This window comes from Perna viridis, chromosome 2 (assembly GCF_037379345.1).
Source record: "Perna viridis isolate PV_CMFRI_1.1 ecotype Kerala chromosome 2, ASM3737934v1, whole genome shotgun sequence".
NCBI classification, from domain to species: domain Eukaryota; kingdom Metazoa; phylum Mollusca; class Bivalvia; order Mytilida; family Mytilidae; genus Perna; species Perna viridis.
The window spans coordinates 52,670,031-52,814,209 of record NC_142446.1 but is presented as its reverse complement, the minus strand read 5'-3'; the positions used below and the strand labels follow the sequence as shown (position 1 = coordinate 52,814,209).

At 33.2% G+C, this 144,179-nt stretch overlaps 5 protein-coding genes across 18 annotated transcripts in view; 1 reads left to right on the top strand and 4 right to left on the bottom strand.

The window, feature by feature from the left end:
- LOC148625986 (uncharacterized) overlaps window positions 1-7,607 on the bottom strand; it is a 14,092-nt gene extending 6,485 nt beyond the window's left edge. Inside the window, exons 1-6 of one of the 2 annotated variants that reach the window (XM_088569488.1) lie at window positions 7,451-7,607; window positions 6,366-6,439; window positions 2,618-2,720; window positions 1,693-1,736; window positions 824-883; window positions 475-507 (exon numbers count right to left, since the gene is read on the bottom strand). In XM_088569488.1, the coding sequence (XP_088425614.1) occupies window positions 475-507; window positions 824-883; window positions 1,693-1,736; window positions 2,618-2,720; window positions 6,366-6,439; window positions 7,451-7,539 (403 nt within the window). In that variant the 5' untranslated portion in view covers window positions 7,540-7,607. The remainder of the gene's footprint in view (window positions 1-474; window positions 508-823; window positions 884-1,692; window positions 1,737-2,617; window positions 2,721-6,365; window positions 6,440-7,450) is intronic. The other variant, XM_088569489.1, reaches the window with a different exon arrangement.
- Window positions 7,608-42,083: 34,476 nt separating this feature from the next.
- LOC148625985 (uncharacterized) lies at window positions 42,084-47,329 on the bottom strand. The gene is made up of 3 exons (XM_088571074.1): window positions 47,091-47,329; window positions 44,512-44,617; window positions 42,084-43,456 (listed from the first exon to the last, which is right to left on the bottom strand). The coding sequence occupies exons 1-3, from the start codon at window positions 47,303-47,305 to the stop codon at window positions 42,779-42,781; spliced, it is 999 nt and encodes a 332-aa protein (XP_088427200.1). The 5' UTR covers window positions 47,306-47,329; the 3' UTR covers window positions 42,084-42,778.
- A 2,165-nt stretch (window positions 47,330-49,494) lies between these two features.
- LOC148625984 (uncharacterized) lies at window positions 49,495-56,646 on the bottom strand. Of its 2 annotated transcripts, none has more exons than XM_088569495.1 (4): window positions 52,088-56,646; window positions 50,786-51,095; window positions 50,345-50,416; window positions 49,495-49,891 (listed from the first exon to the last, which is right to left on the bottom strand). In XM_088569495.1, the coding sequence occupies exons 2-4, from the start codon at window positions 50,973-50,975 to the stop codon at window positions 49,620-49,622; spliced, it is 534 nt and encodes a 177-aa protein (XP_088425621.1). In that variant the 5' UTR covers window positions 50,976-51,095; window positions 52,088-56,646; the 3' UTR covers window positions 49,495-49,619. The 2 variants fall into 2 exon arrangements, with proteins under 2 accessions (XP_088425621.1, XP_088425622.1); XM_088569496.1 differs by having other exon boundaries at window positions 50,345-50,413.
- Window positions 52,282-110,921, top strand: LOC148625983 (uncharacterized). 10 transcript variants are annotated; one of them, XM_088569481.1, is made up of 19 exons: window positions 52,282-52,369; window positions 55,220-55,303; window positions 58,458-58,659; window positions 63,613-63,927; window positions 66,470-66,536; window positions 69,106-69,182; window positions 70,550-70,606; window positions 72,598-72,648; window positions 74,644-74,940; window positions 75,909-76,157; window positions 84,789-85,037; window positions 87,045-87,160; window positions 88,811-90,001; window positions 90,958-91,021; window positions 94,339-94,641; window positions 97,579-97,752; window positions 99,089-99,223; window positions 99,995-100,129; window positions 102,165-110,921. In XM_088569481.1, exons 2-19 carry the CDS (start codon window positions 55,286-55,288, stop codon window positions 102,629-102,631), a joined length of 4,167 nt encoding a protein of 1,388 aa, XP_088425607.1. In that variant the 5' UTR covers window positions 52,282-52,369; window positions 55,220-55,285; the 3' UTR covers window positions 102,632-110,921. The 10 variants fall into 10 exon arrangements, with proteins under 10 accessions (XP_088425607.1, XP_088425603.1, XP_088425608.1 ...); XM_088569477.1 differs by having other exon boundaries at window positions 55,220-55,327; XM_088569478.1 differs by having other exon boundaries at window positions 52,348-52,369; window positions 55,232-55,327.
- Window positions 110,916-129,522, bottom strand: LOC148625982 (uncharacterized). Of its 3 annotated transcripts, XM_088569490.1 has the most exons (12): window positions 129,273-129,522; window positions 128,076-128,142; window positions 126,430-127,386; window positions 125,720-125,758; window positions 124,112-124,163; window positions 122,910-122,980; window positions 122,426-122,528; window positions 122,057-122,203; window positions 116,986-117,017; window positions 115,590-115,689; window positions 112,213-112,265; window positions 110,916-111,552 (listed from the first exon to the last, which is right to left on the bottom strand). In XM_088569490.1, exons 3-12 carry the CDS (start codon window positions 126,473-126,475, stop codon window positions 111,362-111,364), a joined length of 834 nt encoding a protein of 277 aa, XP_088425616.1. In that variant the 5' UTR covers window positions 126,476-127,386; window positions 128,076-128,142; window positions 129,273-129,522; the 3' UTR covers window positions 110,916-111,361. The 3 variants fall into 3 exon arrangements, with proteins under 3 accessions (XP_088425616.1, XP_088425617.1, XP_088425618.1); XM_088569491.1 differs by lacking the exons at window positions 122,057-122,203; window positions 129,273-129,522 and adding an exon at window positions 128,562-128,773; XM_088569492.1 differs by lacking the exons at window positions 122,057-122,203; window positions 122,426-122,528; window positions 122,910-122,980; ... (3 more) ...; window positions 128,076-128,142; window positions 129,273-129,522 and adding an exon at window positions 118,445-119,000.
- Between the last annotated feature and the right edge of the window lie 14,657 nt (window positions 129,523-144,179).

Below are 144,179 nucleotides of genomic sequence, written 5' to 3'. Positions count from 1 at the left end.
GATGATAAACATTGGATGTTAAACGTTTTGCAGACAAAAACAATGTTGTTTTGGGCTGTGTCTGCTGGTACGACAACATATTTGTCATGTATAGTAGACAATATATTTGCTACATCGGGGTCTTTGAAAGTTAATGTAGCACTGGCACTCATTGATCTACTTAAAACCTCAGTTCGTTTAAAAATTAAAGACCTCACGGCCTTTAACCACTCTGACAGAGAATCAATGTCTTCTTTTTCTCGTTTTATCCATTTTCTAGCGTAGTCCTCCACGGTATCCATAAGAACTTTAAAGTTATAATTATAATTCCAATTTATGGAGAGTGGTTCACAATTGTTGAAATAAAGAGAAAATACTTTCAAAAGTATGGGTTCTTTGAACAATCATTCCATGAACTTAATTTGATTGTAACTTATTGCGACACAAACACGATTTAACAAGTACACTTTAATGAGAAAAAATAATTTTCTGTACCTTTTTCGACCTCTGATGTAGAATCTGTGCTGACTGAAAAAAATATATGGCATTGTCATTTTAATGTTTTATATGCACATCGAGTAAGCCATAGAATATTCTATGTATTAAAGTTTGCATTAAATAAACACAAGAAATAACGATAAAGAAAATACAAATGAAGCAAACAACAAACACAAAAGAAGAACAGGTATTACTCAAGTTTTAAATCTGTAATTTCATTAACTCCTACAAATAGACGGAATATATTTTAAGATTTTGAAATTCTCATTAGGTTATGGATCAAATTTGAGCATCTGAATAGATTCGTAATGAATTTAATGCAGATCAATGAATCGTACAAACTGACCCAAATGATAGCTCGAAGTACTGGCCGTTATCGTACTATATTCATTAGCTGTCGTTGTCTCTATATTAAAATAACAAAAGAATGTTTATTTTGACATAACATGATGACTATTGTAACAATTTCAAAAACTAACAATGAAAATTTGTATTACTTTATATAACTTTCTAAAACCACTTTTCTGTTTTGGCAAAGAATGCACAAAATTGACATAAAAGTGGGTGATAGCAAGCCCCGTTACCCATTTAAATATCCGTCAATAAGGTTATTTTTAATGGCAAACAGGAAACTTGTAAGCGTGATAAATGTCGAATAATCTGATGCTTTGTGTAGAAATAAATGTCAAAACCCTCATTATTTTCGTTTTGAAGTGGAGTTGTAAGTTGGATCCATTGTAAATTCACCTTGAAACCAGGAAGTTCTATAATTTGATTGTTGTTCATGTCAAGTTACCTTCCGCAATTTTATGAACAAATGGTTATGTGATATTTTGGTTTAAAGTTCAAACATACTAAACAAAATATATAAAACTATGAGAACATGTCCTCACTTCATAATAAAGTGTTATTCACACAAAATATCGATCTACGAAAAGTACCTAGTGCTTACATGCACGATAAATATACCTAGAGATATTTTGTCAGTACACAGACATGCCAAATAATATGATAATGCATGTCGACATGTCCAACGCGGACCCTGTTAAGACTTTAACATTTGTTCGGTCTAGACTTGTGTTCGGTATACCAAAGTCCAAAATATATTTGAATTGATATAACGGAACTAATAATATCTGGTTAAGCTATGCTTTTAGACTGGTAAGGATTCGGTTTAGATATGATTTTCTGAAAATAAATTATGCTCTTACAAACCTTCAGTCGTTGTTATTTTCACACATCCAGACATGTGATGGCATCTGCAGCAAAACAAGAGGTCAGTACATATAATAACAACCAAAACAAAAACGTATTACGTATTTTTGTAAAGAGAGAGAGAGAGAGAGAGAGAGAGAGAGAGAGAGAGAGAGAGAGAGAGAGAGAGAGAAAAAGCCAAAATTGAACTTTTAAAGTCTAAAACGAAGATTTTTGTTTGGAAAAATATTTTGTAATCGTATACGCATAAAATGTTAATGTACTTAAAAAACGAAATTATATCACGTATGTTTTTAATCTGCTGTCTACAATATCATATATATTACATGTTTGTAAACGAGAACATTTAAAAAATGAAAAAAAGTTAAGAAGAGAAGGTCGAGGCAATCCATCGAATAACAATACATTTACATTTAACAGATAAAACTGTGAACTATGGGATGGAATTGGTTGCAAAAAATAATATATTTCATTTGGATGTAATATCGTTCAAGAAGTTGGTATATTTTTATGTTTGAATGCAATATTTGACATTCAATAGGTATGCTTTTATATGAATGCAATATTTTTCGTTCAATTGGTATAATTTTGTCTTGAAATGCATTATTTTCCATAAGTTTTTTTTAATTCAATTGGTATTTTTTCCATGTGAATGCAGTATTTTTCATAAATCGCAATAAGCTTGTATTTGTATGCAATAGGTTTCACTCAATTGTAATAATTTTTTCTTTGAATCCAATATTTTCATTTAATTGGTATATTTTTTGTTCGTTTCAATGTTATCTTTCGACTGCTATATTTTATCTATGCAACAATGGCATACATTTTTCCTTTCCTCTTTCGTTTACCCCGGCATATTACATTTAAATGATTAAAAATATACTAATTGAATGAAAACATTGCATTAAAATACCAAATTAAATACCGTTCCGTATCTTTACAGTCACACTTTCCTCTGCATTCCATACCAAATTTACCATTTTGACATTTTTGTTTGCAGTCAGTTCCAATATATCCAGGTGGACATTCTTTAAAAAAATGAAATTTCAACAAGAGTGTAAAGTTTTGATACTTATAAGTTTAAAACAAAACAAGATTTATACACCGATCTCATTCATTAACACAGTCAACCAAATTAATAAAGTGCCAATTCATTTATGAATACAACAATAAATTTAAGGAAATCGGCAGTTGTCTTCGGGGGGGTATTTCTTATTATTATTTTGGAAGACATAATCAGTTTAATTGTTTGCTTCGAGTTTTCCTCATTAACATCTGAAGTTCTCCTTTTATTCTTGTACTATGTAGCCTGTTGTTTATACCTTCATTACGAGCATAGATAAATGAACCTCTAGAGAGCCACAATCACATACGTTGTTAAATCAGATGTCTTGATGTAGAAAGTAAAAATCAATGGTTTTTGAACGTCCCTATCAAATTGACCTATATGCTATTCTTATTTAAAAAAGAAAATAATAATAATAAAAAAACTAACAAACAAACAAACAAATACAATATGAAAACACGAAAAAGTTAAATCTTACTTACAACACACCCATAATGTTATCTAGTTCTGTTTTCGACGCCTTGTCATAAACATACAGTTACAGTTTTGAGAGAAAATCCCCTAATTCGATTTGACTTTTTAAAGGGATGTTTTCTTTAATAAGTAACTAAAGAATGAAGGAAAATAATCATACAACAATTTAGGCCAAAGTTAAATGAAACATATGTGTTTATATGTTTCATATATTTTCAACGTGTCATAGTTTTCCTTTCCTCTTTCGTCTACCATAGACTTGACTTTTTATGAGCAACTCGGCGGGTGTTTCTAGAAAAGCAGAGGACGCTTACCCTACCGGTGCACCTGGTCTATGCTCCCAGTTTTTAGTGGAGTCCGAGTTGCACATTTGCTTTTGTTACTTTGTGTGTATATTTTTTGTTACTCTATGTTCTTTGTTGTGTATGTCTGTTTTCCATGTCTGGTTTTACAACTGATAAGCATGATTAACACGGTTTAAAATCACAATCTACACAAAGGTTTGAATGGATATTGTTAAATATATGCAGAGTGAGGCAGAACCAGTGGGTGTGTCACCCTGTGCTTGGTTATTTCCACACCGGTCAAGCGGTATGAAAATTGAAACAAAATTAGAGAAATAAGAATCTGCAACGATAACCGATTGATGATAAATTTTATAGTTTTGATCGCGAGGCTTGCCGATCTATTCAAACTATAAAATTTATTTCACGAGATGTAAGAAATTTATAATCAACAAGCTTTGATTGTAGATTCTTTTCCCTAATGCCCTAAAAACGTCAAAAATACCCAAAAATGAAAAACGCGCGAAACGTTATGATTCCGATTCGCAGGAAACATGTTGACGTCACACAATCGCAAACATTCCAAACAAAAGAAACCAGGTGATTTCAAAGGTTTTTTCACTTCAAATCTTCCCGAGTCTCTTCATAATTCTTATTTAAGGTAACAAAACACCAAAATCAGGCGCGTAGCTGAGGCCAAATTGAAGTGTAGGCAAAATTACGGCATGGGGTCTGCGTCCACTTAAGGCCACCAGCAGGTCCAGGGAGCAAAGCCCCCGAAGCTTCGCGGAAATAGCATATTAGAGCATCATTTATGCCTCTCCTGGATGTATTTTATCTAAAAAAAATGGCAAAATTAAGTGCAGGCAAAAGCTTTTTTGCCTAACGGCAACTACGCGCCTGAAAATTATCTCATTTAACTGAAATATAACTACAATGGCAATCAAATCAAGATAGAGTCTAAGACAATCGATTTCTAACCCAATCGAACTCTGAGAACAAAAAAAAAGTTACTAGTAACATATTTTTTCCACACCGGTCAAGCGGTATGAAAATTGAAGCAAAATTAGAGAATTAGTTTTCTAATCTAATTTGATTCAATTGTTTTAATCATTTATTAGATTGGCCGGGTTAAATGACCAGTTATAAAGTTATTTTTAGAATATACTTGTGTTTAGATAAATGATTTGAATATTGTATTACTTCAGAAACGGTATAGATGTTCGCTTGTACGTTTAAATAGTTCACGCCCAGTTTGCCCCACATATTGGACCTCACAGTGTGATACTGATCATGTTAATAGGTATATGATAACGTCATAAAAGAATTCAAGAGAAAAGTTTCTACTGTAAACTGTAGATTTAATTGCATTGACTTTAGTCATACCATGACAGGTCTGTCATTTATTGCTATTGCACGGTGCAATTTGTGGGTAACAATGTGCATTTTCCTTGAATAAACGAGTTACCTGGTACAAGTGGAAAATTAAGGCCAAGAGTTTTCAAGAATCGGTATATAAGGTCTGGTGCAAAATTTGATTTGAAACAGGTGAGTACGGTTTTGGTGCATGTGGGTGACTGTAATAAAGTATTTTGGGTTATTGTCCGTTCCGCAATATCATAGTTACATATTAGTTGAAATATAAAGTAATAAAGAGTTCGAATATTGAAACCATGAACGATAATCACTCAGTAGAATAAAATTATGTATAAATGTATATTAGGAAGCGCAATACCCGAAGAACTTAAACAAATTCTGACATTAGATTCCGACGAAAATTTTTGACACAACCAACAAACAGAAAGGGCACATGAATGCTGGCCATGGGCTGACATTTTCATCCCGATGGGGTTGTTGTCTCTCCAACAAATAAACAATATCCCTTTTGTCAGGAGAGACATACCAGATGATATGTCTCAAGGAAATTTACATGTATTCACATAAATTGTGGTTGATTAACAGAAGAAACGGTGCCAGAAGTGAAAAATCTACGTTAGGCCTGGTTATATTGGGCCTGTTTGTTTTGTAATTGAAAATTTGGCCCGGGGTTGAAAGAATATGGAAAACTGGAAAAGGTCATAAAAGGTGGCCATGAAACACAGTCACTAATTACACAAATTGGAATTAAATGCAAATTAATAGGTGCTACTAGTTTTTAAATCTACAATTTATTTTAGTTTGAAGCTTGTCCACATGAAATTATAATATTGCATCTTTACATAAAAAAAAAAGAAATTGTAGTTAAGCACTCTTAGTAGAAAAACCTGGGCATCCTTCCTATCAGATCTCGAGTGAAGGTGAAAAGGAGTATCAAAATTCATTATATTTAACTTATGGAAGGGTCTGAAAAATTCCAAACGATGTTAGAACTGTCAAATTTGCGAAGCAAATTTTTGATCGTTCCCTCCACGGGACTCGAACTCGTACCGCTGTGACATCTATGGCAGCATCGCCTGCACTAAGTCCAGCGCCCTAGACCACTCGGCCAGCTAGGTTATATAAAATATAGCCTTCTCGTAGGATTAATCTAAGGCTGTAACTTAGTACATGATGTATGGTTGTACGGGACAGTTCATCTAGGTGTTATTATGTAGGATAGAAGATCAAATTAATGATGCATGTCACAACAAATCAATATTATACAACGGCTCAGAATGTGACGACACTATTTGCTACACTGCTCCATCGGATCAACACCTAGATGAACTGTCCCGTACTACCATACATCGTGTACTAAGTTACAGCCCTAGATTAATTAGTGATGTATCTGATGTATGTTTTTTTCCCTTTTCATTTAATGTCTGAGAAATAAATTTAAAGCACACGATAGAGTTCATAATAAATCCTACCTTGACACTCCTTAGCAGTATGATTAAAAAAATTATTAACACAGCATCGTTGAACTTTAATGCCGTTTTCACCACTGCAAAAATACATAGGACCAGAAACAGTACATAAATAAAACGTTCAAACATCTATAAAAAGTTACTTGGTACAAATTATGAGACAAATTAAATGGGCTACCTCTGTAAGGATCAGGTAATGGGTGAAAAATGATATAAAAACACCATTTTGAAAGTTTAATTTGACTATTTGCAAAAAGAAAACTTAAGGGGGAAAAGCAAAATTTCCATTTCATTTTGGTAATTGAATTATGATTTCATTGGAATGTAAAGAAAAGAAAAGAAAGATTTCAAGGGCAGATAACATTCTCTATTGAAAAAATTCTTAACAAATTCAGTGATGCAGAGATAAAATAGTGGCCTATCATCCTTAAGAAAAATAATATTGTTAGATAAGTAGGGTTTGACATTCATGTTTCTGATTTTTCCAATTTTACCTGATTCTTACAAGTACTTACACTTAATTTTAGTAAAAATACGTATTACCTACCTTTGAAACAGCGATCAAATAAAAAATAATTGTATCATTCGTGATAACCAAGTTGATAAACCTTATAAGGAGTCACAATTTTACTTTACATTATTAATTTTATACATTTACGAGTTTATCTGGTTAAATGAAAATGATGACCACATCTGATGTTTCGAGCGTTTTCATAATAAATCTAAATAATAACTCATCATTGCAGATGGACAAGCGCTTGAAACTCCTCACTCACTAAAATGATTTTATACCTCTTATTTACGAATCAAAGGGAAATGATCAGAATTTTTGCAAAAGGTTTTAATTCTAGTGGTTACGACTTTCAGATGAGTACAGCAGTACAAATTTGATTTTTTTTGTTTAACGCACTTCGCCCAATAAACAATATGCACATGGAAAATTTATGTTATTTTTCAACAGACAAAATTTTTATTGTTGCCAGTTCTTAAATATCTTCAATTTCTAGTTTTTTCTAAGCTGTATTTTTCTACTGAAACTAACGGTTCAATGTGTTTGTGTGTTTTTTTTTTAATTAAGATGGATTTACCTTGCGACATGACATTTGTTTTTATCCAAACCAAAAATTACTTCAGCACAGAAAAAAATCGTTAATATAACATACACATGCATATCCATTCTTAATATTACAATATTTATGTTCTATTAAATTTTAGATTCGTTAAAGTATTTCCGGATGTTCGAAAACTGACGAAAGGTCATAAAATCTACGTCATAATATAACGGAAATTTCCAAATTCACAACATAATGAGGTTTGATATCCGTCTATGTGTTATGTTGCAGAAAGATTTGTGTTCTACATTCTATAATTTGATAAACCGTATATCTAGTAAAATATATTTAATGCAAATACTTATATGTAGAATGAATGGAGGGTACGGTGATTGATGTTTAAACAGCATGGAGGGTTTGTTGAAAGAGTAATCAAGGAAACGAAGGTTATAGCGGTAATCAAAAGAATGTAATCCAGGGACAAAGACCAGACATGGAAAACAGACATTCACAACAAAGAACATAAAGTAACCAAAATCATACATACAGAATAACAAAAGTAAATGAGCAACTCGGACTCCACTAAAAACTGGGAGCATGGGTCAGGTGCACCGGTAGGGTAAGCGTCCTCTGCTTTTCTAGAAATACCCGCCGAGTTGCTCATAAAAAGTCAAGTCCGGGGTAGCCAAACGAGGAAAGGAAAACTATGACCCTTTGGATAAATCAGTTTTCATGGTGCAGATGGATACACCATAACCATCCACGAGTTTCTGATGACGACCATAAAACTTCTGTAGTGATGACTCCAATCTTGTAGCAACATAGCCCTGTTCCAGAAGCCTATTTGGTAGAGGTCTAGCACGATACAAAAAGTCTGCGTAGTTTTGGCAAGCTCTGGCATGACGTATGTGTTGAGATATGAATACTCCATACGCAGGTCCTGAAGGGATGTTGTCACGGATGAAAGGAAAGTTGACAATTTTGAATGAACAGTCGTTTGTCGTAAAGTTTGGTCAATAGTTTTCCTTATCATCGATTTCTAAGTGTAGGTCAAGAGAGGATACTAACTGTAGTATCCTTTATCTCAAATTCTTTGGGGTAGATGCCATGTATCAAATCCCCGAAATTAGGATTGTTTAAAGATAATACGTCAACTATATAGCGGAAACTGAGATTAAAGGATCTAGCCAAACGATATTCTTTCTTTCGGATCAGATCAGCTATAAAGTCAGCCTCATAAGAGTGAAGGAATAGGTCAGCAAGTATAGGAGCACAATTTGTTCCCATTGGAATGCCGACCGTTTGTTGAAAAACATGTCTACCACACTGGACAAATATGTTGTCGATTGAAAATCCAGCATTTTGCAAACATCTTCCTCTGTATATCCGGAAGACGACCTAGGTCTACTTCCCACAAAGTACGAGGAATCTCTACCAAGAACTATACATTTGTATCTAGGTGTATCATCTTTTTTTGGAAAAACAAGGATGCACGATACTTCGCTCTGGTTTCCACTTGTATTTGATATTCTGATGTTGTACGTTTTACGTTCTTGATACAGCTATACGATCTTTGTTTCGAAATCCTCTCTATACAGTTCCATTTATAGGCGTTACATCAGTTTTATTGTTTTTTTTTCTTTCCTCCAGCAGGTCTACCACGAGGTCTTTTTCGGACCTCACTTTCTTTTGTCAGTTCATTCTTTGATTTGCATTGTGCCCTTTCTGTCGTCCATTGCACGCGTATGTCATCACGATTGGTAATCTCTTCTAAATGAATCCGTCGACAGGGAACTATCTTGTAAATATCTTTATTGCACCGGATGTATCCATCTCCTTTGCGAGTCGGCCAAGAAGTGACCACATATCCTTTTTCATCTCTATTTATACTTTTCCTCATCCAAGAACGCATCCTGAACTTCCCATGGGAAAATGTTGCTTCTCAATCTCAAGCTGTCGGGAGTTCCCTGTTTCATGTCGATCAATAAATATCCGTGGGGTTTGGCGGTGGCATACTCGTACGATTTCATTAAGTGTTTGTCTATTTGGGAAACATTTGTTGGGCCATGGTCATGGCTTGCGATACGTCTCTGGAATTTTTAAAAAGAATCAGGTAATGAGCATTCAGTCTGATTTTCCTGTGATACTTGTTTTTGTTGACCAGATTCTTAAGCAGCAACATGACAGCAATATATGGTGAGAATATTACTTGAAGAGATGCGAGATAGATTCAGTAACCGAATTCATCATATCGTGTAGAACAAGCAAGTGTCTCTCTCTGGGATCCAATGTGTCAAGGTCGGGGAGTCCTTGTACAAAGTCGACATCCTCCATGGTTCCATAAATCGTCTGGTACATGTCGTAGCACCATGTTATTCGATCGGGTCTAGGCGTCATCATGTGTTTCACGTTTTGAACGAATCGACGTTCAAACATCGTTTTTCCACTTCCGGTGGGTCCTGATATGACGCTGGTAAAGGGGTGGGTCCGTGGCATGAAATGGTCGTCCATATATCCCTTGGGTACGTCGAAAGCAAGGGGATCGTCTGTCAGGTGTATTAAACAATTATCGTCAGCTGGGTCCTTGGGCAAGCTTTCTTGGGTTTCATCCTGGATCGATTGGCGTAGCCCTTTCATCGAAGTATAAGGATCTTGGCGTAGTCCATTCATCAAAGTATCTTGGCTTTTTCCTCTTCTCAAAGCATATTGGTGTAGTTCTGTCATCAAAGTATATTAGTCCTATAAACCAGTTTGCATCGATTCTGTCCTTCTAAGGTTGTGTTTTGCTGGACAAGATACGAGTGTGGATTCTATTGGTCTGTTTGCATGGTTCTCGTAGCGTGATGGACGTAGTGATCTTTGCGTTGGTCTATAATAAGGAGAACACCTGGTTTTACTCCGATGGGGTAGATCAATTGAAGCTTGGTATCCATGAGTTTTCCTATAATAACGTTTCATATAATACCTTCTTGTAAGGATCATCCTGCATTCTGGATAGGTCGCGGATCTCTTGTAAACAACGACCTTCTTCTTCGACAACTGAGAACAAAATGATAACAATTCTTTTTAATTTTACTTTTAAGACCTTTTTTTGCAAGTCTTCTCGCTCATATTCCGTCCGTACTCTAACCCCACCTTTTGAGGCTATGTTTGGATCTTTTCTCCCCCTTTTTTTCTTTTGACCCCTTAATATAGACTCTTGACTCTTACGTGACTCTTGACTCTGACTCCGACTCTTAACTCTAACGACTCTTGGCGCCGACTCTTGACTCCGACTCATGACTCCAACCCCGACTCTTGACTCCGGCTTTTGACTCGTATCCCTGACGCTAACCCTCTTGAGTGTTACTCTCGACTCTAATGTCTCCTGACTCTAACGACTCTTGTCTCTACTCTACTGATTCTAATCACCTAAAAGTTCCCTTTCACTCCTCTTAAACTTAACTATTTCTATCTGTAAATCTAAACTTTACCTGTCATGAGGTTTAACACTAGATGGTTACGTCTTTAACAAGAACATTCATAACACAAATGTCTAACACCAAGCCTTAACCAATACAAAACCTGCGATAGACACAAGTAACCCTGCGCAATTCTGAAGATTCAACTCTATCCATAACCATTTTCTTTCAACTAACTTTATTCGACCTCAAAGTGTATCTCCTTCTCAAACCGTAAAAATATTGATAAACTATTTTTCACATTTATTGGCAATAGCCCTAAACCTAACCCTAAAAAACTAACATAGCTTGATATGGACCCTAAACGAAAACCTAAGCCTAACCCTTTACTTAACCATACCGCTAATCCTAACCCGAACCTAGATCTAACGTTTAACTCTTAACAAATTTCTTGATACTGGACCTTACCAAAAACTCTAACCCTAGTTTCTTGACCCACACGGTCACTATCTAAATCTAACGCTGATCCAAGTCATAACCCCGAACCCGAGCAAGTAAAGATCGAGACCTGACCCCAATCTCCATAACAAACTCTATGTGTGACTTTCATAAAGTCAAAGACCTGACATAGACCTAACTCTAGACTTAACCATAACCCTAGACAAACAGCAACATCTGACCTTAACCTTAAACATAACCCTAGACCTAAATCTACACATAACCATAAACTTAACCCTTAACGTAGACCTGGTCCTTGATCTAAAGGTTGACTCTAGCAACTTTCTTGATACTAGAACTTATCTGAAATTCAGACCCTAATCCTAGCTCTAATTTTATTATGACAGTATCTTTCACCTTAATACAAACTCTTTAACTCTATTCCAAACACTAACCCTAAACGTAACCCAGAACCGAAACAAGTACATGTATCTCACACTTACCCCATAAGTAACTCTAGATATAATTTTAATCAAAGGCCTCAAGCTAGACTATCAAGACAAACACCAAACACAAGACCTGAGTCTAGATCTAACTTTAACAGACTTTTTAGACCTATCTCTAGATCTAATCCTAACCCTAACCCTAACCATAAACAAACATCAACAGCTGATCCCAAACTTAAATACAATCCTAAGCCTAACCCAACACTTAACCATAAACTTAACCCTTGCCCTAGACCTGGGCCTATAACTAACGGTTGACTCTAACAATTTTCTTGACACTAGACCTTATCTGAAACTCTATCCTTAACCTGACCTAAACACTATACATAACACTATGTGTAACCCTATACTTAATCAAACACTTAACCATACACTTAATCCTAACCTTTACCCTTACCACTTACCCTATGTACAGTGTTTAGGTAAGGTTAAGGATAGAGTTAGGGTTGAATCTTCAGAATTGCGCAGGGTTACTTGTGTCTATCGCAGGTTTTGTATTGGTTAAGGCTTAGTGTTAGACATTTGTGTTATGAATGTTATCGTTAAAGAAGTAACCATCTAGTGTTAAACCACATAACAGGGTAAAAGTTTAGATTTAAAGATAGAAATAGTTAAGGTTAGGAGGAGTGAAGGAGACATTTTAGATGATTAGTATCAGTAGAGTAGCGACAAGAGTAGTTAGAGTCAGGAGACGTTAGAGTCGGGGGTAAGAGTCAAGAATCGTTAGAGTCGAGAGTAACAGTCAAGAGAGTTAGCGTCAGGGGTACGAGTCAAAAGCCGGAGTAAAGAGTCGTTATAGTCAAGAGTCGGTGCCAAAACGGAGTCGTTAGAGTCGGGGGGTACGAGTCAAGAACCGGAGTAAAGATTCGTTAGAGTCAGGAGTCGGAGTCAAGTTGGAGTCGAGAGTCGTTAGAGTCGGGATAGGAGTAAAGAGTCGTTACAGTCAAGAGTCGGAGTCAAGAGTCGTTGCAGTCATGAGTCGGGTAGGAGTCATGAGTCGACGCCAAGAGTCGTTAGAGTCGAACGTAAGAGTCAAGAGTAGGAATAATAGTCGTTAGAGTTAAGAGTCGGAGTCAGAATCAAGAGTCATGTATGAGTCAAGAGTCTATATTAAGGGGTCAAAAGAAAGAAAGGAGGGAGAAAAGAACCAAACATTGCCTCAAAAGGTGGAGTAAGAGTATTGAAAGAATATCAGCGAGAAGACTTGCAAAAAAAGGTTTTAAAAGTAAAATTAAAAAGAATTGTTATCATTTTGTTCTCAGTTGTTAAAGAAGAAGGTCGTCGTTTACAAGAGGTCCGCCACCTATTCAGAATGCAAGATAATCTTTACAAGAAGGTATAATATGAAACGTTATTATAGGAAAACTCATGGATACCAAGCTTCAATTGATCTACCCCATCGGAGTAAAACCAGGTGTTCTCCATCGCAAGGATCACTGCGTCCATCACGCTATGAGAACCATGCAAACAGACCAATAGAATCAACACTCGTATCCTGCCCAGCAAAACACAACCTTAGAAAGACAGAATCGATGCAAACTGGTTTATAGGACTACGATACTTTGATGAACTACACCAATATGCTTTGAGAAAAGGAAAAAGCCAAGATACTTTGATGAATGGACTACGCCAAGATCCTTATACTTCGATGAAAGAGCTACGCCAATCGATCCAGCATGAAACTCAAGAAAGCTTGCCCAAGGAGCTGATGATAAATTTTTTATACACCTGACAGACGATTCCCTTGCTTTCGACGTACCCAAAAGATACTTGGGCGACAATTTCATGCCACGGGCCCACCCCTTTACCAGCGTCATAGCAGGATCCACCGGAAGTGGAAAAACGATGTTTGAACGTCGATTCGTTCAAAAAGTGAAACACATGATGTTGCCTAGACCCGATCGAATAACGTGGTGCTACGACGTGTACCAGACGATTTATGGAACCATGGAGGATGTCGACTTTGTACAAGGACTCCCCGACCTTGACACATTGGATCCTAGAGAGAGGCACTTGCTTGTTCTAGACGATATGATGAATTCGGTTACTGAATCTATCTCGCATCTCTTCACGAAATATTCTCACCATATATTGCTGTCATGTTGCTGGTTAAGAATTTGTTCAACAAAAATAAGTATAACAGGACCATAAAAATCCCACAGACGTATCACAAGCCATGACCATGGCCCAACAAATGTTTCCCAAAAAGACAAACTACTTTATGGAATCGTACGAGCATGTACCGCCAAAACTCACGGATATTTATTGATCGACATGAAACAGCACTCAGGACAACTTGAAATTGAGAAGCAACATTTTCCCATGGGAAATTCGGGATGTGTTCTTGGATGAAGAAAAGTATAAATAGAGATGAAAAAGGATATGTGGTCACTTCTTGGCCGACTCGCAAAGGAGATGGACGCACCCGGTGCAATAAAGATTTACAAGATAGTTCCTTGTCGAGGGATTCATTTAGAAGATATCACCAGTTGTGATGACATACGCGTGCAATGGACGAAAGAAAGGGCACAATGCAAATCAAAGAATGAACTAACAAAAGAAAGTGAGGCCCCAAAAAGACCTCGTGGTAGACCTGCTGGAGGAAAGAACAAAGCCAATAAAACAGATGTAACGCCTATAAATGGAACTGTATAGAGAGGATTTCGGAACAAAGATCGTATAGCTGTATTAAGAACGTAAAACGTACAACGTCAGAATATCAAATACAAGTGGAAACCAGAGCGGAGTATCGTGCATCCTTGTATAAGAAACAACGACCTTAATAAATCAGGAAAGTTACAAAATTTAAACTAGATGAATCATATTGATCTACGATGCCAGAACCTGAGAGGATGTTTCATAAAAAATGGCAGGAGCTATATGAGATGTACAATGAAAACCACCAGAAGTCATATAAACCGAGGAATAATAGAAAGTGAAGATTAAATAGAGTGAAAAAAACGGCCTTGACGCCAATGTTACTCGGAAGGCAAGAAGCCTCATACTAAAGCAGAATCATAGGAAGATCGTGAAGTATTATTTAAAGGAGAAGAACCCTTTATGGAACAGACAATTGAGCAGGACCAGGATTTGAAATACGGACGACACTCCGACGAATATCTGAATATTAATTATAAATAAAATATAAAAGAAAAAAATCTTGTGTGTAATAAAACTATACTAAAGAAAGACCTCCTTACGAAACACGGTAGCTCAAAACCGATAACACTTGTTAGCGATAGCATAACAAAATATTTACCATCAGAGCCTCAGAACACGGGTCAAAGTTTAAGTAACTTAAAACATACTATAGCAGTAAAAACTTCCTTATAAAAAAAACATCATACAATACTTAAACAAAAAAGGGGGCGAAGGAAACAAACCACGAATGAAAATAAAAAGAGAAAAATAAAATTCCGCAGTTCAATGATTAACCCCATAACGGGTCTAATTTTGTACACACGTCATGTAAACATTGAAAGTATGAAAAAGGAATTTACCCGATAGAGCCTCATAACAAGCTCAAAGGGTGTACGCGCAAATATACTATAGCAGTAATAAGTTTAATCTCCTTATAATTACAAAAGAAAAACATTAACCGAGCACACAAACTTAAAAAAGGGCGTAGAAAACTACGAATGAAAATATGGCGAGAAAAAAATCAACAAGTCAACGGTTTACCCAATAGATCCCCATAACGGGTCAAATCAAGTACACGCGGCATGTAAACATTGAAAGTATGAAAAAGCAAACGGTTTACCCGTTAGAGCCCCATAACAGGAATAAAATCGATGAAAAGGTAGAGTGTGTCTGTAATAGGTGATGGTCGACTTCAAAAATCTTAAATGAAAGGCAATACACAATTCAAAAGCTATTAACGTTCCAAATGTAAACATCAATTGTAAATCTTACAATTTTCAGGATAATCATTAGCGGTTAGTCAAAATTTCAAACTGAATACAAAAAATATTAAACATAATTGAACAAAAATAATTAAAACAATGATAAAAAATAATGTTGAAGAGATAAACATTGCACAACACGTTCTTACACCTGCAATGTATTCATAAAGGGCAATAAAAAGCGGTTAAAAATCAATACACGGGCTTTTGAAATCACCAGTAAATTGGGAAGTTTAAAACATCTGTTTAATCCGTGAGACATCTATTCAAATTACACAATCGATTGAACACAAAGAAAATCAAATCAAAATTTAAAATCTATTCAAAGTGCCCATTCAATTTGACATTACTACACAAAGACAATGAAATTAAAATTAATTTACAAAAATAATTAAAAACCAAGGAACTTTAATGAAAATGTAAAAATAAAAAAAAATATAAACAAAGAAAGATAATTCTAGTCATAATACTCCCTTTTTAATACTTACCTGTTTATAGTATACTATATAATGACACTAATGAGGACACTTAATGAGCCTATGGAAGTGGTTTCCCCCCTCCTTACCTTTAAGACCCCCTCCTACATCAAAAGATCTCCATGTTCCCTTTATTGGTCCCCCATCTAAGTCCACTTCCGGTCATATCCAAGGTCCACTTCCGGTCCCCAACCCTCTACCGGTCACTTCCGGTCCACGGTCACCGGATGTGACGTCATGCGCATTAGGGTGCTCCACCTGAAAAATAATAATCGTATTCCACATCTACACTACTTACAATACTGTCTTATTTCTATGCCATCATCTATATATTATCGGTGTTGGTTAATTAAAAGAAAAGGAACAGTAAACTGGGATAAATATATTGTAAAGCAAATATGGATGACAAATTTAGAAGACTAGTATTACATGCACATATATAATGCATGTGTATAATACATGTATCCTTGTTCGGTCATTTTAAAAAAAAATTAAAGATTCATTAGCTGTCATTTTCGTAAATATTTGTTTCTGTTTAAGTATACCTCAACTTTGAATTATTTCTATTAAATTGTACTTTTCCTGTATAACTTCATCTGATATCCTCGAATAAAATGCATTAAATACATGAAATATGTGTCTATATATTTATTGTCTTGCAAGACAAAAAATCGACCTAGATAAATCCGTATGCATGTGACATCTTGTGACCTTAATCCGCGCATGTGCTGTAAAGGTCGCCTCTTTAATAACAAATCTGATTGCAAAGCGAAAGTGGTTATTCAACGGTAAGGAAGACCGACGGACTCGAGCAGTTAAAGAAAAGAGTTCGAATATAACGCAATGATCCTTTTGAAATTTACCTATTGCGACATAATGTGGCTCAAGTATGGTTATTATTTATTTGAAATCTAATCGAGAAGTAGATAAAATGAAATGAAAACAAGACACGTGCTTACCTGTGTATCCCTTATTGTTATTTTTTTACAAAGATTAAAGTATTTTTGACCCAGGTGAATGTCCTGTCGGCGATCTTCGGAAGTAATGGCGAAAAATAATTAGATCAAAGCTATCGATCTTCTCTGATTTAAAAAAAAACGTTGTATTCACAAAATTCTGCAGGTATTATCGACATTTATTGCTCCAATTGCATTACTACTAACTTATTTCATTGAATCAGCAATATTCAGTAGAATCAAAACTGAACAAAGGATGAGGGTCCATAAGGCCTTGTTCTGCCTCCTGAAATAATTGGTAAAAAAATTATCATCAATTCGGAAGAAAACTAAATAATAATGTAATGCATATTGTAAATTTTCAATTTTATGCATTCAGTTTGTGATTTAAAGATTAACGATACAGAAACGAATGCACAAAAACCGCCTGGAAGGCTATTCTATCAACAAAATAGCACTTTTTTTCACTCTTCTGCCACATATTTTATAGTGAGATCCAGCGTTAACCAAAAACAAATTGATACTGAAAGTGTGCATTTATAAAATCTTTCTACAGGAAAAAGGATTTTTTGGTTAACGCTGGATCTCCATGTGCATTTAACAAAAAAAAACTTCTAAAATCATGCTTAAAATCCCTTCAAAAATGACTATAGTCGGCGTCACATAAATAACATACTGTTAAAATTTGAATAAAAATATTTTCTACGACTTTATTGACACCTACCGTCGTTTAAATTGTCTTAAATGACTTGCTCATTCGTTTAGCCAAACGGCTTCTCCCTAAACATTGAATCGTTAAATTCCGGTCAGATTTTAATTCTAGGTGGCAATATTTACATTGTAAAAAGTCGGCCATGTTTACAGTGATCGGGTTGCTAGGAGATGTTGTTTACGTTTAAATGGTTTGTCCAAAAACCGAAGAACCCAGAATGCAATTCGGCGTTATTTCGGATATCTCGGATTTATTTTACGCGAACAACGTATAATACCGAGAAGTTGATCAAGCAGACGATTGTCACCGGAGTTCGACGGGAACTTACGCACTTCGTTTGTAAACAAATCGTCCCGTAAAAACCAACATGGCGGATATTAGTATGGGATTTTCCCGTAAGGATTTGTTACGCATGATTTAAGCTAATCAGCGACTTGTTTTTGAGAAGCTGTTTGGCTAAACGAATGAGCAAGTCATTTAAGACAATTTAAACGACGGTTGGTGTCAATAAAGTCGTAGAAAATATTTTTATTCAAATTTTAACAGTATGTTATTTATGTGACGCCGAGTATAATTCTTACTTTACCTGTACATGTATCATGTGACCTAGCTAACTGTCACATGATTAAGTACCTGGCCACTCGTGTAATATACACTGAAATCCTAATTACACTGTACAAGTAGAGTAGACATATTAATTAAAGAGCTTTTATCTCACCTTTATGCCAAAGAATGAAATAAAGTCTGAAGTAATCTTTGATCAGACGTCGATTGTGATATAAGCCACTGCTATAAACATGCATGCATGTACATGAATGCACTTACATACTTTGAACAGCGTTACTGTCCTTTACGTGAGATTTTTTCTATGGATTTAATATTGGAATCCAATAGTTTTCAATATTTTTTTGCTCTAATATCCGTATAAATCTCCTCGATAAAAGATTGTTGTACATTATGATTTACTTTCGCATGGAACGTAGTACAAAAATGAGAGACTATAAATAAGCTCGTGTAATCATAAGTGTATAGAAACCTGCACCCAGCTGTCTAAAGATAATTTTTTTTGTGATAAATGCTGCAACTCATTTTATTTCCTTATGCGAGCGACCATAGTTGGAAAAACTGTTATAATATCAAGCGCGAATAAAGTTTTTTAGTCGCTTCTGTTTTTATTTTGAAAGTAGAAAAATTAAAAGCCGTTCGCTTTGTTTGCCTGTAAAAAAATCCAGGTCTGGGTATTTATCTATTGCAATGATTAAGTTCAGTTCTATATAGCAAAGTTCTTTCAACACTGCTTTCTTTATTCAAAAAAATCTTCAATACATATACACTTTACAATGTGTACATATTAAACATGCCCTTACAAGATTCAAGATTCTTTATTTCACTCAGACACAAGTTATGTGTAACATGAGGCAAATACAAATACATTTAATGAAAATGGCAAGGTAGACAGATATACAAAAATTACATAAAATATATGCATTAAATTACAATATAGCTGACAGTTTTTTTTATAAACATGGAAATTTTAGATAACAAAGTTGTATGACAATTTGAAAACATACCCTTGAACTTGTGTATTGATGGGTGGGATGAAAAATACTTTGGTACATATAGCTTCCTAAGATTTACAACAATAGAATTTTTACTTACAAATAAATAAATAAATAACTCATCTCCTAATAAACCTTCGTTGCATAAGCTACATATTCGTTCATGTCTAGGTATATTGTGCCATCGTCTAGTTTCTATAGGAAATTTTATATTCGACGATCTAAATTTGGTTATCCAGATTCGGGATTTCTCGGGTAAACGAAGTAAATAAGTTTCAAGACCAAAGTTTTGCTTAAATAACTCATAGAAAGATCCTCTAGTGGAGTTATCAATGTCACTATGCCATTTTTGAACGAATTGATCTTGCAATATCTGCTTAATTAGTTGTTTGTATAAAGAAAAATCTATAAATTGTTGATCGGTGAATATATAGCTTAATCCACATGAATCAAATATTGATTTCAGGAACGAGATCCACTTAAAATTACAAATATTATCAAAATGTAAATTAAACATAAGTTTAAATACAATACAACTTAGTTTATTTTCGTTTTTGAGGAGGCGAGAGTTAAATGACACCATCCTCAGTTTTATATCTATGTCTAAAGGGAATCGCCCAAGTTCTCCACACACCATGAAGTTCGGCGTACTTTTTCTAACATTCAGAATGCGCTTGCAAAATTTCAAGTTAACCCTTTCTATGGAATTTGTGTTTTCGAATCCCCAAATTTCAGATCCATATAATTAAATATGAGTAATCATAAAATCAAAAAGCTTTAATTGAATGTCGATAGGTAAATTCAAGTTTCGAATTTTAGTGTAAACGACAAATAATGCCTTTTCAGCTTGTTCAACCAATTTACTTTTGGCATCAGTGAATGAGCCGTTATACTTAAGCAGTAATCCTGAATAATTATAACTGTCGACAATTTCAAGTGATGCATCATTACGTTTAACCTATGGCAGTCGTCGTGGTTTGCGTTTGCAAAATATCATAACTTTAGTCTTGTTAGTATTAACCGATACTTTCCATGTATCACAATATGCCGAAAATATGTCTAACGATTTCTGCATGTCGCTCGTTTCTGCAAAAACAACAGTATCATCTGCATACAACAGTGCAAAAATCTCTCAATATATCTGCAGAGCATCATGAGATTTATCTTGAATAAAGTCTAATGGCCGACCATCAGCATTCCTAAAGAATTCTTCCAAGTCATTTAGGAAAATAGAGAAAAGGAAAGGCGACAATTTTTCTCCTTGACGGACTCCTATCAAACAAGGAAAGAATTCTGAACGATCGTTTCTGTATTGAACGCATGATCTAATATTGTTATACATATTAAAAATGACATCAAACCATTAACCACTAATATTACTACGCCTAAGTTTGATCCATAGTCCGGTGCGCCAAACTGTATCAAAAGCCTTTCTAGAATCTACAAATGTACAGAAGAGCTTTTTTCCGCTTGATAGATATAATGAAATCAAAGCATATATGACAAATATGTTATCAGCAGTTGAATGGCCTTTCCTAAATCCAGCTTGATTCTTTGAAATCAGACTTATCTCATTTGTAAGATCTGTTAGTCTTTCATTTATAAATGAAGTAAATAACTTACCCAGACAACTAATAAGTGCGATAGCTCTGTAATTATCAGGGTCGTTTACATCCCCCTTATTCTTATATATTGGTTTAATAATTCCAACAAGCCAGTTCTCCGGTACAATTCCGCTGTTTTAATATAACATTGAATAATTTACAAAATGTACCAATATGATCTACGGGTATATTTTTCAAGTATTCATTAATAATTTCATCTATACCGGGCGCTTTGTTATTTTTAAGATTTGAGATTGCTCTCAAGACTTCGTTTTCACAGATCGGAGCATTAAGAATATCATTAGCTACCTCTTGATCAGGGGCCGAAAGATTAATATCCTCATCATCTAAATCGAACGATGCATCATTTGATTCATCGGCATTTAAATTCTTGAAATAATCATAAAGAACGTCAAGTGGAATAGCTAGTGAATCTTTTCTATAATTATTAAATAGATTCAGCAATTTCCAAAAATTTTTCGGATCTGTAGAATTAAATTTTCGCAATTCATTTGCACATTTATCCTGGTATTGAGCAAATCTCACATTTAACTGAAGTTTATAATTTCGCGCTGCTGTTTGCAAGCGAGTTTGAACATTTTTACTCTTATTTGTATTGTATTCCTTCTTCGCGCTATGAAAAACATTGCGTTTTTCTTTACATTTCTCTCCTTGTTTAGCTTTATAATTATGATTTGCAGATTTTACAGATTTAACACCACCCATAACATTCTTACCATTATAAGTAAGAATATTTACCAATTCATTTACTAGTTTATTTACCTTTTCATCAGTAATTTCGTTAGATTGTAAAAGTTCATCTAACTTAACATCAATATCACAAAGTGGATCCGTAATAGCATGCCGGAATTGTTCCGACTTTTCAGGGGCCCATCTCACACGTGTAGATGAATGAAGTGTATCATTTATGTTGGGATTTAATTTTTCTTTGGTGAATGACAAGGTAAATTTTATTCTATTGTGTACATCTGATATTATAGGGTCAAAATCTAATACACAGAATTGTTCAAACAATGAGAACAAATTCGGGCTTACAAGTACCTAATCAATCAAACTACTATTTTTACATGTAGTTTTTCCAATATCTCTATCTTCGGGAACTCTACCATTTGCTATATACAAAGGTAATCGTTTACACATTTCTATCAATTTATGACCATAACTGTTACACCGACCAACATCTTGAGTTGATCTATTAAGAGATATATTATTCTCTTGTAGTATTTTATATGAATACATATTATCAATGATATCATTATCAAATTCATTAAGTAAATTAAGGTTTTGAAAAAGCGCATCATCATGAATTACAAAATCATCTGCTTTTCCTGATCTTGCATTAAAATCACCAAAAAGGAAAATATAGTTCAAATTATGTGAAACTGAAATTAATTCTGATTCTAATTCCTCAAATGCAGAATCGCATGCATATTTTGAGTTTTCAGGCGGTATATACACACAACCGTATAACAATTTTTGTGGAAGACCTGTATAATCTGGCAAAATTTCAAACCACTGTTAGTACTAGTTCAGATTCTGTTTTTATAAAATTAATATATTTCGAAAATTCTTTTTTATACTTTACAATAATACCACCAGACTTTCGTTTGACATTTTTCCTATTTTTAGTAACGTATTCGTAACCTTGTGGTACATCAAGAACATCAAGTTTATCTAGTTTTGTTTCTAAAAAAAACATATAATATCATACTCTTGAATTAGTTCAATAAAGTCAACATTTAGAAGCTTTGATTTTAATCCGCAAACATTAACGAATGTCACTCTCAATTTGTTTACCTGTCGTTGTGTATTGGGTCGTGATCGTTCATGTGTGTCTGATGTGATGTCCTAGTTCATACCTGGAATGTGAGGTGTTTCACGGGGGTTCGGAACGTACGACTGACCGTCTACAATAAGGGTATCATACACTATTTTTGCATTTCGCTTGAGCCTTTGAAATTCTTTTAGTTTAGGTATCAGTGCTTTCCGGCGCTCGCTAATTTCAACTGGGTACTGTTGGAAAACAGAATATCTTGGGCTATTTTGAAGTTTTTCATTTGCTTCTCCAAGAACTTTCCGGTGATCATCATATTTTGTAAATCTTGCGATTATACTACGATGCTTTCCGTCACGCCGTGGCTTTAATCTATGAACGTTTTGGAATTCGATTGTGTTTGCACCTTCAATTTTCAGTTCTTGATTAATAAATTCTTTTACTAAATTTTCTGCTTCTTCTCTAGTTTCATCTGTATTTTCTGGAAGCCAGTAAAAATTAGATTGTACTTCATAGAATGGGTTTGAAGTTTCAGATATTGTTCATGTAATTCTCTATTTAGATTTTCCAGTACCCTATTTTGTTCCTCAAGATATTCATTCTATCCTCTATAACATAATGATGCCTTTCCTCATTTGCCAAGGTTCTTGAATGCTGGTCTTGAAGTGTTTTTATATCATTGATTTCTTTTTTCATTGAGTTTATGTTAGCTTCAAAAGTTTGTAGTTTAGTATTTATTTCTTCCAGCATATCAAGTTTTTGAAGTTTATTTTGAATCATATTGTTGGTTGTCTTTACATTTTCAAGTCTATTATTCATAATATTCATGTTTTGTATGATGACCTGTAGTGCCATATCTGTGTTTGATGTAACTATAGGTTCTGTGTTTGACATACATGGATTGCCTTGGATGTTGGATACTATGGGTTGTTGTACTGGTGTACTAGACTGTGGCTGGGTAGGGTACATGGGTGGTGGTGGGAGTGGAGACCTGAATCCAATTTGTGAAGTATTTTGTGGAATTTGCATTATAGATGGCTCTATGTATGAACGTTGAGGGTTATTTGTACCATATATACTCTGATTTGCTTGTGTTATGATAAGTCCATATTGGATAAACTTGGTATCGTTGTGGTCGCCGCCATGTTTTCGTTTTTGTTTACAATTTTCTCGGGTGGGGTAAGTCCTGATTTAGACGAGTTACTCCCATTTCTTTTCTTTTTACCCATTTAATGTTTTAGCGAATTGTCTATGAAACACAGAGTCACTTAAACTTTGTGCCACCAGGTATAATTACACTTTTTCGTAGAGCTAGCGTGAGTACGTCATGTCTACCCCGCCATTTTTCCGGATCCATGTATTCGATATTGCAAATTTAATATATGCAAAATGCTGGTCAATTTTACGCAACTTTCTATGTACGAAATCCTGTTGCTTAAGTTTCTTGTATATAAAGTAAATATTCCATCATCTCATTCGTATTTACTGTACACTGACACATACGCCAAAAACATGTAGACATTTAAAATACCCGTTTTTATATCAAATCTGTTGCCTGAGGAAGAACTTTGATGCTCCGCTCAGCAGAAACATGGATGTACATGTAAATTCTTCACGTCCATACGTAAATATCTGTGCTTGATAGCCTACATGTAGTTTTAGTATTTGTTATAACAGGTCTTCTATAATTTTTGTGCCAAGCAGTCCTGTCGTACTAACTGTTGAATGCAGTTCCGCTTTTTGTCGGTTTTCCGAATATTAAATGCAAATTTTAGCGTCTATATTTTATGTGAACGAAGTTGTCTTTTATTTTAGTCAGCTGTATCCTGTGTTACGTTTGTATTTAATGTCTCCAAAATGTTGTTATCCGCCTCTTGAAAATATTAGAAAAAAAAACAACAAAAACAAGAACAGGTGCGTCGCGGGTGGTGGATTTAATGGGTGCGACAATGCCTTATACGTCTAGGTTGACAGATTAAATAAGCATGGTCTGACCCTGAACCATCTGAGGTTTAATGGTATGAATATCCACGTGACATTTATTTAAATTAGTTTTTGAACCCTAATTTAAGATATACCAAGATTTTATGCATTTTAGCGGAGATACGGTTTGTATTGATGTTAATCTTCGGAAACCCTACAAAAGGAGACCCTCTGTCATTCTTATCCAAATTTGAAGTGTGCCACTCATTGGCTTCTTAACTTCCTAGTTTCATCCCCATTACTTTGACTGATGAATAGCTAAAATGTCGAAAGCGGCAAGATTTAAGCTCCCACCGGGAGACTGACAAGACCGTTGAAGATTACGGAATGTATGATGAAATGTTGGGAGGCTTCAGCCGAAAACGGCCGATAGCGGGAGGTTTAAATATATATGCATTTATTTCAAACTTTCCCACATTGATTTACTATTATTCGTAGTTATTAATTCTAATAAAAAATATTTCACTTTTATTTTTCTCGTTTATGTATTTTAAAAGTTCGCAAATATTATATAAATTGGTGATTTAATTAACAGTATTGGTAAGTTTATCAACAATGATTTGTGCATGTACATGCTTATTATTTTTCAGCTATTGTACTTGGAAAACTTTTAACACATTGCTCAGGGATCTGTCTGTTTGTCTGTCTGTCTGTCTGTCTGTAATTAACCACGATAATCATTAGTGACTTTTAACTGGTTATAAAGATATATATAGCCACTCATGCAGTGTTATTATGTAGTTGAGGAAGAAACGATAACACATGATTTGTCCCCTCTCTGTTCATTCTGTTTTTAGCGGAACATACTCTGTGACTCGATGATTTTATTTTTTTAAAATTTATGCAAGTTTGATTCAAGTAAAACGATATTTTATGGAAGGGGAGACAAAAATGATTAATTGCCTAAAGCTTTATAAAGCGTAGAACTTACAGGGCTAAGTGCTCGACTGCACCATTTTGGAAATACCCAAAGAATTGTTACATCGGGCACTGAAGATAAAGTAATATATATGCCTTCTTAATTTGAAGCTTCAAAGATTAGTTCATGCGCAGACAAAAAAACGCTACATAAAACATTGTTCTGGCCGATTCCAGAACCCCTAATTATAAAATATTATTATTACATGTACGATATGGTAACATATTGTGTTTAATTGATAATAAAACACACACAACAGATTAACATTAGTAGTGAAATACTTGTGTGCCTCTATGACCAGGTTCTTCTCCACGTTTTCTTACGATTAATGTCTAACAGATTGCGTGAAACACAGCACTAAGGTGTAATTGTATTTTACTTTATTCAAAATATGCTAATTAAACATGCATATAACTTTGTTTATTTCTTTTATAAACAAAATAAATTTTCTCTTTCGATTTTGTAAAAAAACGAAGATGAAATAGTTTTAATTAAAAAAATGAGACAATTTTGAGTTTATTAAAGGGAGATGATCTCATTTTTTCTAGTAGCCGCTACAGTGCCTTATGTGGTCTCAGTATCGTATTAATTTTCCCATAGACTTCCATAGTGAAGTGCATATTTTTAGGATTTTTAAAAAAAATATATAAGTTGATTCAATAAAACTTTTACTTATGTAGCATTTCTAAGGACATGTGAAAAAATAATTTCCCGCAAAGAAAATAGGGTGAGTCCACGAAAAACATGCATTTACAGATTTTCAATATGAGTCCATGAGATTATGAGTTTCTACATGAATAGTAATTGTTAACAAACAGGACAACAGACTATTTGTGTTAAAAGTATTTCAACATGGATTTGAACTGAAAGTTAATAGCTCCTAAACTATAGAGTTTTGTTTGTCTCTATGCATTAGTAGCAACAATTTTTAATGTCAGTTTCTTTCACATATAGAATGTATAAAATTTATTTTTTATTTGTCAATTTATAAAAAATTCTATGCTTAATGCTTTATTTTGACATGATTTTACTTCTAAATATGTTTCAGTGTATATGTGTCTTGAAATATGTTTTAGTCATTTTCATAATTGTGATTGCTTGGTGTGTTAAATTGATTTAATCCCTGTGTTCATTGATCAAACTTTACCCTTTTAAAGAGATGTTATCATATTTAGTATCTTTCTTCTGTAAGAATCAAATTTATGTTCATTGAATTGTATTATTTGATTCCTTAAGGTCATCGGTTATCGTACCATTTGTTAGAATTAGTCTTTTCTACAATTTAACAATGTTAGGAAATTTTAGATTGTACAATATTCAAAGATATGCAGGAAAATGCATTCAAAAGATAATAACACAAAGTTTCATTCAGGCCAATTGTTATCTTATTGTAAGTAATGATTTTTTTTATGCATAAAGACATAATATATATATATATATACTACCACACATCGTGTACTAAGTTACAGCCCTAGATTAATCCTACGAGGAGGAATGACCCGGCCAGCGAAAGCTATATTTTTATTTAGCCTAGCTGGCCGAGTGGTCTAGGGCGCTGGACTCTGTGCAGGCGGTGTTGCCATAGATGTTACAGCGGTACGAGTTCGAGTCCCGCGGAGGGAACGACCAAAAATTTGCATCGCAAATTTGACAGTTCTAACATCGTTGGAAATTTTTCAGACCTTTATATATATATATAAAGTCTAAAGGAATCTGCCAACCAACAAACTTAATTGGTATCGGATCGTCCAGTCATGACGATGCAGCACAAACAAAAATAATTATACAAGTCTAAAGGATTGTACAACGATACCGATAAAGATGTTAACACACTATAATAAAATATATAATGGGCAGAATTTTCAGTCAACAAATGACCTTCTTCAGTGCCTTAAATAAACTGAGTTATCTCACACACAGTTTATTTAAGGCACTGAAGAAGGTCATTTGTTGACATTATATATATATACATATTCTTGTTCGTTACTCATTTGTACCAAAATAAAAACCAATGAAGAGTGAATAAAATTAGTATTAGTACACAGCATTTCTGTTCTTTTATATTGGCATAGCATGAAAATTTGGGATAGACATGAGTACAACATTATGCTCCTTTGCTTAGCACCATAGACATAAAAACAAAGGTCAATCAAAAGTTCTTCATAGAAAATTAATACTAGAAGGCAATACCAATCAAAACCAAGCGAAACAAGGACTCATAAAATCAAGACATTTACAGCAGTTGAAACTAACACAAAAAGATACAGCACAAATGCCACTAAATACAAGGAGTGAAATCAGAAAGGTAATGGCAATGTCTTTGCTCAGTCCAGTAAGGATGAAAAGTTACTAAAGGCTGAGCTAGGAAGAATGTCAGATACAATTTCTGAAATGCTTTAGTCATAATTGCAACATGATATTTCTCGAATGCTGACTTTATTTTGACTGATTTATAGCACTGTCTAAGCAACTTTTCAGAAAGCATCATTTCTCTCTCAACAATATCAATGTTCTTAGAACTTAAACTCTTAAGTAATGCATCAGTTGAGACACATATACTCCATAGGCTGGTTTTGCTGGTATGTTGCTACTCAAAAGTCAAAAGTTAACTATAAAAAATTAAAGACAACATGTGTTTGCCAATATTCTCAGGTGTCTGTTAAAAGTTGATATTAGTTTCATAAACAAAATTAAATTATTAATAAATATAAATTCTAAACGATAAAACATGTTTGGCAAAAAGTACAGTTTTCGTACATTTTGTACATTTAAAAAAATATATATGCCAGTGTGAATTATGACATGACCTTTTTCTCCATATCATATTGCATTTTTGTACGTTATTTTCCTAACGAACAAATATTTATTCGAATTTTCTTACGTTGTTTTCCTCTGAAATTATTTTGTGGTATTCAGTTCCTTTCTAATTATTTTGTGGTTGTTACGGCCGATATCGGAATATGGCCCATTCCGGAATGGGACGCGTCCTGAATCGAAATAACGCGAGATTCAACGTTATTCCGATTCAGGTCGTCAGATTCCGGAATGGGACGATCTCGTTTATAGATATTTCAGTGCATATGTTACGGCCGAAATCGGAATTTTCCCATTCCAGAATGGGACGCGTCCTGAATTGGAATAACGCGAGATTCCACGTTATTCCGATTCCGGCCGTCCGATTCCGGAATGGGACGATCTCGTTTATTGGATAAATAACGGTATTTCAAGTTTCTTGGCGGTATTTATTTGAATATGACGCAGCAAAAAAGACGCCGAAGTAGAGTTCAAAGAAATTTTGCAGTGAAAAATATGAAAACAACAATGATACTCATTGCTTCACAAAAAAAAAAACATATAACAAAGCTGTTAAATACTTGCAAGATCATAATTCATTAAGCTTTGAACCTAAATTCAAGTGGTGGATCAAGCAAAAAGATTTTGCACTTATTGACCAGCCACATGTTGGCACAGAAAAAGCTTTGGTATTAAAAAGCAAGGTTCGTGTGTGCACTCTATCATATCAATTAACGGTGAGAAATTCCGATTTGGCCCGTAACATCCAATAAATATCGTTTTTACCCTTACTGTTAACATTTGAGATGTTTTCTTCTTTCTTACTTGTTTTAATCTTCTCCCTATTATCTAATTCTTTTCCTCTTTAAAAAAAACGAATCACGATTATCTGCTTTTACAACTGAAAACAACTTGCTTGATTCTGAAATATATTGCTTATTAGAAATTTCGCGAAATCGATTAATAGGCTACCGTGCCGATTCTCAAATTTTGTACTTTTCTCCTATTTGGCCAACTAAAAAGAAATAAAAAAATAGGTCACGCTCTCTTTCGTTTTCACTGTTACAATTTGTGTGTTGTTTTTTGTTTGTTTTTTGTTTTGTTTTATTTGGATTTGTTTTGTTTTTTGTTTTTGTTACTTTTTTGGAGGGGGCGCTACTGTTACTAAAATAGCCAAAAATATATAGGTTTGCCCTCCCCCAACATAAAAATATTATCCATCAGAAATTAACATCTAAATCTTTTAGTACACTGAACATCAATTCTTATAATTTCTATCCACAAATAACATTAAAATTCTACAAATTTCAAATTAAGATTTTTATATAATTCCTTAATTGATTTTGCTTCCTTTTTTCGAGGATTTAAATGTTTAAACACTTGTAAGCAACTAATATTTTGATAATTTTCTTAAATTTCTGAACCATAAGCTCACATATGCTCTCTTCTTCTCAAGTTGTAAAACAATCGGAAACCATTAAAATTGTAAAAAGTCACGCATTGATTTTATATCTTCAATACGATTACACCATTTACATATTCACGGCGCAACATAACTGTTTTAACCTTTGTCTTAAAATCGAGTCAGTACCCTTGAGGCTGTTTCATAGTTTTTTGCTTTTTTACAATATTTTACTATTTATTTTCTTGCAACTCACAAATAGTTTGATACGTGATTAATCTATAGGGAATTTCATTTACCGGTTATCTGTAAAAATCGCTCGTCACACTTTACTTTTTGCCACTGTTATTTTTCTCATTCATAAAACTCAAAACTTGCTGAACATATATATTCACAGGGGCGGATCCATATACTCTTAAAAGTATGTGTGCCAGTCGGGGTTTCTCAGAAAAAGTTGGGGGTGTTAGGAAACTGTTCACCAATTTACGATTGTTTGTCAGTTTTACACATGAAAATATTCAATTTTCTAATAAAAAGAGGGTGCCAACTCAATGCAGCCCCCTCCCCCCAATGGATTATAGTTGATGTGGAAAATGCCGTGAACAGAATTTACCGTACGTATATACTAAACATAAATGCCACCAAAAAATATACAACCAAAATTTCCTCATAAAATGCACGACATAATAGTTTTCCTTCTATACATACCAAGTTTCTGGAAATTCTGTTGGGTACAAGCTGATACAGTACTAATTTCAGTACGTATCCATTTTCAAAGGGCATAATTCCTATAAAAATTATACAATCAAAATTCCCTCCCAACTAAATATTATGTTCCTGCTAAATACTAAGTTCCATCAAATTCTGTTGGATATTTTTAAGATGACAAGCACAAATCATACACAAATATGCTGCGGATAATCGGATATTTCTTTGTCTTTCAGTAATAAAAAATCAACAAGAATTTTATAAATAAACCACAAGGTCTAATACATGAATTACAATTTCTCGTTCAAACAATTCAAAATCATGTTTTGATACAATGAAGACCCATGTTTTGAATTTTTGCTTTTTGGGTTATTTTTCTTACACGTGCAACAAAACTAAGTTAACCCATATTTTTGGGTACTTTAGTTGTTTAAACCGTTGCCTATTGAAAACTTGTTCGAACATTACATATTATCTTTTGTAACTTTTTCTCTGTTGATGCGTCATGTAACTTCCAAATATGATTTAATTTACGTGTTATTTGTGTTCGTACTGCTTCACCTCTTGCTTTTAACAATTCACACATTTCTCCTTGTACTAAGTTTCGTTCTCTCTCTTTATCACGTCTGCACTGTATTTTTGCACTTCTCTCTAAAACATGCTCACATGCATATCCTTCTCAATCACATTACTTAACTCACTGAAGAGGTTTACTTGTCACTGTTGTTTTTTTGAAATTTTGAAATTTTTGTACCGATCTCTCTTGACAAGCTTAATTTTCAAACCAAACTTCTCTTACATTGTACGATTTTTTCCTAGAACTAAATGAGAAAGAAAACATAGATGACAATGAAACTTTTGATTTCGAAAATTTTAACAACTTACCAAGTGAATTGAACTAATTACTTAATGGTCCAATCACTGAAGACGAAATAGTTAAAAATTAAAATATTAGAAATCTAAAAAATGGCAAAGCCTGTGGATTTGATGATATTCTTAATGAACATCTTAAAAACACTGTATACTTCAAGATTTTTAATTTAGTACTCGATACAGATATTGTACCACAACTTTGGTCACAAGAAATTATTGTACCTATTTATAAGAAGAAAGGTTTGGTATCGGATCCAAATAATAATAGAGGAATTACACTAAATTCATGCTTAGGGAAAACCTTCCCATCCATTTTGAATGAAGGACTTACTGTTTTCTGATGAGATTGAGCTCTTATCTGAATCACAGACTGAATTTCGAAAGGGTTATTCTACTGTTGACAATATTTTTGTGTAACACTCCCTTTTATCTATATATTTTTCAAAAGGTAAAAAACTATTTTGCACATTTGTTGACTTTAATCAAAGTGCTGGGGCACTGAGTCAAAGAAGACCTCAGATTAATCAAAAAATATTCATGTAACCAAATTGTAAGCTAAATAAACAGATCAAAACTTAGTCCTTTTACAGAATAACCATTTGTTTTAACGCTGTGCATATTTATACAGTTCGTTTATCAATATATATTTTTGGATCTTCTTTTGTATTATTGCTTTTGGTATTCCTGGCTGTACACGTACGTTGATGTCCTCAAATTTATTAACACTTAAAGCAGCATTTCTTACAAAATATGAGAATCACGGAGTATCAATATTCGATGAATTTTCGAAGTTAGAATGGATCCACACTTTGAAATTTCGGTTTGGAGATGCATGAAGTAGAAATGAATCCTGCACACTGGAGGAAGTTGAACAAAGGTCTAATCTCAAGGGAGAAATGCTCACTTTGATACAGAATCTTTTTGTAATAAATTAAAATTAAAATTTGTCTTTGTCATTGTTGTCTAGATTAGGCTATGGGTTTAACTCGTATTACCTTTCTCTAGGAATTTTCCAGTTTAAACAAGGATAAAGATCATTAAACTAAAAACAACTTTAAGCTCATAGATTTGAGCAATTTAAGATTCCAATTAAGTTGGAAAGTCAGTGGTATGGAGATGTTGTTAATACAGGGAATATGATGTCTTTATCACAAATGCATTTTGAGTATAAATCCATCTTTTTTTCTCTCCAAAACAAACAAAAAGCAGGTAGTGAACCCATATCCCATGAGTACCACCTTTTTATGATGAATGACTATTGCTGAGTGTTTCATACCTGTCTGCCTTCAATAATGTATGTCCATTTCTTTAACTTTTTTCTGCATGATTGTTTCACAAATATGTAAAAGATTACAATATAAGTAACTCCTATGTTTTGCAAATATATACGTGTTAAGAAATCAGGCTTCATGTTTTTTATAGTCTTTTATTCAGAGATTTTGACATACATATTTACAGCTGCTTCATGCTACACATACATGCATGTACCAGCACTTGAGAATCATGAACTTTGTTTCATGCTTAAATAGTGTCCCAGCATAGAAATGGTCTGTTTTACTTTTGCTTTCTTCTCACTTGACCTAGTGAAACTTCTAGTGATAACCACTGAAAAGAAATCAAGGAAAAAAATCATAACTGTGTCTGATATATGCAAAATGTTACAATGAAAATTCATGAAAATATACATGTGTTTTAAGCACATGATAAACCTCCTCTTATTGGGAAATATTGTTACATGTATATATAATTTTTGCAAATTAGGCACAAATAAGGGTTGGGTAGTTATAACAGTACCAGGTTTTTACTGGTTTTTAAACCACTTGGTCAATATTCCCAAATTGATCAATACTGGTCGATTGAAATTTTGCAAACAATATTTCTGTCATTATTCATAGTTTTTGTCCTACATTAAAAAATGTTAATATAGTATATATATATATATATCTACTACATTTCAGTGTTTTATTCTTTTAATTCCTCTATCAGCTATATTAATTAACATTTCTTTCTCTAAAATAATTCAAATTTATCTGAAATAACATAACAAACTTAAATACTTTACATAAATGAACAGTGTATTTCATGAGCACATCTTTGTTTCAATAACTATTTATAACAGGTGACACAAGTAAGAGTAGAACAGGTTACTTTTCACATGTCCTTGTTAAAATAACATCCCCTCATAACCAGGACGACAATAAAAAGTGGTTTGAAATGATGAGTTTAAAACAATAAATTAAAGTCATTTCATTTACCAGACAAAAACTTTCTAAATACAGAAAATGGAAAAATTGCTACGGTTATTGATTTAGGGCTTCTTCCATGTATGATTTTAGCTACCTGCTGATTTATAATGATGTTTGGACCCCCATTTCAAAATATCTGGATCAGTCCCTGAATATTGATTTATCTATGAGCAATTAATGTCACAATGTAAAGTAGACAACAAATTAATACATGTATTACTTTATTACAAATATCATCATTTCATGTATATTTGAAGTTTTTAGTGTAAATTTCTTGTTCAGACATACAAATGTAAACTGCAAATTTTGCTAAGAAATAAGACTACACTGTTCTACACTAGTTTTTAACATTTTAAATAACTCTGTACATACAAAGTATATGAATAAATAATGTATACCTTCAACACTTACCTAGTACATTGTACATGTAAGAATGTCAATGAAAATCAGCTCTTAGAAAAGGTCTACTTTTGGTAGCCTTGATATCCAACACATTTTCAATGCACTTTCATTGACACAGAATTTCTAACATATTGTGTCTTTCTTGTGTCATGAAAATCCTGTTTCTTACTTCATGATCTGCATTCTAAATAAATGTATCTGGTTTATCTTGACAGTTTACTAAAAAAGAACCATATTGATTATCAGTTATGACTTACATGGATATAATACACAGTCATGTACATTGTATTACTATTTCTTTAAAATTCCTCAATGTATAGTACATGTCAAAATCTGTATCACATGCAGTATCAACAGGAGACTTCTATATCAACTCAAGGGCGGCTGGGCCATTGGCCCGTGGAGTGATATGGGTCGAGGGTTGATACTGCATATCAAACAGATTTTTGCATATCAAAAATATTAAAAGAGGGTTTTCTTTATATTAGAAATCCAATTTGTAATATTAGAAAATGAATTTTTAATATTACAAAATGCAATTTCTAATATTAAAAAAATATTTCTAATATTAAAAAATATTTCTAATATTAAAAAAATATTTTTAATATTAAAAAACATTTCTGATATTTAAAAAAATATTTTGTAATATAAAAAAATACTTTCTAATATTACAAAATGTTGATTTTTTGTCCACATTGGCTTGCCATACATTACTTTATTTCACTTCACTTTCAAGGAAGTTATGCAAAAAGCATTGGATGTGTTTGCTAATTACTGTAAAGAATGGAAGTTACAAGTTAATACTGAAAAGACAAAAGTTGTTGATATAACAAAAATATAGAAATAGTAAAGTCGTATACATATCTAGGCACGGTTTTCAATTACAACGGTAGTTTCACTATTGCAAGAAAGCGTCTAATAGATCAAGCCCAAAAAGCTCTTTTTGCTCTCTATGGGAAACTAAGAAGCATGTCACTCAACCCCTATACCTGCTTCCTCAATTTTCAACATTGATCATAAACCATTACAGTTTTCTTAATATCTAGTCCCACTCACCACCGTAGGATTTATATAATAGTTGTTGATAAATTAGTCAATATCGTGATATTCAAGACTGCCCAAAGGACAGTGGTATTGACTAAGACAGCAATAATGACCGAGTAGTAGGCGATACATTTTAATCTCTTTTTGTCAATGAAGCCAAATTGATCAATTGATATAGGCATCACATGAAATCTTCGTTGTTAAGCAAATAACATATTTTATTGTAGCACTCACAAGCCTCCGCGATCAGGTTTTTACTTTTAGGTACAGATTATAGTCTGTTGGAAGGAGTAAAATGTGAAATGGAAACTATTAAAAATAAACGTAAAATTCATAGTTTATCAAAACCATAATGCAAGATAAATTTCGCAAATTTCATTTCATTTCAAAGTCCATATAATAAGTTCGCACTATCATTGACGAAAAAGGTGTCATGGAGACACGGACAAGGGTAAAAGTGTATACCTATCCTTCCGAAAGGGGGTTTAAAAATTACTTTCGCTATTTCAATATTATACAATCATTTCATAATTTCATCAATTTCATCTATTTTCAGCACAGTGATGTTGTAAGTGCTTAGGTAAAAGGATCTGGTCCACCAGTTATCACTGACTGTACCTTTGCATACCACAGACTCCTTAAGGCAAGATGAACAGTCTCCACCATAACACTGGACTGTAGTTGAAAGGATGGTAGGTAGTTTTTTACATACTTTTTCTGTATCCTTGTTATATTCATTCATTAACTGGTTCAATATCATGGAACTGCGACACTTCAAGTCCAGGCTAAACATTTTCTTCAAGTCTTTGTTCTCTTCTTTAGTTTGTCCATGAAACATGGTCTCACTAAACTCAGCTCGCATTCCCGCTCGGAATTGATGTTGGCTTAGATGTACTGGGTCAGCCAGTCTCTGCACTTCCCACATAGGATACAGTACATGTATGGCATCTTCTACTCCTTTAGCGGAACGTGCATCTCCATCTGTTGTGGCATAACGGACGAGCATACCTTGCAGTGCAAGCTGATTTCCAATTTCTTTTCCCATGGCATATTCTGATATTGGTATAGTTCTATGAAGGGTAGCAGTACAGCCTTCATGGCCTGGGCACTCTGCATCAAATCCCTTTCTTCTGAGCCAAGCTACCTTCCAACATAGCTGGTTTAGTGAAGATGCTGCGACTACAAACTTCCATGGAGTATTTTGTTCAATCGCAAGCATCTGTGCCTGTGATGCATTTAACCCTGGTTTCTACCTGCTGGACCTTGTTGCAGTTGGGTACCTGCCATCTAAGGTCACATCTATCACATTTTCTGGTTGTCCCTTCTTTTTGTTGTATGCCTTCACTTGTTCAACCTTATCTTTCATGTCGTCCTTGTTCTGCTTTACCATAACTTTAGAAATTCGGTCGGTGTTTCTCTGCATACCACTCTTGCATGGAGGTGGAACACTTACACACGCTAAAATCTCCTGGGTCTTGGTGCTTCCTATTGGACTATCTAGTCCTGCTGAAACTAGCGCAATGTTAGTACCGGCTGGATTTGGCCCTGGCTTGTTGTTTTCAACTTCTGAGTACAACTTTGCTAGTGTTGGAGTCGCAAACCAACAGTTTGCACACCGAACTCTGTACATGATACAGGCACCCCATTTTCTGTCACTATGTGGCTCCATCCATGGCCTCTTGCAAGTTTTTGGTGTTTCCCTGTGCTGTTGGTACGCCAAGTTGAACATGTCAAACATCTTTTCACTCTCAATAATATGAGAATTATTTGATGTCACCTTTTCTTTGTCTGCTTTCAGGAACCGTGGCCACAGGATCATACTGGATTTAATCACACCACTTCCATCTTCTTTTACCACCTGTGAGCTGTCAGTCCTGGATACGGAATCAGCTTTGATGTCCTCTTGTTGGTGATCTTGCAGATTCATTTGGATGTAAGCTTTTGACTCTTCTTCATCTGATGAAACTGCATTCTCAAAAATGAGACCTTTCAACCATGGAGTATGACCTTTCTTGAACCGTCCAGCATTACTAACCTTGTGGCTTCCTGCTAGACCAGTTTTGCCTTTGTTGTGTGGAGTATTACACATATTTGAATCTTCTTCTTGTATGGTTCCGCAACAAAATTTGGTATGATTTTAGTCTCAAAAGGGCTACTATTTATACTTTTTGGTTCTTTTGATAGTTTAGGTGAGAATTTCTAGATGCTGACAATGTTTACTTAGTTCTTATAAGGCTCAGGGTGCAGTCTTTTACTCATTAGATCAGATAATTTGATCCTAATAGGATACTAGATCGCCCCCTGAGTGATGGGGGGTTTTCAAAGAATCATCAAAAGAAAGCCAATATGGTGGTTTAATTCCGTATTATTGATAACAAATATTTGATTTGGGATTGTTTTTGTACTTTTTAAGTAGATACTAGTGAAAAAAAATAAAATGCCTTAAGAAAAAAAAAAAAAAATGAAATTGACCATTTCTGCACCACTATATTATAATTTTCCTTCTTTGAGACCCAAATGTGATAAATCAATTTTGTTTTCTTTAAAATGTGAAGAAAAAAACTTACTGTGATGAAAATTTCCTAAAATACCTGTGTAATTATTCAAAAATTTTCTTATCTGATGAACTTTATGTATGAGTATGCAACCCTGAGCCTTTAGATTATTGGTCATATCGGCACCTGTAGAAAATAATTATTTACACAAATACTTTTCAACTTATCAAGAATCTGTAAATTGGGGCTGTTTTCTGAATCATTAAATTAATTTATAATATTTTTTTCTATTTTTTTTTTTGAAGTAGAAGTATTTTTAATTTTAGCATCATTTGATTCAATTCTATTTTTTTTACATATTTAGAATTTGAAAAAAAAAATTAAACCACTTTAAAACTATTTTGATATAAGAAAATTTGTAATTCAAATACTATAATTATCCAAGAGAAAAAAAACACTTTATTTTGTGAAAATATCTCAAAAAGTAAAAAAGTTATTGCAATATTGATAAAAGTGGTCATATCTAACTTTTTGAATTTTTCAGATAAGAAAGAAGAGCTGAAAACAGTTTTGGGTAGCTGTCTTTGAAGCTGGTTTGTGGACATGATAATGGACCGATTTGATTGAAACTTGCAGAATGATTGGAAATATGATGAAATAACAGAAGATGGTTTTTTATTACAATATTTTAACTTTAGCGCATCTAATAGGTACGAGACCACAATTATCTGCCCTTAGCTTTTCGTTGTATACGAATATAGTTCCTATAATAATAGGGGATTTTTCAAAAATTTTTTAGACACACTTCCTTTCAGAATTTCTCATACTTTTTGTGCTCAAATGGAAGAGGAATAATGAAATTATTTTAGTAGATGTGTTGAAATGAGAAATTTGACATTTAGGTTGTGATTTGGTGAGGTCAAAAAAGGTCAAGTTTGTGACATCCAGAAGCCATTTTGGGTCATTTTTTAGGGTATCTCTGTGTTTATGCATAAAATTTGAAAAAAAAATGGTAATTTTTTTTATATTTTTTATATAAGTTGTTGGAAGGTTCAAATTAACATCCCTGAAAATCTGAATTGAATTGCGCCAGTGGAATTTTTTTAAATTACAGAAAGGCTATAAAGAAGACAGTGGGAAAATTAATTGTGGTTTCATGCCTAATAGAGAGGTATGTTTGCATACAAAAACAGCTGATATGGCTACATTTTCATATTGGTGAGTATTTTTATGTTTCATATGTGTAGTAGAGGTACAGTACTATTGAAATATATCAAATTTACTATATTTTGAGGAAATTTTGCATAATTTAGCCATTTTTCAAAAGATAGGGGTTGGATATCTCAAATTTGGACTTTTTTGTGGTTTTTAGGAGTACCAAATCCTCTTTTTGAGAAATATTCCTACTCAATCTTGCTTGAAAAAGTAACTTTACAAAATGGATGCCTTTTTTCAGAAGTACCATCAAAAGCTAGAGGAAAAATGTGCCCTTGGGCTAAATGGAGAGTGTTTTATTTGGACAGGGTCATGTACACCAAATGGAAAATATGGGGTCATAAATTGTAGATTTCCTGGTGCCATTGGGTGGAAATTATTATATGTGCACAGGCTTGCATACATGATACAGCATAGGGCTGCACAGTTAGCAGCTGTTGATGTATCACACCTGTGCCACAATACCAAATGCATAAATGTAGCCCATCTGGTGTTGGAACCACATGGTTTCAACAACAGTAGGCAAACATGTGTGTCAAAAGGGGAATGTATAGGTCACATTGCCCCTTTTCCGCCCTGTTTAGTGCACCTTAAGATGCCAGATAATAATTTAGGTATTTTAATGGATTTAAAAGAAAATGGGCAGGGGAAAGTGTTCATTTATTCATTAAATTTCATTTTATTCGTATCAATATAAGAAATCTTTTTGAAAGATTTGGGTGGTCCTTAAAAGGACCTTTGATTTTTTTAAGCTGTCTGTCTTTTACTTAGGCATCTTCTTCTTGCAGTATGCATCATGCATCAGCTCATCTGGTACAGGATCTAGTTGCCCTTTTACATAGTCTGGTCTCTTTTTGTGGAGCTCTTTACGAATCTTGTGTTCCTCCAGTCTGACAGCTGCCTGTTGTAACCTTCTTGTCTTTACTTCAGGTTTCTGCTCATAAGTCCTTTTGTAAGTATACTCTCTGTCCATTTTATCAAAGAAGGTCTCGCAGTCTTCGGACACTTTAATGTTCAACTCTTTGCTTTTCATCTTGGCTGATGTACCAGGTCTGTTGTTGGTCCTGTGTATTGCAGAATGAAGTCCATGTTTTTTCCATGAGTTACATTTTTTGGTAAACTCACACTCAATGCACGATGAACTCCTTCATTTTTATTTGTTGTGTGAAACATTCTCATGCTATTGACTGCTTCCTCACTAAGTATCATTTTCAGTAGTTCTAGCAGTATAATTTCATCAATTTCATCAATTTTCAGCACAGTGATGTTGTAAGTGCTTAGGTAAAAGGATCTGGTCCACCAGTTATCACTGACTGTACCTTTGCATACCACAGACTCCTTAAGGCAAAATGAACAGTCTCCACCATAACACTGGACTGTAGTTGAAAGGATGGTAGGTAATTTTTTGCATACTTTTTCTGTGTCCTTGTTATATTCATTCATTAACTGGTTCAATATCATGGAACTGCGACACTTCAAGTCCAGGCTAAACATTTTCTTCAAGTCTTTGTTCTCTTCTTTAGTTTGTCCATGAAACATGGTCTCACTAAACTCAGCTCGCATTCCCGCTCGGAATTGATGTTGGCTTAGATGTACTGGGTCAGCCAGTCTCTGCACTTCCCACATAGGATACAGTACATGTATGGCATCTTCTACTCCTTTAGCGGAACGTGCATCTCCATCTGTTGTGGCATAACGGACGAGCATACCTTGCAGTGCAAGCTGATTTCCAATTTCTTTTCCCATGGCATATTCTGATATTGGTATAGTTCTATGAAGGGTAGCAGTACAGCCTTCATGGCCTGGGCACTCTGCATCAAATCCCTTTCTTCTGAGCCAAGCTCCCTTCCAACATAGCTGGTTTAGTGAAGATGCTGCGACTACAAACTTCCATGGAGTATTTTGTTCAATCGCAAGCATCTGTGTCTGTGATGCATTTAACCCTGGTTTCTTCCTGCTGGACCTTGTTGCAGTTGGGTACCTGCCATCTAAGGTCACATCTATCACATTTTCTGGTTGTCCCTTCTTTTTGTTGTATGCCTTCACTTGTTCAACCTTATCTTTCATGTCGTCCTTGTTCTGCTTTACCATAACTTTAGAAATTCGGTCGGTGTTTCTCTGCATACCACTCTTGCATGGAGGTGGAACACTTACACGCGCTAAAATCTCCTGGGTCTTGGTGCTTCCTATTGGACTATCTAGTCCTGCTGAAACTAGCGCAATGTTAGTACCGGCTGGATTTGGCCCTGGCTTGTTGTTTTCAACTTCTGAGTACAACTTTGCTAGTGTTGGAGTCGCAAACCAACAGTTTGCACATCGAACTCTGTACATGATACAGGCACCCCATTTTCTGTCACTATGTGGCTCCATCCATGGCCTCTTGCAAGTTTTTGGTGTTTCCCTGTGCTGTTGGTACGCCAAGTTGAACATGTCAAACATCTTTTCACTCTCAATAATATGAGAATTATTTGATGTCACCTTTTCTTTGTCTGCTTTCAGGAACCGTGGCCGCAGGATCATACTGGATTTAATCACACCACTTCCATCTTCTTTTACCACCTGTGAGCTGTCAGTCCTGGATACGGAATCAGCTTTGATGTCCTCTTGTTGGTGATCTTGCAGATTCATTTGGATGTAAGCTTTTGACTCTTCTTCATCTGATGAAACTGCATTCTCAAAAATGAGACCTTTCAACCACGGAGTATGACCTTTCTTGAACCGTCCAGCATTACTAACCTTGTGGCTTCCTGCTAGACCAGTTTTGCCTTTGTTGTGTGGAGTATTACACATATTTGAATCTTCTTCTTGTATGGTTCCGCAACAAAATTTGGTATGATTTTAGTCTCAAAAGAGCTACTATTTATACTTTTTGGTTCTTTTGATAGTTTAGGTGAGAATTTCTAGATGCTGACAATGTTTACTTAGTTCTAATAAGGCTCAGGGTGCAGTCTTTTACATGTACCAATGTGTCCTACTTCACTAATTACTGGAACACATGTGTGCTTTTTTGAATAGCTGTCAATTATGATGACTTTAACCTCTTTATACCAGTATGTTTGAGTAGCTTGTATTCTTCATTACTTCATTTCTAATGCTTGTGATTTTTAACAAACAACACTAACTTGTGAAATACTGTGGTTCATATTGATTAAGACTTACCAATAAAAAATCTATTTAGAATACTAAAAATTAATATACATACCTAGAATTTGTATTCAACATAATAACCTACTAATTGACTTGATATTGCCCTTGACAAAAATTATAACAATTTGTTTAAATTACCTATTTATTAGACAAGTAATAAATCAAATATAATCATACTATACAAGCAAATGAAAATCAATTTGTCAAAAAGTGACATTGAAGTACAACACATAATAATAATAGCAATGTTTGAATCTACCATGTTTTCTCAAAATTGTTACATAAATGTATGATATATCTAATAAGTATTTAAACTTTCATATTACGCCATTTTGCAGTTTCTTCTTAATTGTATACAATTAGAATGATTGGCTAGTAAAGACAAGATCAGAATGAGAAACTCCTTCTCGATGAAAACATATTTAATAATATGATATTAAGTTGTATATGAATTTTGATACATCTGTTGGGGAACTATGACTCCCATCTTAACCCCCCCAATCATAAGTAAAATATCAGGCAAGTCCAAATATTCTTTTTAAATGAATAAATTCAATGCTGTTGCTACTTTTTTGTTCATGGGTACATTTAAACTGTAACAAATACTTATGTTCATTGGGCCTATTGTTGCAGCTGTGACACTGATGTAGATAAGCTGCAGATATCACAAGTACAGGTAAGTTTACAAATAGAACAACACTCGCATCCTTTTATACCAGAAGACTTTTTGAATCCAAATACATTGAACATATTCTCCCTTAGACAAGTCTTACAATTACAATAACTAATCAATTCTGGTGTAATGCCAGGTAAGTTTTTAGAAACGTCACTTTCCCATAATACAATATGGCCATTCCTGCCTGTCCTCGTCGACCACATCTCCCAATTTCTTGAAGACATTGAGAAAGAGTTCTTGGAGGACAAGCATGAATGACCCTTGTTGCTGAGCAAGGATCAAAGCCCATACCAGAAACAGATGTTGTCAACACTAGTCTTATTCTTTGGTTGTCTTTGTTCAACTCTGTAAGAATGGTTTTAACAACATCCTCACACTGCCCACTATAAATTAAAGAATACAAAGAACTAAAAATATTCTGCTTGCCAAATAAAGATTGCAAATATAAGAAGGCGGCACTCATATAAAACATAGGGATAAACATAAGTGTAACAGGATAACTGTTGGTGCACTCTTTATGCCTCCTACACTCATGCTTAAAAATTTCTTCATATACACCTAGACTGCCTTTTGAGACAGTTTTCTCACATTTTTCTAAAAAAATGTTTTCCTTATCAGGAGATTTACTAATTAGTCTGCAACCTCTCATTCCAAGTTTCTTTGGTAGGGACTGGGTCTCCTCCACAGTTAGTGTGCCACTCATTGCTATAAACTTTGCCTTGTAGAAAATACCATAGAGTTCACAAATCTTACTGTACATAGGTCTAAATGCATGGTGCCTGAAAAAGATTTACAGACTTTAAGTGGAGCATAACCTAAATTATTTTCAGGCTTTTTTCACTTACACAAACCAAACTCAATTATATTGTATTTGCTTCTTAAAAATGTAATAATGTCTATAATTCTGTAATAGGTGAGTTATTTTTTTTATCAAGTGCTTCTTTTAAAAGGTTAAAAGAGCTATTGTTTGCATGGTCACATTACAATTATCTTTAATATTAATGTGTGTAAAAATAACTTTGTCTTGTGAGATGGAAGAAATATGTATTACATGTATGTTCGATTTTAAGTTAAATTTATATGATTGTAAGCAAATGATATACCATCATTAAAAAATATTTAAGTTTACATGTACATGTATCAATTAATACATATTTATGTTAACTTTAAAAGTGTACTGAATAATTGTTGTAATTAATAAATAATATCTTGCCCATTTGAACTGAATCTAAGGCACTGCAGATCATCTTGAAACCGGTAGTGTAAACCTGGAATATACTAAGGTACATGTTATCTCAAGCATAACACATAAAAATTGTTACTTCCTTTTGTAATTTTCTCAAAAACAAAAGACACACTTAGTTAATTTTAATATCCCAAATAGGAATATCCATTTCAATTTTAGGATCAACTAAAGTTTAAATGTGAATCAAAACCATGAAACTACAAAATAGGAAGCACAAATACCAAAAGATAGAAAATAAGAAAACTGTAAACAAATAGAGGCTCCGTTGATAGTCTCCATTTAACCATACTTTTCAGATGATATACCATTATAAAATTAAGCATACCTAGATGAAAAGTATCAGTTGATGGAGTGTTGCAATGTACATAGTGCCATTAATATTCTTTTTTCAATAAAGTACACTTTCAATAAGATGAAAATGTTGATTCTTCCAAACAACAAACATCGGACACTTTAAAACTTTGGTTTTCTCACCATTTTTCAAAAACATGACACTCGTCAATGAAGACAGTTTTAACATTCCTTACAAAATCAGCAGATTGTAGCAATTTTATTCCATTCAGATTTGAAAAAAGGGATTCAGAGTGACAGTAAATTACCCTGAATTTGCCATCCATTATACCCTGAACACCACAGTTACAGAAATTGTCACAAACATTGCAACTGACACTGCCAACCATGTCAATTTTACAAGCTGGAATACATCTAAAACATATAATTAAAATAATATGAGTCAAATTGCAAATTTTATTTAAATGTACATGTAGTTGATACAAACCCAACTTGAATTACTGGACACATATCAAAACATTCTGTTTTGCTACATGTACATGCAACTTATGCCTACTCTACATCATACTAGGATACATCTATTTAGATAACATAATTTGGTTGACTGATGATTGTAGTGTAGTGTGTTACTTGCAATTCAATACTGTGTAGACATTTATACATGTACCTAGCAACATGTGAGCTCAATGTTTATTACTGTATGAATCTTAATTTCCCTTCAGATTCCCAATTATAATTATGAAAAGAGACATGTCCCAGATGTATAATACTACAAAGAAGTAACAGGTGAAATAGTTAAAAATTACAATTCAATAAAAAACAACTTTTCTATTTCTTTATCAGTCTAAAAAAAAACAAAAAAACATCCGTTTGTGATACTTGGATACACATACAATGTACATTTGTAAGTCATAAGTCATAAAAAATTTGTTAATTTTCAAATCATTGATACTTAAGTTCTGTCATGGGTTGGAGTCAAATATTATAGTAATATTATACTATTGTGTAAGGTTTTCCATAGCTTAGTTATTGGTCTGAGGCTAGTAGTATTGGAATGAGATGTAGACCAAGTTCAATATGGTAAGCTGAGGACCAATAACTCATCCAATATGGATGACCTTATGCAATTATACCTTTACAGACTAATTAGTCCAATACGTCGTATTGTTCTAAGCGAATATGGCTAAATCAAGTATTGGCCACTTTCATGTTTTGTATTAAATTGTCTGTTTTGATCATATTTAGGCTAATACTTGAATGTTAATCAATTAAACATATTATTAAATAATCTGTAAAATTCAGCCCTAACATGCTAACATGGATCTGATAAATAAGTTTCAAGTTCCTCCTAATGACCTCTGGACCACTACAGCCTATCTGGAATCAATACATTGTTCAATACAGAATTGGTCTATGACACTTCATTACAATGATTAAGATAATAGGAAATAGGCAGCATTCATTTCTAGTGAGCATGAGACAGTCAAAATTTACTTGATATGGGGTCACTTTAAAATCTACAAAATACAATGTACAAATAACAATATGTATCTTTCTTTTCTCCACTGTTCAGTTGATATCCTCTGGGTGTTCAAGAACCACACCAATCTTGGAAAAATATTGTCATGATTGAGTTGTCATCAAAACAAAGCTTTCTAAGATAGGAAAGGCAATCATTGAGTTCGTTGTGCTGAAATTCTGTCATGTACATTTGTTTTTACATCCAAAGTTACATTTTGTATGTGTAAAATATTCCCACCATCCGTTGGGGACTGTAATATTTCCGAATTCTGTACAAATTATGAATCATGGAAACATTAGCTGAAAAAATGATCAGACCCACTAAAGGAATGTGATAGGGGCTAACATGGGGTAAAAGTCTACTAGGTTGTCATACTCCAAAATAAGTGAACTTGTAGCCTTAAGTTTAAACACCTCAACAGCATGCAGAGCATTTTTAATAATGTATATTTAGCTAGATTTAAATTTAAATTTAATCCACAAGAACTTTTTCTAATAATTTACAAAAATGACATTTATTAAATTCCTAGCTTTGATGTAATTTTCACAAATTATGTTACTACTGAATAAATATTGACAGATTGTAATGATCATGAATACGAGGAACAGTAACATGAAGATAAAAACAGTAGTCTTTTTCACTTACATGAAAAAAAAATTGATTTCCAATACACTTCACAGTGCATTCAACATTAAACAGTTAAAACTTTAAACCATAAGTTTATACATGTATTATCGAATGGGGAAAAAGTGCTCTCATTTCCAGGGGCAGATTCAGGCAAGGGCAGCATGGGTTGTTAGGGGTAGATTTTGGCGGTTTTAGGATGAAGCTTAAATTTCTGGCTAATTTTACCACAAAAGTAAAATATATCTAGATTGCACCCACTCTAGAGGAATATTTCAAGAGTTTAACCTAAAAAAAAATTAACTGTACCCCCTACTCCCATCTAAAATCCTGGATCCGCCCCCGATTTCATATAGAAGTGGCACATTTTAAGCTGATTTGAGCTTGATTGGGAGGGAGGTTAACTGAACTGGTAAAACGGTACAGGTGTGTGGCCCCAAAAATTTTTACCCACCCCATTCATATGTTCTGACAATGAAAAACTGACACCCATTCATATATATGTAATGAATTTATGTAACCCATTCATATATATGCATGGTGTTTATCAGTATACTGCAACTAAATTACTAAATTCCTACCCTTTTCATATATTACTAATCATAAAAAGTAGACCGATATGGGTCGCACAATTGTACCTACCCAGTGACAGTGTACTTAAGTTATCCCCCCCTCCCCCCCCCCGTATGTACATATGTAATACAAGGTTTTCAACATTATCTTGTTTTTAAAGATGCAAACTGGTCATTTTGTATGATGTTCAGGGGTGTAACAACCAAAGAAGCAGCATTGGAATCACTAACTACAAACGGAAAAGCCTGATAAATCAGACTTTTTCCATACCCAACAGGTAAATTTAAAATCAAATCCCCCTCTTCTTCGAGAAGATACTGAAGTGCATCCCTCTGTAATTCTTTCAGATGCACACCGAAGTGGCGGAAAACAATTTCATCCATTTTAACCTTCAGACCGACGTACTAAGTCGTGAATGTGAAAAAAGTCACACAAAATGTAGTTCTTTATTCGCTACGACAATGTTACACTAAAACATAAAAATACATATCAAGACAAAGCATTTCATATCAACAAAGTACCAAAAATATTTCGATACAAGATGGTACACAAGTTCATCCGATTTGTTCTGCGTAGGAAAACGTGTTCGATTTGAAAATCCCATGTAATTTTAACCTATTTTCTACCAATTAGAGGCAAAACTTCAGCAAATAAGTTTCCAGTGAAAATATGAAAAAATGTGGAAGGTACCTAATACCAAAGTTGGAACTGTAAACGAAAACCAAGGGGAATTAAGGGCGCATTTATTGCTAGTCAGACCAAGTCGAACCGGTTCTGGTTTGGTTTTTTGGTTCAACAAACCAGTTTATGGTTTGAAAAAAAAAGTTTGAAACCTAACCATGGTTTGTAACTTTTCGTTGAATGAATAGTTTCCCAAATAAATATGGCAGACACTATATTGATGATAGACTTATTAGCGCAGAGCGAGGATGAAAACCCTAATACATGGACATTGCAGTATATTCAACAGAACTTCAACAGAATATCTCAGTTCACATTTTTATTGACTGTCTGCAAAACGTAGAAGGAAGGCAAGAGTAAACAATTATGTTGAAAACGTACTGCCGCTATACACCCCTGATGATTTTAAGGAACGTTTCAGAATCAGCAGGTCCACATTTGACAGAATAATAGTTCATATGTCTCACAAGTTAGCCGTCGGTAATAAAGGAGGCACAATGAAAGTTTCTGTAGAGAAACATTTATTAATATTCACGAGATACGCCTCGTCTCAGCAAACACTCACAGAAATAGCAGATAACTTTGGCGTTTGCGAAGCTACTGTGCATGGCATTGTACATCGTATACCTTCAACTATTTGCTCTGATATGCTACCAGATTTGATCAAATGGCCATCAGGAATAAAAGTTCAAGAAACAGTCGAGAAGTTTTTTGACCACAAGGGTTTTCCTGGCATCATAGGGGCTATAGATGGGTCACACGTTCCAATAAAAACACCAAAAGTGGATGGTGAACAGTATTTTAACCGAAAAAAATTTCCATCAATTATACTGCAAGCCGTTTGTGACCGGAATTTACATTTCCTTGATGTCTTTTGTGGTTGGCCGGGATCTGTGCACGATTCCAAGGTGTTAAAAAATTCACCTTTATATATAAAAAAGCAACTGAAAAGAAGGAAGAGTTCTTTCCTGTCAACACTCATTTGATAGGAGATTCTGCATATGGATTAAGTGAATGGCTACTGACACCCTTTTAAGACCTTGGTAACCTAACAAATGATCAAAAACGGTATAATTGTATCCACAGTTCTAGCAGAATGTGTATTGAAAGAGCATTTGGGGCACTAAAAGGTAGATTTAGACGTCTTAAGTACATTGACATGTCAGATATTGGTGAAGCTGTGAGACTTGTTCTTAGTTGCTGTGCATTACATGAGCTGTGTTTAGTAAATTCTGAAGAACTTGAGGAATACATACAGGAAGGATTGGTAAATAATGAAGAAATTAATGACTTCCATGATTTCTTGCGAAGGATGCCATCTGCAGAACAAAAACGTCTGTCAATTGTCAATATGTTGAAATAGATACCTTTAGTTTGATATTGCAGATCAGCGATAACTTTGCTGATATTAACTCAGAGCAAAAAAAGTTTTGCCGTGTTTTCCATATCTTTATAAATATTTCTTTTTCTTTAAGATGTGGTTTAGCTATCACACACAATTAAAAACATAAAACAATATTCACTATTGATTCTTTTTTTCTCCAATCGGTTAAATTTTATTTCAATGTTTATTTTCTTATCTTTGAGCAAAGAAATTGGTACTTCATTTATCTTATTTTTTATTGGATAACCATAGTCATAAACATTATCTTGAATAGGACTTACCATCGGGTTATATCAACCACGAACGACACAAAGGGTGCTACTTGTGGAACAAGAACTGTTTTCCTTAAACGGCTTCAAGGGGGAGGGGGGCACCTTAGGTTCACCCCTAGTTTTGATAGGGATTCATGTTGTTTTAGCATTCTTTTATAAAAGTTAACATATTACAGATGAGAATGGTTCACATAGAAACTAAATTAAATGCTTTTCCCAACTATATATCAAGCTCTAATATAAATTTCCTTTATTAAATCCTTTATTTAATCTCAGAAATTCCTGAAAAACTGTAATGAAGACTAGACAAACAACGTAGTATCTATGATAACAAAAAAACATGGTATAAGTTCTCAATCATCAATTATTCTTATGGTAAGTACACCTCAATACTTTGGTAAGATTCTTCCATTTCTGCTCGCATTGAGAATATGTAAAGGTATTGCCAAGCTTGTTGATTTCATCAAATATTTCTCGCCATATTGCTTTTTTTTTGCTGCCAGGTTTGTTGAATCTATATTCTTTTTTCATATGTAGATCAATCAATGTTTTCACCTCTGAAGATTTCCACACCTTACTTGAATACTGTGATTCAACAGTAGTTTTTCTTATACTTGTCTCTTCTTCATAACCTGGAAAAAATAAAATAAAATATACATGCACAACCATGAAATAATAACATTGGGATAGATTTGTTAGGTTTGAAACAAATAAGTCTCCAAATTGGATATTTTTAGACTCTTAGGCCTATCGGTCTTAAAACAGATGTATAGATAATTTCATTATTATGTCAAATTTTATGTGAGTGTCAAACGATAGACAACAACATGATTCAATTTTTCTATAAATTGCTATTGACAGGTTGAAACTGATTTTTGTTTCATTTACCCCTCCTGATAATGATTTATGACTATAATTTGAGGGAAAATTTCAATTTAAATTGTTTACCCCCCCCCCCCCACACACACACAAAAATAAATACAAACTAAAAAAAAAAATGTAATACAGTACCAACTGATTAGATGTTTTCATACTTTTATGAAATTTCTTATTTTTCTTTATACTACAAATTTAAGTGAACATACCTTTTGAATCATCACTCCCATTATTATTTTTATCAAGAGAGTGTTCCTCAAATGACTGCTTCTCCTTCTCTTCTGAAAGGAAATTAAAAATTAAACTTCATCCATGAAATCATGGTAAACTATAAAACCTTCCAAATGAACTTCTGATCAGAAATAGAAAATACATCATACCATACTTTAAAATTCCCCTTTTCAAGCAATAGATTAAAGTGTAAACCAGTACACAGAAATTAACCATAATACTGTTATAAGTATAGATTTTTAAAAGACTCTATGGTTGTACAATTCTTTAAGCTTTCATTCAGGTCATATTTACTCATAAAGTTTGGATGCATAAACAGTTTCAAGAACAACATTATTTACTTCAATTTTATATTTTTCTACCTTTTCAATTTATATTTCAAAATTTGCAATAGCTGTTTTCAATAAATTAAAACCCACCTAAAAGAGATGTACATATTAGCTTGTCGATATTAGCCCAGTCAACTAAGGTGTTAATAATCCATGGATGAACATCTTCAATAAGATCTTTTCCAATGTCTGTAAGATTTTTAATTATGTGTTCATACACAGATTCTGAATAAGTTTTGGTTATTACTGGTATATCTGCAACTCCCATTTTTCGTCTCATTATTGAGCCACTTTCCTCTGTTTCACAAAGTAATGATTTAAGAATACCACGTGGAATGTGCACGATATTTAGATGGAACTAGTGAAGCTATTGGCCCAACAGGAACATCTATCATGTCTCCTAAATAGAAATAAAATCTATATAAATTCAATGTTTTCAAGATGAAGGTATAAATGTCTCATGACAATCTAAAGTATTAGTATTAATAAAAATATAAGTGTATAATGTAGTAAAAACACACACAAGTACTTCTTACTAAAAAAGTGTCTGGAAATAAATTTAATGTAAATACTTGTTAATTAATTTGCCATTGTATAAAGAACACAAAAAATTGTTGACTTTGTTTGAAATATTTTGAACCAGAAACTTATGAAACAACTACATTATTAGGCTTTGGTTGGATATTGCATTAACAGACTAGAAATGTCTCTAAAAAATGGACAATAATAGAGGAAAAAATATCAATTGATTGTTAAGAAAAAAGCTGTTGTATTTTAGGAGATTCTAAGAACAAATAGGGGTGAAAATAGATCTATTGCACTAATTCACATCCATTAGCACTGGTAGGAATTTTTATTTTGACCAAGGAGTTAAGTATAAATATCTTTATAAATCCTTGTTTTGACTATTAAAAAAATGTATCAAGAAAGTTATCCAATCACCTCTACTTACGGTCTTGGTCCAAATTGTAAGAGCTTATGTAACAAGATTTTTTCTTTAACGTATCATTTTAAGTTACATACACCATTAAGCTTTCTCTGACCTACATGTATCATTATATGTTTAATCAGTAGGGTAGTTTACAATAAATTTAGAAGGCCCCTATTAAAAGTTTCACAAGATGCTGTGGCCAGTGTGGGTAGGTTCACAAATAAAACCTGCCCCCCCGGCATTTTGTACCAACTTCAGACAAAATAGAAATCCACTTTCCAGAGGTCCGTTTTTCCTCAGTCTTGAAAACAAATAACTACCGAGATACAGTGTAAGTGACACCACAGTATATACCCTGCGCTAACAGAAAAAAATCGTCTTAGTCAATGATTTAAAATACCAGACTATACTTTTTGTTGATCTTAGAGCATGCGTTTTACTATAGAATATAATTAACTTGCCTTTCTCATGTTGGGCACAAATCCAATCCATTTTTTCCTTATCATCTACTTGTAGAGTAAGTATCTTTTTCTCTCTTGCCGCCATGTCTGCTGAAACCGATGTTTTATCAACAATAGATTCTTCATTTTTAATCACTATAGCAACCACCGGATTGCATTTATGTCATTTTTCATCCCTAGCCAAAAGTGCGAAACTAAACTAAACTGTGGAGTGCTGGCTTCCAGAATGCGCCCTTATTTTCGCACTTTTGGCTTGGCCTTGGGATGAAGAATCTATTGTTGGTAAAAAAATTTCTGAAAAAAGGGCTCAATTGAGCACATCTTTCCTTCATTCCTTTCACAATGCTAGTAGTGTTCGTTTATCGTGTGTTTAAACGCACGAAAGAAGCATTGGTTTATTGTGCATTTGCCGGATTTGGTGAGCGTGGGTGCAGGAAATCTGAACATCTCTAGGAGTGTATGCAAATTGGTTTGTTTGTTGGGGTTTAACGTCCGAGCAGCAATATTTCAGCTATATTCAGACAATGAACATGAAATGGATGGCGTCGGGTCGTTTTGCCCTTTTTCCCCTTCTCCCTCTCGTTGTTTCGCCCTTTATCCCGTTCGTCGGGGTTGTTTCGCCCTTACTGCAGGGTCGTTTCGCCCTTATTGTAGGGTCGTTTCGCCCTCATTGGATATACATGTGTTTAATTAGCTTGTGTTGTGCAGGTAAGAATACATGTTTATTCTGTGAATAAAAACTTGAATGTTTGTATAGTAGGGATTGATCTAATTGTTAAATTGATAGATACTTGTACTGATATTCCTTTTTCTTTCAGATAAAGCCCATCAGTTGCTGATTCTGAGGCAATGTCACAAGAGATATTTATTGCGAAATGAGAAAATTGGAAGATATTGATAACCAATTATGTCATTATATATCTTTTTCGGCAGGGCCTCGAGAATAAATGTGATATATGGTGATGACAGAAGAGATTAATATAAGTTCTGAACATTTATTTAAATAATTCATGAGTATAAAAGCACAATTACTAGCACATTGTTACAAAAAACTATTTACATAGTAAATGACAGGGTTAAAAATACAACATGATCATGGGATTTATAAAAGCACTAATTATAATAGTCACTACATCGTTCAAAAACACTGGATCACAATATCATCAGTCGCAAAATCGGTATATATGTCCAATCTTCTTGAGGAACGTTGTTGTTGTCATCTGAGTGGAAGGGTCCTGGTACATGGTCCACAGTTCCTTGAGTTTGTCGTCCAGTCGGTTGTAGCGGCGATTGGTCTCCCTCGCAAGGTCATCGGAAGCAACACTGATGGCGATGAGTTCAGCCTCCCTTCTCAACAGCGGGATCAGTCTGTATATTCCACGGCCGGAACTGGATTTCTGGTTGAGTCTGGTGTGCCATCCTAAAATGAAAAAAAAAAACATGTTAAAATTGCAAGGAAAATGTATTTCAAAACCTTAAATGAAAGAGGTTGTTATACATTTCTAGTATATTTAGTTATGTATCCTATCGTGGATTCAAAATTAATTTCTTTTATTAAATTGATATTTCTTTTCATTTTAGTTTAATTATATAGGTGTTTGATATTAAATATAAACTCAATAAAAATATAGATACCTTGCCGGATGATCCCATGGAACTTGTATTTAAGCACCTCGGTGAACGATGCCTAAGCTATTCGATCTTAAGATCAAACGATTACCGCAATCAATGCAATTACATACGGGTTAAAACATTATATACTATTACAAATTAATTAAGTTTAATACTGAAGCGGTGAATTCAATTATACAAAGGTATAGTGTAGATCAATTTAGAACTAATTATGTTAAATGCTGTGAATACAATTAAATATGGGTCAATAAATTACCTACTATTAAACATTAATTGATTTAATTGCTGAAGCTGTGAATTAGCAAAAATTTAATTGAAAAGAAAAGATAATGCATTCTATATTGTTTTTGACAAGCTGTCTATGCAGTTACGCAATATTCCGAGAGAGAGAGAGAGAGAGAGAGAGCAAAATCTTCGATCTTTTTTTTCTCTAAATAAATAAATAAATAAACAGATAAATAAATAAATAAATCGAGAACGAAGGTTAAAATAGTAGTAAATAATATTTATAAGGAGAAATTCCTTATTAATAAGGAAAGGGCGAAACAACTCACATAAAGGGCGAAAGAACCTAGGGCGAAGGGGAAAAAGGGCGAAACGACCCGGAACCAAATGGATGATATAATGAACATGAAATGAAAAAAAAGGATGGGTCACAAGGATAATAGGGTCGACAAATTTTGATTGCCACTGGAAAAAGGGGGGATGGGTAAGATCGGGCAATTTAGCCTCCTGTGGTGGAGCGCAAAGGTTCCTACTCCTATCGAATACCACAGCAGGGTTCTTTAACGTGCGAGGAACCTGACAACCCCAGCATGTAACACGCCAGGGGTACCCCATTCCACCACCTGGGGCACACATCCCAGTTGCTCTGTGGGCAGAGCGCCTAGCCCCCGGCTAGCTTTCTGAGCACTATTTAGTCGCCTTATACGACAAGCTTAGCGCTGCTGCAGGCCTATTCTTTTATCACCCGGACCTGCACGGGGCTGTGTTTGCAGTAACTATTATAATAGACATTAAAAAAAGCATCCCAAAAATGATGTGGGAAAATGTATGCAAGGAATACCTCGATTAGATATAAAATGAACTAAAATCCATTATCTTCCCTCTCATTAGACATGAACTGTCCATTATTTAACTATTTTATAATTAGAACTTAATGCTCTTGAAAATGGTTATTAAAAGCTTATCTTATTAGAATAATGACGATGTCATGAAATAATAAATTAATGCTATGAACCAACATTTTAGTCACTATAGATTGTGTCTACCCATGATTTTGCATGTTTTTGCAAATAACTCAAAAGTTGTTGCCTTAAGCAGAATTCTGGAAGGGTATTATTGTTCAGCACCATGAGACAGATCTAAGCCAAAATCTTTAAAACAATTCATCATTTGATGTAGCTTAAATTTGAGTTTTGTTATACTTTTACTTTACTTTTATCTTTCATTCTTTGTATGGTTGAATCTCTAAATGATTAATATCAAATATATTTGTAGGTGTATTTGTAGGTGAGAGTGTAGGTGGAAAGTAACCAGTTGAATGCTTCGTCATGAAATCGTATAATGGTTGCAGCATCAAAAGTATTTCTACCTTTGCAGATATTTGTAATGTTTCCTAGAAAGACTAAGAGGCCTTATATACATGTGTGATATCCCTAGTACATACAATACCAATACATGATCATTATGTACATTAAGTACATTTGTATTTCTTTTAACTGAGTAGCAGTCTTTATTAAAGCTGCATTAGCTGTCATTTTCTTAAATTTTTGTTTCTGTTGAAATATGCCTTAACCTTGAATTATTTCTACTAAATTGTACTTTTCCTGTATAATTTCATTTGATATCCTCAAATAAAATGCATTTAATACATGAAATAGGTGTCTATATATACATTGGCTTGCAAGACAGAAAATCGACCTAGTTATTTTCATATGCATGTGACTTACGGTGACCTTAATCCATGCAAGTGCCGTAAGGGTCACTTCTTTAATAACAAATCAGATTGCAAAACGAAAGTGGTTATCCAACGGCAAGGAAGACCGACAAACTCAAGCCGTAAAAGAAAAAAGTTCGAATATAACGCAAGGATCCTTTTGAAATTTACGTATTGTGGTAGAATGTGGCACAAATAATGTCACTATTTATTTGAAAACTAATAAAGAAATAGATGAAATGATATGAAAACAAGACACATGCTTACCTGTGTATCCTTTATTGAAATTTTTTAACCAAGCTTAAAGTATTTTTAACCCAGGTGAATGCCCAGGTGACAATCTTCGTAAGTAAAATAATTACATCAGAGCTATCAATCTTCTCTAATTAATTACAGAATGTTGTTTTCACAATATTCTGTAGGTATTCTCCACATTTATTGCTTCAGTTGCGTTACTACAAACTTATTTCATTGAATCAGCAGAATTCAGTAGAATAAAAACTGAACAAATTTGGCAGCTAATACAGCTTTAAATTTAGACAGGATGTGATGTACTTTATTTTGTTTTACATTTTTTTGGAGAATTTGTTATAGGGCCATTTATTAACATTCTTTGTAAACAAAAGTTTAATTTTAATTGGACATTTTCAGCAGGAATGTGATAAAAAGCACATGGCCCCCTAAATCCCAATCACTATTTTGCTTTGAATTGGTTAATTTTAGTGTGAGAGATGAGTGTATGGTTTTGTCAGAAGTACTGACCTAAATACAGAAAAGACTATTATTACATTAAAATATAAGACAAAAAAAAACAACAAAACATGCTTCTTTGGTGTTATTTTCTACACCATAAATCACCTGCACCATAGGCAGTGTCTGAATTTTGTATGGACTTAAACTGTAGATTCGGCCAATTCTGACATAGGTAAAAGTGTTCAACATGATGAGATCTATCTGTTGTAAAAATTTTGTGTTAAGCCATGTTGGAGTTACTGCCCTTTTTGATGTTTTTTCACTTTTTTAATGTTATTTCTTTCAAAATTCTTCTCCTCTGAAACTACTCGACCAATTTTAACCAAACCTGCTATGAATGTTCCTTTGTGTAATTTTTATAGTTCTTATGTAGGAATTTTTGATCTGTGAAAAAACATGGCTGCTGTTACTAACAGTAGAACAAAGCGGTCTGAAATGATCCTTTTATGGCTTACAAAAGTCTCTAAGAGATCAAAGTTGTCAGATGACTCCTTGTAAGAGTTATTCTCCTTGAAAGGTGAAAAATGACGTTTTCTTGCAGCTTTTAGCCAATATCTTGAAACTATAATACATGTAGTAAGAAAGAAACTTTTGATTGCTGAAATGATTCTTATGATAAGTTCACCAAAGTCTTCTTGGATCAAAATTATCAAGATTGCCAACAGGACATTCACCTGGGTTAAAAATACTTTCACTGAGTGGGGGTGTGAACTGATTACTGATAAGCAATTTTACTTGGTTATCTGGTATGATTTCTCTTTAAATATAGGCTAAGGTGTAAATCATTTTTTATTATTAAATTTTTATGGTTTGTTTTAGCTCACCTGCCCATAGGCCATGTTTCTTTCAAAATTCTTCTTTCAAAGGAGCTATTGCCATCCTTTGGCGTCTGTTATCATCATTAACAATTTTTCAAATATCTTTTCCTCTGGAACTACAGAATAGATGTGCATGAAATTTATTATGATGGTTCTTTAGAGTATCCTGCACAAACTGACCGTTTGGATTTTTTATCAGTTCTAAAAATAGAACATAGGGGTCAGACAGCAGATTTTTGCATATACATGGATCTCTAAAACCATTAGGTTAAGCCTGATTTGACGTGGGTAAAGGTAGTTAGCATGAGGAGATCTATCTGTGGTCAAATTTTGGGTAAAATCTGTTGACCCATGTTGGAGTTATTGCCCTGTTTGGACATTTTGCTTTTTTTTATTTCATTACTGTAAAAAATCTTCTCAAACTTATTTACAGAATTCAATGAAAGTTGGTTATTTTGTATTTTAGGTTATCCTTAACAAAAAGATGTTTGGATTTTTGATCAGTTAAAACATTGCTAACGTTACTAAAAATAGAACATAGGAGTTGTACAGTAGTTTTTGCATATATCTCCAACATGGACTCTTTCCCAACACGGTGCACCACTATGGTTTGGTGTCAGGTTTTCCATATTATAGCCTGACAACACCAGTATGTAATGTGCCAGTGGTACCCCATTCCACCACCTGGGGCGCACAACTCAGTTGCTCTGTGGGCAGAGCGTCTAGCTCCTGGCTAGGTTTCTGAACACTATTAAGTTGCCTTTTACAACAAGCTTAGTGCTGCTGCAGGACTACAAATGTATTCTTTTGACGTCTAGACCTGCACGGGACAATACAGTTTAGTAGAAATAATTCAAGTTAAGGGATATTTCAACTTCCTGGGAGCCTCCTGTTATATCTGTCACTTGACGGAAGCAGATCTACTAGCCACTCAACGCTGCCAATCCCTCACGCTTAGGGGCTGCCTTCTTTGTGTAACTCAATAAGTATACATGTAGCCTTCTTTGTGTAACTCAATAAGTATACATGTAGAACCAATATTTTGCACATTATTGATATACATATTGACGATGGGACTATAAATTTGTACAATGATTAGTTCTTAAATGTTGGTTTCTGTCAGATATTAGGTTTCAGTTGACTGTTTCATTTTATTATATTTCCTAGCATCAAAAGTGTAAAGAAAATACAATACAAAAATCTGAATTTATTTAACGTTTGATTTCAGGTATTACACTTAATCTGTGTATGCATGGTACAAGGAGATTATACAGAGCATAGAAAGACTTGTCCAGATAGAGTTCTCTGGAAATCAGTTGGAAAGAAGTTTTGCCCTGATCAATCGAACTATGTCAGATATCATTGTTTAGAAATAGCTGGAACGAAAAACTACATTGAAATATGTTTCCCTTTTAAACAGTTTGTAAAAGGTAACAAAATCATTTTAGGTTTTTGCTTTTGGTTACTGTTTAACATGTTACAATTGATTTAAAGTTGCTGAACAAATAGATACTAAATTGGACTGTACTTAAAACCTTTCACTTTTAAGATTAAAAGAAAAATAATGATGGAGATATTGTTACTGATATTTAATTTATAATAAGGTATATTTATAATGGTAAGGCCCATAGCCAAGGGGGTCGGGTTTTTTATTACCCCCTTTTCAAAACAATAATAAAAATGCTGGTTAGTGGCCTGCAGATAGCATATTTTTTTTTTGACAGTGAGATGTTCAGATTCCTAGTTTTTAACCACTGCAAACAAAGTTTTAAGGGGCCAAAAATTTTAAAAGGTTTGTTTCCCGTCGCCCCAACCGGGTCCAAAAAATGGCACCGGGTCAAAAATTTTGAAACCTAAAAAAATTGATGTTTAGTTTTATTTTATTTTTTTTTTCATTTTCGTAAAATAATCACATCTGATCCATGTCAGCTTTGAATATTACCGTAGCTATTTTCTTAACTCACAGTGATTTATTTAGCCAATGTATCAGTATTTTTTTTTTTAATTCAATTTTTTTGTTTTCAAGAATAGTCAGGATTTTTACAAATACCCTCTACACAACCACCTGACTAATGTGTACGGTTTTTCAAATATAGATATAAAGGCAGTTTATGAAACCTAACAAAGTATATACACTATTTCTTATATTTTGGCAATGTATACTGTTTTCATTATGTAACTAAAATATATTTATAATCTATTAGGGTACCTGCTCTCATACATCTATCCCTCACACATTCATTCTAGTTTATCTCTGTGTCTTGATAAAAATATATTAGGCATAATAAAGATATACATGTAATTACATATAATCTACTGTGAGTGGGGGAAAATATAATGTAGTGACGTCTAAGTTTTGCTTCAAGATCCTCTATCATTGATTGTTTAAAGGTTTCTAATAATTTGCTTACAACGTCAATGATAATTGATTTAAGATCCTGTTGTTTCACTAACCAGTCAGTTGCTTCCTGAAGGTCAGATTTTTTCACATCGTCCTTGAAGCTTTCTTTAATCTCACTCAAGTCATTTAACAGATCAAGGCTTTCTTTAGAGAGTTCTGAATGAGTTCTTTTTAACTCCTTGGGTGGTTTTTCAAGTTCTCCTTTATTACCCCCTTTTTTTAGCTGCCAGCAATTGTTGCACTTTTGGCTTATCCTTCTCTGATCTATCTGATAGTATTTTTGCTGATAATAATGTCCAATTAATAGAATTGTGATGAGTAACCAATTATTTTATACTCACTATTTTTCACAATGAAAAAAAAAAGGTTTTGCATCAAATATCTTCAAAAATTGTGCATCCAACTCACTAAAAATGGTACATCAATAGTCCATCAACAAATGTCCAAGTATATCCTAAAAAATTAACACTTCCACTTCAGAATATGGTCAAAATTTCTTACAAACTGAGGATGGCGGCCATCTTGTTTGTTATCGGTATTACTTTGAAAAACGGGCAACAAAATTGTATTGTTGTCAACAATTTTCCCACTATCTTCTTTATAATCTTTCTGTAATTTAAAAAAATTCCACCAGCGCAATTCAATTAAGATTTTCAGGGATGTTAATATGAACCTTCCAACAACTTATATAAAATATATTAAAAAATTTACCAAAAATTTACTATTATTTTTATACCATAAAAAAAATAGCAAAAATGGTTTCCGGATGTTCAAAACTTGACCTTTTTTTTACCTCACCTAATCACAACCTAAATGTCAAATTTCTCATTTCGACACATCTATTAAAATAATTTCATTATTCCTCTTCCATTTGAGCACAAAAAGTGTGAGGAATTCTGAAAGGAAGTGTTTTAAAAAAAAAAACCGAAAAATCCCCTATTATTATAGGAACTGTATTCGTATACAACGAAAAGCTAAGGGCAGATAATTGGAATCAAATACAAACAAATATCAAAAGTTGTTCGGATCATAGTTAATAAACTGTATAGTTTTTCAAAACAATGCACTTGGCAAGACATGCTATGCAATCTAACCATGGGTGATGAACACAATATTGACAAGTTAGACGAGGTCATCATCACTGTCAGACAAACTTTCATCCAGTTACCTTCCAGACAGACTTTGATGAATAAATAAAGGTTGTTCATAATTTTGATGAAAAAAAAACCTTAGCATTCGGGCTTCACCAACAGGCAGCAGAACTATCTGATGATGCACGCAGAAACGTAGAAGATGCTTTTGACTTTCTAATGAGAGAGTCTGCCAATAGCATAAACTCCTTCAAAAACTTGATGAGTCAGCTGGCAGATTTACTTGTAATATAAGTTAATTTAATTTATATTTATATTTCTGTTAAGTAGGCCTCAGATGTTGTAATTTTTTTAGCAAATAATTGAACCGAGAGTCTTATGGCATTATATTGACTGTTATGTTGTCCCAAAAAAATTAAATGGACTGAAGCACAGCTGATGTCCATATATTTTTAAGGATGACATACCAGTCAATAAGGCAATTTGATCCTCCGTACAATTTACTATTTGCCATATTACATACTTTTGCAGTTAACAAGCTTCATTCAAAAAGGTACTCAACTGTACTGTGTAATGCTGAAGATATCATTTTTCTACAACATGTGATGACATTTTTGTTTTGAATGAAAATCAAATAATGGTATCAAATCTGGTATGAAACTGTCAATGAAAATAAGCCACACCTACTGTTCCAATATAATTTCCAGCTGGTCCATATAGAATTTTACGGACTAATGCAAATTAAATACAGAAATAGACATATAATTTCTTAAACATGTTAAAAGTATTATATATGAATTTAATTTATATTAATATTTCTAGCAAGTAGGCCCCAGATGCCTGATGGTGTATGGTTCATAATTACAGTGTACATGAGCCTGTCCAATTCCATCCCTGAAATTTCTTTCTTCTTTTCAAACGTTTTGCCATGGGGATGGTAGGGTGTGTTGAAACAGTAAATTCATAGGGGAAGTGCTACCAAAATTTTTTTCATAAGTGGATTTAAGTCATTTTTTTTCATTATTTTTAAAGGGGTGGGGCATGTAATCCCTGCTTCCAGTCTCCTGATTCCTCACTTGCCGACCCTTTCAATTTTACTCCACCTTTTACTTCCAACAAAAAACACCACTCTTTGCTTCCATAATAGGAGTTGTCAACGCTGAGCTTTGAAACTTTACAGGATGTTTTATATACTGGTATATTGAAGACGTGTAGCAATAGTGGTGAAAAATATGAAATTGATTCATACATTACAAAGAAAAGAAATTATGGAGTGATTTCATATACAAGGTATTCCTCATGTTCTTCATGTTAGCTCTGGTTCCATGTGTAAGGATACCCACCCACAGACATTGAAATAGTTATTAACATGATGTTCTAACATTAACATGATGTTCTAACATTAACATGATGTTCTAACATTGAGATGTTGTTACTGTATGAGTTCCAAGGAGAAATATTTCTCATAATTAATTTTTCATTTTACAGAAATTTAATAATGTTTATAAATACTCTGCTGATACCTGAATGATTGTCTTTCAGCTCTGACAGTTGAAAGTTTTATATATTGTTATAAAAAAGGAGTTTGTATTAAACTCAATTGATGTCTTAAGTTGTCAACATATTTCTAGTCATGCTTGTTATTGCATTGAATGTTTGATACATTTTGACATGTTGTTTCAGATCATTTGTTTCTGCTCATAATATTTCTATTGGTGTTCTATTCTCATCTTTCATAAGTGTTTCCAACAATTTATTTATATATGTATATAAAAAAATGTGTGCCTGCCTGGTCAGTTTCAGAAACTAGACCCAGGGGGAGGAGAAACAAACATCCTTTAAATATGACCTGGGGTATATAGGCATCACCCCATCTATCTGATATACTGTTCATCCATCTGGCCACATTTCTGTAAGCAAAACTCCTCCTAAACCACTAAAGAGATTATTATGACACTTAGTAGGAAGATTAGGCATCATATGTAGATGTGCATGAAGGTAAATATCCGTAGTTACTATCACAACACTATAAAGTAGATGTATTCAACTTAAGGAACTACGTATTAAAACCTCATGCGGGCAATTCCTCCTTATCTGCTCAAGAGATTTTTAATGAAACTTTATAAGATTTGGCATCATACATTTGTATATAGAAGTGTAAAAAGTAATAAAGTTAACATTAGAGAACTCCAAAGGGAGATTATCCAAATTTAGGGTTTTACATGTGAAAACCTCGCAATCCCAACTCCTCCTACTCTTTGTTAGGGAATTTAGTGAAATTTCATGGGATTTTCGTGAATGAATATACTTATTATTGGACAGGGTTTTAGCTAGGATTTTGAGGGCTTTAGTCACTTTTGCGTAGAGCACGAACAACATATTATGGTCAGCAGAATTTTGTAAACAGTCAATAGTATCATAAACTAAAGACATAAACACTCTTAAAATATTCATTTTAAGTTTACAGATACAGGCATAACAATAAATACAATAAATGTTACAACAAAATAACTGTTATGTTCTATAAGACAACATGTGTTACTTAATAAAATAAAATAGTTACTACATGTATTAGAAAAATAGTAAAATAGAATTTTTTTTTTACATCGTGACAAAGCTTTGATGCATTCAGTCTAAAAATAACTACTATTATGGTATGACCTGACACTCAACTAATAAGAGAAAATCCTCGTCCTTTGCCAAACACCACACCTCAAAAGCCCTCTTCAACCTAAAACTCCTCAAATCAGAAGGATGGAGTTAGATCTTTAGAAGAGTATTGGAGGACTCCAATGGGGAGATAATTAAACTTACTGATTTTATATTAAACTCTATTTGAAGCAGGGGTATTCTCTTTGTGAGCTTACTCACAGTATTTCAGTTAATTTCAGGAACTTATCCAGTCCTTGATCCTATATTCAGGACAAATTTGGATTCTCGGGAATGTCCACCAGATAAATACCAGCCTACTAATTACTACACTAATGATGCAAATGAGTGTTTTAATGAGAAGTCTGGTTGCGATGAGGAAGGTCAAGTGATCTTTAGTAATGGTTCTACAATAGAAGACCGCAGCTGTAGATGTGACTACAACAAAGGCTATACATACCTTGTGCCTCCTGCAAATGACTGCTTCTGTGTACCTTCTCAAGAAGATTGCTCCTGTTACATTAAGTTTTGTGGGGTGGATCAGGTCTTAAACCAAGGTTTGTATGTAGTACACTTATAATTGATTTTTAGGCAAACAAAAAAAATATCTGTTTCGACTAACCTTACTGACCCTAGTTTTTTGTGCCTACCCTAATGTTTTTTGGCCACTTTTTGACCCGTACTATTAAAATTTAGATGTGTCTCTAATACAAACCAGTCTAAAACTTTTGAAAAAATAGAAATATTTTTCCTACCTACTTTGTTTTTTTAGAGTATATTAGTGGAAACACACTTTTTCCTTTGCCTTATACCAATTGCTTTTCTTTAATCATGCTGTCCCTACCTTTATTCTCATTTTTGTTAGACTTTTCATTCCAGTAAGACTTATTTATCACAGCCACTAGATGTTATGACTGAAGCTTAATATAGTTACAGTGTATGCCATATTATGGAATTTGATTTCTGACTGATCATGAAGAACATCAACTTCCTGTTTATCGACTGTTTATAATTTGACCAGTGGTTAATGGGAAGCAGGGTATCCTGTAGAAAACTTCGCTGAGCTTTTATACGACTGAAAAAAAATTGTGGTCATAAATTGGTATGGTGCTGTCAATGTCATCCATAGTCATTTTGGTTTTTGTGCGATGACTTGAGTATTGGTTGGTTTCTCTTTATTAAATTGTATAACAAGGTTTCAAACCACAAAAGGAAGGTTGATTTTGATTTTGGGGGTTGTAGTCCCAAATGTTTAAAAAAAGTGGCTAAAACAAGCATTTCATTAAACTCTGGTAAAAGCTTAGGACTAAACAATGATCTTGTTTCACAAAATGGAATCAATGCTGCAGTTCAGAGCTATAATGATAGACTTGAACAAATAGAGATTGGTGGTAGTTAGATAGATTCTGATGATGAGAGAGGTACTCATGTTCAAGACAATCAAGTTGTAAATGATGATGGGTTGCTAAATGGCTTCCAATATTATGAAAGGGAATTATTTCAAGAAACTGACAAGTTTCCAAAAAACAAATCAATGAAAACCCTGATGAAAATTAATCTCCATGGTTGACCCCCCCTCCCCCCCATCCCTAATGAAAGCATTTCTCGGTTTATGTTCCTCAATAGGAATAAATATTAAGTCCGATCTTTAATCTTACTGGTCAACAGACATATCTGAAACCCCCATTTTTGGGAAAACCATGAAAAGATACAGGCTTATGCAAATATTAAGGTACCTGCATTTCTCAGATAGTAATCAGGCTCATCAGCCTGTAGATGCAAATTTTTCTGTATTGTATAAAGTCAATGCTATCATGAACAAATTTGTAGACAAGATGGTAGAACAGTATGTACCCAAGAGACAAGTTTCTGTAGATGAGGTAATAGTTCCTTTTAAAGGAAGGTTATCTTTCAAGCAATACATGCTAGCTAAACGTACATAATGAGGAATCAAAATGTGGGCTTTAGCAGAAGCTGTCACCAGATATTATATTTCGTTCTGCAAAATATACTGCAGTAGAACTGATGAGGCAACTAATTGTCTTGCCCATTGTGTTGTCAAATCATGCTTTGAGGGAGTTGAAGTCCTAGGTCAGGTATACGTATGGGACGTCCATCACTATTGCCAGTGGAAGCTAGTGTATCCTTTAAATGTATGCCTTCTTACATAATAATATTCTATATATGAAAGAAACAACATGTTGAATTCTTAGGGTATCTGTTCGTCTGTTTGTCTATTCATCCGTCTTGATTACACATGATCATGGCTTGTTTGAGGTAATGATATGACAGTTTTTAGAATAAAAGAAAAAACTGCATGTGTATTTGAATTTACCTAATCTTACAAAATTAACATGATACATTGAAACCTGCCCTAACCTTTTTGAGAGACTATGTCCTGGTCTTCTAGAACAGGGTTATGTTGTTACAAGAGTGAAGTCATCACTACAGAAGTTTTATAGTCGTCATCATGAACTCGTGGATCGTTATGGTGTATCCATCTGCACCATGAAAACTGATTTATTCATGGGTCATAGTTTTCCTTTCCCCGTTTGTCTACCCCGGACTTGACGTTTTATGAGCAACTCTGGTGTTTCTAGAAAAGCAGAGGACGCTTACCCTACCGGTGCACCTTGTACATGCTCTCAGTTTTTAGTGGAGTCCGAGTTGCTCATTTGCTTTTGTTATTTTGTATGTATGATTTTAGTTACTTTATGTTCTTTGTTGTGTATGTCAGTTTTCCATGTCTGGGCTTTGTCCTTGGATTTCATTCTTTATGTTACCGCTATATCCTTGGTTCCCTTGATTTATCTTTGATTTACTCACATTCAAAATATACTGTAAAAGTACTATAGTTCATGGGACAATAATTTTCGTGGGAATGCCAAACCCATCTTGAACTGCCTTAGGTAGATTTAAACTTTCTATCTATCAATTCACAGATTAAAATGACTTCTTGTCAATTGTTCAGTAAACTATTGATGAAGTTTATCAGGTGTTTTTATTTAATCAAGGGAAGTCCAATTTTTTTCCCTGAAGATAACTATATTACTCACTGTAACATTATGTTCAGTCGATTGTTGAATCTGTTTATTTCAGATTATGTGTGTGCAGACCAGAATGAAACTTTGTCTGGAAATAAAACTTACAAATGCCAAAAAATTGTGTAAGTATTTATAGTCTCTACTGTTTTAAGAAGAAGTGATTTAAGACCAGAGTTATTATACTTTTTAGTTTTACAAATTTTTTTGATAACCCTATGTTATTAGACAATCAGAAAACCAACCTAATAAGAAATATTAGAAAAAAATACATAATTTTCTTGATTAGAAATAACTTGAAATAGACTTCTGCTCATTTCTTGCAATTTTCAGACTTTAACATTCCATAATAATGAATATTTTAGCAAAACATCATTTCGGTATGGGAAAAGTTGGTATGAGTACACAAATGTATGGGTTACATATTTTAGACCCTACCTTGGTTTGCTAAATATCAGAAACATGTCTGGACATGGAACTGAAAAAAAAACTTGAAATTCAGGGATCAACCGATGGAATATTGTGTACCCACAGGTCCCCCACCACACTTTTTGTGTGCCATACATAAAATATCTGCGCCAATTGTGCAAGGGCATGGTCTTTAATAAACTCTGTTTAGCCTTGTCAAGATCAAAAATATATATTATACCCTCAACTCAGAAGGGGCTATTTTGCAATCACCTTGTCTGTCTGTCTGTTCACACTTTAATTTGTGGATACCAATTACCAACTACTGTGGATTATGGAAGAAAAATCAGGAATATTGGTACCCCACAAACAATAGTACTTTTTTAGTATTGCTTTCTCATGATGACTTGTACCATGTCTCCTTTTTCAGGTTAGGCTCATCTACTTCCTGTTTACCAATCAACTTCTAGTTTTTTACATGTGGGTGTTGTTTAATGGAAATTTTCATAATACATTTCTCAGCTTCTACTGGAGGGAATGCTATTTTATCTATTGCTTTTTCATGATGACTTATATGGTGTCTTCCCTGTTCAGATTTGTGGCTCATCTACTTCCTGTTTACGGATCATCTCAGTGTCTCCCTTTCTCAGGTTGAGTGAGGGTATTCTTAGCCCAGCATAGCCTGCAACTTCTTGTTTATTATTTCATTAGAAAATTATCTAACACTTTTATTAGGTCATTTTGCCAAGGGCCATGTGAGCTATTGCCATCACTTGACATCTGTCATGGTCATCATCATTAACAATTTTTCAAAACTCCTTTCCTCTGACACTACTTGACTAATTGGAACCATATATCTCCAAAACGGTTAGGTTAAGCCCAATCTTGACCAGGTAAAAGTGTTCAGCATGATGAGATCTATCTGCGGTCAAATTTTCATGTTAATCTGTTCAGCCATGTTGGACTTATTGCTCTTTTTCAACTTTTTTTTGCTATTTTTAATGTTATTTCTTTAAAAATCTTCTCCTCTGACACTACTTGACCAATTGGAACCAAACTTGGTATGAATGTTCCTTGTGGTATCCTGCATAGAACTGGTGAGGGAATTTTTGATTTGTTGAAAAACATGGCCGCCATTACTAAAAATAGAGCATAATGGTCAGACAATAGTTTTGCATATATCTACAAAACATTTAGGTTTAGCCAAATTATGAAAGGGGTAAAAGTGTTCAGCATGATTAGATCTATCTGCAGTCAAATTTTCAGTTTAATATATTAAGCCATGTTGGAGTTATTACCCTTTTTCAAAGTTTTTTGCTATTTTTAATGTTATTTCTTTCAAAAATCTTTTCCTCTGACACTATTTTTCCAATTGAAAGAAAACTCTGTATAAGTGTTCCTCTGGGTATCCTGCATAGAATTGAAGTGGGGTGTTTTGATCCTTCGAAAATTCATCAAAAGAACCCCAGAAGTTGAAATTGTGATATTGCTGAACAGAAAATACCAAATAAACTGTTTTTTGTTGATGTATAAATACTCGAGGAGTTTGACTTTGGAAAATTAAGTCAATTTAAGCAATTTTTTGGCAGGGTAGGGGTACATTTTATTCATTTAACCCATAAACCGTAAGTATTACTCAATAGTATTGGTATCATTGTAAAGCTGAGACATTGGGCTACATGATGATACATACATATGTAAGTTTACTTAGTTTTGAAGAAAGAAGGAGTTCGTAGAATCAAAATACTCAAAAAATTGATTTTTGCCTCAACAAGGTATAAAAAGTAGTTGAACAATACAAAAATGTTTCAGTGAATATTTTAGCGACAAAAATAATCTGAAATGGCAGGTATAAGGGTACCTGAAAATCATATTTTGGTTGATGAGTGGGGGCTGCACAGGGTTTTTTTTTTAGCCCACGTACTATTAGTGGAGTCTGACTTAATCATTTGCTTTTGTTGCTTTGTATGTATTGTTTTGGTTACTTGATGATCTTTGTTGTGTGTGTCTATTTTCACTGTTTGGTCTTTTTCCCTGGACTGCTTTCTTTGATTTTCGCTAGATACTTGGTTCCTTTGGTTACTCTTCCAGCCAATATCTTGAAAACTTCAATATACCAGTATAGGAAGAACTTTTCAATTGAAATGATCCTTATGATAAGTCCTGCCAAAGTCCTCTTTGAGTCAAAGTTGTCAGACAACTCCTTGTTAGAGTTATTGCCCATGAAAGGCAAAAATTTAACCAGGTGAGCAATTCAGACTTATGGGAGCCTCTTGTTTTTTGTAGTGTTCAGAATGAAGCTGTTCTACCAACGTCAGATTCTCCTGAGGATGAAGGAAGACTCTTTTTTATAGCCAAAATAGGTATGTAAATTTATCAGTAAATTTATAATTCTTTTTATTGCTGATAAATCCTTATTATAAGGCCTACACAAGTCTCCTGTGATCAAAGTTATCAGATGTTTCCTTGTAAGAGTTATTTATTTTGAAAGGTGCAAAATGATGGATTTTTTTTATCAGTTTTCAGCCAATATCTTGAAAACTATATGATAGATAAAATGAAACTTTTAATTGATGAAATGATCTTTGTGATAAGTCCTACCAAAGTCATCATTGTTGGAAAGCTCCTTGTTAGAGTAATTGCCCTTGAAAGACAAAAAATTATCCAGTGAGCAATTGAGCCTCCAGGGGACCTCTTTTTGTGATCGTTTTACATTTTATATGGGATTGTAGATCTCATTCTTGATATATTATGGATCCAGGGTTTTTGCTGTTTAAAGAAATCAAAGCCGAAGACCAATTTGTTTACAGTATTCATCTGGGCACACCTACATGGGTTGCATTGGTATCAGAATTAAACACCAAACTAGTTATGCATTATATTTTGTTCATTGTATTTACACATAAAAAATTGTGTTGACAAGATTGTAAACTTAACTCTATAAACCACCTATGCATTTGAATGGGAGTTTTAAGGAACCCATGTTCACAAATACACAAGGTCACAGACAGATAATTTTTACAAATCCTACTATCAAAAGAATTAACCATTACTGGGTATTTAACTCTTTCCATCTATTATCCTTTTCATATAAAAAAAGAAAGTCTATTTAGTTTATGCCTTCTTTTCATGTACAATGTTTAATTTCTATCATGTATAAACTTTTACTCAATTACAGGTAGTATGAACCATTTTTGGTTCTTTTTTGAAAAAAAAAAGAAGAACTCTGTCAAGAATTTTGGCGCAAAGCAAGGAGCTTGGAAAAAAAAGTATTGGTAAAAATTTCAATTAGATCTGTCAAATTCCATGCAGATTCTCTTTCACTTATTGCCTCCGAGTTTTTTCTTTTGTGTAACTAGAAAGGCTGATTTTGATTGATACTGAAGTTGAGTAAGGTTGTCAAATCATCATGTAGCTGAAGTCCAGTATGACTAGCCAAGGACCAATAACTCAGCCAATATGGAAAACCTTATGCAATTATACCTTTATTGACTAACTAGTCCAATGTTTCATATTGGCCTAGGACAATATTGATCTTAACCAGGCCAATATGAAGTATTGACAGCTCAATTCATATTGGATGGCTAAATCCTGTATCATTGCACTTCTGTATTTTGTATTGTGTTGGCAGGTTTTATCATATTAAGGCTAATATTCATATGTTAGTCTATAAATTATTATTATTTATTATACTTTCCAATTTTATATTTTACTCTTGTATATTTTTCAGACAACCAAAATAGAATTTATGCTGATATCAGTATTATACTGACATTAATAGTTTTTGGTAAGTATTTTGATTATTTATCAACAAGAATATTCATGTATATTCAATTTTCAAGATTCAACCTTAGTTACATGTATGTCTGGAAACATAAAAGTAAATGTATTGCCAAAACATAGATGTAAATATGTTACATTTTCCTGGTATAAAATTACTTTATTCATAAATCAGTGATTGGGGAGAATTTTTTTTGTGATGGGACAGTGGCCCTATCTTTGAATGATTCATGGGGCCATGGACAAAATGTAAAGGGCCATTTGATTTTCCAAGAGATACTTTGCAAAAATTAAAATTTGTAATTTTTTCAGGCTTGATAAAAATATGGTTGTCAGATATGAACACTTTAATGATTAAATTGTTACATTATGACATTAATAAATGTTCTCTTTTTAAGAAGTCAGATTTTTGCCTCCTCCCAAAGAGCGAGGGTCTTTTGGAAGTCATGTTCTGTCAGCCCTTTCCCCTCTATTCCCACTCGTAAAATTCTATCCAAAATAAGGGGGTTCAGTCTAGATCTTAACTAGGCAGCAACCATTTTATTCTTGTGGGGAAGAGAGGGGGGCTATGGATTTTTTTTTCTGAGACAAACTTTTTTTTCCCTTGAGCAAAAATAAAAGGTAATTTTTTCCAGGGCCTATCAATAACAACTATTTTTTTTTCACTATCTATTTAAAAACAATCTTTTTTTGTCATCTCATTACTGCATAGCACCTTTCACAAAGACATCATTAATTATTTTTATTTTGTCAAATTTTGTAAAACAAACTTTTTTATCTCTCCATTGATTAGTCAAATTATTTTTTTCCACCTTTGCCAGAAACAAACTTTTTTCTAAAATCCATAGATTTTTCCCCCCTAGAAAATCAAATGGTTGCTCCCTTAATTAAGTTTTGTTGACTAAAAACCCTCTCATAACTGTGTGTATGTAGTGTAGCGGAAGAGTCAGAGCGAACTGTGCAAGTTTAATCTTGACTGTGGTATTGCACAATTGTACTCCATAGACTTTGCATATTATCATCAGGATACTTACTGATTTAACAATCTGTTTAGTGTGGCTCCATTGCTGTCGAACATGCCCTTTGTTGAGACTTTGATTTAAAACATTATATATATTCGTGAAGTACAGGATCTTTCAGTCATTAGTCACATTATATGGGTATCTATTATTGAACCCTAATTGCAAAATATTGTACATCGGTATTGAAATATCAAATTTTCAACAAAGGCAGAGATTTAAATCACCATAGGTTGTTGTACATCACAAACCTATCTATTTAGGGAACTAAATGTCTTGTAACTCCACCAAAGTCTTGTGAAAATAGGCAAAAAAGTAAGAATTGACCAAGCTATATTAAGAATTCCAAAAATTTGCACCATTGCAGTTTGATTGGTACAGCAAATTATAGCATTATGTTTAACTGCCAGTTCCGATAATCAACCCTAGGTACTCAAATCAATTGGTTAGGTATTTAAAAAATGCTATTTTTAGTATAAGGAAAAATACATTCATCGAAGGAAAGTAGCAATTTATGAGATCGCTGATCTTGATCCAATATTGATATACACACTCAGGTCCCAGCTGCATGCACTCCAATGCACCATTTTCGGCACTGAAGCACCAGTTGCACATGGCACATGGCCTTCCCAACCCCTGATAAAGTAAGCTGACATTCCCTCTTTAAAAGAACAAAGGATCAGCAAAGTCCTATACATGTAGGTGCTCTTAAACATAAATGGCTCAAAATAACTCTGTCTACAATGAGGTATTCCAGAAATTACATTAATTAAATTGAAGTAATTATTTGAACTTGTAACACAGAAACACAGCAGATGTTTTAGGAAGTCTCACATGTTCTTGTTGATCAAGACATCAGCCATATAACATAGTGGTGCATTATCAAATGATATTAGAGTACAAATAGCCCTGCTCCTCATAAGCAATTTAGCTTAAATTCATATTATCATTCAGCTACATCTATTTGTTTATGTTACAGGTTTGATTTACCTGATAGGTTACTGTTCCAGAAAAACCTACAAGAAGAAAGGTGAGTTTCTGTATTTGTCGTCAGGGATGATTTTTCGCCCACTTTTCAGTGGAATTCCGCTATTTCAAATATGTAATAGTTCTAATTTCATTCAGTTGTTGTACAAGACTGTAGTAAGTGATCTATTGGGTGTGGTTTAATCGGTTCTTCCAAGTACTACGGTGCTTTTCCATGTAATGACTTAAAAACATGGAAGTAAAATTTTAAAATGAAGTCTATCAGGTATTTAAGAATAATGGATATCCGATAAGGGAACGATAGCCACGCTTATTGCTATTTTGTTTAAACTCCCTTTGATCTTGCTATACGATAATTTTCAATCTCATGCCAGTCAAGTGAGAATGAAAATTATTGCTAGTTTCTATGTTCAGGCATGACATACAAGCAACAGCGTAAGAATATTTGACGACCCAAATAACCGTCTGTTTGTTTACTGCATATGAAATAATGGCTAATTTGTGGCAATATTTTCTAGTCTACAATGGAAAATGATTAAATACAGTAACGTACCCAATTAGAATGAATAAATCCCAAAATAATCCCACAAATTTTAAACGCGACTGTCATAATTAACCGATTTAAAAAAAAAAATGTGTATCACAGCTGCACATCATATGAGACGTCATGTAGCACGTCGCTGCAAAATAGTCCTGAAAGGAAATTTTGCAGCGCTTATAAAACTTACATATTTAGGTCATGGAATTTGAAAATAAAAGAAAACTAATTTCTTACAATTCAGCAAAACAGCGATAAACAGATTATTAAATATTTTTTCAACACGCAGGAGTTTTTCATGCTCATCTTGTTGAAAAAATATTAAATAATCCAATATTGATAGGTTTAAAAAAGAACTACATACAAATAAAATATAAATAAAATGTAAAAATCAAAGAATTTTGGCCAAAATTTTCAGCCTTACAGTCTTCATCATGGGCAAAATGTATCATGTATTGCAAGGGAAGCCAGTGATCCTGATTACGAACCAGTGGTATTAAATCAAATTTCTTTGTTTTAGTATTCAGTCTTACTGCAGTGTTTTAAACATGTTGCAGTCTTGATAATGTTGAGTTCAAGCTTTATAACAAAGCGTTGCCATAGTTTAATCTGGGTGTTGTATGAGAGCTCACTAATTTTTTACATGCATTCACTGTAATGTATGGTCCGATATACCAAATATTCTGTATCTGATAGGAGCATGATTTTGAAACGGTGCTGCCTTGTAACTCCATGCTCAAACATTTATCAAAGAACACATCTAGATTCTTTACACAGTTTGATTTGCTTAAAGTGGTGCCATCAAAAGGTATTGTGACTTGATATATGTTTTACTTTATGTAATAGAGCAAAACAAGCAGCTCTGTTTTGTCTTGATTAAGTTTTAACAGGTTTGAAGACATCCAATCCTTACTATCTGATAGACAAGGTTCTGATAGATAGACCCAATCACCATCTGGTTTGATAACTTGATATGCTTGTGTGTCATCAGTGTAAGAGTGATGCTGCATTTTATGTTGCTTGCAGATTTCACTGACAGGCTTCACATAAATACAATATAATTTCGGTCCTTAAGCCCTGCAGAACACCATATTGAAGACTAAGATCATCGAACTGAGTGATGCCAATAAGAACTCACTGAATTCTGTTTTTTTAAGTATAATTCGATCCACGGTAAAGCACTATCAGATACTCCAAAAGAATAACTATGTAGTTGAAAGTTAATTTAGAGTGTACTTGTTTTGGTGCTTTTCTGTCTACCGCCAAAATATTGAAAATCAATTCATACGTTTACAGTAGTCATTTCTTGATTTAAAAGAAAGCACATGTATTTAAACAAGGCTCTTTCCCAATCATACTAAACATATTACTATTAAAGTCTTTTGAAGAATCAATTTACAATTAAATGGTAAAACACCTGTCTGAAATGACTATATTTGCTGACTAGCAACTGTTTAATGTATCTATGAGAGCTGGAAGGACTATGGAATGCTTTTTCAGGTTCACTGAAGTTTAAGACCCCAGTAAGATCCCATAAAGTTGTTTTTGGAGATAATATAGAACTAGGCACAGAAATTGTTGGAGAGAATGCATGGTTCAGAGCAGTATTTGGTAATCCAGTCATTAATAATCTGTTCTGGGAAAAAGATGGCAAAACACTTGACTCTGCTGGTATGCAGCTCAATCTGGTAATTAGAAATGTCAAACCCATGGATTCTGGAACATATAGATGTTTCGTAGAAAACAAGGCTGGTATTATGTTTTCATCACAAAAGATTGAACTAGAAACAATAGGAAGTAAGTACATGTCTATAGGTTAAATGTATTTCTTGCATTCTTACCCTACCAATGCACCTGGTCTTGTTACTGTGTTACTTTATCAAAGTAAAATACAGGGAAACCTCTCTGGATCTGCCCCCAACATGGTTATCACATTGCAATGGGAAAATCTTACAAGTAGAGGAACAAAAGCCAAGTTCTATTTACTGTACAAAATTAAGTTGGGGTTAGTAAAAGTTCCAAACTACAAATTGACTTAAATGATAGGTGAACTAATTATAAGTCAATTATGCTCATATATGATATAAATAAATTTCCCTTTTTTCCACATTTGATCTCTGTCTGGAACACAGTACAATTCAAGTTAAAAAATAACTTGTAGGGCTTTGTGTGCTATATTACATGTAAATTTGATATCATTATCCTGTTGAAACACAAGTTTTGATGCATAATGTTGAATGTTTAATTTCTTCAACCACTTTCATTATCCATAGAAATATTAAGTCTTAATATTGCCAGGGACTAATCTAGAGGGAGTAATAAACAAAACCTTATCCTTGTTTGTGCTCACTTCCCCCATTGGACTCTGACTGGGAGAAATTTTGTAATAGTTTACATAGACTAAAATGTCAATATTTAAATTTTTTAAACAGAATTTACAAGAAAATTTTCCTTGTCATCAATATCTAAATTTGCATATATATGTGTACATGTACTTGCCTAACTGACATCATCAAACCTTTTGATGATTAACTCATTAAATTTTGATACTGAAAATTATAAGGAGTGATTGTAAAAAAAAAATCTGTCTAATTTAAATCAATCACAAGAAAGTAAACAGCTGTTTTTATAAAAAAGAAAATATGAAATGAGTATAAATTCTTAAATTAATGTCTGCATTACTTATTGTGCTTGCCTCATTCTAGTCAACAGTTTTTAGTTTTAATTTTTACTTCTATTGAAGGTTTGAATTATTATTTTTTAAGGTCCTGGTTTTTACTTGAACGTTCCTAATTATGTGGCTAAGAAAGGAAGGAAGGCCCTGGACCATTACAAAGCCATATTGAAAACTGAGGTCATTAGAAGGAAAACAAGACAGATATTCTGTATCTTCATTGATGTTGAACACTCATTGAAAACAGAGCTTGTGAAGACTTTAGTTCATCAGCTGCCATACCAGAATGGATGTGTTATGTATAAGTTTACTTATGATGGTGATCAGGACACATGGTCAGGTACATATACTACATTTTATAGGCAACTACTGTGATAGTAGACAATTCTTTATTTTAGTTGCACATCCATTACTATATTCTTCCGTGTATACTACACACTATTTTTCAACTTTTTCTTTGTTCCAGAAAGGGGTGTGCGGTAAACACCAAAATAATGAGTTTCTAGATTTTTTTTTCTGGAGACATAATTTTCAGGGTCCGTAATTTTCAGGAATTAGAACCAAAGTCGTTGACTAAAAACAACATTGAGCCATTTAGTATTTTTGAGAACAGTTTTGCTGTTGATTTTTCCTCCCTTTCCAGTGCATGTTTTACACGGAAACTCACTTTTTTAATTGATCTCCCTTGCCAAGAAGCGGGTTCACTGAATACATGGATGCGTGTAATGCACAGAAGAATATGGTACCTTAAATCTTCACACTTCTGGTCTTTAGTGTTCTAAATGGTCATTTTTAAATGATTTACTCACTTGGAAAAAAACAGCAATATAAACTCCATGCAACATATAGATTTCCTGCAAGCATGATACCTAGATGCATGTTAATGATCAGTAAAACATGCAAAATGCTTACCAAACTCATTATATATAAGATCGAATACAAGATGGCCGCCTGTCTAGTGAGCTGTTGATGAGCTCTTCAGATTTTAGGCAAATTTGACCATATTCTAATGTGGAAGTGTTCATTTTTTGGATAGACTTGGTCATTTATTGATGGACTATTGAATTACCAATTTTTAGAGAGTTGGATGCACAATGTTCGAAGATATTTGATGCAAAACGTTTTTTTCATGGTGAAAAATAGTGAGTGTAAAATAAATGACTACTCATCACAATTCTATTAATTGGACATTATTATTATTATCAACAAAAATGCCTTCAGATAGATCAGGGAGGATAAGCCAAAAGTACAACAATTGCTGGCAGCTAAAAAAGGTGGTAATAAAGGTGAACTTGAAAACCATCCAAGCAGTTAAGGAGAACTCATTCAGAACTCTCTGAAGAAAGCCTTGATCGGTTAAATGACTTGAGTGAGATTAAAGAAAGCTTCAAGGACGATGTGAAAAAATCTGACCTTTAGGAAGCAATTGACTCATTAGTGAAACAACAGGATCTTTAATCAATTATCATTGATGTTGTAAGCAAATTATTAAAAACTTTTTAACAATCAATGATAGAAGATCTTGAAGCAAAACTTAAGAGATAGGACAGGTAGAATGCAAAATCAGCTTCATTCATTGCTAATTATACCCCATGCAACGAAGTTGCGAAGGGTATAATGTTTTTGACCCATTCGTCCGTCAGTCCATCTCCAGTTTTTCAGATTTTTTTTCTAAATGCTTGCAGATATTGACATGATTTTTGGTAAATGAGTTCACCATGATAAGTTACAGGTCAAGTTTAACTTTTGCTCCACTCCAATGATTTTTACTGTAATTACAGGCCTTGAACTTAGCAAAATTCACAGAAATAACAGTTTTCCAGACTTTTTTTCTAAACGCTTGTAGAGATTGACATGATTTCTGGTATATAAGTTCACCATGATAAGTTACAGGTCCAATTTAACTTTTGTTATGCTCCGATGATTTTTACCGAAAATACAGGCCTTGAACTTAGCAAAATTCACAGAAATAACAGTTTTCTGGACTTTTTTTCTCAACGTTTGTAGATATTGACATGATTTCTGGTATATAAGTTCACCATGATAAGTTACACGTCCAGTATAACTTTCGTTCTGCTCCGATGTTTTATCCGAAATTACAGGCTTAGAACTTAGCAAAATTCACAGAAATAACAGTTTTTCAGACTTTTTTTTTTCAAATGCTTGCAGATATTGACATGATTTTTGGTATATAAGTTCACCATGATAAGTTACAGGTCATGTTTATGTTTTGTTTTGCTCTGATGATTTTTACCGAAATTACGGGCCTTGAGCTGAGCAAAATTGACTGAAATAAAACGTTTTACGGACTTTTTTCTAAACTCTTGCAGATATTGACATGATTTTTCGTATAGAAATTAACCATGATAAGTTACTGGACAAGTTTGTAGTTTGTTCCACTCCGATGATTTTTACCAAAATTACGGGCCTTGAACTTAGATAAATTCACAGAAATAACCTGTTTTTCAGACTTCTTTTTTCTAAACTCTATACTCAAAGAAATCACAGTCTGGAGTTTGAAACTACTATTCTGAGTAATAGAATTAAGTTAGAAGATGAAGGTCTAAAGCCTAAAAAGCATTCTTATTTCTCTCTTTGTTGGGGTCCTTCTACATGTATTTCTCTAACAAACAAATTTACTTGAGTATCCAACATGGGGATGCAGATTATGACATGACTTTTGGTATATAAGTTCACCATGATGAGTTACAGGTCAAGCGTACGTGTTGTTCCACTGCGATGATATTTACTTTGGATTAAGTAAAACTCAAAGAAATCATAGCCTGGAGTTTGAAACTACTATTTTGAGTTATAGAATTTAGTTAGAAGGTAAAGGTCTAAAGCCTAAAAAACATTCTTATTTCTCTTTTTATCAGGGTCCTTCTACATGTATTTTTTTATAAACAAATTTACTTGAGTATCCAGCATGGGGATATGAGGAGTATGTGAGCGCGCTCACTAAGGTTCTTTAATGGAAACTGACATTATGAAAGAAAAAATGAGAGATAAAGATAAAACCATATAATTAATGGAGGAAAGGTTAACTGATTCCGAAAATTGAGTAAAAGAGGCAATGAAATTAGGAAATTATAGTGAACAGTACTCTAGAAAACACAATATCAGAGTTGTAAATTTACTTCAACAAATTGATGAGAACATAAAAGAGAACTTCCTAACAATTGTAAAAGATCAACTGAAAGTGGACATTGTATCTCAGGATATACTAGCAATACATAGAATCCTAGGAAAAGACAATGACAGTAGACCTGCCATTGTTATGATGAGAAATACTGAAGTCAAGGTGAAAGTGATGAGAGCTAAAAAAAGACTTCAGAAGGGAGTTAAATTCCATGATGATATAACTTGGGACTGATGAAAGATTAAAGAACACTGAAAAATTCAAAAATGTATGGTTTTATAACTGCAGTGTTGAATAGTTATTGTCAATGAAAGTAATTTATGTTAATACATTTATGATAAAAAATTGCAATTATTATCCTTTATATTTTAAGAATCAACTGATCATGTGATAAAGCCACATTTAATTGTGGAGATCTAAGTCAAAGGGAGATAATCATATTGATAACTCTGGTTTTCTTTAGTTTTTTGTCAACAACCAATATCAGTGTTTTCGTGGGTTTAATTTATTTTCTTATTTTAATGAGAAAAGGTCTTACCTCATGGTCAATGGGTGAATTATAGAAAAATGAAAACAAGACAATTAATTCTTCATCCAAGATGGAAAATGCCTACATAAGTAAATAAACTGAGTTGATATAACAAACATTCATATGGTAGAGTTGTGACCATCTTTTGTGAGTTTATGATTTTATAGTGTGTTTGCATATGTGTGTTTGTCTTTGTAAGTTGTATGTTTGTTTTTTTTTTGTTAATATGGATGATAATATTACAGTTTTATCTATAAATGTTAGGAGTATAATGTCAAACCCTATAAAGCTTTTTAAAAGAATAGACATTTTTAACTGGGTTAAAAGCAAAAACGTATCTACAGGTTGTTAACAAGACACACATAGCACTAGTGAAGTTGAAAAATTATGGGGAGATGAATGGGGAGATAACTGTGATTTTAGTCACTTTAATAGTAGATGTGCAGGTGTTTGTATCTTATTTAAAAAAGGTCTTGATATTGAACTACACAAATCTGTAATTGATACATTGGTCAGTTTTAATTACTTGATATTAGTTGTTTATATGACCAACATATAACACTTGTTTTTTTATATGGTTATAACATAGATAAGCTGGACTTTTTTGTTGAAATTCATCAAAAAAATATTGTCCTTAATAAATACTTCAATCATTGTATGTGGTGATTGGAATACTGTCCAAGATTATGGCTTAGATACTTATAATGTACTTCGTAACATAAATCCTAATTCGAAGGAAAAGATAGAAATAATGTCTGAATCTCTCGAATTGAATGACCCATAGAGAACTTGTTATCCCGATGAAAAAAAGTTTACTTGGCAGAAAAAAATCCTATAAAGCTAAGTAGACTTCATTAATTTTTAATAAGTGAGGATATTTTTGCTTTGATGAAAAATACAAAAATAATACCTGGTTATTGTTTTGTTTGTTTGTTTGTTGGGGTTTAACGTCCGAGCAGCAATATTTCAGCTATATTCAGACGATGAACATGAAATGGATGATAAAATGAACATGAAATGAAAAAAAAAAGGATGGGACACAAGGACAATAGGGTCGACAAATTTTGATTGCCACTGGAAAAAGGGGGGATGGGTAAGGTCGGGCAATTTAGCCTCCTGTGGCGGAGCGCAAAGGTTCCTACTCCTATCGAATACCACAGCAGGGTTCTTTAACGTGCGAGGAACATGGCATCTTTCCCAACACGGTGCACCACTATGGTTTGCGGTCAGGTTTTCCGTATTATAGCCTGACAACCCCAGCATGTAACACGCCAGGGGTACCCCATTCCACCACCTGGGGCACACATCCCAGTTGCTCTGTGGGCAGAGCGCCTAGCCCCCGGCTAGGTTTCTGAGCACTATTTAGTCGCCTTATACGACAAGCTTAGCGCTGCTGCAGGCCTATTCTTTTGACACCCGGACCTGCACGGGGCACCTGGTTATTGAACAGATCATTCTGCCATTTCATGCATTTGTTTCACCTTTTCTGCAAGTCTTTCAAAAAAAAAAAGGGTAGAGGGTACTGGAAATTTAATTCTCAATTACTGAGAGACATAGAATATGTTCAATTAGTAAAGTCTTGTATAACTGATATGGTATCAGAATATTATGAGTCTGGAGATTTTGAAGATTACTGTGAAGCTTATTTGTAATGACCAATTATTTTTTGAAGTTTTAAAAATGAGGATAAGGAGTTCTTCAATATCTTACAGCATATCAAAATCAAAAAAGGAGAAATTGGAGTACAAAAAAATTGAGAGATATTTTTTATTTAGAAAATATTATGAATTCTTACCCCTCAGAATAAACTAACACATTATTGAACAATAAACAAGATGAACTTGAAAGAAAAAGGAAAAAGATGGTAGAAGGGTTATTACTTAGATGAAGAGCCCCTTGGCATGAGCATGGAGAGAAATGTTCACAATACTTTTGTAAATTAGAAAAGAAAAATTTTCTTAAAAAAACTATTTCAGAGATTATCAATGATAATGGAGGGCATATAACTGATCAGAATGAAATTTTGAAACAGCAGTAAAACTTTTATAAAACTTTGTATCAAAAGAAGAATATAAATGCTAAGGATGAAATATTTTTTAATCACAATATTAAACTCTTTGGTGATCAACAGGATTCATGTGAGGGAAACATAACTTATGCTGAGTGTGCTGAAGCTTTAAAAAACATGACCAATGGCATAAGTGCAGGGTCTGATGGATATACAGTTGATTTTTATAATTTTTTTTGAAAAAATATTGAACCTTTTGTATATAGATCATTACATTTTGGTTATGAAACTAGAAATCTTTCACAATTCCAGTACCAAAGTATCATTACATGTATTCCAAAAGATGGTAAAAATAAAAGATTTATAGCTAATTGGAGACCAATAAGTCTCCTTAATATAGATACAAAAATAGCATCAGCAGCAATTGCAAATCCATTGAGGTTAGTCTTACCAAGCATTATTAGTGATACCCAGAAAGGTTTTATGAAAAGCAGATTTATGGGTGAAAATACTCGGTTGTAATATGACTTAATGCATTATCTAGAACAACATGATATAACTGGTTTACTACTTTTAGTTGACTTTCAAAAAGCATTTGATTCCATAGCTTTCAAAAGCTTTAATTTTAGTAAATGGTTTGAGACTTTATCATAATGCCCATAGCAGTGTTATAAACAATGGACATATTTCAAGTTACTTCAAGCTTGAGCGGGGGTGTAGACAGGGGTATGCAATATCCTACACTTATTTTGTATTGGGGTAGAACTTTTATCCAGAAAGATGAAATCTGATCATAGTAATAAAGGCATTACGGTCAATAACAAAGAGTCACACATAGGTCAGTACACTGATGATACATTTCTGGTCTTGAATGGGGGTTCACAATCTAATCTACATTACAGTATTTTGATTCTTTCTATAAAGTCTCTGGGTTAAAAGTGAATGCATCCAAGACTAGAGCTGTATGGATAGGTAATAAAAATTATTCCAGCCAAATAATATGTCCAGAGTTTAATCTTCAATGGTCATATTCTAACTTTAAACTATTAGCCATAGACTTTTCACTTGTTCTATGCAAAATATTAAGCACATATTTTACTAAGAAAATAAAAGAGGTATCATCCATCCTTAAGAGTTGGCACCATAGGAAGCTCACTGTGTTAGGAAAGATTACAGTAATCAAAAGTTTGGCATTGTCAAAACTTACTCATTTATTCACTGCTTTACCAAATCTTTCAGAGCTAAAACTCATTAAGATTAACTCTATATTTTATAATTTCATGTGGGATGGTAAAGCTGAGAAAAATGAGCGAAATACTTTAATAGGTGAATACTCTCAAGGTGGTTTAAAGATGGTTCACCTCCAGTCATTCATTAAAAGATTTATGGAAAATCCAAATGGAGACTGGCAACATATTTTACTGTTTGAACTTTTTTGAAACATTTTTAGGAGACCAAGTTCAACATCTCCAAAAATATAAATTAAAAAGAAGTTGCATTCTGTGTAAAAAATTCTTTTAGGAGTGATGTACTTGACGGTTTGTCAAAAGTAAAACCATTAGTGAAAGAGAGCCCAAAAGATGTACTCTCATTAGACATTCTCTCGCCTGAATATAGCTGAAATACTGCTGCTCTGGGTTAAATCCCAACAATCAATCAATCATAGACATTCTCAATTTTGTTAATATAGATCAGTTGAAACATTTTCTTGACTGGAAGAATTTCCAAGATAACAGTTTTCTTTCATCTCCTGAAATCAGGCATTTAACACATACAAACAACTTTTTTTGTATTATTACATTCTGCTATCCAACATTCCAACATGGATTAAAGGACTGTTGAAAGGATTGACTAGTTTTAATGCTGACACTTTTGAACCATGTGATGTTTTTCTTGAAAATATCAAGAAACACAAAAAGTTAAAATTTTTGTACAGACAACTTGTTCAAAATATAGTAAACTTACCCTCACAAATTTTTTTGAAGTGGAAGCAAACTTTGGGAGTTGAGATCATAGACTGGTCTGAATATTACAAGGTATTGCATAAATCATGTAGATATCCTTATCTGAAAAACTTTCAGTTAAAACTTCTTCATAGAGTTGTTGCCACAAACTCATGGTTATGCAGAATTAAACTTGTTAATAGTAAGTTTTGCGCTTTTTGTAAAACAATTGAAGAAACCATTGAACATTTATTTTTTAATTGTCCTATTATCCATTCTTTTTAGATATCTTTTGCTCATCATCTTCAATTGTATTATGAAGATTTTCATGTATTTCTTTATTGTGCCTAATATATTTTAATCAAGACACAAAGGTAAACAAGAATGAATGTGTGAGGGATAGATGTATGAGAGCAGGTACCCTAATAGATAATAAATATATTCTTGATCTATAATGAAAACAGTATACATTGCCTAAATATGAGAAATTGTGTATATACTCTGTTATGTTTCATAAACTACCTTTATATTTATATTTTTAAAACCCTCGTACACCTTAGTCAGGTGGTTTTGAAGAGGATATTTGTGAAATCCCGACTATTCTTGAAAACAAATGAAAAATTAAAAAAAATTATTATATATAACGCTTCTATCGCTTGTTCCAAATGCACAGTATTTTTTTGCATTTAAACATACGACAAATGAACCGTCTCATCACACATTTACATGCACAATAAATGAACACGCTAAGCTAGCATTTCAGTTCGCTAAAGCCAAACCTTAATAGACAAATAATGAAGTATAACTAAGTACAGCTCTGCCTTAAAACCAGGCAGACGGTTATTCAGGGTGATTCATGCATTTCTTAATACCAAATATTTTTATTGCAAATCTTTCTGTGGATCCAATGGAAATGGTATTAAGAATATAAGTGCGAATAAAAGTAGTCCACTGGAGATATTAAAACTTAATTTTGGTTGTTCTACTACAGAAAAAGTACGGGAAAACTTTCTGCCAGAATTTTTACACTGTAACCAGTCAAAAAATATTTCACGATAAGTACCAGGTCCGAGGATATGAACGTGGGAAGAGTTGTTGTTTGGACATAACAAATGTATTTATACAGTTAAATTGATTATCTTAAGATATGATGAATCACCCCTTGCCTGGTTTTTAGGCAGAACCATACTTACTATTTTTCTTCGCTTGCCTCACCCATAACATTGTAAGTGAGGAAAATCTGATAAAATCTTGCTTCAATAAAACAATATTGCTGAAACTAAACAATTGGCTTTTCTTTAAACCATCACTATGTTGCTTCAGTTCTTATATAGTATATTTTAATATCATAGAATACAAAAGGAGTAAATTTGAAAGCCTGATTAGATCTAAGTTTGATGGAAGAGATGAAGAATTAGCAAAGACAGAGACCCAAGTAGACTTTACCATCTACAACATACCCAGTGACAGGAGGTTCTCTTCAGTTTTAGAAACATTCTTCTCACCAGATGCTCTTTATATCATGGTATTAGATGCCAATGAGGAATTATATTATACAGAACCAACAACCAATCATTTGTATCAAGTCACTAAAACTGGAGGTACATTGGTAGATCTTACTGAAAATTTTCTTAAAAGTTGACAAATTGTTGAATTGACACACTTTAAAATAGTTTCAAAATGATGTCAGTGAAATCTAGTTTTCTCGTGATTTTTTCAAAATGTTTTAAATGAATTCTAGCATTCTGCCATATTAAATTGGTCTGGAGCTGGTATATCAGATAATTGCTAGTACTTCTTTGTGCATTTGTGTAAGATATAATCGGTTTAAATATTTCTGTATTATAGAGAGAATCTGATCTTTTTGAACTCATTTTTTGGTGTGTAATATTTTTTTTTACACTTTGGCCTGTTTTAAAAAGAAGAGTGTTGTGATAATGCCAAAGTACTTTAACCTGCACCACATGTTGTTGCACCTGTCCCATTTTGCCCCTGTGGAAAGTAAGGAATTTTTGGCCTCAGTATGTCTTGTCTCATTTTCGCTTTCACTTACACAGGGTTTGCACATGTGCTTAAAATTTTTGGAAGTACACGAAAACGAAAAGTCGAAAATTAAGGACTTGAAAGTACTTTAATGTCAAAAGAGGTCCTTAAAAGTCCCTGAGAATCTGACATCCTTTCAAATCAATATGAAAGTATTGTTTAATTGCAGAAAAGAATATTTTCTGACCATCGGATTATAATATCGGCATTCTGTGTATTTTCCCTATTCTAAAAATAGTAACGTTTTTGTTAAACTGGCTCATAGTGATTTGGTTCAGTTTTTTTTTTTTTTTTATAAACGTCATGTGGTTTTGTTCATGTGGTCGTCCTGGAGAAATAATTCACGGTTTGAATGAGAATTTTGTAAATAAAAGCAATCCATTCATGTGTTTTATTTTTTCTTAAAGAGAATGATATCACTTTTGATTGATTGTCCTTTTTATAAATAAAATGAACTGACGATGTTGATTATTTGTTTTCACTGGTCCAAGAAAACAGTAGTTAGAACTACAGAGACAGAATATTTTCTGGCTTTTTTATGACCCATGTGGGAATAAAAAAGAAAGGATAGGGTGTGAATGTGCATTTAACAAAAAACAGAACAAAAACAGGAATATATGTGTTAAATGATACATGGACCCTTTATTTGAATAGGAAATATTGCCTTAGAATATAAATGCTTTGAAAGCTGGGAAGTACTATACATTTCAAATGTCAAATGTGTAAGAAAACAAGAAAAAAATACACTTAGAAGCCTTGATGATTTAATAATCAGGGTCCTTGAAAATCTTAAAGATTGTCCTTAAAAGTCCTTAAAAAATCTTTGAATTTTGTGGTAAAAATGTGTATGAACCCTGCTACCATTTTACTTTTATATTGCTGGAATATATAGGGAGAACTGTTTCACTGTACCTGCGTTTTGGGGCCAGCTGCAGAGTTTCCTTGTCATTCATTGAAGAACCATGTGTTGTGTTGACATTTTTCATCCCGGTGTAGTGGTTGTCTCATTGAAATATTCTCCATATCCATTCTCGTTATATGCCATAATCTTAGAAAAAGAACAAAGATTTGTACAAGTTTTCAGTACTTTATTTTGAATAAACTTTCGTTATTAAAACCTATTTGCTGATAAACAAAAAAATATTAAAGGTAGTCTCATTGTTTAAATCTGATTTTTCCAAACTTTCACCTCAAATATCAATTAATAGAAGGCTTTTATGAAGAAGCATCGTCAATTAAAGGTTATTAAAACCTATTTGCTGATAAACAAAAAAATATTAAAGGTAGTCTCATTGTTTAAATCTGATTTTTCCAAACTTTCACCTCAAATATCAATTAATAGAAGGCTTTTATGAAGAAGCATCGTCAATTCCAGTAATAAAATGCTCCAAGCTCACTTTCATGGAAAATAAAAATAAGTGACCTTTCATGAATTTTAAAATAACTTAATTCTAGTTTGCATTATTCATAGGGGCTGCTTTCTCTACATGTTTTATTTCAAATTTAAAAAAAACAGTTAACCTCCAATTGACCATTAAATTGTTTTTAACTTTCTTTTTTTGCAGAAAAAGTTCGAAATTATTTCAACATAATTCACAGTTTCAAGACAACAAGGCATGACTCCTCATTTATGACTCCACAAGTGATTTTAGTTGGAATCCATACCCAGGATACCTCCCAGGTAAGGCAGTCTGCAGGATTTACCCTTGTCAGATTTCCAACTTTCCCAAACCATTTGTTCATATTGATCCATTACTATAACTAAACTGTACTGATGGTGAAAATGGCCATATTTTTTTACTATTTCTGCTTCGTAGGAGAAGGGGGTACACTGTTTGAACTATATTCATCATTCTAGAAAATGATTTTTTGTAACAGTTTTCTCCGTAACTACAATTCACAGCCACTTAATATTTTGATTCAAGCTTTATATAGGTATGCTATATTAGTGGATTTGATTTTGGGCTTGGGTGACAAATTTCTGTTTGACACTTTGTTTTACATTTTGACCACATACTAAAGTTTGAGTGTAGGGGAATCACTGGTGGGTTGGCTCAAAGATTTCTTGTTTTATCAGGACAATTTCTGTGTAAAAACATATTACTACTAGAGGTTGATCTATATTTACCCTTAATTCACTCAGCCACTAAAAAATAGACTTGACAATCCATTTATGACTAGGCCTGCAGGAACCTGATTGTTTTTACAACATTTATAAAGGCAATTTGATCATTTTTGTAATATTTGGGTTATTTTGTTATCTTCATCTGTTGACAGATCAAGTTAAAATGTTATAGTTACATATTTCAATGATTTATCAAAATGATGAAAAATGTCTTTAAATTTTTGCCCTGTGCGGGTCTGAGTGTCAAAAGAATAGGCCCACAGCAGTGCTAAGCTTGTCGTAATTGTCGTTTAAATAGTACTCAGAACCCTGGCCTGGGCTAGGGCGCTTTGCCCACAGAACAACTGGTTGGTGTGCCCCAGATAGTGAGTTTGGGTACCCCTAGCATGTTACATGTTTGGGTCGTCAGGCCGTAATACCGAAAACCTGACTGCAACCATAGTGGTGCATCGTGTTTGGAAAGATGCCATGTTACTTGCACGTTAAAGAACCCTGCTGTGGTATTCTATCAGAGTAGGAACCTTTGCACTCCACCACAGGAGGCTAAATTGCCCAACCCTAACCACATCTCCCTATTTCCAGTGGCAGTCAAAATATGTCAATCCTGTTTTCCTGGTATCCCATCCCATTTTTCATTTCATCATAATTTCATGTTCATTTTATCATCCATTTCCTGTTCATTGCCTGGATATAGCTGAAATATTGCTGCTCGGACCTTAAACCCCAACAATTAATCAATCTATAAATTCTTCATTTTCTGGTGTGTAATTCTCCCCTTCACTTTTGACGAAACCTTAATCTTTACAAGTTTCTGGTACTTGTTAATGGTTCTGTCTGGAAGATCCTCCAGTAATATGGCATCCACAACACAATTCAAAAGACCCTTAAATTAACTTTTTCTGAGGTTTTCTTCACTAAAGCGACCTTTTCTTCTCTATTTCATGACAACTGTCTATGAAAAGATGCTGGCCTCGCAAGACCAAGTCACAGTTTTGATTTTTAGGGCATTCTTAAATTTTGAACCGGTTTACAGTAGCGGACACCAAAAATTTCAGGAAATTAGAAAATCTTAAACAAATTTGAATCATATATTTTCAATGAGTGAGTTGCAAAACAGCAAAATCAATTTTTTAAGGGTGGCCTCCTTGAAGATATTAGTGTCTTTAATTGCGGGTTGTTTTTTTTTGTTTTTGTTTTTTTTTTCAGGTCAAGAAAAATACTAGATTACAGAAAGAGGTCTTAAATTGTATGTATCCACAGCAAAAAGTGATAGAAAAGCACATTGCACACACAATTATGATCCCAAGAAAGAGACAATCTGAAGATGATTGGAAGCAGTTAAATCAGGCAATATTTGATTCCAGTAAGCCAACCTTAGGAGGTGAAATACCATTGCGGTATTTATATCTAGAAGACAAGCTTTTAGAGAGAGGCGAAAAGATTCCTGTTGTAACTTTCCAAGATGCCCTTACTTTGGCCAAAGAGTGTGCATATCCTGTTACTGACCGCCAGGAAATTGAAAACTTTTTGAAATACCAGCATCAGATTGGAAACATTGTTTACTATAGTAACATGTCTTACATCTTCATCAATAAATATTGGATGTTTGAAACCATTCAGGAAATAGAGAAGACATTTCACAATGAAAACCTGGACAAAAAAATAAAAGATAAGGCTTTACTGCCAATTGAATGTGTTAATAAAATCAGCTGGAGAAAAACTGAAGATGACTTACTATTTATCAAGGCTTTTCAAGAGCTTTATATCCTTGTTGAGGCTTGTATAGTTGATGATACAACACCTGAAATGAGGAAAGTTGTAAATTTTGAAATCCATGTTCCTTGGAATGTATTAAGTGAAGTTCCGGTCAACTTTGATCTTTTTACTATAGATGTAGAAAACAAAACCTCATGGCTTGGGCTAAATTTTGACTTTTTGCCCTCATCTTTAATATATTGTATGATTATTGTATTACTAGAGAAATATCCCATGTGTAAATGTTCATCTGAGAGAGGAGGAGAGGCTGTAGGGTATAAATCACTTGTTCTCAGTATTGATTCTAACAGAAGGAGAAAGTTGTTATTTGTTTGTGCAAAGAATGAGATAATGTTGCAAGTCCGGTTTGGTCATTCATTGGAAGAGGATGATAGTTTTCAATCGCTCAGAGAAGAGATTGGAGATATTATCAAGATGTATAGCGACAGGAATAACCTTAAATTGACTTATAGATATAGGCTGAAATGTCCAGATTCGAGTTATGGAAAAAACAATGGTATGGAAATACCTTCAGAAATATTGCCAAAAATTCACATGTTTAAATTTCCATGCAACAAACATGGAGAACATGAAGATTTAAAATTGATTTGGTTTGAAGAACCTAAGAAATCTTCAGATGAGGTAAGATTTTTATGCAAACCCTATACTTTGTATTAATTTGTTTCTGATTTTGCTATCACATTTCTTTTAAACAACTACAGAATATTTAAGTGTCAGTGTCTGTAAGAATCAGGTAGTGGGTGAAACTTGGTATGAAAAAAACCATCATTTTGATAGTGTAACTTGACTATTTGCACCATCACAATAATGCTGGACCATTGAGTTAAAATTTCATTTAAATGCACAGAATATGAACATTTCAAGGACAGATAACTATGTCAAAAAACTCTTTTTTTCTAAGATTTTGCAAAGCCAGTAATGCAGAGATCAAATAATGGTCTTTTTAAATAGAGAAAGTATCCCTCAGTGATATTTCATTGTCAGATCAGTGGGGTTTGACTTGCATGTTTCTGATTTCCCCAATTTTGCCTGTTTCTTACAAGCACTTACACATAAAACCTATGAAAGCCTGTGACTTGGTGAAAATTACATTTTTTTAAATTGACAAATCATGGACAAATGAATGGTAAATTTGAATCACCTTATTGCATGGCAATAATCTCTGTCCAATTTGGTGTGTGGCTTTATACAGATGGGGCATAATTTGTATTAAGTAGTTTTGCGTGTGCTGCCTGGTATCTACTACCTGTACTAGTGGGTGTATGCCCTGTAGCAGTTTATGTGATAATAACGTATGTTTTTTTAATTAAAAAATTGAAAAATGCTTCTAAACATTTATATATGTATAACTGTAATCAAGTCTAAAAAATATTTATCTATGGATAAAATCATCTGAAGCGTAACAGTACCAGATGAAATATGTTTTGTACATAACCACACATCAACTCTGTATTGGATTTATACTTGAAGAAATATCTAGTACATGCCTCAATTTATCAGAATTAATTTAGGAATGTAAATTCAGTCAGTTTTTTTCTTTTCATTAAAATAAATACACAATTATGCTATGATTGCAGAAACCTGACACTCAAGTTGTACAAAAACTGGACTTTACCACAGAGATGGATAGAAAAGCTTCAGGTATCAGTTAAATCTTTTTTTTTTTTAATACTTTATCTTTTATATCCTGTTTTTACAATATTGAAAGATACTTTTGATTTAGAATACGATAAAAAATTGAAAATTCGCAATTCTTAGTATACCAAAGCTGGGAAAAAGCAAAATGGATATTGATATTCATTATATTGATACCAAATGTAAGTACACAGTATTTTTTAAGGTAAAACTACTGTGTTACAATCGAAATTCACTTGCTCAAGCTCGGATGGCTTGAACACCCGGGATTTCTTAACATTGTACTGATTGAAGTACGAAAATGTTTTTAAGTCAGCATGATGAAACTAACAAAACTGTAGGGAGTAAGCAATTTCCAATGACAGAGTCGAACTCGGAGGGGCAACGAAAAAAAATCTGAAATTCTACAAACTTCAGTTTCTGAAACTACCAATAACTTGAACTTTTCAGTGGTCCCTTGGAGTCGAGGTACCGAGGTTTGACTGAATATTTTATAATAAAACTAGAGATACAACAACAGGTTTTGTTCTCTTGAAGTTTATGTGATTCTAGTTTGATGTGAAATTCATGTGAACTTCACATAAAACTAAACATGATTTTCATAAGGAATTCACTTAACATGAACTTAAAGTGAAATGTTCTATTTGGATTTCATGGGATTGCTCAGTTTACCTGAATTTCATGTGAATAAAATTAAATTTGAATTCAGAAGATGCCATAAGCAACCCCCTCCCTTTTAGTATGATTATTTACTTATTGTTCAGTTATGTGAATTTACCCTCAAACTTATAATAGTCTTTGCATTTACTACATTCAAACATCCATGGAATTATGAACATAGGCATGTAAATGCATTTAAATGCATCTTCTTCACAACGCATTTTGAACAGTGCCATGTATAGATCAATGAAATGTACAGCGTCATGCACACTTGTATTACTAACTTACACCATTCACTGTAATTCCATTGAAAAGTTACAAATATACACAGGTAAAATATTGCAAATAAGTGAAAGAAACATCAAATATTTTAATTGCCTAATCCTCTCTTTAATCTAAAAAAAGATCATTTGAGCGTTAGTAAACAAAAAAGAAATGACAGTTGGATACATACTATGTTGATTTTTTATTTCGCCCAACCTGTTCCACTCGAGCAATTTTCTTGTGTTATGCATAAATAGAATCAGAATTCAGGATGAATACATTGATACAACCGTCCTGTGTCCTGTGAATTGGGGGGGGCACCATCTTTTAGTCTGCAACTCCTTTGAGATGGCTGAGTGGAATTTGATGAAACTTTCATGAATTCTTTACTGTATGATGCCATTGTGCCTTTCCATTTGGTTTTTAAATCTGATTTACATTTGGGGTTTCCTTATGCAAGACTTTGACTATGTCTTTTGTTGAACAGGGATGGTCTGATCTACAACTCCTCTGAAACTACTGAATGGACTTTGATGTTACTTTCACAGATTCATTATTACATTATGCTTTTGTGCACCTTCTATTTTGTTTTAAAATTGGAGTGACTTTTGGAGTTTACTGATTCACTGGGGAGAAGGAGGGGGCGCTTTCTAATGTGCAACTCATGTGACACCACTAAAATTTGACGTAACTTTCACAATGTTCAGAGATTCTTTGTTACATGATGCCATTGTGCACTTTCTATTTTGTTTTTCAATCTGAAAATAATTTTGGGGTTTCCTGATGTAAAACATACTTTTCTAAACTACAACTCTGAAACCGTTGATTGGAATTTGATGAAACTTTCATAGATTCTTCATCTCACATTGCCATTATACACCTCTTATTTTGTTTTTCCATCTGAATGCCTTAGATCACTTACCAAGTTTCCTATATACAAATATATATGCTTTCTTGGTAGTGGAGCAGGGGGTTATAATCACAAAGGAAGATTTACTCATAGTTTATCTAGTTAACTACTACCCAACTATCTATCCTCTTCACACCTCATGAAGCATAATGCAAGGCACAAATTTTTCCACTTTTTTTGGTCATCTTCTGGATTTTATGTTATCTTCCATTGACTGGGTATTCTTTCTCTCGTGAAGTTGCTGGTCACTGATGTTGTTGGGCCAAAATACTTTCAGTATCCTATGCAAACATCTGTTCTGGAATACCTCACAATTTTTTATGTCAGTCACCATCATCCTCCAGCTCTCAGGTCTGTGCAACAATAGACTTTAAGCTACTGTGGGAGATCTTTATCTTGGTCTTTTTGTTGTGATTTCTAAACCTGACTAAGGACAAGAAAAAAATGTCCTGTCTTCTGTATCATGGCTTTCATTTCATCAGCTCCTCTTTCTTATGTTATTTTTTTATTCCAAATAGGTGAATGTGGCTAAACCATCCAGCTCTTTCTCATCAATTTATACTGGTTTGCCTCTATTTTCTTTCATTCTCATGGTCTTTGCCTTTCCAGCATTGATCTTTGACCCAGCTTCCTCTGTCCCCTCTTTTATTATTGTTGTAAGCTTTGATGGTATTCCATAGAAATCCATTATTTTTCACGAGGTGTCTCCATGTATACTGTCAAAGGCTTCTCAAAATCTATAAAGTTGATGTTTAGAGGTGCTTTCCACTCAATACATTGATCAATTATATTTCTTACAATGAATATTTGGCCTGCTGTTCTTTTTCCTTGCCGAAATCCAGCTTGTTCTTTCTTAGCACTTTAACAACACCTTCTTAAATTTTGTGAATCAAGATGCTTCTTAGAATCTTGCTTGGTACAGACAACAGTGTAATTGTAACCTCTCCAGTTTAAACATCTCGACAGGTCACCTTTAAGTATCCCCCTTGACCATTCCTTGGAGTCTCTTCCTTCTTCCAGATCTTATTAAACAACTTCTTTAGTCATTAAGTGGTTGTTTCAGTGTCTGCTTTCGTCGGCTCTCCTGCTGTGTTGTCTATTCCTGGTGTTTGTGTTCTTCAGTCTAATTCTGATCTTATTTTATATTCTTATATTTCCCCTTGGATTACAATGTCATTACATATCCTGCCTTTCTCTATTATAACTGGCCTAGCTGGTAATTCTCTGTTCAATACCTCAGTAAAATGTTCTTACCATCTTTTCAGTACCTCTACCTGCTTCGTCAAGATGTTACCATTTCTGACTCTTAACACACTTCTGCCGCTGTTGTAAGAGGTTGAGGAATGATATTGTTAAGAAAATTCTAATATATTTGAAGTAAAGCACAACACTACATGTTTATCTTAATTAAAAAAAATCTGTTTGAGATTACTTGCATGTAAATTTAAACAATAAGACTTGAATGAATCAAATGTGTATTTTTATGAAGTTTTAGGTTTTCCCCAGATAACAGTTGAAGTCACATCATATGATGTACCTGTTGGTGAGAGTATTACTTTTAAATGCAAGATAGTTTCAAGACTTCCTGTTTCAAGTGTGATGTGGTGGAGGAAAGTTGATAAAAAGAATTTGATGATACAAACTTTATACAGATACAATGATGTAATACCACAATGCCCTTCATTTACAATAGAATCTGTAGCTGTAAAGGATGAGGGTTTGTACTGGTGTGAGGCCAAGAACAGCATTGGTTCATCAAAAAGTCCCGATATCAACCTTGTAGTAAACTGTGGTAACTATAACTTTATACTCATTTTAAAAAGTTTCTTTTCCCTGGGTTTGCTTATAGTTGGTCTTATGTTTATCCAGTGTATCAGTTTGGATACTTTTAGCTTTTCTTTAAATTTATTTAGGTTATTGAAATATTGCAGATTTCAATTCAGTATCCATACAGTATATTGAATATTGGTTTCATTTTTAGTTGGTTAGGACATGTTGATTTATTTTTTTAATTTTATAAATCTTACATTAAAGTTTAAAAGTTTAAATCTACAGTAATTATACTACAAACATTAGCACTTTTTAGCTCACCTGGCCGTAGGCATTGTGAGCTATTCCCATCACTTGTTGTCATCGTTAACAATTTTTCAAAACTATTCTCCACTGACATTACTAGGCCAATTGGGATCCTTGGGATATCCTGCATAAAACTGATTTAGGGATTTTCAATTTGTTGATAACATGGCCAATGTTATTTAAAATAGAACATGGGTCAGACAAGTTTTTTTCCCATTTATCTCCAAAAGTGTTACGTTTAGCAAAATTCTGACATGGGTAAAAGTGTTCAGCATGATGAGATCTATCTGCAGTCAATTTTTTGTTTTAATCTGTCAAGCCATGTTGAAGTTATTGCCTTTTTTGACATTTTTTACTATTTCTAATATTATTTCTTTAAAAAATCTTCTCATCTGACACTACTTGACCTATTGAAACCAAACTTGGTATGAGTATTACTTGGGGTATCCTGCATAGAACTGATGTGGGGATTTTTGATCCATTGAAAAACATGAATGCCATTACTAAAAATAGAACATAGGGTTCAGACAGTAGTTTTTCGCATATTAAATCTTCAAAGATTAGCCAAATTCTTTCAATTGCTTAAATGATCCATATTTTAAGGCCGACAAAAGTCTTGAAGAGATCAAAGTTGTCAGCCAGTGTCTTGAAAACTATAACAGAAAGATAGAAACTCTCAATTGCTGAAATGATTCTTATGATAAGTCCTACCAAAGTCTTTTTAAGTCAAAATTGTTGTACAACTCCTTTTTAAATTTATTGATCTTGAAAGGCAAAATTTAACCAGGTTGAGGTATTCAGCCTTCTGGGAGCCTCTTGTTTATATTGGTGTTCTAACTGACATGTCTGTATGACATGGATGAAGGTACATAGAGCTAGGTATATTGTCTCCTTTATCAAGAATTGTGATATAACTATTTATAGATTCTTTTAAAGTTAATGTACGTAGAGTACAATTTTTTAGAGTGTAGTTATATTGCTGTGTCGTTAGTCACTAGGCACACAAGGCTAACTTTCACAAAATGCATGATAGGCCAAAATTAAGAATTAGTTTGCTTGCCATTACACCTTTAAATATGTCCAGACTACAAAGTTTTTTTTTTTGTTTTTTTAGCTCACATGGCAGAAGGCCATGTGAGCCATTGCCATCACTCAGCATCTGTCATCATCGTCACCTGTCAAAACTCTTTTACTCTGACACTACTCGACCAATTGGAATTAAACTTGGTATGAATGTTCCTTTGAGTATCCTGCTTAGAATGGATGTGGGGATTTTTGATCCGTTGAAAAACATTGCCACTGTTACTTAAAACAGAAAATAGGGGTCAGACAGTAGTTTTCCCCCATATGTCTTCAAAACTGTTAGGTTTAGCCAAACTCTTTCAATTTCTAACATGATCTTGATTATGAGGCCTTCAAAAGTCTTCAGGGATCAAAGTTGTCAGACTACTCCTTGTAAGAGTATTTGGTCTTGAAATAAAAAGGTTTTTTATAACTGTTTTCAGCCAATAACTTGAAAACTATAGTAGATAAAAAAAAAACTTATATTGCTGAAATTATCCTTATGATAATTCTTTCCAAAGTCTTCTTGAATCAAAATTGTTGGACAACTCCTTGTTTAATTTATTGCCCTTGAAAGACAGACTTTAACAAGATGAGCATTCAGGCTCCTGGGAGCATCTTGTTTTTATTGGTGGAATATTGTTCACAACCCAACCCATTTCGAGCATTTGGGCTATGGCAAACGCAATCTGAATTAAAATTGGCCCTATGCATTGTTCCATTCACTCACTGCATGTACATGCAAGATCTAATATCACTCCATTCTACTTCCTGTTCAGGTATCCTCCATGATCAGCCAATCATAATTCATCAGTCATGATTTTAACAGCATGATTCAGATGGAAGAGTTGTGAAATATTTAAAGATCTTTTTATATGCTAAAACTATATTGTTCTAGCATAATAGGTATAAGATGAAAAAAATAAGTGGGTCAGTGTTTTTTGGTTGGAAAAGGATTACAGTACTCTAAATTTTCCATAGACTTTGCCTTAGTAGGCTTTCTGATTCAAAACCCTGAAAGAATAAGAAGAATTCATAAAAAAAACTTAAAAAAAAAACAATTTAAAGTGTGTTTAATGAAATTATGAAAAGAAAATATGTGGTCACTTGGCAAAAAAACATTAATGCTATGAAATGGATAAAACTAGAGAAGGTTGAAAAACTAACAAAAATTGCTGATCGTGACCAGCCAACATCTTTAAGTTAGAAGCAGTCATGCTAATTGATGAAATGATCCTCATGATACCAAAGTCATCTTTGAGTCAAAATTGTTATACAACTCCTTGTTAAGAGTTATTGCCCTTGAAAGGCAAGAATTTAACCAGGTGAGCTATTCAGGCTCTTGGGAGCCTCTTGTATTTCATAATCATCTTTTTCATAATGTCTTCAGACTTTAATTATTACTGAGTAAATTTTTTGTTCCTATTGGAATTGTGGCTGTAAGGACTTATTTATTATTTGGCAATGTGAACTCGAAATAATCCTTTCTGTCTATCCACTTATCTAAATGCTAGTGCCATTCCTCCTAAATAGCTATAACGATTGCAATGAAATTTCATATTTTGTCATTATATTTTAAGCTTATTTTTAGATTTCAGACCTATAATCACTGAAGAAAGTAAAGATCCTAATAAAATTATCCCATTCAATTCACATGAAGCAACATGGTCTACAGAAACTAGAGGTATTATTAATACACCTGTAACGAAGGAGGTCTTGAGGTCTTCAAGTGTATCAAGTGAAAGCAGTTATAAATCCGTTGGAGGTGAAGAAAATCCTACAGTGTTGTTTTATTCTTTCCTGTTAAAATTATACACTGAAAGTTTTTTTCTGGAATGAAAGACTCTACTGAAACAGAATGATTTAATGAAATGGAACATGAATGTTCCTTATTTCTAGCGAAGAATGGTAATTCAGTTCTGATTTTGTCTCATTCATTTATTCATTTTTCATTCATTCATTTATGCATTTAATCATTCATTTAGTTTGTATGTCTATTTGTCTTTTAACATTTTTTCTGTCTTTCTATTTGTCAGATAGTTTCATAGTTGTGCACAATTGTATATCATCTAGATATCTTTTTATTCTCCACAAAACAGTTTTATGGAAGTAACCATGTTTTTGATATGGCTTTCCATCATTCATATTTGGGTTTTGATCAAAATAACTTATGTCACCGGTCCATCACTGGAACTTCCCTACTATTTTTGAACACCACAAAAATATTGTCCAAATGTAATTCCTATTATATCATTCAATACCTCTTTTTTAACAAGTAAATATGTTTCTTGCAATTTACGAGCTCAATAATATTCTATTATTTATGTAAAAGAAATTAAGATCTAGCCTTCATATCGACTCAAATTTTGAGGGACTGCTTTTTGGCCTTGAAAGATATTTAGTAATAAATTTACATTTAAGGATTTCATTTCTTGCATTAATGTATCTGGAAGGATAAAATGTGTTAAATATATTCATTTTAACACATTTATAAGTCAAATTATCCATCCTATCAATGATGTTTTACCAATTGTAAACAGGAAGTAGAGAGCTGTTATTTCAACCAAGTAAAATTGGCAGGAAAATTCAAATTAATAAAAGTTGTGTTAAGGAAATTATTTTCTTAAGCTGATGCTGGGTTGATACTGGTATAATTGTTATGTAGGATAAATACTCTATTAATAGCTTTTCAATGTAAATGCATATTAACTTTTTGATAGATTTAAAATTTGGGAAAAGGATGAAACTGAACAAAATTTGTAAATGTGTGTGAAGTGGATCAGTAGTATAGATTGACTTCCAGTTTATACTTAAATTGTTCTTAGTAGTATTTAAAATGCAATGTATGATCACAATTTTATTTGTATTGTTTTGTAATTTTTGTTGCATAAATCTTGGAAAATATTCATGATAGACTTCTCGAATTCCTCCCAAATTCCTCCCACTTATTGGTTGAGAGACATATTTTCCCTGTCTGCCTGTCTATCCCACCTTTGTAAGCACAACTATTTTGAAACTATTGTACCAAATTTCATGAAACTTTGTAGTATGTAATTTTGCATATTACCAGGAATTTATGATTCATTAACGATAATTTTTAGGTGATGATGGTCTGTCTGAACATGGTAAGCCTGTAGTACATCCTGTAGCTGCACAAGTTTCTGTTGAAGATGATAAAATGATAGAGAAAGTAGATAAGACAAAAAAAGAGGATGAAGAAGATGAATCATCTAAGGGTAAAACCATTTTTAATGAAACCTGTCTTAACTGAACCCTGAATAATCCATAAACATGTCTAAACCAGGCATTGTTTTTTAGTCAATATATCAATTTATATGTATTCAGTGATTAGGATTGGTGGGGAGGCCTGTGCTTTTTATCATATTCCAGTTGAAAATGTCCCATTTAAATCAGATATTTTTACAAAAGAGTGTTAAGTAATGACCCATTGAAATTCTTAAGGTCAATAAAAATGGCCCATTCTCAAAATTTTAATCCCAATACAGTATTTTGAACCTTGGTAAACCAAATACATGCTGATACCAAACTAAGTAGGTTGTATTAGACAGGTTTCCCTGTACTTTGGGTGTTTTAACTACAAATAGAATGTATCTGTTATTCTTAAGATTGTAAGTTCAGTTTTTCATTTCTTACTTTTAAGACAGGAATATACTTATTTATCCATCTGCACCATAAAAACTGATTTATTCAACGGGTCAGAGTTCTCCTTTCCTCGTTTGTCTACCCCGGATTTGACTTTATATGAGCAACTCAGAAAAGCAGAGGACGTTGCATAAGTCTTGGAAAATATTCATGATAGACTTCTCGAATTCCTCCCAAATTCCTCCCACTTATTGGTTGAGAGACATATTTTCCCTGTCTGCCTGTCTATCCCACCTTTGTAAGCACAACTATTTTGAAACTATTGTACCAAATTTCATGAAACTTTGTAGTATGTAATTTTGCATATTACCAGGAATTTATGATTCATTAACGATAATTTTTAGGTGATGATGGTCTGTCTGAACATGGTAAGCCTGTAGTACATCCTGTAGCTGCACAAGTTTCTGTTGAAGATGATAAAATGATAGAGAAAGTAGATAAGACAAAAAAAGAGGATGAAGAAGATGAATCATCTAAGGGTAAAACCATTTTTAATGAAACCTGTCTTAACTGAACCCTGAATAATCCATAAACATGTCTAAACCAGGCATTGTTTTTTAGTCAATATATCAATTTATATGTATTCAGTGATTAGGATTGGTGGGGAGGCCTGTGCTTTTTATCATATTCCAGTTGAAAATGTCCCATTTAAATCAGATATTTTTACAAAAGAGTGTTAAGTAATGACCCATTGAAATTCTTAAGGTCAATAAAAATGGCCCATTCTCAAAATTTTAATCCCAATACAGTATTTTGAACCTTGGTAAACCAAATACATGCTGATACCAAACTAAGTAGGTTGTATTAGACAGGTTTCCCTGTACTTTGGGTGTTTTAACTACAAATAGAATGTATCTGTTATTCTTAAGATTGTAAGTTCAGTTTTTCATTTCTTACTTTTAAGACAAGAATATACTTATTTATCCATCTGCACCATAAAAACTGATTTATTCAACGGGTCAGAGTTCTCCTTTCCTCGTTTGTCTACCCCGGATTTGACTTTATATGAGCAACTCAGAAAAGCAGAGGACGATTACCCTCCTGGTACACCTGGTCCATGCTCCCAGTTTTTAATGGAGTCTGAGTTGCATCTGGTCTTTGTTCCTGGATTACATTCTTTTGATTACCGCTATAACCTTGGTTTCCTTGATTACTCTTTAACTACTTGAAATTTGTTTTATTATGTAGATAGATATGATTTACAGAATGTTCCCTGTGTAAAATTTTTTGATAGTTCACACTGAAATGCAAATGTTTATTTCACGCTCAGACTTTTTTCTTCCATAGTGTCAAAACAACATGACAACACGACAAATATCAATACGCCATTTACAAAATTAGAAATTTATGGTGAAAATAGCAAGAAATAAAGGGAGAAAATCTATAAAATAAATAGGAAAATCAGTTGGTTATTAGTATAACCAAAATATAATCACTCATGCCAAGTACACATTAAGATTTAACTTGTTATATCTCAGCTTTCTTCAGCACTAGATCATATTTTGGTTATTCATACTTTCCAATAATAATCATATTATTCTTTACTTATACCTTTTTTCTGCCAAACTAGCACAATTATTTGGTATTTCTTTTTAAAAGCTGTCGTCTGTCCATTCAAATTTTCTTTGCTATCATCTTGGTTTCTAATGGATGGATTGATTTCAAATTTGGTTTGTGGCTTCATATAGAAACTCAATATCTTGGAAGCAATCTGCTCTCCAATATCAACTTCCTATTTCATGGGACTTATCAGTTTTTCACTATATGAATGACAACAATTTTCCTCACAAAAATTTGGATGGTGTTTCTGTACTTGCCACAGCTGTTCAGAGTTCAATCTCTGGGGTCATATTAAGCTGCATTCTGGAAAGTTTTTTCCTAGTATCAATTGAAATGGGCTGATAGTTCAAGGAGGTTGACCTAGGGTAAGGGACACAACTCTTAAAAATCATTGGAACATTTGTATTCAGCATTTTACATCAATCTTATGTAAGCATCTAACTTGGATTCATTTTATTCTCTTTCAAAAGAAAGCTTGAGAGGCTTTGGTAAAATTGAATATGATACGAACATATCACTGATTTCATGAGTTATGTCCCTTGCCTAAGGTCCTTGAATACATCTGGTGGAAGGAAGTATCTAACTAACAATGAAAAATTAACAAAAACCAGGAATTGTGCAAATTGTTATGATTCAAAGGCTTATGCACCAAATTCCATACTTAACAAAATCTTCTTAAGGCCCAAGATATGACATGTGAACACAAATGAGAATTGAAATCCCATCTTAAATTATCAGGAATCATGATTCAAATTTTCAAAATACACAAACATACGTGCAATGTTTCCAGTCAGGAAATCAATCAAAGCACATCTTAATCATTGAATTAAAGAAATGCACAAATTCACTCCTAACAAAATGTCAAACTTCTAAAAGCTACTATACATGATACAGTTTACTAAATGTGTATTTAAACAAGTTAAATTTCTCTCATTCAAAACTTTCTCTTTTTAGATATATTAGATGCCATCTTGATATATATGGATAAAGACCGGGGAAAAGCCGAAGACTTCAGGAATCACCTTGCAGACATTGTGTCTGATATAAAAGTTGAGTTGATAGAGGAAATACCTTTATCTAAACCTGGGAATACTGTCATTGGAGCCACTAATGAATTATTTAGTGTAGGAAGGTATGTTTTTGTTCTGATCACGGAAGATTTCAAGCTAAATATGTTACAGCGATACAAAGTGGAAAAGGTACTGATAGAATCACTAGGTGATCAAGAGAAGATATTTCGTGTTGTTCCAGTAACAATGGCAGACCCAAAACATATACCTGAAGAGTTAGTTCCCCTGGTAGATATTAAGTACTATCATTACCTGGCTGCTAAAGAAAGAGGAAAAGAGGATACAATTTATAAAAGAACAATTCAAAGGCTGGTCGATTATGGGAGAAAATCTTATTTAGTTCAATATTGACTAGATGTTAAAATGTTAATGAGACTCAAGTTGTTCATGATACCACTACTCAATGAGTTAATGGTAAATTGGTATCACCTTGTCCATCTGTCATCTGAATCTTGGCTCTGAAATGATTTCAAATTTGATGGTTGGCTTCATATAGATGGAGCTGCATTATAAGCAGTAGTGGGCTTTCTCCGATATCAACTTTGTTTCCTGGGACTTTGCTTTTTTGGCTAATTTTCACATGTGAAAATCAGGTTATAGTATGGTGAATGTCAGGGGATGGGGAAATTATTTTCGTAACATGTTTCTCAGCAACTGCTAGTCACAGCTTGGTATCCAGCATCAGATACAGGTCCCATATTGCTGGATTCGATTTTAGGCATGTTGCACATAAAAAATTCCTGTTTAATGAAATTTGGCCATTTCTGTCTTTGGCCCAGTTTTTTTCACTTTCTTGAATAGTTGAGAAAATTTTCATCACAAAAATCTTGGCTCCCAAGTGGATGGATTGATTTCAAATTTTGTGTTTGGCTTCATATAGATGGGCCATATGTTGTAAGTCATTTTGGTTGCTCTTTGATATCAATTTCTTGTATGAGTGGGGGTATGCTTAGCACAAAAACATGTTAAAAACTTCATGTTTTGGCTAGCCAGTCAATATGATTATGCACTCTTAGTGATAACTTAATGGTAATTTTGCCCTAAACCATGAAACTTGATACCCATGAATAAAAATTCTTTTACAGTACTAAGATACAAAAATAACATGGATGACCAGGCTGTAGTAAATCAGTGATAAACTATAGTCTCCATTATGGTGCTTTATTAAGTTGCTAATATTGTTCTTGTAATTTCAGTACATTACATTCAATGTAACATGAATTTTTGTTCAACATTTTAAAGTAAAAGCTGGTTTTATATGGCACCATGGAAGATTTAAATGGGAAACTGTCCATTTGTGATAATTTTTATCTCTAATTTGCAGTTTCCTTTTTAAGGGAGAATTTCCTGTTAATCCTATTGATATTTGTCCCTCTGTCTTCCTGCGTTATTTCTGCTTGTTGATTTATTTCCTTCCTACTGGTTAAATCTATGTGTGGATTCAATATTGGTCAGTAATACCAGAATCTTCCAACCAAAAATGGTCATTTTTTTCACGAACTTGGAAATGACTTTTTTTTATCACGTATTTAAAGTCTATGCACTAGTTACTTTAAATATATACTATTTGGCTTATATTTGCTTTTATCCAATGCCAATGACCATATATGATATACTCCAGTTACCACGTACATGTATGGAAGTGTACTCAACCTAAGCAGAAATGACACATTTGCATGATCAGCTATACATAAATCATCAAGTAATATCTTGTATAGTCCTCCTAGTGGTGGTGCTGGGGCAACATATAGGTACATGTAATTTTCCATCAATGTTTTGTGGCAATATCATATCACTTGCTGCTCTGGGCTGGGTTTCATAAAAAATTTCATGTTGAGAATTTCTTTATATCCTCATTGGTTGAAATTTTAGTTGAGGAAGGATTTGAGGAAAATCTTAGTCTGAGATTTATTGTGAAACGGTACATTGAATTTATAGTTGTTGGTAATGTTATGACTAGATGGCCAAAGATCATGCATTATATATATATGTATGTTCCATTTATGATATCAACATTTTTATATTTCTATTTTTCTGTTCTACGAATTAACTCAAGCAAATTTATGATAAGTAGAAGTTTACAGCTCATACATGTACAATTATGATGTTTGGGGAAAAGAGAAAAGTCTTCCATGAATTAAATGACAGTCACCCAATGGATGATTTCCTTATGTAGGTAAGTTGACAATTGACAAGAAGATTTAAACTTTCTATCAAACTTAGATTAAAACACCTACATTGTATGAAATGAAAGATAATATAAATCTCTTTGTTTATTGCCAAGTTAGATATCTCATGCAAAATATATAAACAATATTACTGTTATCAAATTTTCTGACATGGTACTTATTATTGATAAGTGAGTAATAAGGACACTTAATTCAGTTGTAAATATGTTTGTAAAGATTTTTTTGGTGTTGATTGGATTGATTAATACATTTTTCTTATATTTTTTGCTAGTTTTGCTGGTAATTTTATCATTGTATTATTTTTTTATTGCTTTTACCATAGAACCAGTCTAAGCTGAATCCCTTTATGGAATTGGTTTAGTTTAGACAGGTTTTTGGTTTACCATGGTTATAAAAATGTTTTATTGATATGATGGGACTTGAAATAAGTGTCTGGTTTAGACATGTTTTAAGTTCATTCAGGGATTGGATTTGACAGTGTTCACTGTACACCTTATTGGTAAAACTCTGATGGCAGTATGTCACCATAGATGGGTTTGATTTGTGCTAACGGTTGGGATAGTCTATGAGCAGACATTAAGCTTGCCCAACATACACCTCTGCACTTTTATGATTTATGATTAAAGTAATTTCATGATTACAAAATTACTGAAAGTAATTAAATGACTTAAAGATAACATTATAAAACATTTGATCACAATGAATTTTGTATTTGTATATTGTAATACAATACTTGTGGAAAGTTAACACTGATTTTTTTTTTCAAAACATGTGCATTGTGACTGAAAATGAATATTTTAAAGCCAAACAGAAGAATGATTTGATCGTTTTGAACAAAATAGTTTAATCAAATATTGTCTATTGGTCTGCCTGTTCGTCATGCATGATTAAGGGTTCTACGTTGTGTACTTATGAAGTCAGAAAGTATTTAAATAACATTTTTTAAACTCGGTTCAATGTTTATATACATATTGAAGATGTGCAGTTATTTTTATCATGGTTATGGAGACATTTTATTATTTTTTCCCTTTTTGGGGCATGTTGAATTCAGTCAATTTGTTGTCAATTATGTTGGTACATACTTCGTGTAACATCAAAAAGTATTTTAGCCAATATTATTAAAACTTTGGTCTGGATTTTTATACATATTGAAAATGTTTATCTGCTATTATTGACTAATTTGATTTATTTTTTTTTTAGAAATTTATGCTCTCATTAGTAAATTACTTTAGAAATAGTAAACATGCACTTGACAAGTGTTTATAAATATATTAAAGAGACTTGTGTGCTGACAAACATATGACATATGATACCCAAACGCTCACCAAACGCACGATAAACAAATGCTTCTATTGTGCGTTTAAATGCACAATGTACGAAAGCTCACATCATGCATTGAAATGCACGATAAACAAGGACAGAAAATAATAATATTAACATATATTGAAGACAGAAAAAAATAAAATTAATGAAGTTATATAAATTGCTAATAGCAAAAAAAAAAATATTTAAAAAATTTCAGTTAAATCAAGGGAATAATCAAAGTACAAAAATAAACAAATGCTTCTATCGTGCGTTTAAACGAACCCAAAACGATGTCTCAAGGAGTGTACATCTATTGTATTATGTAAATATGCGTATAATTGACAAATGAAACAACGGGATCCGTAAAGTATATTGACCCCTCAGTTGTCACATGATGTGGTCACAGGTTTACTGATCGCAATTTTAGTCACACGGACCTTGATAAGTGTTTATAAATATATTAAAGAGACTTATGTGCTGACAAACATGTGACAGTGATACAGGCCCAGGCATGTATTGGTCTTACTGGTGTTAAAAATGTTGATATATTGGAATTTGCACATATTTTTTGCCATGTGTTTGTATCCAGTGTAAAGTTTTTGGTTAATTGATATCTATACCATCTAATTTTGATAATGCAAATGTGTTCAGAAAATGGCATTTAATTTTTACATTTTTTCAAGTCAATTTTATTTGTGTTCATTGAAGCTTGTTTTTCTGTTTTCTCTTTGATAATTTTTAAAAAGGAAATTTTTTATACATGGAACTCTTTTTTTTAGACAAAAATAATTGGTTATTGCATTTATTTATTTTACACTTTAGAATCACAATGGTGCTTAGTTTTGTTATATTGATGGATCCTTTTTTTAATCATAAAATTTGTAACCTCGGCACAATTTACTTCATAATATTCATGCATAACATGAAAGCATTCCTTCATAAATAAAGGGACAGATTACATTGGGAAGATTTAGTTAGCACACCACACTCATGAAATAATGCACATTCATTTTAGGCAAAGTTGTCACGCATGTATTAAGTATAATCTTTATTGGTTAAACTTAACATATTGATTATTTTAATAGCTCATCTGTACCTTTGTAGTTTATCTTTCATCATTTTTTTAAGATCAACTCCTCAGAAAATACAACTAAGAATTTGATCAAACTTGTTCTGAATTATAATGGAAGGTTTTCTTTAAATTCTACGCTTTTGTTCCTATGTCAGCTTCAGGTGTGCAAATGTAAAAAAAAGTTACTCCTCTGAAACTGTATGGATCAATATTTGGAACATTATACATCGGAAAACTCACATTGGCGCTTTGCTTTGCTGAGGCAGTGGTATCCAAACTTGACAGGAATGATAGACAAACTTACTTACATGTTACTTCATCTTGAACAAGTGAATTGTATGTTGGAATCACCCTATCCATCTGTCCCCATTTTGTCTCAATAGTCACGACTTCTAATAAGTGGATTGATTACAAATTTAGTGTGTGGCTTTTTATTAATAGTGCATACGATGTAAGTGGTTTTGAGTGTTTTCTGATATCAGCCTCCTGTATAAGTTGAGATATATCTATCAGGATGTGTGCGACGTCATGTTCTTTCTACAAACTGCTATTTTTTTGTGCAGCTTAGATAATTCAAAGAGTGGCTTTGTTCGTTCAAAGTTTCCAAAGAAACACTGATGAAACCCTTTTTGGTCTTTACCTGTAGTAATACAAAGCCACTTGGATGAATCGAAATACTTTTGTTTCTTATTTTGAAGATCATATGAACATTTTGATGGCAACAGTTGCTTTGTTATATGCTTACTTGTCTGAAAAATAAGTTGCTTGCTGTCGTTTGAATTGTTTGAGTCTTTCAGATAAAACTTTTTTTTGGAATAAACGTATTTAATAATTTTTGAAGTCTGAAAGGGAATGTTTTTATTATTCACCATTTCACTATTTATTTAAACACTAATCCAGATAAAATTAAGATATTGCTTGTAGTGGAGGTGATTCATTGTATAGAAAAACCCACCATGCAAAGGATGCAGTTTGGGTCTACATATGCTGCATTTCTTATATTCAGATCTGTATTTTTGTGATAGTCATATAATTATGTCCGACTAAATTCAAATTTACCCGAGTAAAAAATAATAATATTCGCAGAGTACCAATTTCACACACAATCTATATAATTTTTGTATCAAAAGTGCAACTACCAACTGACAAACTATGAATGATTACATGAATCAGCTACTGTTTCTGAATAAGAAATACGAGTGAGTTTGGTGGGTTTTGACATAAATGATCACCTCATGTCTGATTTTACAACGACTGCTGTTTATATTTTGGGAATGTTAGTATTGAGTTACATTGTTGTTAGTGTGTTATAAGGAGTAGATCTAGATATACCAAAATTCTGTCAGATGTAGTATGTACATTCATGTGTCCTTTAATGTTTGTCTATTTTTGCAAATGATGACATAGCAATTTGTACAATAATGCTTAAAACTTGTTTTGTATGCGTGTTTAAAAGCATGGTATAAGGTTTTTTCTCTTTAATTTATTTTTTATGAAAATGATATTTGGGTACATAAATATTTTAAAATGGTCACTGTAATGCATGTACACATATTATTTCATTATGCTAACATTATTATTTTATACCTATAAAAAGTACTACACATGTATATATTCTATGTAAGCTATTATACTCCAATTTTAAGTATTACTCTGTCTAAGAATCAGGCAAAATATGTATATGGTGTTGTAGAGGAAGGAAAAAAACAGATTATTGTGCACTATCCAAGTATGTTTACCTCATAACCTCCAGAGTGTTTGTCAAGTTAGCCTTTTAAAGATATTGGTAGGTCAAATTTAGTTGAAACACAATATGATTAAATGACAGGGAAATTTTCTCACACTTTTTCTCTATATAAGCAGTCAAAAAATATCTTCGTCATAAATGCTTCATGATTAATTTAAATAGCTTTTCAGTTGATTTTTAGATGTATTTGAAGCAAAAAAGAATCAATTGAGTAAAACGATGTGCCACTTGCCTGATTTTTACACAAAATTGTACTCGTACCCAGTTTGACTTGTGCTATTTTCATTATACACTGAGTTAATATATTAGGGTTAAGAAAGTTGACAGCTGCGGCTACATTTCTACTCTCCCATATTACCAAATACTTCCATCACCTCAATTTTTCTGCCCTGGACAACCACTTAACTTTTAGATATGAACGGGTGTTTCTAGAAAAGCAGAGGATGCTTATCCTACCGGTGCTTCTGTATTTTTTAACCTCGATGTTTGTATTTACTCCAGTGATTTATCATAGGCAGCTTTTTGTTAGGTTTTTGTTGTGTTATGTTTGTTTTATGTATATGGTATGCAATGCATGTGTTATCCAATTAATCCATTTAGCGGGGATGCATAAAAAATAAAAGGAATCTGCTTGAAGTGCTTTTATTTATTGATTACTAGTAGCTTTCATTTACAATATTGCGTATACAAATGAAAAGAAGAATATAATTTTTAAATTTTTAAAACCGACGAGCAAAGCAATATTATATATATGTTACCAGTTCGAGTTAAATCTAAAGAACGTACGTGCATATGATGAATTACACTCTTTCTCCCATGCGATCACAATGTTCAGATATTTAAAACATTGTTTAAAAGTCCACTGCTTAATCTGATGTAACAAGCAAAATACAAGGATTCAGCAATACTCGACATATCACCAAAATGCCGAAAATCTTGTTGATATTTCTTTAGAAAAGATTTAAAAAAGAAGAGTAAAATACAATAGAATCTTGGAAGATTAGGTAGACATATTGTCTAATTTACAGGCCTTCAACCGACCCTATATTTCTATAAAATCCCTGTGTTTTTTGGCAATGTCCTATAATCCCTATATATTTTGTTTAAAGTAGTCCTTTTTAGCTCACCTGGCCATAGGCCATGTAAACGTATAGAAAGGTCTGAAAAATTCCCAACGATTGTTGGAACTGTCAAATATGCATCGCGATATATATATATATATATCTTGGGTTGACTAATTATTATGAAATTTTAATATGATTACACTATCTACTAAAGGAAGGTTCCTATTTAATTGGTACTTTGTGACCCTTACTGTTTTAGAAAAAGGGACCAAAAGGTTAAAAAAAGGTGTTTTTATTAAAACCCATGTAAAATGTTTGTTTAGTTTGTTTGTTTGTTTGTTTGTTTGTTTTTTTCGATTTTACTTATTCTTTTTTATTGTGTTTTCTTTATCAAACTCTGGCAAAACCAATGTATCTGAATATTTTATGAGCTTTGGGTCGTTTTCAAGTTAAGGAGGGTCAACTTTATACTTTTGGTCGATTTCGATTTTTTTCATAAAATTTCTTGTCTTCAGGTATCTCTTACGGAGATGAGGAGTCAAAGGGGCTACAACCGAAAAAAAACCTGACTTTTTAGCTTACCTGGACGAGGGCCATGTGAGCTATTTCCATCACTTTGCGCCCGTCATCGTTGACAATTGTTCAAAACTCTTCTCCTCTGACACTACTTGATCAGTTGGACCCAAACTTCGTAAGAATGTTTCTTGGGGTATCATGCATAGAATTGTATGGAAATTTTTGATCGGTTGAAAAACATTGCCGCTGTTACTAAAAGTAGAACATAGGGGTCAGACAGGAGTTTTTTTTTTCCACATATTTCTCCAAATCTGTTAGGTTCAACCATTAGCCATTAAAGTGTTCAGCATAATGAAATCTATCTGTGTTAAAATTTTCGTTTTAATCTGTTAAGCTATGTAGGAGTTACTGCCTTTTCATTTAATTCTTCGTCTGATTTTGAAAAAAAATATTTAAAATTTGTGTCCAAATCATTTGATGTTTCCATAATAAATTGTAAATCCGTATGCTTAAGTGTGTCAAAAACTAATATTGTGTCCACACTTGCCCCAACTGTTCCGGGGTCGACCACTGCGGTCGTATCATGCTCCGCTCGGCGAAGCTTTTTATTTACATTTATCTTTGTATTTATTGGAGTGATTTCTCTTTGGCAGTTTTTTGTTTCGGTTTTTTTGTGGTATGTGTTTACGTATTTTGTGTAATGTGTTATCAGCAAGTGTTTATTTCAAAATAAAGATTCTTCAAGTGACGTTATTTATTGATATACTTAAATCTTGCAGTTATAATACATGTGATTCAAATTCCAGTTATCAATATATATATATACACGTAAATTCATCTTTACACGAAGGGAAGGTAGAATAAATGTACAGCATTCCGAAACCAACTAATAGACCTACATTTTATACGTGTTACCATATTGTGTCAAGATAAAGTAGAGTACACTTCATAATAGGTATACATGTACAGAACGTATGTAACGATTTACAAACATCATCCCATGCAATCACGATTCATCCGTCATATATATAAAACACGAGTTTTTGAATCTCACTGCTTCACCTTATGTGGCATACATAAAAAAGTTTTCAACACAAGTTTTTACTCGACATATCTCAAAATACCGAAAATATGAATGACAATGCGTATATATACAATGGAATGAAGGTGTTGGGATAGAAACATTGTCTAATCTATTGGCTTGTTGTAAACGTTGTTGCAGTGATGATGTTTTTCATCTAAAGGACTTCCGTACGTTGATTTTATGCGTGGGTATTCTGCATCTAAATTCTCAACCATCATGCTATCTCTTATTTCAGAGTAAACATCGTCAGCTTCTGGGATAGATTCCGATGCGCGCTTGACAAACGTATCGTTCCCTAAATGAAAAGAAAAAAAACTATCAAAATACATGGCATTGAATGATATTGCTACTCATTTTAGTATGTCAAATTAGTGAAACACTTTAATTTTGTGTAACAGATAAAATCTTAGTAGCACCAGGTCGTATTTTTCCCATCGTGGATGCTACTAAGTAATATAAGTAATGTTTTTTTTATTTTTCAAACTATATATTCCGCCTTCTGATTTAACTATGTGTTCTTATAACGTAACAATCATATTAACTTATGCAATTTTAATAGGCACACAGCTTTTATATGACTATGAAAAAAAAAACAAACGTTTCTCCGCGTAATATGAATATGACTGCACCATATCTTCGTCACTGATGAACGTACGTTTCCAAACAAAACATGTCTAACAAATGGCAAATTTTAGAGCTCATAAAATTACTGTAGCCTTTTTCTTGAGTAGTTGCAATGGAGTTTTATATAATTGATAAATCATAGTAGGATGGATTCAGAAATTTTGGAAAGAGAGATTCAAGAAAAAAGGGGAGGTTCTAGGCTATAATGAGCTCGCTTTTGCAAACAAAGCATTAAATTAACATCAATACAGAGGTGATCCGAACCCTGAACTCTATAGATCCGCCACTGTATCAGTAAGATTAATAGTTGAAATAAATTTAAAATACGTACAAATATTTCTTATTTCTGAAAGATCGATGCTTAAACCAGCTGAACGCTTCTTACTGTAAAAAAAACATTTTATTAGAAATACTTAACACTCAACGACAACTTGCAACAAAACCGGTTCAAAATAAAAAAAGAAATCGAATCACATAAATGTAGTTTCAAACTTATTCTGTAGGAACTAATGGTAGGAGTACAAATATGTTAGTCACTACAGCACGCGTATATATAAGTTTTTGTTTTTTTTTTTTTTTACCTTTCAACAATTTTATATATAGACTTATCGTAAAATTATACAATAGTTGCTTTAATACAGGGCACAAGCGTGATATATGAATTGAGTACCAAAGGGGAAAATATAATGCCAGCTCCGTTGAAAATACGCCTACGGCTGCAGGCGAGGACTTGAGGGCATTGCGAATAACAGAGGCAAATCACTTCCGGAAGGCAGTCAATTCATCGATAATGCCATCAACATAAGCAACTTCTTTGTAGGACCCGAAGCAAACATTGCAGTGTGGTAATGATTTTTAAGGCACATAAATAATTCTTCATGGCAATGTTTTAGCTAAATAGAACAAAGTGTATTCTCCTTTGCTGTAAAATCAATTATGCTTATGAATTCCCTATATTTTATTTGTTCTGACGTGAGATTAAAAAAAACGTCACCATTCTGTTGAAAGGCACATGTTAACAAAAGAAGGTAAATGATGACACATGAAATCCAACTGAAGAAAATAAATGATTACATTCGAAAAAAGTAAATATTTCCTACAGAAACTTTAGGTAGAGCGTTAATGTTGATGTTTGAATGTACTAGCAGGTTTGTGCTTTATATTGATGTAGCCATCCATAGCTGACTGATTTAACTTTAATTCACAAAAATTATGACTCGTCAAAATCTTTAGGCTAAGTAGTTGGGCGTCAAAGGAATCAAATGTATACCATAAACATTTAATTTGTATTCGCAATACCGTTCATCATGAGCAATGCCTTTTTTTATGTATCTACTACTCAAACACGGGAAATACGTAGGATTTATTTCCCATTGTGGGCACAGATAGATCAAACAGACTAACAAACAGGCTAGAATACCAAACGTTCATGTAACTTTTGATGAATATGATTTTTTAAATAAAGGTTTGGTTTCCTATGTACATGGTTGCTTCATAAACCTCTTACACCCAGGTAAACCCGTTGCCTTCAAAGCGGCACTTATCGCAAATACGGTTGATAAATAAGTTGGAAATAGATCTGAGGTGAGATAACAATATTGTTATATTCGATTAAATATGAAAGACTGCATCATCTCTCAGTTAAAAGGCTAATGTTTAACTTACAATAGTTTGATATATGCTGTAAGTTAATAAGACGCGTCTGTAATTCATTTCTGTTATAAAACTCCGTCAATTATTCCTCTTTTTATGCCATGAATTATTCATATGACCCACATCGACATCACACACTTGTGACGTTGCAGCGCGCAACGTTCCCCATGAAATTAAGTTGACCGATTTTTCTTATTATGAAAGATGAATGTTGAATAGTTTGGTAGTTGTAGGATTATACCGAAGGTAGTTCCCTATCTATTGCCAAAAATATCCAAATTTTCGATTTTTAATATTTATTTTTAATAAAAAGAAGAAAAACATCTCTTTAACGTTACAGACTTGTTTCCATTTGCCCCTAAATGTTGCTATTTGGGAAAAGACCAGGGGATAAAACTGTTGCATGTGTATCCACATTAATATCTGTAGCTAGAGAGTTTTTTACACACTTCAGTACCCTGTACATCCTGCGGTTTCACCTCAGGGCGTACTTGGGTTCTTCAGAGAGTTTAAAATCTCCATATCTACTGATATTAACGTATATAACTTAATATTATTATTATTATAACAGTATTATTCGAGATAAACGTATTTTAACGCTATTTATTCATTGGTCAATGTACTTGGTGCGGTATTCGATTCATTTATATCAGTTATTTATGAAAAATCACTGTTTTTAATAGGAAATTAGACTTTTTTGCAATGAAGTGGTGTTGCTTTTACAGCGGTTGCATTACAAACTGTGTGCTCGTATAATGCGGTTGATGTTATATGTTATATAAAATATGTTCGATGATAAATATTAGAAAATTTTAAACCCGAGAAATTAATTTAGTCCATATAATTTAACAAAATTTATATATATAATCCAAAATTAAGTGATTTTTGATTAATTTCACGAATATCCTAGCTGTATAATATATGTGTTTACATGTTTTTTTTCCTGTTTTGAATGTTTGTTTCGTTTTGTTTTGTTTTTTTTTTTGTTTTTTGTTTGTTTTGTTTTTTAATTAAAACGATATTAAATTGACTTACGTGTGTTGCATGGTCTATTTCATCGCACGCGGAGATTTCCTTAAAATTATTTTAATCTGATCTGGAGTGGCATGTCACTTAACTGCTAGTAGTCCTTAATTTGTATACTCGTGTAATTTATATTCAGTTTCTTTATTGCTGTTGTAACAAGGGACTCAGGCCTTTTTGAATTGATTTTTAGGTGTGTTTAATTGTGTGATATTTTTCCACAGTGGCCAGATTTTAAAGGGGGAAGGTTGTGATCAGGCCAAACTACTTTAACCCCGCCGCATTTTGTATGTGCACCTGTCCTAAATGAGGCATTTCTGGCCTCTATATCTCTTGTTTCGTTTTCACATTTAGTTTATTTTTTTATGTAACGTGAATATATAAAAGTGCAACTATTTCACTATAACTATGCATAATGATGTTTTTTGGCCAGCTGCAACCTGCCATGTGGTATGAGGGATTCCTCGTTGTTCATTGAAGACCTAATAGTGACATTGGGCAGTCATTTTCACCCCGGTGGGTTGACATATACACCATACCTATTCTCATTATAATTTATAACTAAGATATTCGGGCGACTGCCTTGTTTTTTTCACCCACAATTCAAAGTCTACTTATCATGTTTAAGCGACCTATTCACTTTCAGGATAAGTAGATTGTTTTCCCGTGTGAATGAAATGAATGTGTCGACTCTATTCGCTACACTGCTCCATCGGATCAAATTGATACAGGGAAGATAACGTAAACTTATTTTACTATAAACATGTTCACTCCACTGACTTTTTTGTCGTTTTTGACAGGTCAAGTGTAGAAAACAACACTGATAAGAGGATAAGCGGAGGGTGTTCATATAATGAAATAGAAAATTATTCTTTTCTCTACGAAGGAGATACATTATGCAAATGTACATGTACTATTTAAGTTTTTAGTTTAGTTTTGGCATTTGCGATAAGTACCGCTTTGGAGGCAACGTGTTTACTCTTGTCTTTAATTGATATATTATTACAGTTATCATTATTAACGTTTTCTCACCAAACAACGATTACAATGGCCGCCACTAGTGTTATTAGCAACACAGCCACGATTACAGAAACTGTAATGTTAATAGATTCATCAGAACTTTTATTATCATCTGAAATTAAAAAAATGTTATTTACAATTTACCATGAATTGATACTTTTTAAAAGTTTTGGCTATAGAATAAAACAATGCATGTATGCGCATGCACTCATTAGTCGTTTTATTTGTTCAGCGTATATTTTTTAACGTTCCTCTTTCTTCTATCCCGGACTTGACTTTTTATGAGCAGCTCGGCGAATGTTTCTAGAAAAACAGACCTAGACACTTACACTATCGGTTCATCTGCTCCCAGTTTTTAGTGGAGTCTGAATCTTTTAGTTGTGTTACTTTGTATGTTTGTATGTATGCATGTATTTTTTTTTATTATTTCATGTTCTTTGGCTTGTTTTGTCTAGTGCATGAGATTTGTTCCTGGATTGCATTCTTTTGGTTTCCGCTTAGGTTTTGGTTCTCTTGATTACTCTTTCATAAAAGTGGAAAATTTTTATTATCACATTTTGTCTCAAATTTAAACATATTTTATTGCAATCGTTCAATCAAGCAATTAAAAGGCAATCACAGTATTATTATTCATGAAAGATTGTACAACACTTTGGCTCCGCCTACTTTCCTACCTTTAAATGAACGGCACTGTCCTTTTTACGCCAATTGGATATAAACAAGTTTTTAAATTGCACTAAAAAAATCCGTGTAGTCCTTTTTCGCCAGAAACAGGCTACCTTTTGCACCAAATACAAATATAATCTGAACGATTAGAGTAGATAGTTTTGCCTTTTATCTGCATGCTATATAAAAATATTGTTTTGAAATGAACATTAACTCCGCCAGGGAAACCTGACAGTCTCAAACCCGGAAGAAGGAGGAGTGTCTTTGTTTAAATTGTTTAACTAAAATTAAAGTCTTATATTTCTTATATATTTTTTTAAATTATACTTACCAAAGAGATCAACAACCAATTAGAAAGATTTTTTTTAATGGTGAAGTACAGATAATAACCAAATCACGCACGCATCTGATGTAGGACTAAGATAATATCAAATATAAATTTACCTGTATTCTGGTGCAAAACTACGAAAATCGAAAAGTAAACTGGCGCAAAAGGCATCCTTTTTCGGGCAAAAGAAAAATGCCCCAATGAACTACCTGTTAGTTCACATCGGGTGCCACTAGTTGGGAACACGTCGTGTATATATTGATTTTGAAAATATGATTAGGATGGCAGTAAATAAAAACTGTATACGAACCGGAAAAATCTCTAAACCTCATCCGTATTTTGTTTTTTGTCGTTGTTGTGGTTGTTTTTATTTTGTTTACGTCAATACACATGTCTCTATATCGATAAATTTACCTTGGTTTTGGCACCCAGTTGTCTTGTTGCATCTACAAAGTATTTTTTAAAACTTTCACTCGAATGAAATTATAAGTTATAACTATATAGATACTGTCCGTAAATACAACATGTGTATGTTTAAACCGTAATTCTGACGTCACAGAAAATATTTTTTTTTTATTTTCTATAGAAGTAGGTTATGGTCTAACATAAGGATTTAAACGTTATTTCATAGCATAAACTCCGCCCATCAAAACATGTAAAAGGGAGAACCCTTTATTTTCCATATATGGACAATCTGCAAATACAAATGAAAGTATAGGGCTACTTTGTGCATGATTATTGACTTGTTGAATTTATGTTGAGTGCTTTCGTCGAGGTACGCGTTAACTAGTGCGTGACTCATCAAAATATATAAACAAACCTTTGTTTGAAAATGTTAACTAGTACATTTGTCGTATAAAGCGTGGTATATGTAATAATTATTATGTGATCAACTCTATTTCTCCAGAATTTAGCGATGTGTAAAATCGGACCATTTACTGACAAACCAAGTGGTACATGTATTGACTAATACCATTGTCCTACGGGCAGTCTTAATATCACGATGTAGACCAGTTTATCAACAACTATTATGTTATTTCATTGAGGAACCATATCCTTGATTTTTTTGTTTCAGAAAGCGATGTATATCGTGTTACTGCGTCAGAAGCAGATGTGTGGCTCGCCATATTTACATTGACAACTGCTTGATCACGAATGCGTTTGAACAAGGTGATGCAACTCTGAACTCTTAACCGGGCATTATCACATCGCGGTATTGACTGGTAAAACTATTTACTACAGATTAATTAATACTACGTGAAAAAAGTTTTATCCAATTGAAATTATTGACATTTTTTTACTGACATGAAATAAATTTATAGATGGATAGTCTTACTAAAAGTCCAATGTGCTATTGATAGTGGATATCCACAAACACAAGTAGACTAGTGCTCATTTCTAAACTGATCTTAGAAAACCAATGTAAATGTCTGACATTTAAAACAAAAAAAAGAAGTAAAAACCAAACTCTAGAAAAATGAGACTTTTCAGTAGCTTTATGTGTGCTTTGAAAGCGCACAAGTGCATATATTAGCGACCACTTATATACAAATGTATCCGTACTGTACTATACGTGTTAACTTCTTCATGGATTGAGAAAAAGGGAATTGTTCCGTTGGTATTAATTTCGGGGGTATTTCATGTCAAATTATGCGAAAATCACACCAATGCGAACATAACCACTTTAAACTTTACAATATTTCAGGGAGGAATTCTTTATAATTCCATAATTACGGACAATGCTTGTCCAAGAAAGTATGCCTGATGCCTTTATATTTGGCGAGGGAAGCGGAAACTGAAATATGGATAAAACCTATAACATTAAGGTTGGTCAACTAGTAAGGTTGGTGTAACTAAAAAGAAAGTTGTTTACCTTCCATAGGTCCTTTCATCAAAGATATATAATATAACGAAAATGAATATGGCATATATGTCAGACACCAACCCCACCGTGATCACAAATGTCAGCTCAAAGCCACCAATAGCTCGTGCATGAATGGCGAGGAACACAACAGGGCAGACTGCAACTGACCCAAACACAATACTATACACAAGTACAAAGAAGTAGTTGCCCCCCGTATGCTCCAGTAACATAGAAGTAGACTGAAAAAGTACAACACATATTCCTAATTTGGGATAGGCAAAAAAAGCGGCGAAGTTACAGTAAATTGTCGTCATCACAACTCTCTCCCTTTGAAATTTGGCCCTGTGGAATATATTATACACAATTAAACACCCCTAAAATAAGTTAAAAAAAAGTCTGAGTCCTTTGTTAAAAAATAATATAGAAACTGATTATAGGTTACACAAAGATTACTATAAGATGCAGTATTTCACATCACCCCTAGTTCCAAAAATTAGCTAATGTCACACTAGGAAAGGTAGCTTTAAAACCGATTTTCGATTAATCCCCAATATATCCTGTCATAATGGTGACCAACTCCCTTCTGCAAAAAAAACAATATAACCTGGTTGTCAACGGTTGTGGCAATAGAGACATTTCACTCGATTTATATGAAGAAGTGGACGAAAACCGGAAAATTATGAATTTTCAACCGACTCAACGTTAAAAGGTTTGTTCCAAAAGAGTTATACTCCGCCCGGGAATATGGTTTCCTACGTCATAGGAATGACCAGATAAACATAGTAAGCGTAATACTTTTTCGAAGCCTAAAACTATATTTTTAAAAAAAGTACAGAAAATCTACCCCAAAAAGCGTATTGAAAAAAGACAACGCCCTTAATGTAAGTCTGAATGTCCTTAGCACAAGTGATTATCATCAACAGAGAGTCCGTAAAACACCAACGGACAAATCTGACCATCGACAACAAAATTAACGGAAATAAATTGTTTTTCCCAATATAGATAAGAGGGTGATTACATCATACAAGGCCGTGTTGTCAAGATCGTAAAAAGCTTTGCTCCCTTAAAGATATTAAACCTTATGTAATGCTTTATATTACGTGAAATACATGATAACACAAGAGGCAGCTATAAACCAAGTTAAATCTTGCAACAAATGTACAGCTTTAATAAGAAAATCTATATATCATTTGCATGACACATAAAATCTGGTAAAACATAAAGCAATTCATAAATCATGTTTTTTTACGTATAAATACTCTTTTACTTCCATTGTTTTATTTGTCTATGTAATTATAGAGCAGACAATAACAAAACGAAAAATACTTTTTCAAGGTATACGTATAAAGCTTATCTCACATATTCATTTTCTTCGCTTACCGACATATGCCAATTTGATTTTGATTTCGCCTACATATTACCAGACCATTCCTTATTGTATATTATCACAAAACAAAGACGTCAAAATCAACTGATGGTACGAGAACACAATTAATTCCCCTCGGTTTTCGTTGTATACGAATATAGTTCCAACTTTGGTAGTAGGTACCTTCCACATTTTTTCATATTTTTACTGGAAACTTATTTGCTGAAGTTTTGCCTCTAATTGGTAGAAAATAGGTTAAAATTACATGGGATTTTTTTCATTAATTAATTCTGATTAAAAGTTGTGATTTGGTTCAATGGAAGAAGGTTAAAATTTAGGACTTTTAACTCAGTTCATTTGTCATGTTTACCCCATCTCCGAATTATATGTATTAATTTCAGAAAATGATGGTAAAATTTTCTACAATTTATATATAAAATCCTGTTTGTATATATCTTTAGGCCAGAGAAGTTTTATTCAGTTTGCGCCGGTGGAATTTTTTTAATCTGCTCAAATGTGTATATTGAAATGCACTTGAAAATTAATTGCGGTCTCGTGCCTGATGAGATTTGAAGAATGAAGACTAATATTGATGAAATTATAAGTTATAACTATATAGATACTGTCCGTAAATACAATATGTGTATGTTTAATCCGTAATTCTGACGTCACAGAAAATATTTTTGTTTTCATTTTCTATAGAAGTAGGTTATGGTCTAACATAAGGATTTAAACGTTATTTCATAGCATAAACTCCGCAAATCAAAATACATAAAAGGGAGAACCCCTTATTTTCCTTATATGGACAATCTGCAAATACAAATTAAAGTATAGGACTACTTTGTGCATGATCATTGACTTGTTGAAATTATTTTGAGTGCTTTCCTCGGTGTACGCGTTAAGTAGTGTGACAAACAATGTTTTTACACAACAATCAAATAAAATCATTTCAAATAGTCTGAGGAACTACTTAAGTACATTTGAATTTATCTTCAGCCTACGTCTTCTACGAACATATATTTGTTTACGTATAATGATTGGTGGAATGAGACTTTAACGGTTCTATTTTAAAAGAGCACTAGAATAGCACTCCAACGACCGATTTCATTGGCTACACGTGATGTTACAAAACATATATACCCCGCCTGACTCATTGAAATATGTTAATAAACCTTTGTTTGAAAATGTGAACTAGATACATTTGTCGTAAAAAGCGTGGTATATGTAATAATTATTATGTGAACAACTCTGTGTCTCCAGAATTTAGCGATGAGTAAAATCGGACCATTACTAACAAACCTGGTGGTACATGTATTGACTAAGACAGCGATAATTATCGCTGTCACAGTCAATACCATTGTCCTACAGGCAGTCTTAATATCACGATGTAGACCAGTTTATCAACAACTATTATGTTATTTCATTGAGGAACCATATCCTTGTTTTTCTTTATTTCAGAAAGCGATGTAAATGGTGTTACTGCATCAGAAGTAGACGTGTGGCTCGCCATATTTACACTGACAACTGCTTGATCACGAATGCGTTTGAACAAGGTGATGCAACTCTGAACTTTTAACCGGGCATTATCACATCGCGGTATTGACTGGTAAAACTATTTACTACAGATTAATTAATACTACGTGAAAAAAGTTTTATCCAATTGAAATTATTGACATTTTTTTTACTGACATGAAATAAATTTATAGATGGGTAGTCTTATTAAAAGTCCAATGTGCTAGTGATAGTGGATATCCACAGACACAAGTAGACTAGTGCTCATTTCTAAACTGATCTTAGAAAACCAATGTAAATGTCTGACATTTTTAAAAAAAAAAGAAGTAAAAACCGCACTCTAGAAAAATAAGACTTTTCAGTAGCTTTATCGTGCTTTGAAAGCGCACAAGTGCATATATTAGCAACCACTTATATACAAATGTATCCGTACTGTACTATACGTGTTAACTTCTTCATGGATTGAGAAAAAGGAAATTGTTCCGTTGGTATTAATTTCGGGGATATTTCATGTCAAATTATGCGAAATTAACACAAATGCGAACATAACCACTTTAAACTTTACAGTATTTCAGGGAGGAATTCTTTGTAATTCCATAATTACGAACAATGCTTGTCCAAGAATGTATGCCTGATGTCTTTATATTTGCCGAAGGAAGCGGAAACTGAAATATGGATAAAACCTATAACATTAAGGTTTGTGAACTAGTAAGGTTGGTGTAACTGAAAAGAAAGTTGTTTACCTTCCATAGGTCCTTCCATCAAAGATATATAATATAACGAAAATGAATATGGTATATATGTTAGACACCAACCCCACCGTGATCACAAATGTCAGCTCAAAGCCACCAATAGCTCGTGCACGTATGCCCCAGTAACAAAGAAGTAGACTGAAAAAGTACAAAACATATTCCTAATTTGGGATAGGCAAAAAAAGCGGCGAAGATGAACTATAAAAAAACATGATGCAGCATTTCACATCACCCCTAGTCCCAAAAATTAGCTAATGTCACACTAGAATGAAAACTAATATTGTTTATAAATTTAAATGTAAAGATAATTACTTAGACACATATAATTCGGATCACAGAAGATGATAAAACGTTACTTACACTTCGCTTGATGTACAGTTGCATTTGTGTTTACAAGCCATTCCGTAATATCCTTCTTCACATTCGTTTAAACAGTCTGTACCAAAGAATCCATTTGGACATGCTGAAACCAAAAATTGAAATTCTACTTTAATTTCATTCTTACACACGTAATAAAGAAGAAGAAATTTCAGTCGGTAATACACATGTAGTAGAAAATATGCATTTTTAATAAGATGGAAATTTGATTACGGTCAAAAAGAATTTAACTTTTTTTTTAGAAAATTGACCAGTATAGCTTTTCCATCATGCATTACGCCTTTCATTTTGTGATATGAAGTTTACAAAGCCTATGATTTTTAATTTTAATGATATTTTGGTGGTGGTCTTATGTGATGTTTATCACTAACAAAAAACAAATGGAGTTAACTTGTATATCAAATATAAGTTACTTATCACTATTTTAAAGCTGGTAATTATCATAATTAAGTATAAACATACTTACTCTCACATTTATATTCTGAATTAATTCTCACCATGTGGAAACCAGCACAACAAGCTAGAAAATATTCATTTCTGAAAAAAAAGCTTTCAAAAAGATTTCCTCTTAAATTTGATTATTATTTATACAGTGTAAACTGAGGTCAATGGATCTTACCTCACGATGTGCCATCTTTTAACCTCAACATGGCTTAACAGATTAGTATGAAAATTCAACCACAGAAAGATATCATCATGCTGAACGCTTTGATCTAGTGTCAGGAATGGCTTAACCTAACGGTTTTAGACATACACGAGAAAAGCAACTGTCTGACCCCTATTTTTATTTTAAGTAAAGGCAGCCCTTTTTTCAACGGATCCGAAATTCCCCGCACCAGGTCTATGTAGGAAACCACAAGGAACATTCATGCCAAGTTTGATTCAAATTATTAAAGTAATGTCAGAGGAGAAGAATTTTCAAACAAAAATGTTTACGACGGCGACGGACGCCAAGTGATGTCAATAGCTTGACCATAGAGTGTGGTGCCTACTTAGTCACCTTTTAGCAGTACGTGCAGTGCGTACGTGTACAATAATGTATTAAATCATTTGTCATCTGATCTTCCTCAAAATTTCGGCATTCACGTACATGTGGGTAATCCCATCATGCTGAACAATTTTACCCCTACCAGAATTTAGCTAAACCAAACTGTTTTTGAGTAATTTTCATAATTCTGAAATTATTAGTATTAATGGCCATATTTTTTGCAAGATCAGAATCCTCACACAAGGATTGGTAAAAATACCATATGAAACATTCCTGCAATTTTTGGGCACAATCTATTGAGTAGTTTCAGAGAAGATGTTTTGAAAAAGTGTAAGGACGACGACGACGGACGACGGACACATAGTGATGGCAATAGCTCACATGGCCTTTCGTCCAGCTGAGCTAAACATCGGCAAGAATGTTTTTGTGTTAGAAATGTATCACCCATCATAAGTTTGCCAACCGTATTAAATAGACGCCTAAAATAAGTAGATGTGTACCTTTTAGCAACTTCAGAAAAAAACAAAAACAAACAAGTAATTGAATTTTTTAAAACAACATTTGCAACGTTAATAATTTCATAGTAGTCATAAATTAACAGTATTGTATTAATCACACAAAATCCTGTAAATATTATAAAAGCATAATCCAATAAGCTTTATCTGAAGTAACTTACCCACCTTTTGTTTTTTTTGCGACAAACTCCTGTGTCGTTTTCACGCAACGTTAACGCTGTCAAAAATAATACACATAATTCAATTAACGTTATTGCAATGTTGTATTTCGCCATTCGACTCAAATAATAACTGGATAATTAAAATGCGGAAATTTTATAAAATAATACTGAAACAGATAATAAAATTCTATGACTGAAATATGTACATGTAACACTATGGAGTGTTTATGTTATGTTTAAATTACGTTTTGGTGATATTGAGAGCATGATACTTAAATTACCAGTTAATGTGAAACCGTAATTGACAGAACCAACTTTAACAACCTTAAGATGGTTAAGTATAAAAGAGGCATTCAGGATGACCGAAGAGTAACTACAAACTACATAAACACACATTCTAGCTCAACATATGTCTTATCGACATTGATCAATACTACCAGGTAGTCAAAAATGAATTTTAAAACAAAGAATGAAAAGAATGGTCAGCATTTTAAAATGAAAAAAAATCTCATTTTGTTGCAACCCAATGACATGTCTTGGTAATTAATCAGTATATTACTTGAAGATAGTAACAAGTCTACAGAGCTCAATATCATTGTAATATAGAGAGTGTCAAGTAGACGTCAACTAGTACAAAGCCTAATGAGGATTACCAGGTTTTTGTTTGTTTGTTTGTTTGATTTTTCGCCTTGTTTAAAAGTTGAAACAAACAATCATTAATCGTCCTAAAAGTTAGACGCTACCAATGATGATTTAAATCTACAGTTTATCTCGATTAATTTTAATGAAAAGCCGTGTATGTGTAGGACAGCCACATTACAACATTAAACTTGTTTTCGTCCTCACTCATCCAAGCAGTAATTTGTATCGGCTTTAAAATTGTTTTCATATGGCATCGTTTTCTTTTTGGTATGTATAATCAAATAAAATCCAATAATGCACCAGAATACACCAAAATAAAATTACTACCAAAATGTCCTAATTTTAAGTACAATGTATCAGATGACATATATTGCTTTAAAATAAATAATTATGATGAAATTAATACTGTGTAACATACTCTGTGTGTGTATGTGTTAATTTTAATTTTTTTTATTTGTTCGTGGAAATAGATATATATGAATCAAACCATCCGTGGATTTTAATACAACAATACATTCATTGTAAATTCATCCGTTAAATGAAGTAAACTCTTCCACACCGACAAAGCTATTTTCATGACGGAAATACCATATCATTTTTGTTTTGTAAACTTGACCGTTTGACACCATAATTCTGTAAAATCCGGAAACTCCGATGATTACCAGGAAGTCTTTATCAGTTCAAATGTATCTTTTTTATACAATATTATCCGCGAAAATCCAAATATAACCAAAGGCAGTAGTATCGACGTAAGTTAAACTCAAAAGCAAGGCTGAAACTTTCGACTTGTATTGCCTTAGATGTAAAAGAGCAATGATTTTTAATTCAATCTGTTTTTTACTTAAGATGAATAGCCGTAATCATTCAAGAGTATCTGGAAAATTTGTTATTTCGAAAGTACTATTATGATAAACAGAAAACCTTATATATGATGCAATATGTCAATACAACATTATTTAAATCCATATACCTTTTCGCACCTTAGTCTTTTGTTGTTGTCGACAATGAACTGAAAAGATGAAAGTTTTATTTAACCCAAACGGCTTTACCAGTTTTCAAGATATAAATACTTCAATAAACATTAAAACTGAGATTCAAAAATAGTTCAGGTGTTATATTCTTCATATACTGTACACACCCTTAAACTATTTTGAAAGAAACTCTATTTTGTCTTTCATGCAAATAACTATTAATACAAGATCATGATATCTAATCAAATAAAAAACGACCAGTCAGTTACGTGTAATAGTGGTACCAATGTTTTATCGGGTTTTAAGTCGTAAGGAACGGCATATATGTCTCGCATATCATTTTTAGCTAATTATGTATTAGACCATAAAAAAAACTATGGTGCCGATATATAGATTTGTTCTATATTTGTTCGATATCATAATTGCCTATTTAGTATACATTTAAGTGTTTAACAGTTATGTTTAAAATCAAAGCGGCAAAGAAAACAAGAAAATAAAACGTTTTTTGATTTCCTTACAGTATACCCCTAGACAAAAATTCCTTTGCATGAAAACCAATCATAGTTGAAACCTATCGAAGTCTTATAGTACTTCTGTAAATGGACAAAAATAAAACAGTCATTTATATTTTGTAATGTAGCAATCCTTGTACGAAGTATAGGTGCTGTTTTTGAGTCATTTTCCAAATGTTTCAACAATATGCCCTTACCTCCATTTATTAGTAGTTCTTCTTCCACGTCTTGATGTAAACTCATAAAAAAATTAAAATTAGTATGTGAAAGACTCAGAGCACAAGATTGATGAAACGATAATTTAATTCAACACACATCTGTATAACTTGTGATGTCAAATTGGCTTTGTTACTGAAGAAAAATGATTATGCAACCTGCAATGTTAAGGCTTAATTACTAGATACACAAAGCTGCATAAGATAACTAATTTGAAGCAGTTAATTTTCAAAGCAATGTACAGGAAAGTGAAAATATAAACTGATATTTCAAACTCATACGATAGGTTGTGCATTGCCTATAGAAGCGCTCACCACGAGGTTCAAAATTTTTCTTCAATTATCATTTCTAACCTCACAAGTAGTTTCAGCTATATCCTTTAGAGTTTTGGCAGATCTTATTCATGCTATAAACGAAGTATAGGAATATAACATTTTTCCATAGATTCCGATAATATTTTACATATAACCCATATTGCGTAAACAAATTATGCAAATTAAGATGGGGCATCTGATTTGCATGCAATCACAAAATGATTGGTTTTCCTATTTTAGAAAGGACATTTTTCGGTCTGAATTATATAATCTTTATCTTTTTTTAAAAATGTATTTTTTTAACAGCCAGTGGAATAGCGGAGTAAAACGCGTAAGTACGAGTAACTTTTTCAATTTTTCCTTGAATATTGCATGCAATTGATAAAAACTTGGCAGGAATAGCATATTTTTATCGATAAAAATAAAAGGCTTCTCTATTAGTATCTTGCTGTAGGACTTACATGTTAAGAGAGTGTTTCTGATGAATATAGACATGTATCTTGTTAGACTGAATATTACTAGGGAACATTTCAATAACGTTATTTTACGTACACACGTGTTGCTGTTTCGCTGGCTTTGAGCTGGCTAAGAGGTTAACACCAACATAGACGTACCAGTGCTCGACTATTAAACAAAAAATTGAGGTCCAAAAATGGTCCTATTTTACATAATCTTAACGATATCAATAACATTCCATGAATTAATTGAACCTTTGAATAAACTTATTTTCATTATTTACAGTAGTGATTAATACATGAAGTTATTATTTGTTGTTTTTTGATGAATAGTGATTTCGTCATGGTTGCCATGCATCTGAATTTTAATGTTGACGTTATGAAACCATATTGGGATCCACAAAATACACATGGATGGTTTAGGGTTCTTTTATAGATAAGGCAGATTGGAATCTTTTACAAATAAATTAATTGACCCTGTAATACAATAAAATACTTTAAGTACAGAGAAAGGAAAGATAACTCTATTTTTTAAATAAAGAACATATTCAGTCAACCTGTACAATATTGTTAGAATAAAATATAGATTATGTTTTCATGTATTTGTCTGTCTCTAAGACTCAATATATCTTGCGTCTACATGTATGAATTATAATTATTCATGATTGACATAAATTTCATACCAATATAATTTTGTAACTTCTGACATAATAGTATTCTGTACAGATCTCTTATACTCTATTAATTGTATGCAACATGTAAGATTTAAAATAACAGCAAAACATAAGTTTGCCAAACATTGCCACAAATGGTATGTTAACACAAAAAATTATAATAAAAACACAACTTACTGCTTACCTCTCAAATAGATGAAAAGGTCAGGTTAACTGTCTGGTATAAAACAGTATGACACATCATACAAAACCTGAAGCAAATATATGTTTCATAACTGATGTGTTCATGGAACAATAATAACATTCATTACAAACACAAAACACTTTGAGTACATCATTAAATAACAATATTATTTAACATATTAAAATTTAACCATTTAATCAATTATTTATATCCTATTTATTTATAAGAAATCACATTCATTCAAGATTTGTCTCTTTTGAAACTTTTGGTTTAATAGCTCAATTATTAACTATTTTAAATATTTATAATCCTTTATATCATTTTGTCTCTTTAAATGGTTTAAATAGATTTTACTCATTCACTCAGTTCATTTTCATACTGCAAATTCATTCTCAAATTCAAACTAAACATTCAACCTCATACTAGCTGCTCAGTTAAGACAAAGTTATTTTAGTGGGATAAAGTGCTAGAAATATAGAAACAAACCTCAAATACAAGTTCCAGAAACTCAGCAATACAACCAAACTTCCAAAGTAGATTTCTGTTGAAATACTAGGCAGAAACTATAGACTAAGTTATAAAAATCTCAAGGAAATCAATATGTCTGCCATCCAGCTCAGCAAACTCAAAGAGAATAATACTCACATTCCAAAGGAAACCCCAAAGAGAATTTTAAAGTACATGTGACCTGAATTGACCAATAAATAAATGAGAAATAAAGAGTTCTAAAAATAGCTCATCAGCTGATAGGTAAATCCATCAGTCAAAGTAAATGATTATCAATTACACTGATATAAGTAACAATATGTATACATTTTAATATAAATGTGAGTAAGTTTGAATAAACATATAAACCATTCGTTTATTAATCTCAAATCATATATCATATAATAAATAAAATACAATACATAAATATATAGAAAGAGTAACATTAAATGAATATTATATCCACAGTCAATTCCTGGTTAAATTCCACTCTGCCACATACTCCCCGGGCCGGTAAATGACGTCTCGGCATTTCATTAATGTACTAAGGTGAGGTATGTGTCTCCAATATCTTGAGAATTGAACGCCCCGCCTCTGTCTGCAAATCCTTTAGTAAACTAGAATCAGAAACTAGAGTTGTAATGAACTTAACTCTCTTTTCCCAGTCACTTTGTGGTTTTCCTATTGCAGACTTGGTCATAAGGTACTCACCAGATCTAAATCTTTCTGGTGGCCTCCGTTCTCTGGTGGAACGTCTCAGAACCGGTGTATCTTCTGCATCTGTATCCGGAGAACTATCACTACCAGAATGGTTGATTTCCTGAGTTGTCTCCTCTTGGTCTGTTGAAGCGCTTCTGTTATCCTCAACATCAGACTGGCTATCGTTGACAATGATGATATCTTCCGATTGATGGGCGTCCCCTCCAGTCTCTGTTGACTCCTCATCAGGTCACTGAACAGAATCCACATCAGCAATGACTAAACCACTGTTGCTCTGTTCCTTTTCCCCAATGACATGATGAACCCATACTAACTCTTCATCTGATGCAACATCCTCTGTTTCATCAGGTTTGGTCTGGTCCGGTTCTTTGGCAGGTATCAATCTTGCAGGTGTTGCTTTCCGTGGTGTTGGTCTGTCTCGAAGTATTCCAATAGGTAAAAGTAAGTTGCGATGAACAGTCCTGGTTCTTCCTTCCCCATTCTCATTCCTCACCACAAAAACTTGAATGTCCTCATTCTACTGAGTAATCACCACATATGGGTCATGCTCCCATTCGGTCAGTTTATGTTTTCCCTCAAACGCAACTACTTTCACCAACACTCTGTCACCTTCTTTCACTGTTCCTCCTCTAACTTTAATATCATAATTGTCCTGCTTCTCTCTAGCTTTCTCTGCAGCAGCCTGTGCTAGTCGATGTGCCTCTGCTATTCGTTCCCGCAACTCCTGGATAAATTTTGATGATAGTTCCTTCTCATTCCTCTAAGTCCAAACACTGCGTCAACTGGAATTCTTGGATTTCTGCCAAAACATAAAAAATAAGGTGTTCGCCCAGTGCTTTCATGTCGAGTACAGTTGTAATAATGCACCATTGGTCCAACATGTGCCTTCCAGTTGATTTTCGTTTCCTCCTCGAGTGAACCAAGCATGTCCAGAAGAGTACGATTAAACCTCTCCGTCATTCCGTTTCCCATCGAATGATAATTGGTGGTGCGTGATTTCTTCATGCCGGTGATGGTACATAACTCCTTCATGATCTGGTTCTCAAAGTTGGCTCCCTGGTCACTGTGTATCCGGTTTGGTATGCCATAATGGACTATGAATTGGTTGTAAAAAGCTTCAGCGGTGGTTTTAGCAAGCTGGTTTCTTGTTGGTACTGTCACAGCAAATCTGGTGAAATGATCTGTGATCACCAATATGTGTTGATGTCTCCCTTTGATCTTTCTAAGGTCAGATAGTCCATACAAACCAATTCCAATGGTGATGTAGTGGTAATGTTCATTAGAGGTGATCGCTAATTGGTCTGCGATTTCCTCCGTACACATCTTCAACATTTTTCAATCCATTCCACAATATCCTTGTGCATCCAAGGCCAATAAAACCAGGGTGACCATAATCATCATGCAAAGTCTCAAGAACAGTTGGCACATAAATAGTTGGCAATACTAGCTGATTCCTAGTCCCATCCTCTGTTGTTGTTGACCGGTACAAAACTCCATCAAAGAGGTGTAAGTGACTGAACTGTTTCCTAAGCAAATTAGTTCCGATCTGTTTGCTGGAGTGTTTAGAGTTTCTCTTAAGATGTTCCACAATAGTCCTAATGTCTGGATCTAGTTGTTGTACTTTCACCCAGTTGATGATATTACCAGTCTCCAATCCAGTAGGATCTTCATCATTTAGTATAACATCCGGTGTTAGTGACATACTCTCCACATAGGACTTTAGGATCACAGAGTTGCATATTACCTGCACCGACTCGTTGTTTATCGTTGGTAGACGACTCATGGCATCGGCATCTGCATTGTTTCTTCCAGGGCGGTACTTGATGTCAAAGTCAAATGCTGCAAGCGAAACAAGCCAACAGTGTCCAGTGGCATCCAACTTAGCAGTGGTAAGGACATAGGTTAACGGATTGTTGTCAGTCAGGACTGTGAACTTCTGGCTATACAAGTAATCTCTGAATTTGTCGCTAATTGCCCACTTCAATGCCAGGAACTCTCTTTTGTGTGGTGAGTAGTTCTTTTCCGCTTTGCTGATTCCACGACCGGCATAGCTGATGACTCTAAGCTGTTCTCCTTGTTGTTGGTAAAGGACTGCGCCAAGTGCGTCTCCTGAAACATCTGTATGTAACTCATAAGGAAGGGAACTGTCAGCATATCCTAGAATTGGTGCTGTGCTGAGTCTTTCAAAGAGAATTTTAAAGTACGTGTGACCTGAATTGACCAATAAATAAAAGAGAAATAAAGAGTTCTATAAATAGATCATCAGCTGATAGGTAAATCCATCAGTCAAAGTGAATGATTATCAATTACACTGATACAAGTAACAATATGTATACATTTTAATATAAATGTGAGTAAGTTTTAATAAACATATAAACCATTCGTTTATTAATCTCAAATCATATATCATATAATAAATAAAATACAATACATAAATATATAGAAAGAGTAACATTAAATGAATATTATATCCACAGTCAATTCCTGTTTAAATTCCACTCTGCCACAGTTACACGATTTCTACTAGGTTTATGATTATTCTTTACACAATTTATACGTTCTGAAAATATACAGGATACTTTAGAATTCTTATCTTCAGCTTGTCACAATTTTTGCAAACAAAAGTAAAACTATAACTAATAATAGAGTGTCATATGTGTAGTAATGAAATATATTGTTATAACATGGTCACCAACGGTAACATCATGTCTAGTATCCGCTCCACTCTGTCCGTCTATCCGTGTGTATGTCACATGGATGGTAAATCACTTTGTGTAATATAGATATGTAACTTAGAATTCTAGCAATCATTTTTAAACTGTGCACACTGATTGTGTATATATTAAAGATGTGTGCCTCCTACTTTTAAGAAATTCGATTAATTTTTACTCCATTTTGAGCACGCTGAACTGAATCAATTTTTGTCAATTTATGTTTTGAAAGGGACCTTTTTTTTGTTATCTGAAACTCATCAAATTTCGATGCAATATCTAACTTTGAAGAATGTGTATATAAACATTGAACAATGCACCTCCTATTATAGATACTTGAGAATTTGTAAAAGTTAAAATAAGCCATTTTTGTTATTTTATGTTGTGAATGAATGGTATATATTTAGTGTAATCTGTAACTCAAATAGTCTTAATGCGATATCAAACTTTGCAAATTTATTATATGCATACTGAAGAAGTGCACATCTTATGGAAGAGTAGAGATTAGCCATTTTTTCAGTAGTATATGGTATCAGTAGGACATTACACATTGAAATATATAATCCACAATGCAGATAATTCTACATTTATATGTGTTCTTATACACAATGAAGACACTAATAGGCTGACAGATATAAGACGGTGACGCAGGTCCAGACACAAGTTTGTCTTGTCGCTTGAACCGTATTTGATCACATTTATTTATATAATCACAATAATGATATCGGGATAAATTTGGTTACATGTATAACGTTTGACTTATGTGCAATATTGACCGCGAATCTAAATATAGGGACATGATGTTATAATAACAATTTTTACAGATTTCTTTTTCAAAAAAGTATCAAAATGTGCGATTTACCTGGCGATACAAGATTTTATAAAAAGCTGGTGGTAGTTTTTGATTTGTTGACAACTTATATCTGTTTATTTTATTGCATTTATATGAATTTAGAATAACTCTAACTGATATTGCTTTAAATAGTTGGAAACAGACGGAAATAAAATTTAGTTTCCTATGCACTTTTTCAAAACTGATAAAATACACATAAAAATGAGATAAATATGATATTCCGAATTCTAAATAATAACTAAATAATACATTTGAAATTTTCTTTATTTATTTTTTGTTGTTTTGTTTGTTTTGTTTTGTTTTGTTTTTGTTTTTGTTTTTTGTTTTTGTTTTGTTTTTGTTTTGATTATATATTTTATATATAATAGATTAACCAAAATATCCTTGATAAGGATACGAAAGGTCATTTTTTATTTGCGTTGAAGTCATCTTTTTTAAAAAAAAATGTAATAGAGTTATCCTTCTTTATATGTATATGTATTCCTGAATTGTTCACTAATTGTATTTTGTTTTTTGCTTTAAATGATCCTTGGTGTATTGCTTTTAAGCTTTACAAACTGTGAATTTAATCTATTTCAATTCATTTATTTATAGGTCAAACTCATTACGTGTTTAAAAATTGATCATTTATGATAAAATTTGACCAACATAACAAAACAGCAGTTTCTTTTTCAAATGTTGCTAATTTTTCATTTTTAAGGAGTCCGTGGCAACCCTTAGACTCTATTCTTTTTTTCTATAATTTTCCTCTCTGAGTTTAACTTGGATGCCAAAAATAATTTTAATGTTTGAGGGGGAAAACTACATTTTCCTGATTCCATGGGGATACTTATCTGATATTTGCTTACAATGGAATCCTTTCAAGCCAATATAGTTCTAGGGCCACATGTAGAATCATTGACTTTTCCTGCGGCTTCATATTACAGTGATTGATTTATTGTCATTCATCCTCTCTTCTTAGACGGATGTCATAAACAAGGCGTTCATAATAGTATATGACAACAAAAGCATATTTTCCGTTGTCTGCTTTTCATTGGAAATGTTTTAATTCACTCTAAATAATACTAATAAACCTTTCCAGACTAACCAATAATCTAGATAGCTGTTACTATTGTTATCAGCAGAAAGATCAACACAGCAGTGATTACATTGTTAGATATTTCTTAACTTCGACTCTCACCTGAAATATCAAATACTTGGCATCTAATGGGACATTAAATGATACCCTGCCACACGGTGTTGTATTTGGGGGATGGATTTAGTTGCCCCTGAAAACCAAGTTCCCAGTAGCTTTGCCCATCAACTCAAGGACGGGTAGCCCTAAAATTGAGCTCCAATTTGACATCAATCAGGACAAGAACAGCCTCTAAAATATAGAGATACAACTTAAGATTATGCCTCCAAACGAGTAATTCTAGATCAAAAACCAAGGGTAAAAATGAAACAATTCTCCAAGCTAAATACAAAATAAAATTTGGTTTGTAAGCCCAACGAAAACATGATAAAACCGATTTAGATTACTTAAAACAGTTTCAATTTCGATAAAAGTACGATTTCGTATCACCATGACAGCACATGGAATGATACGTTCTTCCGTATTAACTGCGATCAAAATACGCATTTATTCATTGTTTGTCATTCTACAAGAAATTACTAATGTAATGTCGTTACTACTTCGTCCTTTTATGCTTGGGAAAAACGATTGTTTATCATCAGGATAATAAAATTGGATAAAAGAAAATGATTTCCCGAAAGTTTAACGTTTTTAAAACAGGCTTCCACTAGATACACAAAACCTGACTGTATGACTAAGATGACTACGGTTTTCACATATTTAATAGTACATTTGTAGTAATAAATGCAATTTTGCATGACCGGTGTGACCATGATCGTGACCCCGGTCTTGGATGGATTTATTGGACCCAGTGCCGATTATTTAGAAAAAAAAAAACAAATCAAGACTTTTAGTAAATATGTGATAAATAGATCAGAAGATAAAGGCTTCTATCTGGTATGCGGCAATAGTCTAGGTTATTATTTTTACCTTTTTTCCAACTTCGCCATGCATGCTTTCATCATTTGCCGGTTTCTCAGTGCATAAAACATGGTATTTGGATGCTAGTTTTGGAAAGGCACCCCTGATTTGTTCTTAAACTTTTTTCAGTATGTTACCATGGCTACTGATTTTCATGACAATATGAACTAATGAACTTATGAATTTCTTGAATTTCTACACATCAAACATTAGAAACATATGTACTTTTTTGGGAAAAAACACAATTTAAATATCTGTTGTGACTGCCTCAAAACAGCTTTATTGCAACGAATTGAGACCAAATTTTCAGAGCTGACCTTACCGTCTAGTATTATCTTTATAATCAATTGAGCATTATCTGTTATAAAGCTACATCCCTACAAACGAGAAACGATGTCAGACAAATGCGCTGCAATCTTGTCAATTTGAATACTGCATTTATTTTGAAAATAGGTAAAGGGTCATTTAATATCACATAAACATTTTTAAAAAGTGAAGATGACACTGAAATGATGTAACATTTTTCTGAATTCACATGCATTTAACTACAACAGAAACCTTAAAACAACTATTTCGCTAGCGTCAACTACTAACTAAAATCAAATACGAGGGTACCGTTGTCACAGTAAATTTGCTTTTTAAATAACAGGCTGTTGAATCAATATTTACACACAATGTGTCTTAATCGATAGGCTGTAAGGTCTACTTACCATTTATAAAAGGACTACCCGCTTAAGGTTGTGTTCTGAAATAAGTTAAACAATTATTTACTGAATTATCATGCTTAATTATTAAGGGTAAGTACTTGTGTAACATTAATGCAATGATCAAGGTTGAATAAAGGAATGTAACTATACATAACATACCATTACATTAAATCAACTGTATGAAAAATTTTAAATAAGTATAATCCTTTTGAAAGGAGTAATTGTGAGATTGTGATAATTATTATTTAAAAAGGTCATCTCCACAACAATTTAACACATTTAGAATGAATTTATTTTCATCGACCGAATATAACATTGGAAATATTTTTTTTCATGAGTATTGCTTTTGCTTATATGTGTTATGGTTTTATTCCGGCAATTGGATTTAAAAAAACACAATCTTGCCAGTGGCCATCGACCTTGTCGCGATTGGTAAAGTTTCGGGCAAAGATAATAGTTGGATGTTTGTCATACAACAGGGGGTCGAAAAATCCACGTTTCTTTAATTTTATTGATATATTTTGCTTTCATGTCGTTTTTGGCGTTGTTAAAAACGATATTTTAGGTAATATTGACGAGAACCAACCACGTTCGTATGTGTTAACAATTAGTTTGAAATGTTCTTGTTACGACAACTTCAGTTTTCAATTTTCTTGACGCAAAATAAAAAATCATGGATGTGAAGTATTAAAACCCGCTCCCCAAATGGTTTTTTTTTTCAGAATTAAACGTTTTTTGCCTAAAATTCTCGAGAGCTTTTGGGAGAATAATTGATGAATGAATTAAGATTATATATCAAAATATATATATTAAAATACAAATTTGATATAATTTTGAATTATAGTTTCTTTTTATTCGAAATTTTTCTTAAAAAAATAATTGATCTCGAAATACTCATATTTTCCTTTTTTATGCAATTTATATAAATTGTGACATCTTCCCAATTTTACGACCAGGCATTTCTTAAATTACAATAAAAGACCTTTCAAATGATATAATATACAGTCGTGCGTTAGGTAGGTTCATTAAAAAAACTCAAAATAACTACTTTGGTACTCGCCTATCTGAAACTTGGTTCTGATAGACCCACTTTGTTTTTGATTTATTTTTCAGTTTTACTTTATAGCAAAGCTTTCTTCTAAACCATGATGATAATAAAATCTTCTCAACATATTTTGGGTTTACCTGAGTATAAGTAATTTCAACAGGACCTGGTCTGTTTCAACTAGAATGTGTATCAGTTGTTCTTTGGCTTGTTTGTTTTCAGGTGTTGGTGAAAAACCATTATTTGTCCTGACAGTTTTGTTGATTATTTTGTCTGTATCTAACCTCTGAATTGTTACTGCAGTTTCATTGTAGGTTGGCTTGTCTATCTTGCTGAATGTTTTGGCTGGAAAGTATTGGTTGATTGGTTTCAACTGGTACCTCATATCTATCATCATTACTGTCTTCTTCTAGATCAAGATTACCATCATAGTTGTCAAGCAGGTAACCAGGGCGGTCAAACACATTGGTGTAGTTCTTCAACCTACTTGCATTAACTAGACCTTTAAGTAGTTTAAAATCTCTATCTCTTCTAAGCTTGTAGGTGTGATGAGGTCCATATTCAGTGATAGTGTAAGACCCTGTCCATCTTCTGATCAGTTTTGCTGACTGTCCTTTAGTGCTTTAGAGCAATGGAGCCATACTTTATTGCCTGATAAGAATTGTGGTTCCTTTGCCTTCCTATCATGTAGTGTTTTGTATTTATTCTGGGCAACTTTAATATTCTCTGCTTCTATGTTTCTTGTTAGTGTCAAGTGTTTGATGAGTGATTCAGATGGTGATTTCTAGCCATGGACTGATTAGGAATAAGAGTGACATCTATGTAGATCTCATTTTCTGACCATAAAGATACCTGAATGGTGAGATTTGAAGTGATTCAGTTGATTTTGTCAATCTGTAAGCCATCATTATAGGTCCAATATACTTTGGCCAGTCGGTTTGGTTTTCACAGTGCATCTTCAGAGACTGAATTTTAAACGAATTCATCCATTCGCATGTAGCATTTGTTTGTGGATGGTAAGCACTGGTATAATGTCGCTTGACCTGCAGAAGTTCGCACAAAGCAGAAACTAACTTGGACATATAATTTTGGCCTCTATCTGATACAATGGTTCTTGGTGCACTATAGTGAGCTATAATTTCTCTAAACAGCACATCTGCTATTACAGTTGCTTCTTGTGACTTCATACTAAATGCTTCACACCACTTGGAAGCACAGTCTACAACTAGTACAAGATATTTATATTTTTCTTCTGTCAACGACAGTTCTAATATGTCCACATGTCAACGTGCAAAACTTTCCTCTACTGGCATTAGTTTCAATGGAATTGAATAGTTGTGTGTGTTTCATTTCGACTGTTGACAATATTTGCATGTTTTGACATAAGTTTCAATGTCTGGTTTGGCCAGAAATACTTTACTCGTATCGCCTCATACGTTCTGTCCTTGTCTTGATGACAGCCAATGATGTTGTCATGGTAAGCATCCATTATATCTTTCCTTAAGGTACGTGGAATTGCTAGTTGCTTTGCAATTTTTAACAAGTTTCTTGACTTGACACTATAGAAGTGGTAAAGAATACCATTGTCAATTTCGTAATGGTTGGTTTTGGCATCGAGTTGTCTAGCCTTTTGTCTATCTTGTGGTACATACTTTGGGACTGGGCTTATTGCTGAAGTTATGGTGGGGTCAACCTTAGTGCCATTTTTTGAAATGATATGGCCGAAATAATGAACTTCTTCCTTTGCAAAATGACACTTAATGGGATTAAGGGTTAATTAAGCCTCTTTTAATTTATCCAAAACAAGCTGGAGATGCTCTAAATGCTCATTAAATGATTTGCGTAGAACCAAAATATCATCAATGTAACAAAATGTTATTTTTCAATTCAAATCTTTCAACACTTTAGTCATTAACATTTTATATGCCATAGGAGCATTCCGTATGCAAAAGCTTAATCTTTTGCATTGAAAAAATCCTTGGTGGGTAAAAATGCAGTTTTATGTTTTGTATTAGGGTCTAAAGAAATTTGAAAAAATTCACTCATCGTATATAAAACTGAAAATATTGATGCCTTCTTATTTGCTACTGCATCAAACAAACCATCAGCTCTGGGTATGGGAAAATGGGTAGGGGAAGTTACTTTATTTTACTTTCTTTAATCTACTGCAAATCTAAACTGCTTATTTCCATTTTTGTCCTTTGTTTTCTTAGCAGCTAACACAATGGGCTGGCCCATTTTAAATTGAATGGCACAATTAGATTTTTAGTTTGCTGTTCTACCTCTTTCCTTTGTTCAGGGGATTATCTGTATGGACCAGTACGTACTGGCATAGCATCACAAGTGTCTATAGTGTGATACTGAAGATCTGTCCTACCTAATTCTGACACATCTTTTGCAAATAAAGATGAGTTTCTAAAAAATAAAGATTATAATGCTTTCTTATAAGTAGCACATAAATGTTCATTGATCACAATGCCTAAATCTTTTTATAAATTGTGATGGGTTTCTGGTTTGAACTCTTTGCTCTTTATTCTTATCTTCACTTCAAGAAAAAGTACTGTTGCCGTCTACTGCAAAAAGCATTTCCCATGTGGGAGTTTTTCCCTAATCTTGATTGTCATATTTGCAGGATTAAGAATTTTATACAATGTTTTTTTTTCTTTTAAATTCATTACCTTTTTTTCGAAAAAAAAACAAGACTTTTTCAAATTATTATGGAGTTTTGGCTCTATTAAAACTGAATCATTCTTGCTATTTCTTGTGAAAGAGTAATCAGGGGATCAAGGGAACCAAGGTTATAGAGGTAATTAAAATAATGTAATCCTGGGACAAAGACCAGACATGCAAAACAGACAAACAAAACAAAGAACATAAAGTAACTAAAATCATACATACAAAGTAACAAAAGCAATCAAGCAACTACATTAAAAACTGGGAAAATGGACCAGGTGCACCGGTAGGGTAAGCGTCCTCTGCTTTTCTAGAAACACCCATCGAGTTGCTCATAAAAAGTCAAGTCCGGGGTAGACAAACGAGGAAAGGAAAACTATGACCCGTTGAATAAATCAGTTTTCATGGTGCAGATAGATACACCATAACGATCTACGAGTTCATGGTGACTTCTGTATAGATGACTTCAATAACACTTTAACCGAAATGTTGACCTCATGATTTGGTGGGATAAAACAAGTGTTTAAATTCTTTGCAGGAAATCTATGCTCATTTTCATTACTACAGTTTAATGGTACAGCTAAAAAATTGTTCTTAATTGATAATTTACCATGCGCATTGTCTATGTTAGCCTTTTTTGCTTGAAAAAAATCAATGCCTAATATCACGTTGTGTGCTAGATTTTCAACAATACACAATTCTTGAAAAATCGTCAATATTTATTTTAACTTCAAATTAACTAACAATAGGTAAACTTACACTGCGGGCTGTAACAATGCTAGTCTTGCATTTTTCTTTTCAATTTTAACATGTTTGAAGCATTTTTAAGACAAGAATAGGACATACATAAAATCGATGCACTCGTATCTATAAGTACCTGGATAGATTTAAAACTTATTTTAACATAGTGTTGTTATATAAAGGGCTTAAAGAGCCAAGAAAGGATAAGGATTTTCAAAGTCGTACATCTTGAGCCAATCAACTGAGGGATTTCCAAATTGAATAAAACAGACCTTTACAATTAATACTTTAAAAAATTAAAGTTAAGGTGTCATATATGATCATGTATATATATTAGATGACTCACCTCTGCATCCGCAGGAACATCAATTTTCCTCTGTAAGAAATGCTGGCTCCTTCGTCCTTTGGTCTCCAATCCTTATATCCTTTCTGGCATCGAGAAAGCCGGGTTCGCCGCCAAGATATAACCGAGACAATTGGTGTTGTACCTCATATCTGGCTATCGGAATGAGCTGTGTGAGCAACTCAATGGTAGCGAGACAAAAAAAAAAAGAGGATGAATAAGATGAATCATCTAAGGGTAAACGATTTTCGATGAACCTGTCTTAACTGAATAATCCATAAACATATCTAAACAAGGGTTTTTTTAAGTCCCTATATATCAATTTATATGTATTCAATGATTAGGATTGGAGGGGACCCTGTGCTTTTTATCATTTTCAAGTTGAAAATGTTCCATTTAAATCTGAAATTTTCACAAAAAGAGCGTTAAATAATGACCCGTTGAAATTCTGAAGATCAATAAAAATGGCCCATTCTCAAAATTTTAATCCGAATTTAGTATTTTGTATCTTGGTAAACCACACACCTGCTGATACCAAACTAACTAGGTTGTATTAGGCAAAAAAAATGTCTGTTTCAGGTTTCTCGACCGACACTAATTTTTTCTCCCGACCCTAATACATTTTTTCTCCAAAATTATCAATATCGGTAATTTCCGCCCATTTCCGGTAAAACCAAAGTACGTTTAAAACCAGGTCACAATAGCGTTTGAATAGGAGACTGATTTATAATCACGTAAATCCAGGCGTATTACTGATAATGAGCACAATGGAAGCCACGAGTATCGTGCCACTAAAATATAATAAATGCTGTCACCATGAAAGCAAACTTCTCGTGTCAGCGCTTCCAAATAGAGGGATTGTACTTACGCAGCTTTTTGATCTCTGTCATGAAGAAGTTGACAAAAAAACATTTATAATAAAGTTCTTTAAACATTCTCTTAGATTGTGCATGAAATAATTAGATTTTTCTTGTGCAGGTTCAATTACAACTTAAGCAGATCATAAGAGCCTTTTATCCCCCAGTCTTCGTCCAATATCAGACTGATAGTTTTAGACTAATAGCTCTTAACAACTAAACATTAAAAGCCTTAAGGAGGTTTGAAGTCCAAAACACAAAACCAGACAAAATTATTACACATAGAAGACACATAGAACAACACTATGAAGAAACACATATTACAATCAGTTACACGAACTTGCATTAGTTCTAGAGTGAACTCAGCTGCTCAAATCAGGGTAGCGGTTTCTGCTTGTTGCCACTTACTTTACGGTACCAGACATACATTAGTACATCTATAACATACAGGCCAGACATTCTTCATACTGAAGGTTTAATGAAACAAATGAATGATAGCGCTTTATTCATATAAATATGCATTTTTCACTTTGTGTTTCAAAAATATATCAATGAACAGAGAAATTTGTAACTTTTTAAATATATTTTCAGCTAACATTTTAAAATACAGTGTACTTATGTTTTGTTCAAAATTCCTACAAAAAATAAGTGTATTGTAATAAAAGACATGATTAATAGGTGTGTTATGTTAAAAATTAAACTTTCTACTTAAAACCATACACTTTCATGACTTAAACATGATGCTATTTTACAAATATAGGCTCAAATTTAGTCGAGAAAAAATAAATTAATAATAAAAAAAAATAACAATAAAATGAAAATGCCTACGTACCTACCCTATTTTTGGGATGAATGTAACCCTAAACAGACATTTTTGTTAGCCTTAGACAGGTTTTCCTGTACTATTGGTGTTTTAACTACAAATAGAATGTCTCTGTTATTCTTAACGCTTTAAGCTAAGTTTTTCATTGCTCACTTTTTAGACAGGAATGTACTTATTTTTATCTACTTGAAATTTGTTTTATTATATAGATAGATATGATTTACAGAATGTTCCCTGTGTAAAAGTTTTTGATAGTTCACACTGAAATGCAAATGCTTATTTCACGCTCGGACTTTCTTCTTCCATAGTGTCAAAAAACATGACAATAACACAAATATCAAAGCGCCATTTACAAAATTAGAAATTTACGGTGAAAATAGCAACAAATTAATGGAGAAAATCTATGAAATAAATAGAAAAACCAATTGGTTATCACTATTATAACCAAAATATAATCACTCATGCCAAGAACACATTAAGATTTAACTTGTTATACCTTGGCTTTCTTCAGTGATCAAATTTGATTATTCATGCTTTCCAATATTTGTCCTATTATTCTTAACTTACTTTCTTATAACTGGCTTGAGAAGCCATACGTGCTCTTTCCTATGACTTTTGGTTTAAGACCGGCTTCTTCCTTTCTCCTTAAGACTGCATACCAATTTTCCTACAACTTCAACTTGAGAAGTTATACTTGCTTTTTCCTATGAGTTTTGCTTTAGAGTGCATACTAATTTTCCTATAACTTCGGCTTGAGAAGCCATACTTGCTCTTTGTCCTATAAAAGCTTTGTTTGATATGAGAAAGACCTTGTTGTGACTTATCATTGGTCATAAGTGTTTAAATGTAAAATGTTCTATGGACAACAAACCTGTTGAGAAAAGAATCAGATTTCCTATTGCAAGATAGGGATTTTTGTCAGCTTTGTTATAGTAAATGAGCAAAAAATGGTACTTTGTTATCAGAACCCACACAAACTAACTACTGGTAAAACAGGGTGATTTTTCAAGCTCTCAGTCCATAAAGTTAGCATCATGACCTTCAAAATCTTTGCGGTTCTGTGGTTGGACCCAAACTTCCCAGCCTCAGAATAACACAAGTATTAGAAAGAGATTATCTACAACTCAAAAACACCCCAACTTTAAAAAAAATCAAATCTTAACTCCATTTTAGCCTTAGACCATAGAAAAAAGTCAGTTTAAGGTTACCCTGTTTACCATTATGTCTGCCAAACTAGCACATTTTATTGGTATTTTTTTTAAGCTGCCGTCTGTCCATTCAAATTTTCGTCGCTATTTTTGGTTTCCGATGGATGGATTGATTTCATATTTGGTTTGTGGCTTCATATATAAATGCAATATCTTGAAAGCAACCGGCTCTCCAATATCAACTTTCTGTTTCATGGGACTTTCCAGTTTTTCAATGTATAGAATGAAAACAAATTTCCTCACAAAAATCTTCGCTCCCAAAGGATGTCAATTTTGGATGGTGTTTCTGTACTTGCCGCAGCTGTTTAGTGTTCAATCTCTGAGGTCATATTAAGCTGCATTCTGAGAAGCTTTTTCCTAGTATCAATTGCAATGGCTGATAGTTTAAATACATCTGCTGGAAGGAAATATCTAACTAACAATGAAAAATTAACAAAAACCAGGAATTGTGCAATTTGTTATGATTCAAGGGCTTATGCACGAAACTCCACACTTAACAAAATCTGCTTAAGGCCCGAGATATGACATATGAACACAAAATGAGAATTGAAATCTCATCTAAAATTATCAGGTATTATGATACAAATTTTCAACATACATGCAATGTTTCCGGTCAGAAAATCAAACAAAATCATTGAATTAAAAAAGGCACAAATTCACTTATCACAAAATGTCAAACTTCTAAAAGCTACTTTACATGATACAGTTTACTAAATGTGTATTGAAATGAGTTAAATTTCTCTCATTGAAAACTTGTCTTTTTAGATAAATTAGATGCCATCTTGATATATATGAAAAAAGACCGAGAAAAAGCCGAATACTTAAGGAATCACCTTGCAGACATTGTGTCTGATATAAAAGTTGAGTTGATAGAGGAAATACCTCTATCTAAACCTGAGAAA

Bases quoted from the DNA above. Each gene is read 5' to 3' on its own strand.
- LOC148625985 (XM_088571074.1), bottom strand. From the start codon at position 47,305: ATGGATGAAATTGTTTTCCGCCACTTCGGTGTGCATCTGAAAGAATTA. The intron at 44,618-47,090 runs GTTTGCATCTTT...TATATGTTTTAG, and splicing joins AACATCATACAAAATGACCA to ATGTATTCCAGCTTGTAAAA. The intron at 43,457-44,511 runs GTAATTTACTGT...TAAAGTCTGTAA, and splicing joins TAATGGATGGCAAATTCAGG to ATCTTTTTCAGGCACCATGC.
- LOC148625984 (XM_088569495.1), bottom strand. From the start codon at position 50,975: ATGAGACGAAAAATGGGAGTTGCAGATATACCAGTAATAACCAAAACT. The intron at 50,417-50,785 runs GTGGGTTTTAAT...ATTTCCTTTCAG, and splicing joins AATATGTACATCTCTTTTAG to AAGAGAAGGAGAAGCAGTCA. The intron at 49,892-50,344 runs GTATGTTCACTT...TATTTTTTCCAG, and splicing joins TGGGAGTGATGATTCAAAAG to GTTATGAAGAAGAGACAAGT.
- LOC148625983 (XM_088569477.1), top strand. From the start codon at position 55,286: ATGGTTGCAGCATCAAAAGTATTTCTACCTTTGCAGATATTT. The intron at 58,660-63,612 runs GTAACAAAATCA...AGTTAATTTCAG, and splicing joins TTTTAAACAGTTTGTAAAAG to GAACTTATCCAGTCCTTGAT. The intron at 91,022-94,338 runs GTATCAGTTAAA...ATTTTTATGAAG, and splicing joins GATGGATAGAAAAGCTTCAG to TTTTAGGTTTTCCCCAGATA.
- LOC148625982 (XM_088569490.1), bottom strand. From the start codon at position 126,475: ATGAGTTTACATCAAGACGTGGAAGAAGAACTACTAATAAATGGAG. The intron at 122,981-124,111 runs GTGGGTAAGTTA...CTTTTTTTTCAG, and splicing joins TGTCGCAAAAAAAACAAAAG to AAATGAATATTTTCTAGCTT. The intron at 117,018-122,056 runs GTAAACAACTTT...AATACTTTGTAG, and splicing joins GATGGAAGGACCTATGGAAG to ATGCAACAAGACAACTGGGT.